General features: G+C 45.3%; 1 protein-coding gene across 1 annotated transcript; it reads left to right on the top strand.

Moving 5' to 3' along the window:
- The first annotated feature begins 13259 nt into the window (after nucleotides 1-13259).
- On the top strand, nucleotides 13260-125521 carry CLUH (CLUH binding protein of NUMT mRNA). The gene is made up of 26 exons (XM_087717186.1): nucleotides 13260-13492; nucleotides 55954-56138; nucleotides 60034-60205; nucleotides 61838-61981; nucleotides 62972-63099; nucleotides 68833-68987; nucleotides 70894-71019; nucleotides 72525-72672; nucleotides 78185-78277; nucleotides 83002-83696; nucleotides 89679-89908; nucleotides 91407-91511; nucleotides 91716-91816; nucleotides 95185-95337; nucleotides 97634-97696; nucleotides 100551-100795; nucleotides 103702-103786; nucleotides 107076-107229; nucleotides 109321-109460; nucleotides 110476-110556; nucleotides 111442-111567; nucleotides 114738-114859; nucleotides 115720-115813; nucleotides 119416-119550; nucleotides 121362-121435; nucleotides 123839-125521. The coding sequence occupies exons 1-26, from the start codon at nucleotides 13396-13398 to the stop codon at nucleotides 123984-123986; spliced, it is 3999 nt and encodes a 1332-aa protein (XP_087573312.1). The 5' UTR covers nucleotides 13260-13395; the 3' UTR covers nucleotides 123987-125521.
- The last annotated feature ends 3526 nt before the right edge of the window (nucleotides 125522-129047 follow it).

The raw sequence follows: 129047 nt of genomic DNA, 5'->3' as shown, positions 1-129047 counted from the left end.
CCCTCATCAGAGCCTTCCCCAGACTCCAGGACTGGCCCATGTTCCTCCCCAACCTCCTCACTGTCTGTGTCTGCTACCAGCTCTGCTGGTGGGCCACAACACTGGGTAGGGGAAATAGACAAAATATGCTTAGGGACATGTGAAAAATCAGTATCATTTGCACTAAAACATACAATCCCCTTGGGTCTTACGACAAACCCTTGCATCTACAGCAACGGTCTCCAAAGTTTCTCGTTTGGGGGTGGGGTGGGGAGAGGGGATGGTTTCGTGCACATGCGCACACCGCTTTTATAGCAATAGCAATAGCAGTTAGACTTATATACCACTTTATAGGGCTTTCAGCCCTCTCTAAGCGGTTTACAGAGTCAGCATATCACCCCCACAGTCTGGGTCCTCATTTCACCCACCTCGGAAGGATGGAAGGCTGAGTCAACCTTGAGCCGGTGAGATTAGAACCACTGAACTGCAGATAACAGTCAGCTGATGTGGCCTGCAGTACTGCACCCTAACCACTGCGCCACCTCGGCTCAAACAGCAACAAACTGGTGGGAACATAAGCCTGAAAAAGTCATCGAAAATCAGATGGTCAAGATCTTGTGGGATTTTCGCATACAAACAGGCAAAATACTGGCGCATAATACGCCAGACATCACACTGGTTGAGAAAAATAAGGTCACAATCATAGACATCGCAATACCAGGTGATAGCAGGGTCGGCGAGAAGGAACATGAAAAAATCGTAAAATACCGGGACTTAAAAATCGAAATTCAACGACTATGGCACAAACCAGCAGTGGTAATTCCAGTGCTAATTGGCACACTGGGTGCTATTCCAAAAGCACTGGAATTACATTTAAAACAGTTAAAAATTGACAAAATCACCATCAGTCAAATGCAAAAAGCCGCACTGCTTGGATCTGCACGCATATTACGAAAATACGTTATGACGTCCTAGGCCCCTGGGTGGGGCCCGACTAGTAATCAATGCAAAATCCGGTGAAACAACTGGCCGTTGTGATACATTTGTATAATAACAACAACAACAACAACAACAACAACGACCTTCCGAGGAGCTTTACCTTGTCATGGTGGAGGGGATTGCGCGCTCTAATGATCCTAAAGAATATGCTAAACAGGTACAACCATATCAGACAGGTCTTAAGTGAAGGGCCAGATAAAATTTGCGCGCACACAAATCAAATCGGCAATAATGCCGGCAGCAACTACCTGCTCTGTAAGCAAAATAAATTCATCACAACAATTACCATAATGAGATGGAAGAAATGTCCATTTGGGTTCAGTTCCAAGTGGGGAGAAAGACACTGGAAACATGGAGGCTGTTTGGAAAGATGGTTTTTAATGGTGGACAGATCACATGCTTTGAAGATGTTGGGGGAAGAAAAAAAAGGGCGCAGAGATGCTGAGAGTCTGTAAGTTTTATACCCTTTCTGGGCTTTTGAATTAGAGCTTGTATTTTGATTGGTTGTCAAACTCCCGTTGGGCCATGCAGGGGCAACTCTGTAGACTGTCCTGAGTCCCAGGCTTGGTTGACTCTTGCTAGGTGATGTAATCTTCCCAGGTGCCATATGGTGAGATGGGTAGAGAGCTTTGGGCAATTCCTACTATGGCTCTGCCTGAAGGAGGTAGATTTTTGTTATGTAGAATAGACTGGCTCAGGCCTTAATGGGCCACTGTCAAAGGTGGGGGGGGGGGACTAAGTTTCTGCCTCCCTTTTAGGGGAAATATTCTGTCCTTTTAATATTTCCTAAAATATCTCCTTTTTCTAGGAGAGGGGTGGGTGCTGACTTCCTACAGAGGTATAACCCAGTGTTTCAGCAACTTTAAGACGTGTGGATTTCAACTCCCCAAATCCTCCAGCCAGGATGTTGGCTGGAGAATACTGGGAGCTGAAGTCCACAGATTTTTAGGGTGTTGAGATTGAGAATCACTTGCCCAAACTTTCCCTCCGAGATGCCACCAAGTGGATTTTGCTCACTATATACAGCTTAGAGCAGTGTGTTTCTCCACTTTGGTCACTTTAAAATGGGTGGACTTCAATTCCCAGAATTCCACAGCCAGCTAAGCTGGCTGTGGAATTCTGGGAGTTGCCGTCCACAAATCTTAAAGTTACCAAGATTGGAGAACCCTGGCTTAGAGCACTAGATGGAGATATCGCTGGATAAGGCACATTCATAATTCCCTCCATGCAACGCCTCCACTGGAATATCTCATGCATTGGAATTACATTAGAAAGGTGAAGCTACTGTGTTTCCCCAAAAATAAGACATGCCCTGCTAATAAGCCCAATCGGGCTTTTCAAAGCATGTGCCATAATAAGCCCTCCCCAAAAATAAGCCCACTCCCAACTATTTGAGTGCATGCGCAACCGGCCATTAGCACTGTACCAACTACCAGTACATCTTGCAGGGCAAAAAGAGTGCCCACCGCAAAAACAGCGGCAGGCGAAGCAATGTACTTCCACCCCCGCCCTTCCCTCCCGCGCAAAGAGCCCGCTGCAAAAAGAGTGGCAGGCCAGCAATGCGATCACCCCCTCCCGCCTGTTCCTTCTTGCGCAAAAAAACACCGCCCACCCCACCTCAATGGTAAAGGCAGCCTGCATGGTTCCTTTCCCAGCCGTCCCTTTAACGAGGGGTGGCAGGTGAAGGGGGGGGGAAGAAGCAAGGCGCGCCTCTTGCAACGGATCTGGAAAGGTAAGAGGCGCGCCTTGCTTCTCCCCCCCCCACCTGCCACCCCTCGCTAAAGGGACGGCGGGGAAGGGAACAGGCAGGCTGCCTTTACCATTGGGGTGAGGTGGGTGGTGTTGGGCCACGAGGCACGCCTCTTACCTTTTCAGGTCCGTCGCGGTCCTCGCCATTGTGTCCAGCGAAGCCCCTGGTTAAAAAAAACCCTTCTCATGACTTCAAGAACTCGCGAGAAGGGGGTTTTTTTACCAGCGGCTTCCCTGAACACAATGGCGAGGAACACGTCGAAGCTGGAAAAGTAAAAGGCACGGCTCGCTTCTCGCCTGCCCCAGAAAATAATAAGCCCTCCCCTATAATAAGCCCAAGGGCATATTTCGTGGGGGCAAAAGAAAATAAGACCCTGTCTTACTTTCGGGGAAACACGGTATCTGCAATGCACTACATCCGGCACATAATTCCTCCCTTGCTAGTAGCATGGGTGTACTTAGTTGAGAACCAATGAAGCCACTTCCGTGTGAAGGGGCTTTTCACATAAATTTAGAGCTGCCTTTGACAACAACTAAGTACTTTTTAACGAGCTTCCCTCCCCATTCCAGTAATACCCCAGCCCCCCACCCCCAGGGAGACAATAGTGCATTCACCAACTTTGCAGCTCAGCATTTGTTTTATTTACTTTACTGGCGCATTTGTTTTGCATTTCAAACAGGTGAAATTAATATCCATTTGTTCTTTGGAGAATGTGGTTAGCTCAGTTCCCTTTAGCCAGCTGCCTGTTCTCCAGGCATGCTGGACTTCTGCCAGGGGTGGGTTACTCCTGGCGTTACTGCCGGTTCGCAATTTGTATGCCATATGCGCACTGCGCGTGCATGCACTATTCAATGTAAATTGTTCTGCACACAAGCACAGTCACTAAAATCCAAAATGGCTGACATGCGGTAGCAAGGGAACTGGTTCGGGGGCATGGCAGGCCTGGGTTGCTGCCGGTTCTGCGACCCAGGCCTGAATTCCACTACCAGTTCGGCCGAACCGGGCCAAACCGGCAGCAACCCACCTCTGATTGCTGCACCTGATCTGCAAACTAGGGTAAGCCTAGATCTTCTATATATATAAAAACATGCTTGTGTACATGCGTGAATGTGTGTGTGTGTGTGTGTGTGTGTGTGTGTGTGTGTGCGTGTTTTCCAGCATAACTCTGGAACGCCTCGAGCAATTTCAACCAAACTTGGTACACAGATGACTTACTCTCTGGAAACAAATATTGTGGGGGTAAGACAGCCCTAAAACCCCTCAGGGTGTGTTCTGTTAAGATACAGCCTGTTGTGCTTTAAAATGGCTTCTACTGTAAAGTGCAGTGGAGTTGCCATGGTAACGGCTTCATAGTACTCCACAAGGGGGCTCCCTCTGGTGAGAGGAAAAATCCAACATTGTAAATTACGTTTGGTCCGGACATTTTCCCCCTATAAATAAATACCCGGGCAACGCTGGGTTATCGGCTAGTTACAAATAAACGCAACAGCCTACCTTATTCCGTTCTTTCTGCAATGAATTCATTGGTCCCAAGTTTGAACCAGATTGCCATTTAAGAAGATGTTTTGCTGAGTCACTCCTCTGACAACAGGCCAAATTTGCAGGACAGCCCTTGCCAAGAAAGGCGGGCGAGGGGGATACACACACCTTTATTAGTGTACGCTACACGTTCGGGCCGGTTCCTTGTGTAAGCAAGTGATAGCAACAGAATTGTAGTCGTAATTGTAGGCTTTTCAAAAGAGACTTGCTGTCCACTTCTCTAGCAACTGGATACAAACTGGGGTGGGCTTCAGAACTTTTAGCATGGGGTTCTCTGCCCAGTTGCTGGGTGGGCATGGCCTAATCAGCTTCCTGCCTCTCCAGGCTCTGGAGGCTTTCCTTGAGCCTCTGGGAGGGCGAAAACAGCCTCCCAAGGCTCCAGAGGCCCTTGGGAGGCCAGAAATGGGCCCGTTTTCAGCCTTCCCGGCCTTCTGGTAGGCCCGTTTTTTGCCCTCCCCGAGCGCGCCCTGCACTTACCTGCATACAAAATGGGCCGTGTGGGGACTCCTGGGAGGGGTGCGGTAGACGGGGCCAGCCAGGTGTGGGATTTGGGGGTTCTCCGAACTGCACAGAATCTTAACTAGAGGTTCTCCCAAACCAGAAGTGGCTTCCTATCGGTTCGGACCGATTTGGACAAGTAGGTAGTAACTTGGCTGCCCGTGCAGCCGAAGCGGTTCTATTGTCGGCGGCGCCATCTTTATTTTTGGTTCTGCGCATGTGCAGAACAATCTCCATTGCAGAAATGTAACTGTTTTCCCCTTTCTAATGGTCTGCAACCGTTTTAGGTGTAAATGAGTACGCGCGCCGAACTGGCAGCAACCCACCCGTCCCGAACCCCCAGCAGCCCACCCCTGGATACAGAGATGTACCAGTAGTCTTTGACTTACATCCTCAACTGAGACCAGAATTTCCATTGCTAAAGCAAGGCAGTTGTTATGTGAGTCACACCCAATTTAACAAACTTTTTTTGCCATGGCTGGTAAGCAAATCACTCAACTTTTTAGAGAGTCACCTTGTCCTTAGGCGAATCCAGCTTCGTCTATTGACTCGGTTTGTCGGAAGCCAGATGGAAAGGTTGTATATGGCCATCACCTGACCCTGGGATGCTGCAATTGTGAATACATGTTGGTTGTCAAACACTCCGTTTTTGATCACTTGTCTGTGGAGATGCTGCCCCCAGTCATAAGTACTGGTTGAAAGTCATTTTTTTTCCAATGATGTTGTAATTTCAAATTGTCATTCAAGGTGGCAAACATACATAATACTCTTTCCTCCTGTGATTTTCTCCACAGCAACGACCCTGTGAGGTGAGTTACATCCAGAATTGTAAATAATTAGGAATTTGGGGAGTCGGTGTCCCAACATATGCAGAGGGTTTTGCTCTAGTCATCAATCATCTGATCTATTGCCAGCACATAGAGATGTTTCCATTTTCTGCTGTGCAGAACTGAGATGCAGATTGCGCACTGAATTCTGACATCATGTCAAAGAACTCCCGATGACGAAGACAAAAAGAAGGTGGACAAGTGGCGGATACCCCATCTGGCTGAGGAAATCTGGGAGCTGAAGCCCACACATCTTAAAATTGCCACGATTGAGAGAGAATTCTCTAGGACAGGGGTCGGCAACCTTAAACACTCAAGGAGCCATTTGGACCCGTTTCCCAAAGAAAAGAAAACACCGGGAGCCACAAAAACCTTCCCAAGCCTGATTAGTTTCTCAGGGGGCCACAAAACTAGCATATGTGGTTGAATTAAACATTCTGTTTTCTTCTGGTTTTTTTCTTTTCCTGGATTTATCCATGGCTGGCCTATAGGGAGTCGAAAAGCTCAATAAATTGCGTGCCGGCAGGTGTCACACATTGGTGGTTCTGATGCATATTTTGAGCGACAGAAAGCCACAGCAGAGGGATTGAAAGAGCCACATGCAGCTCCAGAGCTGTGGGTTGCTGATCCCTGCTCTAGGAGAGGGCACATATCCCAGAATACTCTGAGGCAGCGTTTCTCAATCTAGGTCACTTTATGACATTCATGCTGGCTGGGGAATTCTGGGAGTGGAAGTCCACAGGTCTTAAAAGTCACCTACGTGAGAAACACTGCTCGAGGTGTGTTGCCGATGAGAACAACAATCCCACAAGTGAAGAGGAACTGTCCTTGCCGTCATGTTCCAATTTGCCCCAGCATTTCCACCCACCCATCCCTACATAAATCCTTTGAGTTTTGAGAAGTGTGCCGCCTATTGCTGCTAAACTTTCTCTGGATGCGTTTCTCAGATTCATGGCTTGCAAAAAATATACGGCAGAACCTCTCTTTTGGGCATGTCTGTTCTTGTCAATCATTCGCCCTGAGATGCCAAGATTAAGTCCGATCTGCAGAGAGATCCCAGAAATGGAATAAGAGGAGAGAATGTTTATTCCATCGTTGTCCTTGAGAATCTATTCTTATTTTCATTGCGTCAAAACACCGTCTTGATGGGAAACAAGATAAACTGCTGATTCATGCAGGATTTCTCTTGTGCGCTGCCAGTCTTTGCAAGACCGTCTCATCTGGACTACACAAAATACATTTAAATCACTTTAAATCTTGTCTTAGAGAAATGTAAACTCTCACATAGGTCCCTCTTTAGACAATGGTTAATGTTACCTTACTTGCAAACAACTCCCTTTTAATGACTTTCTAATTTCTTAATTCGGGGAAGAGTCAGGGCGACGAGAGGTTATTTTACAAACCTTCAACCTAGTTGATGTGTTAGTTAGTTAGTTAGTTAGTTAGTTAGTTAGTTAGTTTAATAAAATTCTCTTGTAGTTCTTATGCATTCCCTATTCTGCCTCATTATACCCTGGACCTCTGCCCTCAGGATCTGTCTTAAGGGCACCACAACATCAAAACTATAGCTAGAATTCAGCACACAGGAAATACCTCCTCTTTTTATTGCTGTTTTAATTAAGATGAACAAAAGCCAAAAAGGTCAGCATTGGAATCTCACATCAATATGGAGGAAGGACCAGGGAATTCCACCACACCTGAAGGTAGCAAGCGAAACTGGGTGTGTAAGAAAGCTTCCAACAATAAAGAAATTGCTGGGGTGGAGCATGTATCCTGAGAATATAGAATCCAGAGGAACAGAGTTGGAAAGGGCCTGGCTTGGAGGTCTTCTAGCTCAACCCCATGCTCAGGCAGGAGACTGTACCATTCCAGACAAATGGTTGTCCAATCTCTTCTTAAAGCCTCCAGTGATGGAGCACCCACAACTTCTAGCTATCAGCTGTTCCACTGATTAATTGTTCTCAATGTCAGGTGATTTCTCCTTAGTTCTAGGTTGGATCTCTCTCTAATGATCTTCCATGCTTTACTTCTTCTCCTGTTCTCAGATGCTTTGAAGAATACATTGCCCCCCACCCTTCTCTGTGACATCCCTTCCAATCCTGGAAGACTGCTATCATGTCACCCATAATCCTTCTCTTCGTTAGACTAGACATACCCAGTTCCTACAACCATTCCCAGTATGCTTTAGCCTCCCCCACCCCCCACCCCAATCCTCTTTGTTGCTCTTCTCTGTTTTTTCTCTGGTCAAATGGATTGTGTCAGGCCTGCAATTATATTCCTGTTAGGATCTTTGGCCTGCCACACTTTCTCTTATTTCATTATGCTGTTTCATTGTCTTGATAGTCTCTCTTCCTCCTGTTCCTCGAGGTTACTTCTTCTTCCCATTACATTCTTCCTCCCAGTCCCTTCTCTACCCTGAGCCATAAATCACTCATGCCAACTTCATTACCTCTCCGTCTTTCCCCCAAGCAGAGTTCAAGATGCAAACCAAGAATCTGATGAGGAAGAGAAGGATTAGTATCTGCTAACTCCATGATGGCCAACCTATGGCACGCGTGCCCAAAACGGCATGCGGAGCCATGTTGCCTGGCACACACAGCATCGCCCATTCCTCTTCTGGGTTTCTGGCGCGCATGCTTGTGCAACGATCAGCTGTCCTTTGTGCATGCGGCAGTGCCAGAAACTGGAGGAGCTGGTCTTCCATTTCCCGGCGTGAGCAATAGCAATAGCAATAGCAGTTAGACTTATATACCACTTCATAGGGCTTTCAGCCCTCTCTAAGCGGTTTACAGAGTCAGCATATTGCCCCCAACAACAATCTGGGTCCTCATTTTACCCACCTCGGAAGGATGGAAGGCTGAGTCAACCCTGAGCCGGTGAGATTTGAACAGCCGAACTGCAGAACTGCAGTCAGCTGAAGTAGCCTGCAGTGCTGCATTTAACCACTTCGCCACCTGGCGTGCCTGCCAGCTGATTGTCATGCGCGCATACACGCCAGTAACTGGAAGACTAGCATGCCGCCGCGCATGCATGTGCTGGCAAATGGAAGTTCTTTTCTGGTGCATACATGCACCCTGGGCAACTCCTCTGCTGGGTTGCGGCCCTGACCAGTGTGCACGCTCCCTTTTCAGCACTCGGTGCCGAAAAGGTTCGCCATCACTGTGCTAACACATCCAACAATTTTTAGGCCCACTTTTCATCTCCATACAAAAGATATCTAGACAAAATTAGCAACAGCTACCTGTGTCTCCTGGCACAAAAACTGGAGGACAACAAGGGCAGGGAAGTAAAAGAGTTGCTGATGTCATTCTTAAAGATCCTGATGTTTCCTGGATTATCTACATCAGCCTACTCAATGCTTCTGCTCATGAATACACCAATGCAAATACAATGTGCATAAATAAACATGGGCCACTTTCATGAGCTACTTCATGTTGAACTAGATGACCTCTGAGGTCCCTTCCAGCACTATGATTCTATGTCTATAGGGGCACGGCGGCCAATGATTAAGTTGCTGACATGTCAACCAGAAGGTCAGTAGCTTGAAATCCAAAAACTGTATAAGCTCCCATCCCTTACTCCAGCTCCTGCCAAACTAGCAGTTCAAAAGCCTGCAAATGCAAATAGATAAATAGGTAGTACTTTAGTGGGAAGGTAGCAGTGTTCTGTGCACCTTGGTCTCTTCACTTGTTTGCCCGTCCCCATCTCTGGCATGCCAAGTCCTGGTGCCAGTCCACAGACCAGGGGTTGGGGACCACTGCCTTAGAGCAATGTTTCTCAATCTTGGGAATTTTAAGATGTGAGGGCCGCATGAGGGTTGTGTTTGACCTTGGTGGGTTGGGATGGGTGTTGCCAGCTCGACGTCACTCATTTCAGGGGCGTCTGTAGTGGTCCAAGTGTACTGCCAGCGAATACGGGCTCCCGAGCTCCATTTTCGGCTGTGACGGCCTCCTGCAACCCTCTGCCAATGAACACAGAGTTGGGAGTGCTGCCTATGGCCTTCGCAATCTCGATTTTCAGCTGCAATGGTGTCCTACAACTCTCTGCCAGCATGTGGCCCTCACAAGCTCCGTTTTCAACTGCTGCCAGTGAAAATAGAGCTCAGAAGGCCTTCCCAGTTCCGTTTTCGCTGGCAGAGGCACTGTGGGCTCTGCCAGCACTGGTCCTTCGCTGTTTCCAGGGAGGCCCAAAGGGCCAGATCTAAGCACCTCCTGGGCCGGATCCAGCCCCCTGGGCATTGAGTCTGACACGTCTGTTTTACCTTTACCCTGTCTACATCTGTGTCTATCATATTTTTCAGAGTATAAGACGCACTGGAGTATAAGACGCTCCCAGATTTTCAGCCTCTTTTTTGAGGGGAAAAGGTGCGTCTTATACTCCGAAAAATATGTCTTCTTTTAGGACTAGACTCTCTGAAACTCTCTTAGAGCCCAGTGGCTTTTCTGTGCTTTCTTAGGCCACAGCGTTACTACAGCACTCCCTTGTTAACACAGATGTTGTGCAATGTTCATGCAACCATGGGATTGTAGAAGTATAATTAGAATGGCTGTTCTTGTAATGGTTTCAGAAGGTTGTCCTAAGCAGCACTGGTTCTGTTAGCTAGATACCGAACTGCTGGGTTCAAAAATCTTTGCTTTGAACAGATTCCTCCCTTGATCAAGAGATAAGCTTAGTGACTAATCTCCCTTTTATTTAATTGATAAGCAATCACACGATGGGAGAGGAGGCATTGAAAACAGTGCAAATCAAATTGGTCTGGTTAGCAGGACTGAATACTCTTGTAAACAAAGTTCAGCTGGGCTTTGAAGTGGGTTGCACTGCTACCTTTAATGGAGGGATCATCTTACTCTTCTTTGAGGTTGCTCAATGACATGAAAAGGGGGGGAATCACTTGAGTTGTTATATATCAGCAGTGCTTGATAGGGGAGGAAACAACAGGAGCCAAGCCTCCATCGATTAACATGTCTGAAGTAAAAATGACAGAGCTAATTAGAGGGGAGAGGTGGGTGGATGGGCCTATCAGGCGCACAATGGCCAAATTGATCAATGATGTATAAGAGCAAATATCTATTCAATGGTAGTTTTTACACTCTGACATTGCTAGCAGAGCAGAGGTGGGTTCCTACCGGTTCGCACCAGTTCGATAGAACCGGTTCGTCAAATCTACCAAACTGGTTAGAAGAGGTTCCACCAGTGGACTCGGAAAGCAGGCCACACCTACAGAAGAGGTTCCAAAAAATTTTGAAACCCACCACTGTAGCAGAGGCTAATGAAAGCTAAGTGGATAATATATTTTAAGTTCAGGGAAGCCTCCTTAAGGCTCCGGAGGTCGAAAATCAGCCCTACAGACAAACCGGAAGTTACCATTCCCAAACTTCCGGGTTCCCTGTAGGGCTGTTTTTCGCCCTCCGGAGGCTTCAGGGAAACTCCTGAAGCCTCTGGAGGGCCTCCAAGCGGGGTTGTGGGGCTGTTTTCGCCCTTCCCAGACTCCTAGAAACCCTCTGGAGCCTGGGGAGGATGAAAAAAATACGCCAAAACTGTGTGGGGGCAATGGTTGTGTGTGCATGTGTGCACGGGGGAGTTTTGTGCGCATACGCACTGGGTCGCAAGCATAGCATTATGGGTGTGGCTTGCCCACCCATGACCCCCCTGCACGTTCCCCACTTTTGGCACGGGAGCTGAAAAAGGTTAGCTATCACTGGACTAGAAGATCTCCAAGGTCCCTTCCAGCTTTATTATGATTGACTGAACTTTAAAACATGTGGATTTCAACTCCTCAGAATTCCCCAGTCAGTTGAAATCTATGTCTTAAAAAGCTGCCAAATCTGAGAAACATTGATCTGGATGATCACACATTGCCTACTGCTGCTACTGTCAGAAAGGAAGCAAATTTGGCTGAGCTGCTCTGGACTTGGAAACAAAGCAAGGTTGGATCTGGTTCGTACTTGGATGGGGAACTAATTGGAAATCATAGAACTGTACACTAAACTGAGAAATTGGAGGGGAAAACACTGAAAGAAGGAAATGGCATACTGTTGTGAAGAAAATGATGCAAATTTGTCCAGAGCTTTATCTTTATTGTTTTTATAAATAACTTAAGGCAGCCAACATATTTTCTCACAACAACAACCCTGTGAGGTGGGTTGGGCTGAGAATGAGTAAATTGCCCTTAGTCACCCAGCCCGTTTTTTTCATGCTTAAGGTGGAACTAAAATTCACAGTTCTCCTTCTTTTCTAGCCCTGTGTCTTAATCACGACACCAAACTGCATCAAATCGAAGGAGATAAAATGAATTTCTTGCCACAATTCTTGAATAAAAGCTCATCTGTCTGGAACCCGCACTGCCTATCAGACATTAATACAATTGAACGAGTCCAGATATATTTCACGAGAAGAGTCCTCCACTCCTCTGCTCACAACAGAATACCTTATGCCACCAGACTTAAAATTTTAGGCTTCGAACTTCGCCATCATTGATCCAACCAAAGTGTCGTACATAAAATTATCTGCTACAATGTCCTATCTGTCAATGAATACTTCAGCTTCAACCACAACACAACAAGCATACAATAGATACAAATTTATAGTAAAGCGCTCCAAACTTGATTGCAGAAAATACGACTTCAGCAACAGTGGTGTTGAATGGTAGTGAAAATATGATTCTGTGATTTCTTCCCCAAACCCCCAAAACTTTAACCTTAGACTGTCTACTGTTGACCTCACCTCATTCCTAAGAGGGGCATGTATAAGCACACCAGTGTGCCTACTGTCCCTGTCCTAATTTTCCCTTTTATTCATATCCATTTCATGTATTTATAACCATGTCTATACTTATATCTGTTATCTAATTCATGCTCGACAAAATAAAATAAACAAAATAAATAAAATCAATTAAGTGAATCACTGAAGTTATAAAATTAGTAGCTCTGTCCCTAAGTGAATCTGGCTTCCCCATTAAGTTTGCTTGTTAGAAGCCTGGACACTGCAACCGTCATAAATACATGCCAGTTGCCAAGCATCTGAATCTTGATCCACATGAACACGGGGAAATGCAGCCAAGGTCGTTAAGTGTGCAACGCGGTCATAGCTCACTTTTTTCAACGCCAACGGTCCCTGCATGAATGGTATACGGTCCCCTGTTTGAGTGGGGAGGTTGGACTAGATGACCTATAAGGTCCCTTCCAACTCTGTTAATCTGTTATCTTATCTGGTCGTAAATTGAAAACGACCTGCATCGCAGTTTCTCATCTGGCCCTATTCAGAGGTGGGAACTCTGTAAATTACTGTATATTGTTATGTATGTTCTGTGTTTTGTTTTGTTTTGTCTTATTGTGTTTTTTTTCTTTGCTGCGTCTTTCCTATTGTTTTCAAAGATCAAAACATTTAATATTTTTTTTAAAAAAATATGAAAACGACCTGCATCGCAGTTTCTCATCTGGCCCTATTCAGAGGTGTGAACTTCAGCTCCCAGAATTCTCGGGGATTCCCTATAGTATCCTCTACATCAGCTCTGCCCCTTTAAGGCAGTTGCAAGGCTCGCCCCTGCAAAAAAAACGCCATGAATTTTGCCCCCGGCCGGCCGCCGTCGGCCTGGCTGGGCGAGGCTTCCGTGACAGGCGGGGGTGAGGGGGCGGGGCCAGCGGCCGAGGGCGGCGTGTCAGGGGTCGGAGCGGCCGCCGAGGTGAAGTGCGGACCACGTGGGGCTGCGACGGGCTCGACTGTCCTTCCAGCGGCAGCGCAAGCAGGGCCGGCGGGGCAGCGGTAGAAGAGCGCGAGTGGCGGCGGCGGCGGCAGCGGCCGGCCATGGTCATTAAGGCGGACGAGATGACTCCTGCGGGAGGAGCGGCAGCGGAGCAGCCCAGCCAGAGCGCCGGCAAGGACCCGCCGAGGGAACCCGCAGGTGGGCAAGGAGGCGGCGGCGGCGGCGGAGGAACCGGAGTAGTAATAGTAGTAGGATCCGGGGTGTAGATCCTCCTGCTCTCCCCTATCACCTTCCATACCTTCGGTCGGGAGCGATCCCTCGCTTTGCTCCTGCGCCCGATCCTCAACACCCTCCCCCCCCCCCCGGCGAGGTAGCTATCCTGGAATAACTCCCGTTCCTCTCCTCGGTGTAGTGTGTGTGTGTGTGTGGACCCTGCAGAGGTATTTTCTGCCCCCCCCCCCGTCGGTGTAATATGTTTATGGGGGGGGGTGTCCTGCGGGGGTCTTTTCTGCCCCCCACCCGACGCGGCCGATGCATTCCTGGGGAGTTTCTTAACCAGGTGGGAAAGACTTAGCTTGCCGTATTTAAAGAGGGTCTTCCAAGAGAGGAAGCCGTTGGGGTGGGATTTGAACCCTGGAGGTGGGGTTGGGGAGGCAGGCAAAGGGGCCTCTCGGCTCCCCCCTTCTCCTTGCATTTGGGAGGAAAGGATTCCTGGGGTCAGCTTCGGGATCCTCTCTTGCTCTTTCTGTAGCCGACCGGGCCTATCTTTCTCCCCCCGGGCTGTCTTGTAACCTTGCTCGAAGCCAACCCAAGGTTGCACTTTTCTTTCTTAAGAGGGGAGCCTTTTTTTTTTTTTTTACTTTGGGGTGGGGGGGTTAAATGAAAGGTTGCGGGGCTGAGACTTTGGGCGGCTGCAGTCCGCTGCGCACCCTTTGGGGGGGGGGGAAAGTGTTGGAAGAAGTGAGGTTTACCCCTGAGTAAAATCTCCAGGACTGTTTGGAAGAAAAGAGAGCGAGCCTTGCCTTTGCTTTTTTCCCAACGTGGTGATAATCCCTTGGCTTTGATTCCTCTCTTTCTTTGCACCCGTTGTGGAGGTTGGTAAACCTTTAAAGTCAAGTTTAGGGAGTTGATTCAGTCTACATGGATAGATAGATGGATGGATTGATAGATGATAGGTGGATAGATAGATAGATAGATAGATAGATAGATAGATAGATAGATAGATGATAGATAGATAGATAGATAGATAGATAGATAGATAGATAGATAGATAGATAGATAGATAGATGATAGATAGATATAGAGAGAGGTTTTGCAGATATATACATACATTTTGCAGGGAGTGCATGAAGCAATCGTAGCCACAATAACTTTAACCTAAAAAAAATCAAGCGATTGTGCAAAGGGAAAACAATAGTTTGCTCTTAATTCAACCAGCCTGACACCTCCCCCCCCCTCAAAAGAAACCTCAAAGCACATTAACCTTCTGCATAGACTTCTATGAAGCAATGTTTTCCATTTTAGGCAATTTTACTCAGGTGTAAGCCTCAAAGGATATGCTCTCTGAAGGTTTTAACCCTTGGTGTAAATTGGTTAGCATGCAAGTACATATTTCTTACATATTTGCTTATCTCCCTGACCAGAGACTTTTGGAATAGGGTGGCCATAGCAGATGATATTAATGATACCTGTGATTATTTTTTTTTTTGCAGGTAGGATAATAATGCTTTGTTGTATGTGCAGTTTTCTTCATTTGAAAGCGATAAATGAAGCCTGCATGCTTTAAGAATATAGAGCAAGTTAATCTTGGGGCCTAGAGCTCCGTGGGATCAAATCCTTTTTATTCTTCTGTCCTTCATATATGGAGGAGAGCGAGTGAAGAAGTACGGCTTACTTGAACTGTAGAACTCCCCCTTTACCTACATCAGGAGTAGTTTTCGTGTGTTGCCCTTCTTGCATACAGGGTTTTTTTATTCTTGCATGATTTTTTCTGGGGATAAACCCACTAGTTACTGTCAGACAGCAGTGTGGTGTGTATAACATGTAGATTACATTCCTCTGTATGGAGAATGATGGTCTTGGAGGTAGTAGTTGACCTTTGTCCTGCTTGCATTCAATTCCCCCACTCGTCGCATGGCTTCCAGGAGGCCAGTTCTGCTCTGTAAATGTTGTGACCCCTATGTAACCTTCTGGATAAAGAGCTTTCCTAGGACTCTCGGCTTGCAAAGGCCTAGCCCTGCGGAAACAGCTAACCCGTGTTTACTGTCCTCCAGATGCACGGGATCTCAACAAACCCTTGACCTGGGGGCTTATGGGAGTTGAAGTCCAAAACATAGAGGCCCCTTGGTTGCGCACATCTAATCTAGGTTGTGATTTTAGTGCTGCTCGGTGCAAGAGAAACACAATTTCCTCCATAAAGAAATGAAACTATCCATGACTTTAGCTCTCCTTTCTTTCATAAAATGCTGGTTTGAATGAATTTTATGAGTTTCTGAACACCTCCAGACGCAACTGGAGTCTGCTTTTGCAGGTCACAGGCTACTCACTACAAAACTAGGCCTCTGTTATGCAGAGTTCCCCTTCCAATGTACATACTTTGCAGGGGAAATCATAGTCTCCTTTCCGCACAAAATGCTTTATATATGTGTAGCAGAGGTGGGTTCCTACCAGTTCGCACCTATTCGGTAGAACCGGTTCGTCAAATCTACCGAACCGGTTAGAAGAGGTTCCACCAGTGGGCCCGGAAAGCAGGCCACACCTACAGAAGAGATTCCAAAATTTTTTGAAACCCACCACTGGTCCTTGGATATGATTATTCTACACTATCATGCTCATATTTATAAAACTCAGTGCCTCTGTGAAAGGTAAGGATGACTACTGCATTTGTGGCGCAATCAGAACATTGCGTGTGTTGAGTTGTTTTAACGCAAACCAAAGATGCCATATAAAAAACAAGTTTACATCATATTCTTATGCATGCCAGTGCTGTGTGTGAGATAATTTAAGGTGGTTCTGACAAGTGTCGTCAGCATCTTCATATCCGGTCACATGGGCGGCAAGCCACTCCCATCCAGTCACACGGGCAGCAAGCCACTCCCACAAAGGAGGCCACACCCACAGAGTAGGTTTGAACAATTTTTGAAACCCACCACTGATGTGTAGGCAGTGTCTCCAATCCATCTATTAGCATGGTAACATTTGTGGGGGTGGGTGGGTGCTAGCTGCCTCTTGATATTCCTTGTACTAGCCCTTCCCTGTAGAATTCCTCACCAGGTAGCCTTCAATTTACGATCACAATGGAGCCTAAAATTTCAGTTGCTCAGCAAAACAGTTTAAGTGAGCCGCACCCCATTTTATGATTTTTTCCCCCAGTCGTTAAGTGAATCATGTGGTCTTTAAGCAAATTGGCTCCCCCCCATTGACCTTGCTTGTCGGAGGTAAGCTTGGAAGGTGATCACGCGAGCATGGGGGAGTCACTTTTTCCAGTATTGTAACTTCAGTCTCTTAGCAAATGGTTGTAAATCAAGGACTACCTGTATATAATCTAAATCAGTGTTTTTCAACCTTTTTTGTGCAAAGGCACACTTTTTTCATGAAAAAAATCACGAGGCACACCACCATTAGAAAATGTTAAAAAAAATTAACTCTGTGCCTATATTGACTATATATAAAGTGTTTTTCCCACGGCACACCTTACACTATGTCACGGCACACTAGTGTGCCGCGGCACAGTGGTTGAAAAACACTGATCTAAATCAGTGTTTCTCAATCTTGGCTACTTGAAGGTGGGTGGACTACAACTCCCAGAATTCCTCAGCCAACTATGATGGCTGGGAATTCTGGGAGTTGAAGTCCACTTTAAATGGCCAACGTTGAGAAACACTGATCTAAATGTATCTGGAGTTCATCAGTAAACAAAGGTTTACGACATTGGAGGAAGGCCACGCAGTTCAGAAGGTACAGTTCAGAAACACTACATTTGGTCTGCTGCTATCTGACAAAGTAATACATTCTTGTAACTTATGAGAAACTATAACAAGGGATACCTCTTCAAACAGTAAGACTTATCAAATCTGCTTCCCTCTGGTTCCTCGCTGACAGTACTTTTCTTGATCTGAATATCTTATTTTTTCTTAAAGAGTTTAGGAGAAGATTCCAATCTGGACCAAATTTCTTTTAGCAATAGCACTTAGACTTATATAGCGCATTATAGTGCTTTACAGCCCTCTCCTAAGACGTTTTACAGTCAGCCTATTGTCCCCAACAATCTGAGACCCACCCTCAGAAGGATGGAAGTCTTCTGCATGATTATCTTCACATGCTGTCCTAAACCACAATTTGCATAAGCATGTTTCATTGAATAAACCGTGGTTGGCTGGGCTCACACACAATATGTCATAAAGCATGGATCACAAGCCCCAAGGGATGGGTTGCAGATCATGCTACTGAATGTCTCCAAAATACATTATAACTTAAGACACTCAGCCTCTGCGGGGGGGGGGGGGGGGGGGGGTGTTATGTAGAATTTTCTCCCATCCTTTCACATGCAAACATTCTGCACTCTGATCTACACCCTTTAAATGCTTTCCTCTTGATGTAAATGATTACCTCAAGAAAAAAAACCTGTTATCTAATTTTTGGGTGTGGTTTGCTATCAGAACCAAAGATCTCCTAAGCATCCAATTTCCCCCAGTGGCTAACCAGAATGGAAAATTGCAGAGAAAAATGTGAAAATTGAAAGTTTGTAATATCGTGAGATAGACTGTCTTGGTATTTGGAGGTTCTGCTTGAATTGGTATCGTGTGTATACTGCATTTTACTATGCAGCATATAAAAGATAGAGCTAGATTTATCTATTGGGTGTTAGAAGATGTTAAAGTAGAGCAAGGGTGTCAAACCCGCAGCCCACGGGCGCCACCCGGTTTAGTGAAATCCCAATACATCATGCGATGCCACTGTGATGACGTGAGTTTGACACCCTTGAAATAGAGCTTGGGAATGGGTTTTCAGCTTACCAGTAGTGTTCAGTTTTTGTATGTCAAGGAATTCCTAGGCCGAGAATTCATTAAGACAGCAAACACGTAAAGGTAGTCCTCGACTTATGACCACAATTGAGCCCAAAATGTCTGTTGCTAAGCAAGACATTTGTTAATTGAGTTGTGCCCCACTTTACAGTCTTCCATGCCATATTGTTAAGTCCAGTTGTTAAGTTGCTACATGGTTGTTAAGTGAATCTTTGCTTCCCCATTGACTCTGTTTCTCAGAAGGTTGCAAAAAAAATGGTCATATGACCCCCAGGACATCGCAACCGCCATAAAGGTGAACCAGTTGCCAAGCATCTGAATTTTGATGGTCATAAGTATGAAAACCGGTTATAAGTCACTTTTTTCTGTGCCATTGTACTGTCACGAAACGAATGGTTGTAAGTCAAGGACTAGCAGCATTGTGGTAAAACATGATTAAATACCAGTCTTGCACTCATGCAAAGTGACAATATCTTGTTTGCCCCCTTCTTGGTTCTTTCACTTGCTTTTTTAGTCCTCTCCCCTCTATACCTCTGTGGATTGATTGGAGCAATGTTTCTCAAACTTTGCAATGTTAAGATGTGAGAACTTCAACTCCCAGAATCCCCCAGCAAGCATGCTGGCTGAAGAATCCTGGGAGATGAAATCTGCATATCTTAAAAGTTTTCAAGGTTGAGAAACGCTGGAATAGAGATTTGGCTGGCACATAAAAATAAACTCCGTACATGCTGAGAATTTGCAACCTAACCGTAGTTTTCTGTTGACACATCATGCTTGGAAGAGTTGAAATCTGGAAGCTAACAATATTGAGTCGTAAAACATATAATTTATTTGGTGACCCCCATTTCTACATCACTGTAAGCTAAAACAGCAATATTATTTGTATGATTAATGTAGTTCATCTGGTTGTAGCTTCTTGTATATGACTCGATTCATTCGGTGCTTCCACTCCCCATGTACCAGGGTTATAACAAACCTTGGTGCAGCATGTATCATATTTAATACTTGGACTGAGATAATGAGGAAATATTCTCCGTATTTGCATACTTGAAATAATTCTGTCATTATGGGAAGGGAATAAGAGGAGCCATATCAGTGTTGGCGAACCTTTTTGGCACCGAGTGTCAAAATGGGAGCACGCACACACATATGGGGGAGCACTGGAAACCAGAAGAGCAGCTCCCTGGAGTGCACACGCAGGAGTGCCAAAAACCAGAAGTGCAGTTCCCCGACGTGCATGCGCGTGCCAGGAACCTGAACTTCCAGTTTCCGGCGTGCGCATGTGTGCCAGTCACTTGGTTTTTAAGTTTCCGGCATGCATGCACATGCAAAGACCATCTGCGACCACCATGCGCTCCAGGGAACTGCTTTTCCAGTGCTCGCACATGCATGAAGACCAGCTGGAACCCAGAAGAGCAATGGGTGGCGTTTGGCGTGCCCGGAGAGATGGCCGTGCGTGCCACTTCCGGCAGGCGTGCCATAGGTTCGCCATCATGGAGCTATATTATTCACCCACAGAATCAGAAACCATGTTGTGTTGTTTCTTCACAACCTCCATTTCACACGTTGCCAAATTGTTGTTATTATTATTACTATTAATATTATTATTGACAATACAAGGCACCTTAAACTGTGTAACATTTGTGGAAGACAAGTCACCTGCCTCCTTAATCACCTTTGGCAATTTCAATCTACACTAAAATGGCCGGATCATGGGATGCAATGGGACTGCTTTGTTCATAAAAATTTATAACACATCTTTCCTGCTCTCAGAAATCTCTCCTTCACAACTTACAAATTCTGCAGAATATCTCTTTGGCTCAGAGGGGAAGAGGAAAAATAATAAAACCATTTAGTATTGAGGGTTTTAAAAAAAAGTTTTCCAAAGACTGTTGATAAGGGAAGATGTATAAAATATATATGTGAAGGTTTGGGACAGGGGAGGAAAGAAAGGCCTGAAATTGTCACATGGATGTGTGTGTTATATTAACGCCACATGTTAGAGGAACAGTTTCTGAATTAGTTTTTTTTCTTGGTGTGTTTGTTACGCAGTGCATTAGTGTCTTAGGTTGCATTGTATAAGAGCGCATTCTTTCATGCCTGTAACACTGGAAAAGCAAGCTACCTCTTCTGGTTCTCTACTAAAATGGATTACAGCCTCTTTTATAGATCTCTGTAAATCCCGCCTTCCACACTGCTTTTTGCAAGGAGTTAATGCTAACTGACGCCCCTTTCTCTCAGCCAATCATTTATGATCCTGGGAAGTTTTGAAAGCAGGAGAAAGTGTTAAGAAGGCGTCGGCCTCTTCCTGTTGCCAAGACTTAATCAGGCACCCTCTTCCCCTCCCTTTTTTCCACAAGAGAGCTGGCAAGGTGGCAAGAAGAGCCAAACACTTACCTATTGGATGATGGCTGCATTAAGTTAATCCAGGCAAGGAGCAATCAGTGCTAATGTTCACCCATTGCTCCATACAATTGTATATTAGCCTTAGTTTTAGCTTAGTCTAGTTTAATGAAATAGATGGGGAAGAAATGGAGTTAGTGACAGATTTTATTTTCCTGGGCTCCAAGATCACCGCAGATGGGGACTGCAGCCAAGAAATTAAAAGATGCTTGCTCGTGGGGAGGAAAGCTATGGCAAATCTAGACAGCATGATAAAAAGCAGAGACATCACCCAGCCAACAAAAGGGTGTATAGTCAAGGCGATGGTTTTCCCAGTTGCAATGTATGGTTGTGAAAGTTGGACCATAAGAAAGGCTGAGCGCCAAAGAATTGAGGCCTTTGAACTCTGGTGCTGGAGAAGACACCTGTGAGTCCCTTGGACTGCAAGACAGTCAAACCGATCAGTCCTGGAAGAGATCAACTGCTCTTTAGAAAGCCAGATCCTGAAGATGAAACTCAAAATAGTTTGGCCACCTAATGAGAAGGAAGGACTCCCTAGAGAAGAGCCGAATGCTGGGAAAAATGGAGGGCAGAAGAAGAAGGGGACGACAGAGAATGAGGTGGCTGGATGGAGTCACTGAAGCAGTAGGCGTGAGCTTAAATTGACTCCAAAGGATGGTAAAGGACAGGAAGGCCTGGGAGAACGTTGTCCATGGGGTTGCAATGGGTCAGACACAACTTTGCAACTAACAACAACAGTTTAATGAACTCCGTGGTGAAGTTTGTAAGTCATGGTTGAACAACGGTAAATTGCAGGCGCCAAGATTTTGTGGTTTCAGGAATACAGGTTGTCCTTGACTCACAAGCATTCATTTAATGACTGTTCAAAATTACGACACTGTAAAAAGTGACTTATGACCACTTTTCACTCTTACAACAGTTGCAACATCCTCCTAGTCATGAAATCAAAATTCATGCCCTTGGCCACTGGCATATATTTATGTCGGTTGCAGTGTCCATTGCGATCAGCTTTTGTAACTAGCTTCCAATAAGCAAAGGCAATCTGGCAAGCCAGATTAGTTCAATGACCGTATGATTCACTTAACAACTGTGGCAAAAAAAGGTTGCCAAGTGGAGAAAAACTCACTTAACAGTAGTTTTGCTTAGTGATGGAAATTTTGGGCTCGATTATGGTCATTAGATATAACCACCTATGTTGTAAATCGAAGAACAAAATACAGTTTACCGCAATGTACAGATAGTCCTCGACTTATTGAGCCCAAAATTTATGTTGTTAAGTGAAACATGTTAAGTGAGTTTTGCCCCATTTTATGACTTTTCTTGCCACAGTTGTTATGTGAATCACTGCAGTTGATAAGTTAGTAACACAGTTAAGTGAATCTGGCTTCCCCATATTTTTTTTGTACATTTTTTATTTTTTATTTTTAGACAGACATAGACAAACAAGACATAAAACATAAAACCATCTTTCATTACATACAGTGTGTCGATTGGTTACAAGGTTTTTGTGCATCCTTTCCATAATCATCACTTGCAATTTATACATATTATCAAATAAAATATGTTTATATACATTATTATTGTACCTTATTTGTTTAACTATCACTATTTATTCTTTCATTTTCAACAAGCTATACTAAATATTGGGATCATTTATATTATAACAATTCATTATATCATCTTCAATCTATCCAATAATAATATATTTTTATGCTATATTCAATATCATTCTATTATTCTTCTATTGATAACATTCTCTACTATCATTTCCATGTTTTTTTTATCTAATCATTGATAAAATAAATCCCATGTCTAATAAAATTGTTTATCTTCTTGTTCTCTAATTCCAAATGTCAATTTACTCATTTCTGCACATTCCATTATTTTGAATATGGCTCCCCCATTGACTTTGCTTGTCAGAAGGTTGCAAAATCTGACCACATGACCTCGGGACACAACAACAGTCACAAGTATGAACCAGTTGCCAAGCATCTGAATTTGGATCCCATGATCATAGGGATGCTGCAAAGGTTGTAAGTGTGAAAAATGGTCGTAAGTCACTTCTTTCAGTGCCATTGTAACTTTGAACGAGCACTAAACAAACTGTTGTAAGTCGAGGACTACCTGTATAGAAAACAAAGCTACTTTAGATCTTTTGCAAACGTTTATACAGGTAATTCTTGCTTATCAGTTATGTCCCATTTTGGGAAGTTAACAATGGCCACAAGCAGTCATATGATTGCATCTTGGGCACTTGACACCAGGCTTGCATTTATGGCCGTTTGCAGCATCCCATAATTTTTGATAATTTTTTTGCCAGTTCCAGAAGCTTGCTGGCCTTTTACTTCTAATTTCTGACAAAAAAAATGCCTTTGGGGAAAATGGACTCACTTAATGGCCATGGCATTCACTTAACGTGCACTGCAAAACAACCTAGTAAAATCAGGTTGAACATGTGATGACCCACCTAATGGCCACTCGGTTTATGACTGTAATTCTGGGCTCAATTCTAGTTGTAATTCAAAGACTACTTGTGGTGCCTGCAGTTATCACAGGCCTGGCTCACAGAAGAGAAGCAAAAGGGTTGAACTGATTGCTCGTCTTCAACATTAGATGAACTGCAGGTTATACATTTTGGTTAAAAAGAGGTACTTTCAACATCGTTAAAGCTTTTTTTAAAGTTCTGAGTAGATCACCAGAAGCTCAGACTGTTTTCAGATGTAACCATTTGATTAAGATCCACCCAAGTCCACCTCTGTCCATCTTCCATATCAGAGCACGTTTTGCATACAATACTATGTTCTCCATAGTGAGGGGAGGAGTTTCCAGAATGGGTTGACTTTATCCTCTCGTTGATTGGACTGAGTCAGATAAGCTCTTGGGACACGCCCCTGGTCTATTAGGCACCGCCCAGTTATCAACTCAGTCCCTCAACTGGACGGTTTGCCATCCTGGATCTCCGATAAATTTGGAAGAAATTTAAAGAAAGAAAAGGAATTAATCTGTCTCCATACCGCAGCAGCCACATGAGAGCTGGACAGCTCCCTGAGCTGCAAAAGGACGGCCAAAAAACCCCTTGGGGGCGGCACGCTGTCCAGGCCTCTGAGTGAGATAAGCATCACTCAGAAAAGGATTCTGCCAGGCAAGCAGGAGACAAGGGCACAAGCCTTCCAAAGGCAAGCCATGCCGCGGAGGCTCCAGCAGCACCGGAGCGCTCTGCCGCTCCCCACAGGGTCGAGCAGCGAGCCGTGGCTTTCTCAAACACCACGGAGCGCCCGCACCGATTACACGTGAATCGGGCCACCGGCAAGTGAAGGCAGCACTGGATTCCAGCCCAAGAAGGTGAGCCTTGCCGCAGAAACTCTGCTGGGCGCCGGAGCGCTCCGCTGCTCCCCGCAGGGTCTGCGGGCTGGAATAGAAGACCTCCAAGATGCCTTTCAACTCCTGTCATTCCGTTCTATTCTAAATCCAGCTTCTCTCATTGGCTTCGCTTATTGGAAGCAGGCTGGGAAGGTCACACATGGCAGTTAAGTGACTCTGGGAATCTGTGATGTTCATCAATACAAGGAATGTTGCAAGTCAATTTTTAAGTGCTGTTATAACCTTGAACTGTTCCTAAATGAAGATTGTAAGTCAAGGACTAATGGACCTTGGCTTAGTGTAGTGATGGCTAACCTTTTTGTCGTTGTGTGCCGAAAGCATAATGCAATGCACATGTGACCCCCCCACCCCCCTGAGCATATGTGTGTGACCCCCTGCATGCTCCCTGCACCACGAATGCGTGTGTGACCCTCGCATGTGCATCCTGCGCATACATGCATCTTCCACATGTGCCCCATGCATGCACAGCAGAGACCGGAAACCAGTTGGCCGGCGGGAGGTGCACATGCATGCATGGTGGAGCTGAGCTGCGGCAATGGCTCACGTGCCCGCAGAGAGGCCTCTGCGTGCCACATGTGACACGCGTGCCATAGGTTCGCCATCACAGGCTTAGTGTAAGGATAAGGAATTTAGAATGCTTTTTAATCTAGGATGTCATATAAACCGACGTTCAGTCTACCATTAGTAACATAAATTTGCTTAGCACACTTTGGAAAATCAAGTCTTTATGTAAACTTGAGAGTATCTTCTACTCTATACAATGCATGATACCAGTGTTATAAATAATACCAGATTATTAGGGTTAACGTATAGGATGAAGGCAGTCTTTAAGTTAATGACCTGGTTAAGGCATATAAGTTTATCTTCCATTTCAACAATCTCTTTCCTATTGGATCAGGATATTAACATGTTCAAGAAGAGCATGTGAACTGAATCTACCTTAACTCAGAAGAAAAACGAACAGAGAAAAATGTTGGGGGGGGGGATATGTATGTATGAGGGGGTGTCTTATTATCTACTTATTTGTAAACTGAATCCAGCTGGTTTAACGAGGATTGCAAGTCCTAACAGCTACTTGGAAATAATCTTTTTATTTAAAACACTGACCTTTATATGACATTTCTTCTTTGGCCCCAAAAACTAATCTGCCCCCATCTTACCTCCTTCCACCTATGGAATATAATTCTCTGTCCGTTTGACAGTTCCTTCCTAAACAAACCTCTGTTTTCTTCTCGCTGGTCTTCCTGATTGTAGAAATCTTTCACAACTTTTCATTTGGTCTGCTTTTATCTTATTCACACTGACTTTTGAAACATAACTACAGACTGCCATCACCATTGGAACCAGCATTTCCGTAGCTTAAGCAAGGGGGTTAAAGTAAGTCACCCCGCTTTTACAACCTTTTGTTCTGACCAAGGCTTCCCAAGAGCATAAAACAAACTCCTTGTCCTGAAAAAAAACACCCTTTTATTAATTTACTGTGAATTCTGCTCATTCACAGCTGGCAAAGCCTTTCAAAGGAGGATTTACGGTCACAGACCTTATCTGGCTTGGAGACCTGACAGACCAATATCTGCAGAAGTTGGCAAGGAGTCTCGAAGAGTCACAAACCAATCTGGGCTTACTCCCAAGTCAACCCCTGTTCTTTAGTTGTTCCCTTCGTCTGGCAACTCTGCGCATGCGCACACTGGGAACAGGCTCCAGCTGTTCATCTGCCTCACTGATGTCTGACTCTGAAGGCAGCTGATAACTGGCATACAGCTCTGATCCCTTCTCTGCCTCTGACACAGAGCCCTCATCAGAGCCTTCTCCAGACTCCAGGACTGGCCCATGTTCCTCCCCAAACTCCCCACTGTCCAAATCTGTTGCTAACTCCGTAACTTCAGTTGCTAAATGAATGTATGTAAATCAAGGACTAGCTGCATTTCTTGGGGCTGGAGCTAGACCATTTTCAACTTCATTTCTCCCCACCCCCCAATCCCATTATCCCCAAGCTTTATCAGCATTCCCCCGTACAAATTGCTAAATGTAATCTTCAAGAATAGCCCCTTGAGAGGCACCTTGCAATAATCCAAACTGAATGAGGTTTTAGATTAGCCCATCTGGAAAATGCTAGATCAGAAATCTGTTGTCTCCAATAGAGTTAGGGGTGCTTTTGGAGAGCCTGAGAGCAGAAGTGCTTTCTAGAGTGGAAGCAGGTGATGTTTGGGTCAGGGTCTCCAACCTTGGCAACTTTTAAGACTTGTGGACTTCAACTCCCAGAATTCCTCAGCCAGCTTTGCTGAGGAACTCTGGGAGTTGAAGTCCACAAGTCTTAAAAGTTGCCAAGGTTGGAGGAGACCCATGGTTTGGGTGATCTAACTGGGCTTTGGAGATATTGGGGACATGCTCAAGAGGACATGTCGGGATAAGGGCAGTCATCCAACACTCCTGCGTGTTTTGTGAGCAAGAGGGCAAAGCAGTGGACCCAAGGAAAAGATCACACATGCAGTAGTGCCCTCCAAAATTTGCTAACCCCTGTTCTTATACACTCTGCCAGTGGGCATGGCTAAAACGAGTCGCCAGTGATCAGAACAAAAACTCACACATGCACGAAAGGACCTACACAGTCTTTTTACCTCTGCAAAACACCTGCTAGTGACTGCCAGGATAGGTTCAGATTACTGTTGCTGACGGGTTTTAGAGGGATTTGGGTCTTATGTCTGAGGAACATCAATTCTTTATGCCAGCACAGCTTATCCATTAAAGAGCCTCTCAGATCAGCCTAAAGCTGAGCCACATGAATCCTGGACTAGATCTAAAAAAAGTTAAGCAGGGTCAAACCTGGTTAATGCTGGGATGGGAGACCACCAGGAAATCCCTCTGCTTTAGCTTAGATTGGGAAGGCATAAAAATATCCTGGAAAGAAGGCAGTTGGCTAACTGCAGGCAATGCAGTTGAAGGGGGAACAGCAATACATCATATGTATTTGGCATTGGGTAAGACAGGTGGGGAGGTGGGGAAGTTTGGTGGAGTCTATGGAGAGTCTCAATCATCCAGGTCATGGTTGTCCCAAAGATGCTTTTCCAAGAGGCAAGTGGACTTTCTGTTTTTTCTTTGAAGACGTTTCGCATCTCATCCAAGAAGCTTCTTCAGCTCTGACTAGAACGCAATATAAATATAAATGGAATATAGATCCTTCCATTCCCCTCACCAATCCAGTCAGCTGAAAAAGCTTCTTGGATGAAAAGTGAAATGTCTTCAAAGAAAAAAAACAGGAAGTCCAGTTGCCTCTTGAAAAAGCACCTTTGGGCTTGAAGGGGTATACCTGGACTGCTTCCAGAGGGGGAGGGGGGAGTGATCGCATGTTCAGGCTGGTGGTTGTTAGTCGCGAAGTTGCGTCCGACCCATTGTGACCCCATGGACAACGTTCCTCCAGGCCTTCCTGTCCTCTACCATCCTCTGGAGTCCATTTAAGCTCACACCTACTGCTTCAGTGACTCCATCCAGCCACTTCATTCTCTGTCGTCCCCTTCTTCTTTTTCCCTCCATCTTTCCCAGCATGAGGCTCTTCTCCAATTAGTCCTTCCTTCTCATTAAGGGGCCAAAGTATTTGAGTTTCATCTTCAGGATCTAATCTTCTAAAGAGCAGTCAGGGTTGATCTCCTCTAGGACTGACCGGTTGGATTGCCTTGCAATCCAAGGGACTCGCAGGAGTCTTCTCCAGCACCAGAGTTCAAACACCTCCATTCTTTGGCGCTGAGCCTTTCTTATGGTCCAATTTTCACAGGCATCCATTGCAACTGGGAAAACCAGAGCCTTGACAATACGCACTTTTGTTGGCAGGGTGATGTCTCTGCTTTTTACTATGCTTATTTATTTATTTCATCAAGCATGAATGGGATAATAGATATAAGTGTAGACCTGATTATGAACACATGAAATGAATACAAATACAAGGGAATATTAGGACAGGGACAATAGACCCACTGGTGCACTTATGCATGCCCCTGACAGACCTCTTAGGAATGGGGTGAGATCGACAGTAGACAGTCTTAAGGTTAAAGTTTTGGGGGTTTGGGGAAGAAATCACAACGTCAGGTAGAGCGTTCCAGGCATTGACCACTGTTTCTGAAGTCGTATTTTCTGCAACCAAGTTTGGAGCGGTTTACCATAAGTTTGTATCTATTGTGTGCTTGTGGTTGAAGCTGAAGTAGTCATTGACAGGTAGGACATTGTAGCAGATAATTTTATGTGTTAACGTTTAGGTTTGATCTGCTAAATTCTAAGCTGTCCAAGCCCAAAATTTCAAGCCTGGTGGCATAAGGGATTCTGTTGCGAGCAGAGGACTCTTTGCGTGAAATACCTCTAGACCAGTGTTTCTCAACTTTGGCAACTTGAAGATGTCCGGACTTCAACTCCTAGAATTCCCCAGCCAGCAAATGCTGGCTGGGGAATTCTGGGAGTTGAAGTCCGGACATCTTCAAGTTGCCAAAGTTGAGAAACACTGGTCTAGACTCAGTCAATTGTATTAATATCTGATATGTGATGCAGGTTCCAGACAGGTGAGCTGTATTCAAAAATTGGTCTAGCAAAAGTTTTGTATGCCCTACTTTGCAGTTTCATATTTCGAAAATTTCAAATTTGCTGTCTAGATGTGCCCTAGCTTCCCTTCTCCAGGAGCAAGCGCCTTTTGATTTCTTGGCTGCAAGTCCCCATCTTGCACACACGGCTACCACCCCTTCAGGCTGGCCCTGTGTGCAAATTGCAACGGCTCGACCTTCTCTACCGCGAGTTCCTCCTCCTCCTCCTCTCTTCCCCCCCCCTCCCATCTCCTTTCCACCACCTCCTCCCTTCAAGGTCACCTTCACCGGGGTGTGCAAATCCCGCGCAGCCAATCCGGACGGAGTGTGGGCTGGTCTTAATTAAGATCGCAGGGTTCCCTTTAGGGAAGGTGTCCTTTTGTATGTACCTTTTAGCGGTGTGTGTGCGCGCGCGCGCACGCGGGAGGAAGGAAGGATTCCCCCAACCCGACCCGTCTCATCGTTCAAATAGATGCAACTCTTCCCCCATCCCCGACGCGTGTCCTAAAAAAAAAACTGGCCCCGGATTTGGGGAAAGTGGATTGGAAGCGAAGTGTGCAGGGGAATCCCGATGCCCTTGGGCGCGCGCGCCCGCTCTGGAGCAGGGGAGGGGCGGGGCAGGAATGCCTCCTTTGCTCCTCCCCTCTCCTCCCGCCCTTCCCCCGCGCACGTGGCCGCTTCTCTGTCAGCGAAGATGCCACCCTTGGCAACGGTGACTCCGCCCCCGCCGTTGCCTGGAGAGAGATTTAAAGCGACAGGCGCTTTTTTATTTTTATTTTTTCTTCTTCTTTTCTTTCCCATCCAAGTCACAGCAGCAAGTCGGCAAAGGATGCCCTCTTGACTTATTGGCTAGGTTAGGGTCATGGATGGTTGCCCCGAAACCATGGGGCGTTAATGGAGGCTTACAAAGATGCCTCTCTACCCTGGTGGCTTGCCGTTGCAGTTGGTTCTCAAATAGAATAGAATAGAATAACAGAGTTGGAACGGACCTTGGAGGTCTTCTAGTCCAACCTCCTGCTTAGGCAGGAAACACCACTTCAGACAAATGGTTGTCCAATCTCTTCTTAAAAACTTCCAGTGTTGGAGAATTCACAACTTCTGGAGGCGCTGATTAATTCTTCTCACTGTCAGGAAATTTCTCCTTAGTTTCTAAGTTGCTTCTCTCCTTGATTAGTTTCCACCCATTGCTTCTTACTCAGGTGCCTTGGAGAATAGCTTGACTCCCTCTTCTTTGGGGCAACCCCTGAGATATTGGAAGACTGCTATCATGTCTCCCCTAGTCCTTCTTTTCATTAAACAAGACATACCCAGTTCCTGCAACCATTCTTCATATGTTTTAGTCTCCAGTCCCCTAATCATCCTTGTTGCTCTTCTCTGCACTCTTTCTAGAGTCTCCACATCTTTTCTACATCATAGTGACCAAAAGTGGATGCAGTATTCCATTCAGTTTTGGTCGCCATGATGTAAAAAAGATGTTGAAACTCTAGAAAGAGTGCAGAGAAGAGCAACAAAGACTTACAATGGTTTGTTTAACTGACCGTTCAAGAACACTTGGAAATAAAGGAACTTATTATGACCGTTTTTCACACTCGCCGCCATTGCAGCCTTCCCGTGGTTCATGTGATCAGAGTTTGGATGCTTGGCAACTGACTCGTATTTATGGCGGTTGCAGGGTCCCGGGATCATGTGATCCCCTTTTGCGACCTTCTGACAAGCAAAGTCAAGGGGAAACCAGATTCACTTTACAACCGTGTTACTAACTTAACGACTATGTCCAGACAGGTTGTAAAACGGGATCAAACTCAGTTAACAAACAGCTTTATTAATTTAACTGTGGCCAGACAAGTCGTAAAACGGGGTAACACTCATTTAACAAATGTCTCGCTTAGCAACGGACATTTTGGGCTCCATTGTGATAGTAAGTCAAGGACTTTCCTGCATTATGAAGCAGCTGATAAATAATCGCCTTGATTAAGACTGTTGTGATGAAATGAAAAGGGATGTAGATGTTTTTATGTATGCCACCTTCAGTTAGGAGAGGCAATTCTTTTTAATTTAAACAGGAAAAAAAAAAGAGAGCTGAGTTTTCATGCTGCAGAGCCAGGCCACCACTTTAGTTTATATTTCCAAGAATATCCAAATATAACAAAGGGAACAAGAAAATAAATCTGATTCATGCTTGAAAAATAAATCTGATTTATGACTGAAGGGACTGGGATTATTTTTCTGATCTATGCATGAATGTTTCTAAATCTCACCTTTGTTTTCTGAGTTAGCCTGCTTTAATTATTAAATTAGATGGTCCGGGTGGAAAAAGGCCCTATTGCAGGAATGGAATCACTGCATGTTATTTAATAAACTAAGGAAAATGCATTGATTGAGGTGAGGGAAGCCCCAATTAGAGGAAGAAATGCAGGCAGTTCTCACTGAACTACCGGTTCCTATGTTTCAAGTTATGACCGACCTCCCCAAAGCAACTTATGTTTGGGTTCTTGAGTTCTATGGTGGCCCCCTCCATCACGTGATCATATTTTGGGTGCTTGTCAACTAACTTGCATTATACCATTTGCAGTGTCCCACAATTGTGATTCTTTTGTGTGGGGCTTTTTTTATTTTTTTGCCGGTTTCCAACATTTACTTCCAGTTTCTGGCAAAAAAAAAAAAAAAGCCCATTGAGTAAAATCTGCTTTTGCTTAACAATCTTGCCATTCACATAATGATCGCTGCAGAAGAGTTCATAAAACTGGCCATGATCTGCAGGTGACCTGCTTAATGAACCCTGGAACTTGCAATCGTAATTTCCTCCCGAGGACTACAATGCCTGTATGGTAAATCTGTCAAGAGTTTTCACATCTAAGGTGATTCCCCATTTAAGTCTGCGGAGCCTTAATCCGTATAAGCCTGGGTTTTTAATTCAGAATACCACTTGGCAGCTTTTCTTTTGAGACTGTGCATTGTTCCACTTCAAAATCGATTTCAGACTTCTGTGTGTGGCATTGCAACAAATCAAGTTTTTTTTCTGGGTTATATAGGGGGCATTTAAAACTTCACCTCCTATTTAAAATGTGATGACTTTTCAAAACTGTCCCTCTGGGGCCTATCTGTGTCTCCTTAGTTTCATTTACCCTTGAAGGTCTTTGAAAAAGAATGGTAGCTTGCTGGTTTTCCAGTTCCTCCCATGGAATTGCTAGATTTTTTTAATATGTTTTATTTTACATTGTTGTTAGTTGCGAAGTCGTGTCCGACCCGTCGCAACCCTATGAACAACATTCCTCCAGGCCTTCCTGTCCTTTACCATCCTCTGGAGTCTGTTTAAGCTCATGCCTACTGTTTCGGTGACTCCATCCAGCCACCTCATTCTCTGTCGTCTCCTTCTACTTTCGCCCTCAATTGTTCCCAGCATTAGGCTCTTCTCCAGGGAGTCCTTCCTTTTCATTAGGTGGCCAAAGTATTTGAGTTTCATCTTCAGGATCTAATCTTCTAAAGAGCAGTCAGGGTTGATCTCCTCTAGGACTGACCGGTTTGATCTCCTTGCAGTCCAAAGGTGTCCATTCTTTAGCACTCAGCCTTTCTTTTGGTCCAACTTTCACAGGCATCCATTGCAACTGGGAAAACCATAGCCTTGACTATACGCCCTTTTGTTGGCAGGATGATGTCTCTGCTTTTTAGTATGCTGTCTAGATTTGCCATAGCTTCCCTCCTCAGGAGCAAGCGTCTTTTAATTTCTTGGCTGCAGTTCCCATCTGCGGTGGTCTTGGAGCCCAGGAAAATAAAATCTGTCACTACCTCCATTTCTCCCCCATCTATTTGCCAGGAATTGAGAGGGCCGGATGCCATGATCTTAGTTTTCTTAATGTTGAGTTTCAAGCCAACTTTGGCACTGTCCTTCTTCACCCACATCAACAGGCTCTTTAGTTCCTCTTCACTTTCTGCCATTATTTTACATATGACCTGGCAAATGCAAACGCATATGATCTGAAGCAAAAATTCAAACAATAACAGAAAGTGCAGGCAGTCTATTTTTTTCCTCTTCATTTTCAGAGTGTGGAAATCACCTTTGTTCTTCATTCTTAGCATTACAGAACTGGAGGAAAAGAAGGCAGTTGTGGATTGGGGGAATGGAAGAGGCCGTCCGGAAGAATTCTGGTTGCCTTAAGCAAAGCTCACTCTCAATCTTCTCATCTTCAAAAGAGATGACAATAATTATGGCTTGTTTTGTAGCAGGCTTCCCTGACCAGATGCAGTGTTGGGATTCGCAAAAGCTCCATTAGCTGGGAATTGGGGTTGGTGCATATACAGAGGGAGCTATGATAGAGAAGGTAGAAGTAGGATTACCAAAAGATAGGAGGCAGTGGTGGGATTCAGCCAGTTCGCATCTATTCGGGAGAACTGATTGTTAACTTTCTAAGCAGTTTCAACTTTCAACTTTAATAAGATTTGTATGCCACCCACTCCCTTGGGACTCTAGGCGGCTCACAACAAAAGTAAAAACATATAAAAATTTTAAAAAATACAATTATTAAAATTAAAATATCATCCATTCAATCAAGTGGGGCTGGATATTAATCAACAGCCCCAGGCCTGCCGGAACAGCCAGATTTTGGTCGCTTTACGGAAGGCTGGGAGAGTGGTAAGGGTCCGGATCTCTGCGGGTAGCTCGTTCCACAAAGCCGGTGCAGCTACAAGGAGCCGCCAGCCGGCATTTTCTGGTTGACAGCACCTGGAGGAGGCCCAACCTGTGCGATCTTATTGGTCGTTGGGAGGTGAATGGCAGGAGGCGGTCTCTCAGGTAGCCAGGTCCAATACCATGTAGGGCTTTAAAAGTAACGACGAGCACCTTGAAGCGGGTCCAGAGACCAATAGGGAGCCAGTGCAGCTCGCGGAGGATAGGTGTAACATGGGTGTATCTAGGTACACCCATTATCGCTCGCGTGGCTGCATTCTGGACCAGCTGCAGTCTTCGAACACTCTTCAGGGGCAGCCCCATGTAGACTGCAGTTCAGGGAACCGGTTGTTGGAAGAAATCTCCTTTTGTTTTTTTCCGCTTTACAGGGCTAATCCTGTAAGGAAGGCAGGAAGGAAACATTCTGGTGTCGTTTCTAGCCTCATCTTTATTGCCCTGCTTACAGAAACTGCCTCTCTGGTTAACCCGCGTTACATTGTAACAGCTAAGACGAAGCGCCCATCAACGTGAGTGGCATTGAGTTGGCCACACCCACCCAGTCACATGACCACAGAGCCACAGCTACCCAGATGGTCATTAGAGCAGAGAACTGGTTGTTAAATTATTTGAATCCCACCACTGATAGGAGGTATGGTGAGTATGGCATAGTAGGAATAAAATGGAAAACTTCCCCTGAACTTGCCAAACCCCAATTTTGACTGTTGCAACCATCGGCAACATTTTGGGATTTGCAGACTGGGCCCTCCCCCCCCCCTGGTGGTAACTAGAGATTGAATTTGGGATCATTTGCATACAAGGATGTTTTCCAGACATTGGCACATACAGAGAGTCCTCGGCTTACAACCATTCATTTTTTGACCATTCAATGTTACAACGGCACTGAAAAAAGTGACTTATGGCCATTTTTCACACTTAGCAACCATCCCAACGTCCCCTATGGTCATGTGATCAAAACTCAGATGCTTGACAACTGACTCATATTTATGATGATTGCAATGTCCCGGTGTCATGCGATCACCTTTTGCGACCTTCTGGCAAGGGAAATCAAGGGGGAAACCAGATTAAGTTAACAATTGGGTTGCTAACTTAAGAAGTGCTTAACAATTTACTTAATAATTGTGGAACTCTGGGAGTTGAAGTCCACAAGTCTTAAAGTTGCCAAAGTTGGAGACCCCTGGTTTAGATCATCTGATTGAGCAAAGGGTTGGACTAGAAGACCTCCAAGGTCCTTTCCAACTCTGTTATTCTCTAGTCTGTCTTAAAGTTAAAGAACCAATTTCGTTGTATTTAAGTACAATGACAATAAAGATTATACTTACTTGCTTACTTAAAGTTGTCAAGGTTGAGAAACACTACATTATGCCAAGATCCAACTCTGAAGAGACTGCTCTGATGCTGAGAAGGAAGATAGAAGGAAAGAGAAGAAGATTTCTATGGAGTATCCAGGTCATGGTTGTCCCAAAGATGCTTTTTCAGGAGGCAACAAGGACCTTTGTTCTTCTTTGAAGACATTTGGCTTCTCATCCAAGATGCTTCTTCAGCTCTGACTGCATGGTGGGGAATGGAATATAAATCTTTCCATTCCCCACCATCCAGTCAGAGCTGAAGTAGCTTCTTGGATGAAAAGCCAAACATCTTCAAAGAAAGAGAGCCAATTCCAGTTGCCTCCCGAAAAAATACCTTTGGGAAAAGAGAAGAAGAGGACAACCAAGAGCAAAGTGGATGGACTCAATTACAGCAGTGACAAGTGTTTCATTAGATGACCTGAAAGGACCAGGTTCTGGAGAAGGTCTAGAGAAGTCAGTCATGAGTCAAACTTGATGGCACATAACCAGGAGCAATCGTGAGCTAAGCATTAATTCTGCACAGTGCATTCCTTCTGATTCTTTAAGGCTTAAAAATTGCTCCCCCCCCCCCCCCCCATCCAGCAACAACATCTTCACTTCCCCAGATAAGCTTTTGGAAAGTAGCATAATGAAAAACCAAAATGTGACTCATGCTTCATCGTTGCATTCTGAAATCCAATTTAAAACGCACTTCCCAGTCGCTCCATTTTCCCACTTTATTTTCCTAGAACAAATCCGAAGGGAGGAAAAAATAAATAAACAAAAGGCATCCTTCCCTGCAGATTTTTTTTTAATGGTTCCTTGTAGAAAACTGGCATTTTTCTTCCAAGCCTTCACCATTTGTTTTAAAAAAAAAAACAGCTGCAGAAGGAGCTCTAAGCATCTGTTTCTGTCTCAACCTGTTGAGAACAAGATCTGCCTGGAAGGGAAATACCCCCCCCCAAAAAAAATAACCTTTGCCAGGAGTTATTTGGCTACTGTAATGGAGACTGTTGAGACACGTTGGTGAGGTTCAACTTCTTATTTTAAGAGTGGCAGGAAGCTCCATTGTTGGATATATTTTTTCAGCCGTTGGGATTAGAAGGGATTTTGAGGTGTTCAGGAGGAAGATGATGCGAAGCTGCAAGTTGTCAAACCCTATTTGGAAATGGGGGTGGGGGGGAAACACACCCCACCAATCTCTCCACCATCTCTTTAAGTCTGCACGGAATATATTACAAGGTGCTAACAAGCTGATGTCAGCATAATAGGATCCTGGTGAACTGCATCTCTGTGGGGTGTTTTCTTTTGCCCTTGCATCACAGATCAGCAGGTGTCTCCTTCATATTAAAGGAGTTTGGGTTTGGTGGGGTAAAAGTGCACACTTGTTTACAGCAGCTCCATACGAACGCAATGTAGTTTTGCGTTGTGTGCCAACCTACGCATGGAAACCATTCTTGAGGTTTCAAATCGGAGCGCCATCCAGGGAGATGTCTCGGCTCGCCCTTCCCGTTCCTTGCAGGATTTGAACCCTTGCAAATGAATAAAAAGGGAAACCTTTGGCCCATCTGCAAAAAGGTAGGGGGTGGAAAATTGGGGATGGGGGGTGGTGGGAAGACACGGGTTGGCTTTTTCTCCAAGATATATGGGTCCTCAGGTGCCCACCTGTAACACAGTTGGTAGTTTTTGCCGAGTATTCAAAGAGATGAAATACTTTGGGCACCTAATCAAATACTTTGGCTACCTAATGAGAAGGAAGGACTCCATGGAGAAGAGCCGAATGCTGGGAAAGATGGAGGGCAAAAGAAGAAGAGGACGACAGAAAATGAGGTGGCTGGAGTCACCGAAGCAGTCGGCGTGAGCTTTAATGGACTCTAGAGCAGTGTTTCTCAACCTTGTCAACTTGAAGATGTCTGGACTTCAACTCCCAGAATTCCCCAGCTGGCTGGGGAATTCTGGGAGTTGAAGTCCAGACATCTTCAAGTTGACAAGGTTGAGAAACACTGCTCTAGAGGATGGGAGAGGACAGGAAGTCCTGGAGGAAGGTTGTCACGATAGGTCGGACACGACTTGGCAACTAACAGCATTCAAAGAGAAAGAGCCACAAATTGTTGGATTGAATAAGGAATCATAGAATCGTAGAGGGGAAGGGAACTTGGAGGCCTTCTAGTCCAATCCCCACGCCCAAGGCAGGAATCCGTATATATCCTGGTCAAATGATTGTCCAATTTTTCTTCATAGTGAGGAGGAGGATGGACTTGACCTTGTTCTCTCGTTGATTGTCCTGAGTCAGATAAGCTCTTTGGGTCACGCCCTGGTCACCAGGTCCCACCCAGTTATTGACTCAGTCCCCAACTGGACGGTTGGACCATCCTGGAACTCTTATAGCAATAGCAGTTAGACTTATATACCGCTTCATAGGGCTTTCAGCCCTCTCTAAGAGGTTTACAGAGTCAGCATTATTGTCCCCACAATCTGGGTCCTCATTTTACCCACCTTGGAAGGATGGAAGGCTGAGTCAATCCTGAGTCAACCCTGAGCCGGTGAGATTTGAACCGCCGAGCTGCAGAACTAGCAGTCAGCTAAAGTGGCTGCAGTACTGCACCCTAACCACTGCGCCACCTTGGCTTTTTCCTGAAAAAGGGAAAAAAGACCCAAGAAAGATTCAAAGAGATCCTCCTGCCAGCGCAAGTCAGGAGCGCTCTCCACTAGCGCTCAGGAACGGCGCTCTGCTCAGGTCACTGAGCAAGTCCAGGGACACTCAGTGAGGACCAGTGACCGGGCAGCCGAAAAGCGAGGGCACGAGCCTTATTGAAGGCAAGCCTTGTCCAGGAGGCTCTACCGGCGCCGGAGCGCTCCACCAGTCCCCTCAGGGGTTGAGCAGTGAACCGTGGCTTTTCAAACACCGTGGAGCACCCGCACCACTTACACGTGGCCCGGCAGGGAAGAGGCCATGAGCAGAGCCGGCCAGCAGAGCAGAGGAGGCAGGAGAGAGGAATCCCGGCACGCGGCAGCTCCTTTGAACACCAGCCGCTGGCAAGCACATTTTCAAAGGCAGCGCCCTTTGTTCTTTGGCGTGAAGCGCCATTTTGAAGGCGGAGGGGACCACGTGATCAAAGATGGCGGCCCCCAGTACACCCGAGGAGGCCAGCAGGATCCTGACCCTCCCAACGATCTCCAGCAGCCCCTCCGGAGGGAGAAAGGAGCAATCCAGGTCAGTGACCACCCCTGAGGTGGCCCAGAAAGGGTGAGGGTGCCAAGGTAAAAGCCAAGAAGAGGCACATTCTTCCCAGGATGGAATTAGAGGCTGAAGGTGGCCCCAAGCCCTCCAAGCCCACTTCTAAATTTGAAAAGCAGAGGCATGGGGCTTTGGAGCGACTCTGCAAGAAGGCGGGCAGCCAAGGCACCAGCTCGAGGCTGGGAACAGAGGGGAGGGCCCCAGAGATTTCCTCACCCAGCAAGTCCACAGAGGGAGACCCAGCCTTACAAGGAAGGATCCCCATTGACACCTCGAGCCTTGGGGCTCTACACATGGGTGGCAATCACCCCCACATGCAGCATCATTGGGGCAACTCCCGCCCACGGGGCCTTCGCCACAAGCCACTTCCTCTGCACCGGTGGGCATGGGTACCAACCAGCTACCCTCCTTAGAGGTACCCAACTTCCAGACCATGATGATGCAGGCTTTCCAGCAGTGCATGACGGCCTTTCAACAACCACAGAGACAACCACAGGCGGCACCCTTGCCTATGGTACCAGAAGGGCTGGAGACCCAGGGGGAGGACCCTCCAAATTTCCCGAGCTTATCCCAGGACGACAGTGACTTGGAATCAGAGGCAGGCGAAATTAGAGAGGACAAACTCTCTGAAGATGAAGGCATGCCACCTCCCAAGCCAACTTTTTCCGGATTAGTCCAGCCTTCTTTGTACAAATCACTTCTGTCAAGGCCAAGACGGCTGCCAAACTAGGCAACAGAGCAACAGAAGCTCCAGGGTTTCTCGGCAGAGACCATCTTCAAGGAGCAGGCCATCGAGGTCGACACGGTGCTCACACTTACAGTAGTAAGTGCCGTTGTAACTCTGAACAGTCACTAAGTGAACAGTTGTAAGTCGAGGAGTTACCTATAGTAATGTTTATATATTGGCTTTCAACCTCCCTTCACCCCAAATAGTTCATGATGGTAAAATGAATGAACTTATAACTACTGTAAAGAATATCGGAAATTATATATTTTATTTTTTCTTTCTTTTCTATTTTTCCTTAACTCTTCTTGCACTTTGTGCTTTTTCTTTGCTTTCTTTCTCTTTTTCTTTCCTTACTGTATATTAATTTATATTTCATGGACTAAGATAAGGCTCCACCTGTGCATTTCCTCCCCATCTTTGTCAATTTTAAACCAGTTTATTATTGATTGTTATATGAAAATATTGGGTTTTTTTATTGATTGCAAGCTGCCTAAAGTCACCTCTAGCAAGGCGGACAGCATAATAAAAATATTTAGTGGTAATATTAGTTTCTCTCTTCTTTTATTAATGTTTCAGTACAAATCATAAACAAGAACCTGGTTGTAGTACATCCGTGTTTCTCAAACCTAGCCATTTTAAGATGTGCAGACTTCAACTCCCAGAATTCCCCAGCCAGCATCAACTTAAAACAGGGAGATCGCTAGAAAAATGCTGGAAAATTTCACACTAGTTTTATTTGCAGCTCAGACCAACCAACCTGACATTAATTCCGTATTGGGAATTGAGTTCTATACATCGTAAAGTTGCCAGGTTTGAGGAATAGCAACTTCACAGCGATCTGGATTGGGCCTGGAGCTTTAAGTAACACAAAAAGATCTGAATCGTCTTGCGAAAAAATTGCGCACTTGAGCTGCTGCCCGAAAAGGCCAGATTTGGGGTTTTCAAAAGTCGCGTTTTCCCCTCCAGTGATATTCAGAGCGTAGCATATTTAAATTATCCTGACTTGCAAGCAGGGTTGTGAAGCAATGTTTAACTGCAATTGTTCAGGGTGTTAATCTTCCTAAGGTGGCTCATAATTACCTCACAATCTTAAACCCTTAATACATAACGTCAGAATTCATAAAAGCATCATTACATTAGTTATATGGAATCTTCTCAAAAGTTACTACTGTGTTTTCTCAAAAATAAGACCTACCATGAAAATAAGACTCAAACTGCTTTTTAGCATGCTCCTAATTATAAGCCCTATCCCAAAATAAGCCCTAGTTGTCATGGGGCGTGGCCAGCCAGAGGCAGCATGGGCATGGGGATTGATAGTGTCCGGCAGCAGCTGTGCAATGCAGGTGAGTTAATTACCTGTCTAAGCAGCAAGCAGAGGCAGGGGGAAGCATACAATCCAGATGGGCTGTGGGAAAGTCGAGAGTCGGGCTGGAGCAGGTGGGTGGCCATGTGTGGCTCGTCTTCATGCAGTGGCACCAGCAGCAGACAGTTACGGGGGAGGGAGGCAGGCGATCCGGATTTGTTACATGGGCCTCAGGCAAGGCCAGAGACACGAAGCCAAACCTCCCACGGCCGGTGCCTGCTCTGGCCCACCGACTTGGCTTTCCCGTTGTCCGTGCGGCGTGGCCAGATTGTGTGCTTCTCTCACCGCCTCTGCCTCCATCTGCTGCTTGTACAGGTAATCAACTCACCTGCGCTGCGTGGGCTGCACAGCCCCAGAGTGCACTGACGAAGGGACCTGCAGGCTGCATCTGTTGCTGGAGAACGTCAACCCTCATGTGTTTGCCACCTTTTGTGCATGCACGAGGAGGGGCGCCCAGCCGGGCTGATCACCCTGATATCATGTTTTCCCCAAAATAAGCCCTAATGCTTATTTTGGAGCCTCCCCCAAATATAAGACCTGGTCTTATTTTCAGGGAAACATGGTAATAGTACAGGTAGTCCTCAACTTACAACCATTTGTTTAGCAACTGCTCAAAATTACTGAGCAGTAACAGAAAACAGTGACTTAGGACAGGTCCTCACTCTTATGACCGTTACAGTATTTTTTCCCCTCCCCATGGTCACATGATCCAAAGTCAGGTGCTGGGCAACTGGCATGTGTTTATGACAGTTGCCACATCCCTGGGTCATGGGATTATGCCTTTTGGGATTTTCCGACTAGCAAAGTCAATGGGGGAAGCTGGATTCATTAACAGTCTCTTGATTCGTAGAACAACTGCAGGGATTCACTTAACAACCACGGCAGAACAACCTTAAAATCAGACGCAATTCCTTCCACAGTTGCCTTGCTTGGCAACTTGAAATTCTGCTCCCAGTGGCGGTCATAAATTGAGAGCTACCTGTTAGATGGCTTTCGCACATGCATTGGGGAGAGAACAAACAGGGAACACCTTTTGAAATAAGCATGACGACCACCCCCCACCTCAACACAGGTTTGAATGACTTAATATTAACTCTGCAACGTGCTTTCCCCAAGGCAAAATTAATTTACCATGCTGCATGTACGATGGCAGTTCTGGGAAACAGCCAAGAAAAAGAGATCCGTGCCTAGATGGCTTTTTTGTTCAACCCACCCCACACCTCCCCGCGTTGTGGCTGTCAATCAACTGGGATAACCAGCGATACCAGTTTGTCTGCTTTCAATGGCTGAGGATTGAGCTGGGCCGAGAAGACAGGAAGTGTTAAATGCACAGCTTCTATTAAAATATAGGGGAATATATATATATATATTTAGAGTCACAACCCCTGGTAAGCCCCAATTATGGGAGGAAGCTAACTGCTTCCATCATCTGTCAATCGGCTCGTCACAAGAGTCCATCACGACAGAAACCCAATATTTTTACTGTTGCCTTTGTTATATTTGTGTTTTTTTTATTTGTGCTTAATTAATATACATTAATCATTTAAACAGCCTCAGGAGGCCGATTAAGTCGCATTGGTAGATTCTCCAGCAGAATCTATTCCGCGATTGAAGCTTCTTAAATATTCCAAGCCATTTTTCCACTTTCGTTTGAGTTTGCTCTTTCAGACAAGGTGTCAAAATCTCCTGGTGAAACTATTTAGGTTAAATGCTTAGGGTGGAGTGGGAACTGACTAAATTCCCTTGATTAACCCTTTCTGCGGAGGTTGATGGCAGGGGCATATGCCCTGAATAAAATTAATAATGAGGAAGAAATGCTTCATGTTCTCACAAAGCTGTGCTTCCTTATTGGAAGTTTTTGAAAAGTTTTGCCATCAAATGTACATACTCCATATCCTGAAGAACATTAGAATCTGAGCTGAACCTGTGAGACTTTTGACAAATTAAGCATATTATGTATTTTGTAATAAATTAAGGTGACATACTGCATTTAAACATACCAAAAGAATTTTTTGTTCCAAATTAAGATCTTTGATAAGAAAGATGGCTCGGGAAAATGTACAATTAAAGCAAAGCTTTGCTCGAAGACAATTAAGGGTATAAGCTATTAAAATAGTAATTGTACCACACCCAAAATCTTTCTGTATAATGGATTCATGCATACTTCGAGGGAAGTATTTACTGAACAAAAATGACAGTCTGGAATCTGTCTGGTTTGATTAATGTTATGTTCACATATTTTAATAAGTAATAAGTGTATTTTTAGAAAGCGGGAATCTTCAGATAAATAACAACAGTGGATTTTTTTTCCCTTCAAAGGAAGCATTTTCCTTTGCATGTGATCAAATCCATGATTGTATGTAGTCAGCGCCCGATAAACACGGAACAATGTTTTCAGTAATGCATTTTGAGAGCCCAAGAACCATTGCTTTTTCAACATCTTGCCACTGCATTGGGAAAAGAGAACATTCAAACTGCCACTCTCAAAAAATCATGTAAATGCTTGATATTAATTTTCATCTGCTACTTTCAGTGCCCCTTAAAAGTTGTAAGACTCTATGCTTAAGCTTAGACCAGTGTTTCAAAAATGACAACTTTACCAGGTGTCAACTCCCAGAATTCTCCAGGCTGCCCTAAAGTAGTGATGGCTAACCTTTGTGTCCTCGCATGCCGAAAGCGTGTGCGTGCATGCGATAGCACACACCCCCGCGTGCCCCCCCATGCATGCACGCACAAATACATACCCCTGTGCCCAGTTTTGGACCTAGGTGGCCTCCTTGGAGCCTCCTGGGACCAAAAATAGGGCATGGGGGGCACGCAGCACCCCATTCCCCTTTTGGGGCCTAGCAGGCCTCCCTAAAGCCTCCTGGAACCAAAAATGGGGTGCGGGGGTTGCATGGCATCCCCCCACACTCCCCCCACCCCTTGCACATGCACATGTGAGCCCCCCACCCCCACGTATGTGCACGCTTCTCCTGTGTATGCGGCAGAGACCCGAAAATCAGCTGGCCAGCAGGAGGAGCGCGCGCATGCGCGATGGAGCTGAACTGGGGCGACGGCTCGTGTGCCGGAGGTTCACCATCACGGCCCTAAAGGAAGACTAGAATTCGTGGTCTCTTGGTTTTTAGTCCAGCATCTTTCCTGCTTCACCAAATTGGCTGTCAAAATGTTAGCAAACGATTGCTATTTTATATAGATTTTAAAAGGGGGGGGAAAGAACTGGAGGATTCTTTAAAAAAAAAACAAGAGATTTGGCTTGACTCAACCTCCTTATGTGATTACTGGATTTCTTTGAAGGCTCTCTATTGTTCAGCTCCAAAAAACCACAAGAAACCTTAGTAAGCTGTAACGTTGGGACAGGTAGAAGCAAAGAGAAGAGGCCACCGGCAGAGAAGGTGGATGGGCTCAGTTACAGAGGCGATGGGCGAACCATTTCTTGGCCCTTGTCTTCAAATCCAAAGTACAATATCTTCTCTTGCCACCTGGATACATAAATCTTGTGCATTTTCCTCTGCAAACCATATATATATAATTTCAACCAAACTTGGTAGACAGATGACTTACTCTCTGGAAACAAATACTGTGGGGGTAAGATACCTCTCACACCGTTTGGGGTGGGGGTGTTCTGTTAGGATGCAGCCTGTTATGCCTTAAAATGGCTTCTACCGTACTGCCTTAAAATGGCTTCTACTGTGCAGCACTGCGGAGTTGCCAGGGTAACGGCTTCACAGTACTCCACAAAGCGGCTCCCTCTGGTAAGGAGGGTAATCCAACATTAGAAATTGCGGCGACGTTCATGGAAGGAGGGTTGGGATGAATAAATACCTGGACAGCGCCGGGTTATCAACTAGTTAAAGATAAAATGGAGAGATGCAGACTATATGTCTTCTCACCCATGGCCTATACAGGTAGTTCTCCACTCATGACCACAATTGAGGCTAAAATTTCTGTTGCTAAGCAAGACCATTGTTAAGTGAGTTTTGCCCCATTTTACAACCTTTCTTGCCACATTTGTTAAGTGAATTGCTGCGGTTCCTAAGTTAGTAACACGGACGTTAAGTGAATCCGGCTTCCCCATTGAAATGTTAACATGAAATTAAATATGTATATTGAAAAGGAATTATAAATACCATCAACATAAAATGGAGCTTGCTCAGAAGCTGAAATACACCAAGTAAATGAGAAGAAGAGTGTGGAAGAGAGGAGAGAGGTAAAGGGAAGAAGAGAGGGATAGGAGAGGGTGGGGGTGGAAGAGGAGGAGAGAAATGAGGAGTGGAAAGGGGAGAGGAGAAGGAGAGAGGAAGGGGAAGTAGAGAAGAGAAGGATGACAGAGGAAAGAAAGGAAATAGGGAGGTGGAGGAGAGAGGGAGAAGAAAGTGATGGATAAGGTACAAATATGGTGTATGGAGAGCAGAAGAACCAATAATCGTTTTTGGGAGTTGATGGTAAGATGAATTGATGTAAACATTTAATAATACAATACGATGTTGGCTATGTAATAGTATACATGTGATGAAAATGAAAAAATAAAAAAACTTTAAATGAAAAAAAAAAAAGAAATGTTCACATGAGATCCTAATTGACTCATTCTTCCCATTTCCTTATTTAAAAATTTAACTAAGCTGGAGCCGTTCAGTCTACACAACCTTTGCTGCGTTAATTCTGACCCTGGGCCTTGGGATTTTATTTATGGCTGGCTTGGAAGTGGCCACAACAATTCCTCTTGCAAATATTCAGATTGAACTGAAATGGCAGTTTTGGGTTTTTTTTGCTGTCCAGAATAATGGGAGAAAGCGAGTCGAAGTTTGCATGCATCAGATTGGCTTGATACAAAATACTTCTCAGAAACCTGTTTTTTTGTGCAAAGCAAAGAATGGAAAGTTAGCCAAAGGTTCCCAGTTTGTTGTTTGCTTAAAAAAAAAGAACCAGTCCACAACTTGCTGAACAGAGAGCAATCAGGTGCTTCACTTACTAAATAGTCTAGTTCCCATATCATTGTTTTCTTTAGGCTTGGAGAATTAGGATGCTTCCAGTTTGAACATGTCTTCAGAATTCCTTGACTGAAAGTACAGGTAGTCCTCAAAGTTATGACTGCAATGGAGCCCAACTTTTATGTTGTTAAGGGAGACATTTGTCAAGTGAGTTTTGCCCCATTTTACGACCTTCCTTGCCACAGTTGTTAAATGAATGACTGCAGTTGTTACATTGGGAACACGGTTGCTAAGTGAATCTGTCTTCCCTATTGACTTGGCTTGTCAGAAGTTCGCAAAAGGCGATAGCTCTGGAACCGTCATAAATGTGAGCCAGTTGCCAAGTGGCTGAATTTTGATCACATGACCACAGGGACGCTGTGCGAAAAATAGTCCTAAGTCACTTTTTCCAGTGGCGTTGTAACTTTGAACGGTCACTAAACAAACTGTTGTAAGCCGAGGACTACCTGCATTGTTTTTCCACGCGGATTAAGCCACTAATGCAGGGAGCTTCTGCTGTGGTTTATTCTACAGGCAGTCCTTGATTTACAACTGTAATGGAGCCTGCCCATTTATGTTCCTAAATCATGACATTTGTAAAGCAGGTAACCCACATATCCAGGGTCGTGGCACGACAAAACCGCGCTCGACTAAAGCGCGCCCGATTAAACCGCGTCACTGATGTCATCAACAGGGCGACAATAGCGAGCACGGAGAAAGAAGGGCGCTTTAAATAGCGCTTTGAAAGCAAGCCAATTCAAGTTAAGGTAAGGGTTAGGTTAAGGGTTAGGATTAGGTTTAGGGTTAGGTTAAGGGTTAGGTTTAGGGTTAGGTTAAGGGTTAGGTTAAGGGTTAGGTTTAGGATTAGGTTTAGGGGGGTTAGGTTTAGGTTTAGGGGTTAATTTTAGGTTTAGCGTTTACAGCGTGCTTCTGTCTCCGCGCTGTTGTCGCCCTGTGATGACGTCAGCTACGCGGTTTCGTCGAGTGCCCTTTAGTCGAACACGGTTTTGTGGTGGAACCATCCAGGGTTGATTTTACAACTTCTTTTTTTCCAACGGTCATTAAGAGAGTACTGCAGTTGTTAGATGAACACTGTGGTTGTTAGGTGAACCCAGTGGAGGGCTTCAAAAATATTAGCAAGGGGTTCTCTGCCCAGTTGCTGGGTGGGCGTGGCCTAGTCAACCTCCTGCACCATGGTGGGGTGGGTGGGGTTGCCCTCCTCGGGCTCCAGAGGCTTTTCTTGAGCCTTAGGGAGGGCAAAAACGGCCTCCGGAGGCCCTCCCGAATTCCTGACCTTCCAGTAGGCCCATTTTTCACCCTCCCCGAGCCTCCGCGTGAGCCCTGCACTTACCTGCACCCAAATCGGGCCGCGTGGGGACTCCTGGGAGGTGAGGGGTGGGCAGGGCCAGCCAGGAGTGGGATTTGGGGGGGGGGGGTTCTCCGAACTGCACAGAATCTTAGCTAGAGGTTCTCCCGAACCCCTGCAAACCCCCAGCAGCCCAACTCTGGGTGAACCCATGGTTTTCTATGGGGTATTTTTTGCCAAAAGCCAGAAGTAGATTTGATTTACGGCAAAAAAAACATCACAATTTGCAGTCACGTGGCTGTGGGATGCTGCAATAACAGCTGTAAATGAAAGCTGGTGGCCGAACACCTGAAATGCAGACATGCGACCACAGTGGGTCGGCCCGGTCATCCGAACTTCAGAACTAGGTTGCTATCGTCATTTCAAACGGTCACCAAGCAACCAGCCATACTCTGTCAAGGACTGCCTGTAGTTTTTCCTCTTTTGGACGATCCTGGGGCATTATCTGCGGAGATTCTCAGTCATCCAGGTCATGGTTGTCTCAAAGGTGCTTTTTCAAAAGGCAGCCGGACTTCCTTTATTCTTCTTTGAAGACTAATTGATGAGAACTAAGGCCTTTTCAAGGGACGCGGTGGCTCAGTGGCTAAGACGCTGAGCTTGTCGATCAGAAAGGTCAGCACTTCGGTGGTTCGAATCCGTAGCGCCACATAACTGAGTGAGCTCCCGTTACTTGTCCCAGTTTCTGCCAACCAAGCAGTTCGAAAGCACATAAAAAGTGCAAGTAGAAAAATAGGGACCAATTTGCTGGGAAGATAACAGCGTTCCTTTGGCGTTTAGTCATGCCAGCCACATGACAATGGAGACGTCTTTTGACAGTGCTGGCTCTTCGGCTTTGAAACGGAGATGAGCACTGCCCCCTAGAGTAGAGAACAACGAGCACATATATGCGAGGGGAATCTTTACCTTTAAGGTCTTCTCTCTTCCCTATCATCCTGGCAGAACCAATGAAGCTTCTTGGATGGGAAGTGAAACAAAGTTTGAGTTTGAGTTTTATTTTATTTATATGCCGCCCTTTTCCCCCGAAGGGGAGTCAGGGCGGCTTACAACTCAACCAGGGAAGGGGGGTACAAACAAGAATTTAAAACAACATAAAAACAATGCATGATTAAAAACACAACAGTCATACCAATTCGAGACGGGGGCAACCGTTCTTTAGCCCCAGGCCTGTCAGAACAGCCAGGTTTTAAGGGCTTTGCGGAAGGCCTGGAGGGTGGTGAGGGTTCGAATCTCCACGGGGAGTTTGTTCCAGAGGGTCGGAGCAGCCACAGAGAAGGCTCTCCTCTGGGTAGTCACCAGTCGACACTGGCCGGCGGATGGAATTCGGAGGAGGCCTAATCTGTGGGATCTAATCGGTCTAGTGGAGGTAAAGAAAGTAAGTCCAGTTAGTTGCCTTTTGAAAAAGCACCTTTGAGATAATCATGGGGAATTGCTTTTTGGCTGATTGTTACAGATCTCCAATCTGATCTTTCAGCACCATGGGGGGAATTTTATCAGACAAAAGTTCTGTCCTCTTGTTAGTGTTTTCTGGGGAATCTGCCAGAGATCCAAATTGGGAACAGTGCCTTTGACGTTCAGGACACTAGAAAAGAGAAACGCCTGGAGACTGTTTTGAAAGGGATAGTAGTGAAAAGACGCTGGATGTATATGTAAGTCCTTGACTTACGACCACAGTTGAGACCAATATTTCTGTTGTTAAGTCAGGCACTCGTTAAGTGAGCTTTGTCCCCTTTTACGATTTTTCTTGCCGCAGTTTAAGTGAACCACAGCAGGTGTTAAGTGAGTAACACTGTTGTTAAGTGAATCCGTCTTCCCCATTGACTTTGCTTGTCAGAAGGTCGCAAAAAAGGATTACATGATAGCCCCCCCCCCCCCCGAGAGTGCAAATGTCATAAATGTGAGTCAGTTGAAAAGCGGGTGAATTGTGATTATGTGACCATTGGGATGCTGCAGGGGTTATAAGTGTGAAAATGGCCATAAGTCACTTTTTTTTCAACGCTGTTGTAACTTCAAACAGTCACCAAATGAACTCTTGTAAGTCGAAACAACAGTTTGGTCTGTTCCAACAAGCTTGGGGATTTTATGTTGTATAGGCTCCTTCTATATGGGCGGCATATAAACCCATTAAATTGCTAATTGCTACCCTGTTTCCCCGAAAATAAGACCTCCCCAGATAATAAGCCCAATTGGGCTTTTGAGTGCATGCGCTAAAATAAGCCCTCCCCGAAAATATTGCAACACAGCAGCAGCCATGAGGTGACCTCAAAAATAATATGACTTCCCCGAAAATAAGGCCAAGTGCTTATTTCAGGGGTCAAAAGAAAATAAGACCCTGTCTTATTTTCGGGGAAACACGGTATTGTCAGGAGTAAGGCTTGATGCAAAGCAGGTCAAACCAAGCAAGGCAAGTACTGTCGATTCTTCTTTGTGTAGATTTTTGGTGTTTTAAGCAGGAGGTGATCCACAGACCCAAACACACTAAACCAGTGTTTTTCAACCTTGCCTACTTGAAGATGTCTGGACTTCAACTCCCAGAATTCCCCAGCCAGCATTCGCTGGCTGTGGAATTCTGGGAGTTGAAGTCCAGACATCTTCAAGTGGCCAAGGTTGAGAAACACTGCACTAAACTGTCACAATTCAGTTGCCTAAGAACCATTTCTGATTAACAACTTTTAGATTGGGTTCACAAGCACATGAAGTTTATCAGTCACATCGAAGTTAGCTTGTGCAAACACCACACAAGTGTGTGTGCAAATGCACACAGACCAATTCCTGCTGTTTGTTGTGGCCCGACAGCAGAGCTGGCAGCCGATTCGGACATTGAGGAGGTTGGGGAGGAACATGGGCCAGTCCTGGAGTCTGGCGAAGGCTCTGTTGAGGGCTCTGGGTCGGAGGCAGAGAGGGGGCCAGGGCCATATGCCAGTTACCAGCTGCCTTCAGAGTCAGACATCAGTGAGGCAGACGAACAGCTGGAGCCTGTTCCCAGTGTGCGCATGCACAGAGTTGCCAGATGAAGCTAAAGAACAGGAGTCGACTTGGGAGTAAGGCCGGAGATAGACGATGAATGGCCCCTCCCAGAGGAAATAAAAGAGGAGTGAAAGGGGAAGGGAGTTTGCAGGAGACAATTAGTTCACTTTATTGGTTCGTGACTGGCAAAATGTGACTTATGACCATTGTTCACATTTATGACCGTTGCAGCATCCCCATGGTCACATGATCGGAATGCAAATGCTTGGCAAAGGACTCATATTTATGACGGTTGCAATGTCCCAGGGTCATGTGAAGCAAAGTTCGAGGGGGTGGGGGGGGAAGCCAGGTAACAACTGTAGCGATTCACTTAATCACTGTGGCAAGAAGGGTGGTAAAATGGAGCAAAACTCAACTTAACAAATGTTTCACTTAGCCACAGAAAGCTTGGGCTCAATTGTGGTCGTAAGCCGAGGACTGCCTGTATACTACAGCAAAATAAGGGCAGGGAATGTTTAGCAGTCTGTGCCTAGTTCAAATTATAATTTAGACCACGTACCACACACAAACTGCGGCTCCCGGCACAGATTCTGAAAGAGGAATGTTCTGGAATGCACAATGTGTGGCTCAAGAGCAGCCTTGCCTGCCCCCCCCCCCTCCTTGCCTTCCTTGGTGAGGATTAAAATGGCATTCTTTGCTTTTGCCACCGTGCTGGGTTTTTCTTTTATTCTTCCCTTTCTTGTAAGGAATTTGGTCTCCTTCCTAAAACGATTCCGTAGGGTAAGTAAGGCCGAGAGGCGGCCTGTAGTTCAAAGCCATCTGTCACGGGGCTTATGCAGAGATTGAATTTGCAATTTGAATTTGACCTTAAAAAAAAAACAACCCCTAAGATTACAATGTTATAGATTGGAAATGTTGAAAGGAACCGTGAAGATCATCTAGACCAGTGTTTCTCAACCTTGGCGACTTTCAGTCCTGTGGACTTCAACTCCCAGAATTCCCCCAGCCAGCTATGCTGGCTGGGGGAATTCTGGGAGTTGAAGTCCAAAGGACTGAAAGTCGCCAAGGTTGAGAAACACTGATCTAGACCAGGCGCAGGGAAACGACGCCCCTTTTATGAGTTATGGACTTCAATGCTGGCTTTGGTGCATCCATGCTGGCTCAGGAATTCTGGGAGTTGAAGTCCACGAGTCATAAAGGGCCCATCATTCCCTACCTCTGATCTAGACGAGGGGTCATCAACCTTTCAGACCTCAGGGACCACTAAATTCATAATTTTAAAATCCCACGGACCACGAATATGATCTGCCCAATGACTGGGTGGGTGTGACTAGGTGGTCACATGACTGGGTGGGCGTGGCCAACCCAATGTCATTCATGTTGAGGGACGCCTCACCGGCCTCTATTTCCCCCTCCCCTGCCAGCCCCTCCTCACCTCCCCGCCTAGGCTCCTTAGGGCCCCAACAGGAAGCAGTTGTTGGAGCTAAGCAGCCACCACGAGAAAGAGTTGGCAAAACATCTGGCTCAGTTAAAATTGGATCTGACCGAGAAGCTCAGCGGAAGCACCTCACTGAGGACTACGAGCTTAGGCTTTCCAAGCAGAGGGAAGACCTGCGGGAGTGCAAGGCCAGGTACCCTGCTGGAGGCTCACTGGGCTAAGATGGTCAGCCAATTCCAGGCCCTGATACAGTCCCACTGGAACGAGGCCCACCAACTCTCTGCCACCAGCAGCACTTCCCTCCAGCCTTCACCCAAAGCCCCGCACCAGGAGGCTGAAGCAGCCCCCAAGTGGGAATTTCTGCCCACCTCCGACTCGCCCCAAAAGATCCAGAAGGGGGAGACTCTCTGCGGCAACACAAGCATTCATTGCACGTATCTGGCCCAGAGGCCGTAGTTTGAGGACCCTTGATTTAATGTAATATAAAAAATGCAAATAATTTTTCTGCGGACCACCAAAATATTCTCACGGACCACCAGTTGCTGGCCACTGATCTAGACTAACCCTCCATATGAGGCAAGAATCCACTACTACTGCAGGGATGGCCATCTATTACAATACAATAGCAGAGTTGGAAGGGACCTTGGAGGTCTTCTAGTCCAACCTCCTGCCTAGGCAGGAAATTCAATTCAATTCAATTTATTAAATTTATATGCTGCCCTTTTCCCCCCCGAAGGGGACTCAGGGCGGCGCACAACTCGAACCGGGGAGGGGAATACAGACAAAAAGATTTAAAAGCAACAAGATAACAATATATAATTTAAAAACTCACAACAGTCATACCATTCGAGACGGGGGCAACAGCTCTTTAGCCCCAGGCCTGTCGGAACAACCAGGTTTTGAGGGCTTTGCGGAAGGCCTGGAGGGTGGTGAGGGTTCGAATCTCCACGGGGAGTTCGTTCCAGAGGGTCGGAGCAGCCACAGAGAAGGCTCTCCTCCGGGTAGTCGCCAGTCGACACTGGCCGGCGGATGGGATTCGGAGGAGGCCTAATCTGTGGGATCTGATTGGTCTAGTGGAGGTAATTGGCAGCAGGTGGTCTCTCAAGTACCCAGGTCCAATACCATGAAATCCTATACCGTTCCAGACAAATGGCTATCCAACATCTTCTTAAAGACTTCTAGTGTTGGGGCATTCACAACTTCTGGAGGCAAGTTGTTCCACTGGTTTAATTGTTCTAACTGTCAGGAAATTTCTCCTCAGTTCCAGATTGCTTCTCTCCTTGATTAGTTTCCACCCATTGCTTCTTGTTCTACCCTCTGGTGCTTTGGAGAATAGTTTGACTCCCTCTTCTTTGTGGCAACCCTTGAGATATTGGAACACTGCTATCATGTCTCCCCTAGTCCTCCTTTCTATTAAACTATCTGGTCTCTGTTGATGCGATGGATTGAGTTTGGGGGGAAAAAAAGTTTTGTTTCTTCCCAATGGAAAGAAGATGCCACATATACCCAGAGGTTGATTTGAGGCAGACAGGGTTGGGTTTTGGGGTTGCTTGCTATTCGTGCGTCTTGGCAGGAAATAGGTTAAAGCTACATCACGAGTTTGTCTACACCCGTTTCAGCTTTAATTAAAAGAGGATGATTCAAGCCGAACTGAATTATTAGGTGATTTGTTTTCTCCTGTGCCTTCTTTGCTCTGCTTCTTCCTCCATTAACTGCCATGTTGCCTCTTTTCTCCCAAATATGTTTCCCCAGGCAAAAAAAAAAAAAAGAATGAGTCATTTAGGCGAGGAAAAATGCTAAGGGGGAAAAAAGAAAGATTAGCTTAATAAATCAATTTCTCCTAAGCATTCACACGCAAGAGCAAAAAAAAAAAGCAAAAGGATGTTAACTTGGGGCCGGTGGCTGCTGATCCTCGACTTACGACCACAATTGAGCCCAATATTTCTGCTGTTGAGGGAGACATTGGCTAATTGCCTCCCTTGTTGAGTTTTGCCCCATTTTATGACCTTTCTTGCCCCAGTTCTTAAGTGAACCTTCAGTTGGCTGTTAAGTGAATCTGGGTTTCTCACTGACTTTGCTTGTCAGAAGGTCGCAAGAGCGTGGCACGACAAAACCGTGCTCGACTAAAGCACACCCGATTAAACCGCGTCGCTGACGTCATCAACAGGGCGACAACAGCGAGCGTGGAGAAAGAAGGGTGCTTTAAATAGCGCTTTGAAAGCAAGCCGATTCAACTTAAGGTAAGGGTTAGGTTTAGGGTTAGGTTAAGTGTTAGGGTTAGGGTTAGGGTTAGGGTTAGGTTAAGGGTTAGGCTTAGGCTTAGGGTTAGGGTTAGGTTAAGGGTTAGGGTTAGGTTTAGGGTTAGGTTAAGGGTTAGGCTTAGGTTTAGGGTTAGGTTAAGGGTTAGGATTAGGTTTAGGATTAGGTTTAGGAGGGTTAGGTTTAGGTTTAGGGGTTAATTTTAGGTTTAGCGTTTACAGCGTGCTTCTGTCTCTGTGCTGTTGTCGCCCTGTGATGACGTCAGCTACGCGGTTTCGTCGAGCGTGCTTTAGTTGAACGTGGTTTTGTGGTGGAACCCGCAAGAGAGGACCACATGTTCCTGGGACACTGTGACCGTCATAAATACGAACCAATTGCCAAGCCTCTGAATTTTAGTCACATGACCATGGGGAATGCTGCAATGGGCATAAGTCTGAAAAACGATCGCACCTCACATTTTTCAGTGCCGTTGTAAATTTGAACCGTCGCTAAACAAATCGTTGTAAGTGAAGGACTACCTGTAATGTTTTAGAATGCCTCCTGTTTAAAGTAGGAACTTGGGTATGCTCCCTCTAGCAGAAAGCAAATTGATTTGCTGCTGCCTCGTCTTCCTCCCATCTCCCTTCTCTTTCTTCTCCTCTTCCTCTTTCTTCTCCTCTTCCTCTTTCTTCTCCTCTTCCTTCCTTCCTTCCTCCCTCCCTCCTCAAATTACACCCCAGTATGACCTCATTTTGAATCTCAAATCCTGAGCTGCTTTATGAAAGGACACAATTAGTCATCCTGCAGTTCCCAAATAATTTCTGAGCCCTAAATGCTGATCTGAGAGGCAGGATAGTAGAATGGATATTAATTCAAGTTGGGTCAGGTCAGTTAAATCCTATAAATGATTGCGGTTATTTGCACCTGTGGTGAGCCATGCTTGTTGGGGGTGAGAAAAAACGGGTAAGAGAGGAGGATCCTGTAAGAAATTTGGCAGCGATCATTCATCGTGTTCTATAAATTTAATGGATAGATTTAAATTGCGTTTCCCACACACCCCAAAGGCTCTCTCGAAGAGGGCAGAAGGAAGAGCGTAACCTTCTGATAAACGTCCAGGTAACTTAGATCACAAGTTATTGTAATAATTCTTATGACTACAACAATTGCAAAGCAGCTGCTTTTATTACTAGGCTATCAGAACCAAGGAAAGTGTTCTCTGAAATTGAACCTGTTAATGTAACGTATAAAATAGAGAAAGTTGTGGGGGTTTTCTCCATTGTTTTAGGGCAGCTGTTCTGAAAATGTGGTCTCAGAGCAGGGGTGAAATGCTACCGGTTCGGACCGGTCTGCCCGAACCAGTAGTAAAAAATGCTACCGGTTCACCTGAACCAGTAGCAAAAAATGCTACCGGCTCGTCTGAACCGGTAGTAAAAAATGCTACTGGTATCCCCGAACTGGTAGTCAAAAATGCTACTGGTTCACCTAAACCAGTAGTAAAATATGCTACCGGTTCGAGCAAACTGGTAGTTCTGACTATCAGCTGTGCCACGCGATTTAGATTAGCTAGAAAGCAGGATTTCACACAGCACAGTAGATTCCCCCCCCCCCCCCGTTGCTGTTCTACTTACCTTTGCAGACGTGCTCGGTAGCAGGCTCCACCCACCCACCTGGATGTCATCATGTCCATTTTTGATGCTCTGCACATGCACGGAAAGACCTGCGCATGCGTGGAGGTGGTGTGTGTGCTCACTTTTGCAAACTGGTAGCAAAGGCAAGTAGATTTCACCCCTTTCTCAGAGATCCCCAGAAGTTTTCATGGGGTGCATGAAGTCAAATATTTTAAAATATCCCAAGTTTTAATTTCTTATACAGTAAATATTGACAGATGTAGTCCACATAAAGCAGAGTTTTGTGGCATTTTTAGGAACATAAAAGGTGTGGGAGAAGCAGTAGCAGAACCTGGGGTGGGGCAGAGTCAAAAGAGGAATCGGTCTAGAATCCTGACATAGCCACAAGCAGACTAAATCTAAACTCCTTTGAAGTCCCTGGACCATTAGCTAACTCCAAGAGATGCTAATCATTAGTTGGGAAGATTCCTGTGCGTAGGGTGCTTAGCAATAAATCAGTTTAATTCACAGGTGTCAAACTCGCGGCATCATATGGTATTGAAATGTTTTTTCCCTTCACGGAACTGGGTTTTGTGTGGCCTGTGCGTGACGCATCCGGCCTATGGGCCGACAGTTTGACAACCCAGGTTTAATTAGACCTTCACCTGTGGACCTGATCTTTCTCACTTGACAAAGGGGTCCTCAGATCAAAATGTTTGAGGACCAGTGCTTTAAGGCATGCTTTCTGCAGGGCAATCATGAGGGCATGATCTAAAGCAAGGGTGTCAGACTGTTCATCATGGTGGCGTGACGTGACATATCGGGACTCCCCCCCCCTTTTGCTAAATTGGGTGTGGGCGTGGCCAGTGCGTGATACACCTGTCCCACGGGCTGGGAGTTTGACAGCCCTGGTCTAAAGTAAGGATGGGCAACAGCAGTGCGATTCACTTCCCTTCCCTACTGGTTCATAAATGTGAGCGAGCGCACGCACCGTGTCTCCCCATGCGTACCCTGTCTGTGCATGTGCAGCGCCTTCTGTGCATGCACAGTGCTCACGCATTACGTCGGGGTGAGTGGGCGGAGTCTCCCAGAGCCACCGCCACCGGTTCACCCAAACCGGAGAGAACCGGCTGAATACCACCTCTGATGGGCAACTGTGTCAACTTTATAGCCTGTGACTTTAACTCCCAGAATTCCTGAGCCAGCAGGGCTGAGTCAGGAATTCTGGGAGTTGAAGTCCACAGGACGTAAAGTTAACATAGTGAACCCACCCCTGGTCTAAAGTGCATTGCTGCGGGCGATTAGCACCCGTGCTATTCAAGGGCTCCAGATAGCTATAAACCATCTTTTCCTTCTTTCCCATGACCAGAAGTGCACCCTTCCACCATCGCTCTGATGAACGGGGACAGCTTGCACGAGAATGGCAAGGAGGAGGCCAGGCAAAATGACCATGAAGATCCAAACCATACAGACGACCAAGAGGTCATTGTCATCCAGGACACTGGTTTCACAGTTAAAGTCCATGCGCCGGCGGTAGAACCCTTTCCCCTACAAGTGAGTATTCCTGCAAAGCCGTTTGATCTAACTTTCTCTGCAAGTCTCCAAACCCTGATGAATCATCTGTTCGTCTGCCAGTTTAATTAGCAGTCATTGCCTCACATTCCTCTTCCCCAACCTGGTGCCCTCCAAATGCACAGGAACCACAGTTGCCAAATTTCCTAGCCAGTTGCGTTGGCATTTCCTGATGAAATCTCATTTGAGATGGGATTCTGAATCGAATCGAAACTAGGCTTTGAATTTAGATTAGATTAGATTAACAGAGTTGGAAGGGACCTTGTAGGTCATCTAGGCCAACCCCATGCCCAAGCAGGAGACCTTACACCATGCCACCAAATGGCAGTCCAATCTCTTCTTGAAAGCCTCCAATGATGAAGCTCCCACAACTTCCAAAGGCAACTTCTGTTCCATTGATTGATTGTTCTCACTGTCAGGAAATTTCTCCTTATTTCTAGGTTGAATCTCTCCTTGGTCAGTTTCCATCCAGGATTCCTTGTCTGGCCTTCAGGTGTCTTGGAAAATAGCTTGATCTCCTCCTCTCTGTGGCAGCCCCTCAAATATTGGAAGACTGTTATCATATCTCCCCTGGTCCTTCTCTTCACTAGACTAGCCATGCCCAGTTCCTGTAACCATTCTTCGTATGTTTTAGCCCCCAGTCCCCCAATCATCCTAGTTGCTCTTCTCTGCACCTTTTCTAGTCTCAACATCTTTTTTGTAGTGACCAAAACTGGATGCAGTATTCTAGGTGTGGTCAATTTGTTGCATGACTACTTGCTGTTCCATGTGGAGTAATTACAAAATAAACGAAGCTTCAGTTATCTGTGGAGATTCTTAAATCATCCAGGTCCTGGTTGTCCCAAAGCTGATTTTATCAAAGGGCAACTGGAGTTGTTGTTTTTCCTTTGAAAACCTTTTTCTTCTCCTTCAAGAAGCTGCTTCTGTTCTCCTGCACACTGCTTGGAGAGTCCAAGTATGGGTATTATCACAGTCTGCTTGCCCTGGACTGAGAAGTTTTTCCCTGGCCACGCTTCCTTGCGTGGCCACGTCCTCCAGAAAAAATTCTCCGTCCAACCTGATCGGATTGTTCTTCTGTGAGCTCCAGGTTTTTTTGAATTATTTTTCCCTAACTTGGACTCTCCAAACTGTCTTTTCCCTTTATTTCTCTTATTTTTTGCCTTATCTTCCTGAAGAGCAGCCAGGTGTTCTTCAAAGAAAATGTATGAAAATGTATCCCACCTAGGGTGTGGTGGACCTTTAAACCCTCTCTGGGTAACTCAGTAATCCTGCCAGATCCACGCTTCGCCTTCACCTCTTTTCCTCTTTTAAGGACTGGAAACAATCTGGAAAGTCCAGGCTTCTGCAGATGTTGGCTTCTTTGACAGTTCTGTTTACACAATCTTCTGCAGTTTGGCCAAAGTTCAAATAAGTGAGCAAGAAAGTCAATAATTTTCCCCCAGGGTTAAATTCTTCTAAAGCAGTGTTGGAACTGATTGGACGCATTTTTATTAGAAAAACAAGAAAAGCTGCATTTGGATGGAGTGGCATGTTTGAGGCTTTTCTACAGGGTAGGCTTTAGAGGAGGGATGGAGGCAGACATAAATGTGCTGGCCGGGGAATTCTGGGAGTCGAAGTCCACACACCCTAAAAGTTGCCAAGTTTGAAAAACACTAGCTTAGACTATTCTGAATGAGGGCCACTTTGGCATCGTGGTTAAGGCAGCAGGCTAGAAATCGGGAGACTCTGAGCTCTAGTCCTGCCTGAGGCACAAAGCCAACTGGGGAATCGTGGGCCAGTCGTTCTCTCTCAGCCCTAAGAAGCAAGCAATGGAAAACAGCTTCTGAAACCTTGGCAAGAAAAGTCAAGGGACTAGTCCAGGCATGAGTCAACACTGACGCAAAGACACACATACACCCACCCCCCCATTCTGTGAGAAATCTTGTTCACACTGTGTTAAACCATAGTTTGATTAACAAACCGTTAAATGGCTAGGTCCATTAACAGATGAAGCCCATATAACAGTGATGGCGAACCTTTTCCGCACTGAGTGCCAAAAAGGGAGTGCACATGCACGCATGGGGCACTGAGTGCAGAAAGGGGAGCACTTCGCAGGCATCTGAGCCACAACCAGGAAGAGGAGCTGCCCAGGGGCCATGCGCGTGCTGGGAAATGAACTTCTGGCCAGCAAGTCTTCCGGTTACTGCTGCACACATGCACGCACCAATCAGCTGGCCAGCATGCATGCTCACCATGGAAAATGGAAGACCAGCTCTTCCAGTTTCTGACACTGCAGGATGCAAAAAGGCCAACTGATCGTCACCTGCACGTACAAGCCAGAAACCTGGAAGAGGAACAGGAGATGCCACCCGTGCCAGGCTACATGGTTCCGTGTGCCACTTTGGGTTCGCCATCACGGCCATATAACATTATAAGAGTCATGGTGGCGGAGTGGTTAGAATGCAGTACTGCAGGCTACTTCTACTGACTGTCAGCTGCCAGAGGTTTGGCAGTTCGAATCTCACCAGGCTCAAGGTTGACTCAGCCTTCCATCCTTCCGAGGTCGGTAAAATGAGGACCCAGGTTGTCGGGGGCCATATGCTGACTCTGTAAACCGCTTGGAGAGAGCCGTAAAGCACTGTGAAGCGGTATAGAGGCCTAAGTGCTATTGCTATTATAGGCAAAGGGTAAACAAAATACCTTACAGTTTAGCAGGAGAGTTAGACATGTTTTAAAGCCATTGTGTAACTTTGCAGAGTTTTAAGTATTTGGGGGGCCAAAGTGTTATAAGGTCTCCTGTAATCACAGATAGATCTTGCAAGCTTTGACTGTCCATTTTGGCCATTGTGGCTGCTGGATAATATCTAGACCTATTATGGCCGATTTGTAGCAAAATCAAGCCAGACTGGTAGTTTGACCTGAATGTCCAGAGGAGCCAAATCAAGCCATCCTATGTATCCTTCTCCACCTCATTTTCCAGATCCAAAATCTGGGGCTCTTCATTTACAGAAGGAATCTTATTCCTCTTTGTGCATTTAGGATTCGGCCTCTTCCATTCGGCCTCTTCCATCTTTCTTCCTGTTTCTCCTTTCTGAATTAACATGATTATTCCTTAGCTTTTTAACAGATGCTTTCAAATAAAGTTAATGTTCCTCCTTTTCTCCAAGAGGTTTATTATTCAGCCATGTGGCTGAGGAATTTTGGACTTGAAGTCCACATATCTTAAACTTGCTGTGATTGAGAAACACTGGCTTTGTTGAATTGCTTACCACTGCATTTTTAAAAAAAAACTTGGTTTTATCCCTTACTAGCTGATAACCTGGCATTGCCCAGGTATTTATTTATAGGGTGAAAATGTCCAGACCAAAACGTAATTTCTAATGTTGGATTTTCCCCCTTACCAGAGGGAGCCCCCCTGTGGAGTACTGTAAAGCCGTTCGCATGGCAACTCCACTGCACTGCACAGTAGAAGCCATTTTATAGCAGTACAGTAGAAACCATTTTAAGCCACAACAGGCTATATCTTAACAGAACACACATCCCGAGGGGTGTTAAGGATGTCTTACTCCCACAGTATTTTTTTCCAGGGAGTAAGTTATCTGTGTACCAAGTTTGGTTGAAATTTCTCAAGGTGTTCCAGAGTTATGCTGGAACATAGATACATACATATAGCCTTGGATGGATGGATGGATGGATGGATGGATGGATGGATGGATGGATGGATGGATGATGGATGGATTGATTTTTGTAGAGTAGATCTGACTTCAATATGTGTTTGACTTTAAATGCATGAATTGTATATTTTGAAAACTCTTTTCACATGCCCTGTAGAAATCCTAAAGGAAAACTGTGGACAGTTGTGACTCTCTCTTCTCTTGTCTGTTTCTTGCTCCGCAAGGTGTCTCCCCAAGAGATGGTTCAGGAGATCCACCAAGTTTTAATGGACCGTGAGGATACCTGTCACCGAACGTGTTTCTCTCTGCAGTTAGATGGCAATGTTCTCGATAACTTTGCTGAATTGAAGACCATTGAAGGCTTACAAGAAGATTCAGTATTAAAGGTAGTTGAAGGTAAGAACGGATGTACAAGGAGTAGTTGAAGGCAAGAGTTGCTATCTTGAGCAAGGTTCATGGAAGGAAAGTCCTTCCTAAGAATTCAGTCAGCCATTTATCTCTAGATGGTATCTTCCAGATATGGTTGATTCCAAGCCTATTGGCTTGGAATTTGGGGGAATTTGGTGTATCTGCATGGACTATTTTAAAGATGGTTGCTGTAACATCTGGTATCAGAGGGCTCAAAAAGAGCCAAGGTGGCGCAGTGGTTAAATGCAGCACTGCAGGCTACTGCTAGATCAGCAGGTCAGCGGTTCAAATCTCACCGGCTCAGGGTTGACTCAGCCTTCCATCCTTCCGAGGTGGGTAAAATGAGGACCCAGATTGTTGGGGGCAATATGCTGACTCTCTGTAAACCGCTTAGAGAGGCCTGAAAGGCCTATGAAGCGGTATATAAGTCTACTGCTATTGCTATTGCTCAAGTATCCAGATGTTCCTCTTGATTTTCAAAAGATGGAATTGATCAAGAAAAGTCTTAAAGATATGTAAGGCTCAGGAAAAGACCATGTGAAAAGCACAAAAAGTGGAGACATTACATTTCTTAGATTCCAGGAGCTTGTAGCTGCCTCTGCAATAGTTTTAAAAGACAATCCGTGCAGAATATATTTTATTAAGTAACTTTGTATTGGTAACTTACAACTTTAAGTGGAATATTAACTTCAGGCATCGCTCAATTGAAGCTGATGAACCCAACGTTTTTAATATTATCCATTTCAATGCTTGTTTTGCACATTGCATTTCAATTTCAAGTATCCTAAGTTGTGTTTCTTTTTAATGTAAGTAGAAAGATAGGGCATAATTTAATAAAGTAGAGAGCTGAATACAGCTTAAGTTTTCAAACTTAAGACTATAATGGAACCTGCCAATTATGGCCACAAGTCACGACAGATGTAAAATGGCCCATCATATGACTGACCCAATTTTATGACTCTCTTTTTGTGGTGGTTGTTAAATGAATGCCAGGTTGTTATGCGAATATATTGCTCATTAGGAGACATTTTTGCCCAAAGCATCATGAATTGTCCCGGGACAATGGGACGCTGCAAATGACTGTAAAAGTGGGCCAGTTGCCAAGTGCCCAAAATGCAGTCACGTGATTTTGCATGGGCTGGCCATCAGAACTTTGGAACTGGGTCGTAAATATCTTTTGGGGATGCGGAGTTAGCTGTGGTAATCAGCAGGTTCTGACCAGATCTGGAGAACCAATAGCGGAAATTTTGAGTAGTTCAGAGAACCGGTAAATATCACCTCTGACTGGCCCCCGTCCCCATCTATTCTCTGCCTCCCGAGTCCCAGCTTCGGAGGAAATGGAGATTTTGCAGTATCCTTCCCCTGGAGTGGGGAGGGAATGGAGATTTTGCAGTATCCTTCCCCTGCCACGCCCACCAAGCCATGCCATGCCCACCAAGCCATACCCACAGAACTGGTAGTAAAAAAAATTGAATCCCACCACTAGGGGGAGTCCTTTGTACTTTCAAATGGTTGCAAAGCCACCAGTCATAAGCTGACAGTTATCTGTAGTGAGTTTTTTTTTTGCTTGTTTGTTTTTTTACTTTTGTCATCTAATCTCCATACTTGAAACCTTCCCAGAGCCATATACAGTTCGAGAAGCTCGGATACACGTCCGTCACGTCCGGGATCTCCTCAAGAGCCTTGATCCATCAGATGCCTTCAATGGTGTTGACTGCAACTCGCTGTCATTCCTCTGCGTCTTCACCGATGGGGACCTTGGAGGTATTGAGAAATATAGGCGCATGTGCAGTGGGAAGGAAATGCCTTGATGAGTCTCTGGAGCTTCTCAAACATTCAGGTCGTGATTGTCCCAGTTCTAAGTTAGAACTGAGGAAGCTTCTTGGATGAGAAGCGAAACATTTTCAAGAGAAAAAAAAACTCCAAGAAAGTTCACCCAAAGGTGCTTTTTCAAAAGACAACTGGACTTTTTCGTTTTTGTTTTGCTTCTCATTGAAGAAGCTTCTTCAGCTTCAATAGAATAGAATAGAATAGAATAGAATAGAATAGAATAGAATAGAATTCTTTATTGGCCAAGAGAGATTGGAAACACAAGGAATTTGTCTTTGGTGCATAAGTTTTCAGTGTACATAAAAAGACAAGATACATTCATCAAGAATCATAAGGTACAGCACTTAATGACAGTCATGGGGTGCAAATAAGCAATCAGGAAACAATATCAATATAAATCATAAGAATATAAGCAATAAAATTACAGTCCTGCAGTCATAAGTGGGAGGAGATGGGTGATAGGAACGACCAGAAGACTATTAGTAATAGTAATGCAGACTTGGTGAATAGTTTGACAGTAGTGAGGGAATTATTTGTTTAGCAGAGTGATGGCGTCCGGGAAACTGTTCTTGTGTCTAATTGTTCTGGTGTGCAGTGCCCTATAGCGTCGTTTTGAGGGCAGAAGTTGAAAAAATTTATGTCCAGGATGCGAGGGGTCTGTAAATATTTTCACAGCGCTCTTTTTGACTCGTGCAGTGTACAGGTCCTCAATGGAAGGCAGGTTGGCAGTAATCGTTTTTTCTGGAGTTCTGAGTTCTGAGCTTTCTTTCAAAGGGCTAACTTTTCAGTCTCTTCTTGGAAGCATGAATTGGACTACAGATGATAAATTCGTTTGTCCTCTCTTCTAAGTTCACCTACTGGGTCTCAGGGTGTTAATATCTTTTTTTTTTTTAAATCTCACCACCTCCCATGTTTTAATTCTAGAGAGCGGCAAGAGGAAGAAGAAGGGTACAGAATTGGAACAGATTGACTGCACCCCTCCTGAGCACATCTTACCCGGGAGCAAAGAGAGGCCCCTCTGCCCTCTTCAGCCTCAGAACAGAGATTGGAAGGTAGCATCCCTAGATCTGCCAACGGGAACTGATTATCTCTTCCAGTACTTGTTCAAAATGCCTCTTTCCACTCACATGTCTCCTCCCAGATAAACCCCACCTTTATTATTCCATGTCAAGGAAGCCCAACAAAGAGGCAGGCATTGCTTGGTCAGCCACATTGTGGGTATTCCTGTCCGAGTTTGTTGCATACATTCAAATCCAGAAGCACACACAGGTAACTGATGCAGCAGGGTTCATTAACTTCTTTATATACATGAGAATAGATGTATAAATGTACAATACCAACAGGTGTTTCTTCCAAGTAAACACAAGGCAGGAGAGTTACAGGCAAACACAAGCAGTTAGCTTCATTTCAGCAGACAAGCCCAGACGGACTGCTTGTTTACTTCTCAGAGCAGCAGCCTTCTTAAGTTTCTGTTTCAATTCTCTGCACAGACTTCTTTAAGCACCCATTGTCTGACTTAGTTGCTTTGCTTATTCATTGGCGAGTTTTTTCCCATGTCTCTCCCAGTCATGAATATTTTAACAATTTCCAACGTAAATCCCAAAGGGAGGGGAAAACATTGAAATACTACCAATGCGGACCGGTCCATTCAGTAATGTTATGTATATGTATTGTGTATTTTTTGGCTGGTGGCGTGGGAGAGGGAAGGAGGGACAGAGAGAAAGAAAAAGAGAAAGAGACTGAAAGGGAAGTAGAAAGCCAAATAACCCCGCCCCCAAATGCAAGGTTTATTTTTCTTTTAAAAATACAGGAAGCCATTTTTAATACAGGTAATGATAGCCCTTGTTTAGTAACCACTCCAGGGGTGGGATTCAGCTGGTTCGGAACAGTTCAGGCAAACCAAATGCTAATTTTATATGTGGTTCGCTGAACCGGTAGTTACAAGGACTGGCTGGCCCTGCCCACCCCTCCTAGGAGTCTCTGCGTGGCCCGTTTTGGATGCCAGATAAGTGCAGGGCCTTTGCAGAGGCTTTGAGATTTGAGAGGGTGAAAAACAGGCCTCCCGGAAGTCCGGAAACAGAGGAGGCCATTTTAGCCCTGGAGGCTCTGGAGCCCGGGGAGGGTGAAAACGCGCCCCAGCTGCTGTGGTGCAGGAAGCTGAGTAGGCCACTCCCACCATGGCCACGCCCATCCAGCAACCGGGCAGAGAACCGGTTGCTAAAACTTTTGAAACCCACCCCTGGACCACTCGTCGTTTTACAAAGGGTTGAGGCAGTGATTGGGTGCCCAGCAGGGGTGGGTTCTGGTTGTTACTACTGCCGGTTCGTTTATGAGCAATAAAAATTGATCTGCGCATGCGCAGAACCAAAAAACAAGATGGCGGAACCAGGAGAACCGGTTCAGGAGAATGGCAGGCCTGGGTTGCTGCCGTTTCCTACCGGTTCGGAATGGTTCGGCTGAACCAGTAGTAACCAGTTCAGCCGAACCAGTCCGAACCGGTAGGAACTCACCACTGGTACCTAGGCAATTTTTTCTTTTGGATCCAGAGACAGTAAATAAAGGGAATTTAAGGCATTTCTTTATTACCTCAAGCAAACAAATTTAAAAACATAACTTAAAAAGCATATACACCATGAAAGTTGACATCCAGATCTCTTATAAGCTGTCAGGAGCTCCTTAATAACAACAGCAGAGATACTCCAAGAGTGACCAGTTTCCACAACATCCAGGGTTAGGCTCCGTGCAGAATCTCCTCACAGACAATAACAACAACCCCAAGGTTTTTTTCATCAAAGCCAGGCACCTTGTGTCCCTGTTATGGTGAGGAGACTGCAAGATCTGATCTTGGCTGGCTGACATATAATTCTGGGATGGGAATTGAAAGTCTGAGACTTCCACAGTAAGGAAAGCTTTACAGCTTCATGACGGTTCCTTTATTCAATAAACGAGAATTTTTTTAAAAAGCAATTTACCTCAGAATGAGCTCTAAATGTCCAGACTTCTAATTTGAAGGAGAAACCAAAATATGTCACGAAGCTCCTCGAATCCATTAAGACCTGGTTGTTCCGGCAGGCCTGGGGTTGATGAGTTCCCAGCCCCACTCGAATTGTTGCGGCTGTTGATGAGTTTTTTAATCTGTTTTTTGTATTTTGTTTTGTCTTGTTTGTTTTCTTTGTATTGCCCCCTTCCCTATTTGGTTTGTTAGCCGCCCTGAATCCCTCCGGGAATAGGGTGGCATACTAGTTTAATAAACTGAACTGAACTGAACTGAATGAACAATGCTTTTCCACATTGCCACTACATTCCTTTGGTGGCTCTTCAGTTAAAAGGGCACTGGATGAGTGAGATTTATGATCAGTCCTCATAGTTGCGACCAACGCAGCAGCTCCACAATCATATGATGATCTATGATCTGGGCAAATGGCATTTGGTTCTGAATTATGATGGACACAGTCATGCGATGACCATTGGAGACCATTTCGCTGCTGGCTTCCAACAAGCAAAACTAATAAGAAAGCTGACAGGAGGTTGCAGGTGGTGATTGTGGGATGCTGCAACTACAAAGGATTCATCCAAAAACAGCATCTTAAGAGAGCCAGGACTGCTTTATAGCCGCATCTCTTAATGACAGCCCCAATTACCATCATTAAGCAAGGACCTCTTGTACCAAGGCAGGTCATTTGTCAACTGGTTCACAATTGGCTGTCAAATCATATTAGCTTGCCTATCGGTTCCAAGTAATGCCCCCAACAAAAGAAGATTCCGAAGCTTGAAGTTCCTCAAAGTTCCATTTTATTAGGGATGTCATATTGGCACATCTGGGAAAACCCGAATCTGAAAGCTTCCAGGTGTTCCCCACCCAGAAGAAAGTCCAAGCACCTACCCAGCACTCACATGTCCGTTACATGGTCCAATCAAAGCACCGTCCCAACTGGAGAGGCCTTCCAGTCACCCCCTTCCAGGTGCAGGGCAGAATGTCCTTGACTCTCGAAGGAAAGAATGTTGTTATGACTGTATATCTCCCCACCTCCATACGATCCTCCCTCCCAGTTTCCCACATGTGAAATGTGGCAGGTCTGAAGATCCAATGCCCAAGATGGCTTCCACGCCTGACAGGCCGCCCCCCCTCATCTGATGATCGAATCCTGCAATAATAGCAACATAGTGGGTTAACCAATTTTCCTAACCACCTCTCCCTCCCCTCCCTCCCAGGAGGACCCTTTGGCTTGTCCGGATATTTATATGGAATTGTTTCACTAATCTGTCTGCCTTTAAGTTCCAGCTTTTAACCCAAGTAGCTTCAGACAAAGGGTACCCCTTCCAGTGAACTGAGTACTGTAATCGTCCTCTAAATGACTGATCGTGGATAAGAATTTTCTGTGTCCAGTTTGCAGCTACTTTCCGCTGACCTTCGAGTCACTGCCCACAGAGTATATATTGTGGCTGCTGGGCCTCACCAGGATCTCACAGCAAGAAGCTGCTGCATGAAAACCCCAAAGCTTCCTAACAGAGCACATGCTTCTTAGCTCTGGAAATCTGGCACGATAGCAGAGGAGGACATTTCAAACAACAATGGGTAACATTTTGAGCGTGAACTACTCCAAATGCAAAATGCCCCCCTCAGTGAGAAACAGCTGCAAGGAATGAAGAGCAGAGTTTTGCTTGCATCAAAGTCATTAGTCTCCGGACCCGCTTCAAGGTGCTGGTCATAACCTATAAAGCCCTACATGGCATCGGACCTGGGTACCTGAGAGACCGCCTCCTGCCGATTACCTCCCGATTACCTCCCTCAGACCGATTAGATCTCACAGGTCTCCTCCGGATTCCATCTGCCAGCCAATGTCGGCTGGCGACCCCCCGGGGGAGAGCCTTCTCTGTTGCAGCTCCAGCCCTCTGGAATGACCTCCCCGTGGAGATCCGGACCCTTACTACCCTCCCGGCCTTCCGCAAAGCCACCAAGTCCTGGCTGCTCCAGCAGGCCGGGGGGCTTGTGAAACATCCAGCCCCACGGAAATTGTGAATGTTGTGTTTTTAAAGTGTTGTCTTTGTCTATTTATCCCCCTTCCCTTGTCTATTGTGAGCCGCCCGGAGGCCTTCAGGAGTGGGCGGCATACAAGACAAATAAATACAAATACAAATACAAATTTCGAGTTCAGATCTTTTTCTGCAAACCTAGAATCTTTTTATATAGTTGGAGATGCAGATCAATTTGAGGAGTCTGGAGATTTTGTGGAAGCCGCTTTCTTCCAAATCGTCATCTTTTTTTTCTGGTTGCCTCTGATTCTACCCGCTTTTCCCATCCTAGGAAAAACTTCTGGATTTTACTGCAGGAGGAAAGATCCCAAGTCTGTTTCATGGAAATACTGTGGGTTAACCATTTTCTGAATCCAAGGACCTTCCCATAAAAGAGGCTGTTAATTATTCCTCTGCAATCAGTCACTAGAAGGAACAAAGTCCAGAGCTGCTTTTCTCTTACATTTAAACCATTTTTCTGCTAAGATGCCACCAAGCCTCTATGAAGTATAAACACAGCACAACAGTCAAGCAGAAAAGTGGTTTATTGCATTGCACTAAATATAATATGCAGATTGTCCTTGAATTATAGGACTACAACGGCGACCAGAATTTCCATTGCTAATCAAGGTGTTAAGTGACTCACGTCCAATTGTATGATCTTTCTTCCCACGGTTGTTAAGGGAATCACTGCAGTTGTTAAGTGGGTCACTTGGTTGTTAAGCAAATCTGGCTTCCCTCATTGTCTTTGCTCATTGGAAGCCAGCTGGGAAGACCACAAATGACAATCACATAACCCGGAGACCCTGCAGCTGTCATAAAAATATATATCTTGGTTGCTAAGCAGCCAAATTTTGATCACATGACTCTGGAGAATGTTATAAACATAGGTGTGAGGAACCGGTCATAAGTCACTTTTTTCTAGTATCATTGTGACCTAGAACAGTCACTAAACAAAGTTGCAGGTCAAAAAGACTACCTTTAATTTGTAGTTTGTAAACTCTAGTTTAACATGATATATGATGTGACAGAATCTCTTCGTTCCAATCAAATCATGGTTTAGGGAAACGAGTAAACCCACTCAGTATAACTATCTCAAGTTGTGCTCTGATATCAAAAGCCACATTAAAGATGTGGGCGAATGAAGAATTCTGGGAGTTTGGAGCCTGTGGTGTTGAGAAAATGGTCTAAAATTGGAGGCTTTGGAAACGATTGAGAACAGAAAGACAAGTAAAGACAGATAATTTGGGAATGTATAGGAATTATTGCTGCTCTCCCCATGTAAGGGGTAATATACCAACTGGGAGCTTTGGAATTCACCATTTTAATTCAGAAGAAGTGCAATAGCAGTGGACTTAGCAGTGGACTTATATACCGCTTCATAGGCCTTTCAGGCCTCTCTAAGCGGTTTACAGAGAGTCAGCATATTGCCCCCAACAATCTGGGTCCTCATTTTACCCACCTCGGAAGGATGGAAGGCTGAGTCAACCCTGAGCCGGTGAGATTTGAACCGCTGAACTGCTGATCTAGCAGTAGCCTGCAGTGCTGCATTTAACCACTGCGCCAAGTGGCTGGAATGCAGATCCTAACTATCAAAAGTGGAGAGAAACCACAAGATCATTGACTGGTTGGTTGGTTGATTGATTATCTGAATTATTTGCATGGTACTTTTGCTTTTTAAGACATTCCCAAAAGGGAATTTAAATCTCTTATTCGCTTTTAAATTTTCTCTCTTTATCTCTTCCCATAACCCTCCCCTCCTGCCCCCCAAGCCTCTGCAGTGCCTAAAAGTCCTAACTATGAGTGGCTGGAATCCACCACCTGGCAATCGCAAGATGCACGGAGATCTCATGTACTTGTATGTCATCACGGTAGAAGATCGACATGTCAGCATTACCGCATCCACCCGAGGTTTCTACCTCAATCAGTAAGTAGCTAAATATCTGGGGTTTTTTTTTTTTTTTGTCTGCCCCCTTGTCAAAGGCCAAATGTTTTTTTTTTTTAATGCTGAGTCTCATTTTGGGGCCAATTCCATTTGGGAGGCAGTCTGTCCCTCTTCTTTGGATGCATATTTGAGCTTTGACTTCTCATTGATTTTGGGAGACAGTCTGTGAGACGTTACATTAAGTTCACACTGGGGGTAGAATTTGCCATTTCTGATTATTACCATTTTCCTCCCAAATGCATCATTTTTCTATTCGAATTTGGAAGGTCCAATATCTTTTCTGTTGTTGCTGGGTTTGAATCTCCTAAGCTGATGCTTCTACCACCAAAATGCTGTTCATTGACAGCGCTCCAAAGGAAGGCAAGATCTGGGTAATCTTTTTGAAAGAAAGAAAGAAAAAAAAGAAGGCATTTTAAGAGATAAAATGGGTTTCTTGTGCATCTGCAATACCAAAGACACCTATTATTTTTTCCTTTAAACTAACTGCCACATTTGGACCCAATTGGGTTTCGGATGGGATTTTGGGCCACAAAATGAATGCTGGCAGGTTGCAAAGGGTTCCCGTACCACTATCTTTGCACCACCAAGTCGAGGAAGCAGGGGCAGGCCAAGAGAGCATCAGTTTTTGACAAACAGGTACTCCTAGACTTACACCCTAGTTGCTTAGCGACTATTCCAAACTACAGTCAACTCAAAAATGGGGACTCACAATTTGGATTTGAAGCACTAACAGTCAGGCCCTCTCCATGGTCACACCATGGACCTATTTATTGCCATTTGCTGCATCTCTTGGTCACATCTTTGCCTGTGCCAACTGACACTTCCGGTTTTTGGGAAAACCATTACCCTAGTGCAGGGGGTCACCAGCCCCCGGGCTGCGGCCCACTACTGGGGCATGGCCTGTTCAGAACCGAGCTACGTGAGCAGTTGACTGGTGTGTGAGTGTCCCTGCAACGGGTTGGTGCACAGACGCACCAGCCCACTGCTTATGCGTGTCGGTTCCCCCCTCCTCATCCCCCCCCATGAGGCCTCCGAGCCCTAAAGATTGGGGACTGCTGCCCTAGTGAACCATTGGTTTGTTTAACAACTAACATTTGCTTAATAACTGCTGCATTCACTTTATGACTTGTTGCATTTGCTTAATGAGCCCTGCAAAAAAGGCCACAAAATTGTGACTGATCCATTTGATGACTGTCGTGACATACAAATATAATAGAGCCTGCCCATTCCTATGGCAAGAAGTACTCATATACTCAAAGAGCCAGGGGGCTGAGTGGAGAAGCTCAGGAGTGTTCACCATGGATCTGTTTTTGGAGGACTTAGGATGTTCCCCTTGAATCCTGAACTTCCAAGCTGTGTAATGTAATACCCTGTTTCTCCCAAAATAAGACCTCCCCAGATAATAAGCCCAATTGGGCTTTTGAGCGCACATGTGCTGAAATTAGCCTTCCCCGAAAATATACCCTCCCTGAAAATATTGCAACACAGCAGCAGCCATGAGGTGATCACGCTCACCGCCTCCTGCACCTCAAAAATAATAAGACTTCCCTGAAAATAAGGCCAAGCACTTATTTCGGGGGTCAAAAGAAAATAAGACCCTGTCTTATTTTCAGGGAAACATGGTACTTCTTTATAGAGAGGTCAAATTGGCATTCACAAACAGGTTAGTGGAACCTGGTTCCCCATGAAAAACCATTTGAGTTGAAGAGTTGAGTTGATCAGGTGCCATGTAACACACCTGTTATATCCAGAATCTGCAGAATCAAAACGGGGGTTGATTTCTGATTTGCTGAATGGCTTGGTGACTTGGTTTTTCTCCCCTCCTAAAGATTAGGCTGTGGTTAGCTGTGGCGTTGCCACTAAACATCTTCGTGTTTCTTCCTTGCAGGTCCACAGCTTATAACTTCAACCCGAAACCTGCTAATCCCAGCTTCCTCAGCCATTCCCTGGTAGAGCTCCTGAACCAAATTAGCCCCACTTTCAAAAGAAATTTTGCAGCTCTACAGAAGAAACGGTAATTTTTCTCTATTAGCCTTTTATAGTCGCTCTCTTCCCCCCCTCTCTCCCTCCCTCTCTCCCCCTCCCTCTCAGTCTCTTCCTCTCTCCCCCTCCCTCCCACTCTCACACACACTCCCCTTCCCTCCCTCCCTCTCATTTTCTCTCTCCCTCCCTTCCCCTCCCTCTCCCTCTCTCTCCTTCCCTTCCCCTCCCTCCCTCTCACTCTCTCTCCCTACCTCCCACTTTCACACACACTCTCCCTACCTCCCTCTCTCCCTCCCGCTCCCTCATTCCCTCTCTCTCTCACACACACATACACACACCCTTTATGCATTCCAGCTGATAAACATTTTTTTTTATTTGTTGTTTCCTTTCCATTCTTTGTGTTACATTTTAGCATTTTAAGGATGCACATTTTAGCATTTTAAGGATGCACAATTTATTATTTATCAGATGTTTATCCCTGCCTTTATTACTTCATAAGTAACTCAAGGAAGTGCACATACTTGTTACTCCTTCCTTTTTCCTATTTTCCCCAACAACAACAACCCTGTGAGATAGGCTGCGCGGAGAGAGAGTGACTAACTCAAAGTCACCCAGACGTTTTTCATGCCTAAGGAAGGATTAGAACTCACAGTTTCCTGATTTCTAGACCAATATCTGACATGAAACTTGCCGTTTATTTATTTTTTACATGTTTGTTTGTAATTCTTGCTTTTTGCTGGTAGAGAGCACCCAAGGCAGATAACATAAAAACCCAGCAAAAATACTTAACATCTCATTTCAAAACCCACATTGAAAAAGCCTATCTGGAGAATTGTTATTATTATATAAACACATATGCAGCTGAATCATTTAGGCTCTTGATAGCATACAACAATAAAGTACAGTAAGAACTTCCACAATAAAGTAGGAAGTGTCAAACTCAAGGCCCATGGGCCGGATCCAGCTCGCAGGGTGTTTAGATCTGGCCCGCGGGGCTGCACTGGAAACAGCAAAGGATTGGCCTGCAGTGCCTCTGCCAGTGAAAAAGGAGCTCGAGAGGGTCGCAGGTGGCCCTCCCCGGTCTCCGTTTTCAGCTATGACAGCCTCCTGCAGCACTTTGCCAGTGAAAATGGAGCCTGGGAGGGCTGAGCACAGCCCTCACGAGCTCAGTTTTCACTGGGAGACTGCTAGCAAAACAAACTACTAGCGAAAGTGGCATTTGATCACAGGAGGGATGTTGAGCTGGCCACGCCCAGCATGGCCACGCCCACCATGGCCCCCTGAGGTCAAACACAACCCTGATGCGGCCCTCATTCAAATCGAGTTTGACACCCCTGAACTAGAACAAAACATCCACAGTAAAGGAAAAAGAAAAACAGGATTTGTGAAAGAAGAACCTCACAGTCAGCCCAGTTACCACAACTTTTAATTCCATTTTTAAACAATCTTAGTTTGGAATTTGTAGGCTATTGGGGGGGAGGGGGAGGTGTGTTTTAGAAGAGTGGTAATGATGTGTTTCATTTTATTCCAAACCAGGGTCCAGAGGCACCCACTAGAGAGAATATCCACCCCCTTCCAAGTATACACATGGACAGCTCCTCTAGCCGAACATGCCATGGATTGTGTGAGGGCAGAAGATGCGTACACCTCTAGACTGGGCTACGAAGAACATATCCCGGGACAGGTAAAGACACACCGGGCTTTGTGGATCTCTTCATTTACTTTTACAGTTTGTCTCTATGTTCCATTAATTCTTACGGTCTGTGAGGCATCTTCTGTTCTGAATCCACTGCCCAAACACGACTAAACCCTCTGAAGTGAACTCAAAGATTCCTTTAGTAGGAGTGCAGGCTGACAAGTTCATCCAGCAGGGTGATGAATACTTGTCTGCCACATCTGTTCATCTCCGCCCTCTGCCTTTTATCCCCAGAGCTAGGGTGGAGCTTCAGTTGCAGTGGTGGCTCTTCCATCCCAGGGATCGGCCCGTAGGTTTCCACTGCTCTCCTCTCCTCTGCCTTCTACGCGTCCGCGTTTCAGGCACTGGACCCAGCTGTTCCTCCTCTTCTTCATCAGCCACCTCCAGACCTGGGACCAGTGGTGGGTTTCAAAAATTGTTTGAACCTACTCTGTGGGAGTAGCTTGCCGCCCATGTGACCGGATATGAAGATGCCGACGACACTTGTCAGAACCACCTTCAATTACCTCACACACAGCACTGGCATGCATAAGAATATGATGTCAACTGGTTTTTTAAAAGGCATCTTTGGTTTGCGTTAAAACAACTTCAACACACGCAATGTTCTGATTGCACCACAAACGCAGTAGTCATCCTTACCTTTCACAGAGGCACTGAGTTTTATAAATATGAGCATGATAGTGTAGAATAATCATATCCAAGGACCAGTGGTGGGTTTCAAAAATATTTGGAACCTCTTCTGTAGGTGTGGCCTGCTTTCCGGGTCCACTGGTGGAACCTCTTCTAACCGGTTCTACCGAATAGGTGCAAACTGGTAGGAACCCACCTCTGCCTGGGACTGTTGACTCTCCATCTGAAGGCTGATGGGTGGCCCAGGCTCCACCTCTGTCTCTCTGTCTCTGCCAGCTCTATTTCCTTTTCCTCCTCAGAGCTTTCAGGTTTCCTTGCCGCTGACCCTGACTCCCATGCCTCCACCTCTTCCTCTGATTTGGCTGCCAGAGGAGCTGGCAGCTGACAGGCCACCAGACCTTTTAAGTCTCATGAGGTAAAAAAAATTACTTTGAGAACCAAATGTCTTGAGGCCTGACGAGACCAAAGGAAAGCTGATAACCTCTGGGCAGTTTCTTGTTTCTAATATAATTAAAGATCAGAAGGAGAAAAGGAGGAAGAAATGACGAACTGAAGACAGGCCTGTCAAAAGTAGAGCAGACAATCATGGTGAAAAAGGAAGAGCTGATGAATAGATGGCCTCTTCATATATCTCTCTGAACAAAGAGTGGATAGGAGATTGTCCACAAGTGATGGTTGCTCCCTTCTGGGACGCTACAAAACAAAAATAGGTTTTGAGCACTGGAAGACAAAGTAATAGACCTCTTGTTGAAACCCTGGTTGGCGTCTTAAAAGGACACTGGATTTGTATCCTTAGACTTTTCTAATCCCATTCAGAAATTGCTCACTAGCTACTTCTCAGCTATTAGAAATCTTTGGAGAGACAGATTTGAAAACTCTGGTAATTCAGTCCTTAATGAAAGAAATTCTAACTACAAGCTTCAGTTCTTAAAAAAAGAAATTGAAATAAACAGTAAAAAGCTTTTATTTTTATTTTTGAAAGTTATAAACTAATTAAAGGTCCAAATAAATTTGAACTAAGACTTTTGAATTAATTATAATGAATACTTCCCGTGGGAAAATTAAATTGTTTTGAATTAAAAAAACAAACAATAAGACTTTAAAAATTGGACACTAGACGGGAACTAAAGATTAAGGAAGAGCACACAAATATGATTAACAGCTACAGACTGATGCAAAATATTCTTAACACTGGAAATATTGAAGGACACTTTTTAAAAATTGAGTCAAAGGTTAATATTAACAATGTCAACAGAAATATCTGTCTCTAGGAATAGACCAAAAGCCATGAGAAAAAGCACAGGTTTTACCTGACAAGACATAGACTGAGTGATAGGCTACAAGAATTACATGGAAAAAGATGCTACAAAGACATTACAAAAGTAACCATATGATTTTTTTAAATAACTAAAAGGGATATGCAATAAACCAAGAGAATAACCTGGATAATTTTTCTATATTCCACTTATAAACTAAAGTTGTTAAAACTTTGAAGAATTTCATGAGAATGGATAAAGAAGAAATGAAAAAAAAAATCAAGTCCTGTGACATTATTTGAGTGGACAAAAGATTAAGATTGTTAGAAGTAAAAAAAAGAATATAAAGTTGGTTTATTAGATCAAGCTAATGTGGCAACCCCTCAAATATTGGAATATTGCTATCATGTCACCCCTAGTCTTTCCTTTCATCAAATTAGACATACCCACTTCCCACAAACAAAGAGAACAAACGAAGCAATGTTGTCATTCCAAATGTTGCAGGAATATCCAGAAAGCTCAGGAGGATTTTCAACCAACACAACATCCGTACACACTTTAAACCCAAGAATACATTAAAGCAGGAGCTTATCCACCCCAAGAATAAAAAGTCCAGATGCAAACTCAGCAATGTGATTGATGCAATACAATGCAATGAGACAGATGCAGATTATATATTGGGGAAATAAAACAATAGCAATATAGCAATAGCAGTAGACTTATATACCGCTTCATAGGCCTTTCAGGCCTCTCTAAGCGGTTTACAGAGAGTCAGCATATTGCCCCCAACAATCTGGGTCCTCATTTTACCCACCTCGGAAGGATGGAAGGCTGAGTCAACCCTGAGCCGGTGAGATTTGAACCGCTGACCTGCTGATCTAGCAGTAGCCTGCAGTGCTGCATTTAACCACTGCGCCACCTTGGCTCATTGGCTAAAACAATCACTTCACAAATCTATGTTACAACACAAGAGAAAAAATCCCATCGGGATAAGGTTCAGCGGCCTCTCTGCATCCGAAATGCAAAGGTTGTTCTTTTGAAGACAGCAAAGTCCACATTCTGGACAGAGATGATCACTGGCTTGAAATAGCAATAGCACCTAGACTTCTATATCGCTTCACAGTGCTTTACAGCCCTCTCTAAGCAATTTACAGAGTCAACGAATTGCCCCCCAAAATCTGGGTCCTCATTTTACTGATCTCGGAAGGCTGAGTCAATCTTGAACTGATCAGAATCGAACTGCTGGCAGTCAGCAGAGTTATCCTGTAATATTGCATTCTAACCACTGGGCCACCAGGGCTCAGAAAAAGGGATTAAAGAAGTTATCTAATGTGAAAATTGAACAGCTCTCTCAATAGGAAGTGGGGGGGATACGACACCACTTACCTCTTGTTTAGACACAGTCCTTTCAACCGTGACCCGACAAAAGGGCGAACGACAAAACCGTGCCTGACTCAACCGCGTCGCTAAAACCGCGGCGTCATCAGCGCGGTGACAACAGCGCGGAGACAACAGCGCAGAGACAGAAGGGCGCTTTAACCTAAGGTAAAGGTTACGTTTAGGGTTAGGTTTAGCGTTACGTTTAGCGTTAGGTTTAGGGTTAGGTTTAGCGTTAGGGTTAGGGTTAGGTTTAGCGTTACGTTTAGCGTTACGTTTAGCGTTACGTTTAGCGTTACGTTTAGCGTTACGTTTAGCGTTACGTTTAGGGTTAGGTTTAGTTTTACAGCGCGCTTCTGTCGCCGCGCTGTTGTCGCCGCGATTCAGCGCTCATTCGTCGGAGCGCTTTAGAACACATGGTTTTGTCACCGCGGTTTAGTTGGGTGCGGTTTTGTCATTCGCCTTTTTGTTGGTGAATCCTTTCAACACTCCCAAGAAGATTCCTCACTCATTTGCGCTCCGATTCAGGTGACCCTGTGGATATGTACAGAGAATTCCCTGAGGCCTCCATGACTCCCAGAGAGCTCACAACTCACCTTTAGAGTGCTAATGACCAGATGACTGCAAAGAATATAAATTCTTCCATTCCCCACCGTTCAATCAGAACCAGGGGTGGGATTCAGCCGGTTCGGGCGAAATGGTAATTCTGGTGATCGGTTGGCCCCGCCCACCCGCCCCTGCGCTAGGCCATCCTGTATTTCCTTTGTTTGAAGTCCAGCTGGTAGGCACAGCAGAGTGGATTGCCACACCTCCGCTGTTTTACTCACTGGGGGCTGCAGTAGAAGGTAAGTTTTGGAGCTGTTTTCAAACACACTGCAAGTGTGCTAAGCAGACACTCAGCGAACCGGTTGTTACACCGGTTGAATCCCATCACTGGTCAGAACTGGAGGAAGCTTCTTGGATGAGAAGCGAAAGGTTTTCAAGGAAACAAAAAACACCCACGAAAGTCCAATTGCCTTTTTCCAAAAGCTCCATCGAGAATCTCCATCGACCAAATTTTTTTTAAAAAACAAAAAGCCCACAGGTCTATTAAAATAACCATTTTAGTTTTGAACTGTTTCATCTTTTATTTTGGCACTCATTAACAGCTCTCTGCAGTCTTGAAAGGTGCTTTTAATGTATGAATTAAGGTTGTAATTCAGTTCCATTTCACCTTAAGGTCTTTGTTTAAGTGCTCATTATGTCTCCTTCCATTTAGTCAAGTGCTTTGAGAAGCCCTTTTAGGGACTAAAACCTTATTTTTTTTAAAGAAAAAGGAAAGTGTACTGATCCTTTAAAGCCACTTAGCGAATAAGAGTACATTATGTGGTTCACACCCCATAAATCATTGTTTTAACAGACCTCAATTAGCAGACATTTTTGCCGTTTGGATACTACACACATTTAACGTACCATTTGTTGTTTCTGATGTGGTCTTACTTTCTTCCCCATCTTTGTTCATCTGTGTCATTTGTGTCAGTTTACAATAATGCAGATTATATAAATCAAAGCAAATTTAAATGGCATATTTCTCACTCTCTTCCAATTATGCCAAACTATTTACTGTAGTATTTTTAGGAGCTTCTAAATTATGTTTCCCACAAGGTAATAAAGTAAATGCAAAAATATCATTTCCTGCCTTCTTAAAACAAAAGTTGCTTTGTGAGTGAGATGAGATCCCCCCCCCTTAAATTTGATATATAAATAAAAACATGAATAAAAAGCTCATGAGCTGTTCTCTTGCAAATGAGACACCTGCCCAGTTTTACAGCTGAGAAGCCACTATTTCTTGATCCATTTGAACTGGCAAGCCACAGATAATCCTGGTTAATACGGGAAAAAAATCAGAAATGGTATTCAGCCGGTTCGGACCAGTTCACCTGAACTGGTAGCCGAAATCATGGGACAGCTCTGTGCCGTCCTATTTAGGCACTTTTTAAGGCCGGGTGCGCGCGCGAGCAAAGCGCATGCACAGAAGGCGCCCGTGCGCCCGGCGAACGGGTGATAACAAAATGTGCAACCCACCGCTGGGTAGCTCAGCTCAAAAAGGAAACGTGGTTTGAAAAAGCCAGAAATTTTCAGTGAGCCAAAGAGAATAGCAGAGGGCCTCATTCTCTATTTCTGCCCAAGGTTGGAAAGTTGGTGTCTTTGTGTGTTTGCATTTAATATATTTCGCCTCTTCCCTGATCTCCTTTCAGACCAGAGATTGGAATGAAGAACTGCAGACAACCCGGGAGCTGCCGCGAAAAAACCTGCCGGAAAGGTTGTTGAGGGAGCGAGCGATCTTTAAGGTAAATTTCAAACCCTGCAGGAGAAATAGACAAATCCAGAAAGACGCAGCAACAACAAGCACAACCACAGGTTTCTAGTCCTTACCGTTATGAAGGATGAAACCTAAGTCATATTTTATGTCAGGGGTCCAAGTAACATCCCCCCCCCCCCCAATGAAAGAAGACTCCGAGGATTGAGTTTCCTCAAAGTTCCATTTTATTAGAGACGTCATGTTGGCACATCTGGGAAAACCCAAATCTGAAAGTTTCCACCCAAGTGAAAGTCCCTGCCCAGCACCCACATGTCCATCACATGGCCTAATCAGGCACCATCCAAAACTGGAGATGCCTCCCAGTCACACCATCGCAGCTGCAGGGTAAGGTGGCCTTGACTCTCTGAGAAAAGAATGTTATTTTGACTTTATATCACCCATACTCCATACAACCCCACTTCCCATTTTCCCACCGTAGAAAATGTGGCAGGCCTGAAGGCCAAAATGTAAAAGATGGCTTCCAGGTCTTAACATTTTACTTTCGTGCTCAGTGCTAAATTTGTCTGGTAAGGCTGTTTTTTTCACCAAGAGCATGGAGTGTGGTTTAAGGCAAGACGCCGTAACAAGATAAATTTGCTTCCTTTGGTCAATAATTAAAGTTTACAGGACTAATCCTTTCGCTAAAATCGGTTGGAATAAGCCACTGGATTGCTGAAAGCAAAGGTAAATTGCAAAAGGTTGGATATTTCTTGCATAAGAGGTGACCATGGGTGTTTTAGTCCCAAAGCCCTCAGAGTCTCATTAAGAAAGAGATCATAGGTTAGCGGTCAAAGGTTAGCGGTTTGTAATTTGGCATGCCAAAAGTTCTAAGATTAATCCTTCGCTTCCTCGGTTAAATTCCAGATAACGGGAGATGCAAATTGTCCATCTGACTGAAGGTGATTGAGAAGGACCCAACTTTAGCATCAGAACTGCTGCTTTGTCCAAAATTTAGTCATTAGGATCTCCAGGAAGACTTGGGGAGGGGAGGGGAGAATAGTAATGGCCACTGCCAGTCAGGGTAGGTCAAGAATTGGAAGACTAAAACTACTAGAATTAGAAGAATTGGCAGCCTAAAACTACGGAATTACAACTTGTTCAGTCTATGGTGGTTGGAATCGGTGGAAGGTGAAGTTACCGTATTTTTCAGAGTATAAGACGCATCCTCCCCCCCCCCAAAAGAGGGAGAAAATCTGGGTGCGTCTTATACACTGAATACAGCATTTTTTGCCTACTGAAACCCCACCCCTTCACGAAAATGGACGTGCATAGGCTTTGGGAGACCTGCAAAGTGCTCCTGAGGGCTGGGGAGAGCAAAAATGAGTGAAAAGCTAGCCGTTTTTGCCCCCAGCCCCCAGGAGCCCTCTGCAAGTTTTCCAAAGCCTGTTCTGCATGCTCTTTTTTTTTTTTTTTTTGCAAAAAATGGTCCCGTTTTCGTGAAAAACTGGACTTTTTTTGCTTCCCCACCCCCACCCCCAGGAGCACTTTGCAGGCCTCTCAAACTCTCTACATGCCCCATTTTTCATTAAAAAAATGAGGCGTGCAGAGGGTTTGGGAGGCCTGCAGAGTGCAAAAACCTTTTTTAAAAATTTGCCTCTTCAAAATTATGGTGCGTCTTATACTCTGGTGCATTTTATAGTCTGAAAAATACTGTATGTATACACCTGGAAGCTAATAGATGACCTATTTCAGCCGTAGGTAGTATTAAGCTAGTTCAGTCTTTCTCAATCTTGGCAACTGGAAACTTTACGATGTGTGGATTTCAATTCCCAGAATTACCCAGCCAGCGTGGCAGTAGAAGTGTATACATAGCCAGAATTCATCCACAGCCAGAATTCTGGGATTAGAAGTCCACGTATCTTACAGTTGCCACGATTGAGAAGCACTGAGGTGAATCACGCCAGCTTCTAAAAGGTTCCACCACAAAACTGCGTTCGACTAAAGCGCACTCGACGAAACCGCGTAGCTGACGTCATTACAGGGCGACAACAGCGCGGAGACAGAAGCACGCTGTAAACGCTAAACCTAAAATTAACACCTAAACCTAACCCCCCTAAACCTAATCCTAAACCTAACCCTTAACCTAACCCTAAACCTAACCCTTAACCTAACCCTTAACCTAACCCTAAACCTAACCCTAAACCTAACCCTTACCTTAAGTTGAATCGGCTTGCTTTCAAGGCGCTATTTAAAGCGCCCTTCTTTCTCCGCGCTCGCTGTTGTCGCCCTGTTGATGACATCAGCGACGCGGTTTAATCGGGCGCGCTTTAGTCGAGCGCGGTTTTGTCGTGCCACGCTTCTAAAATTCCTGTTGTTGATGCAGTGAATGATTTAGTGTCCTTCACTTAGCACCAAGGCCTTAGTACCTGAGCCTGATTCTATATATTGGAGGCCTAAAATGTAAAGGATAATAAAAAGCGAAATTAGGTTGTTCCCTTTACTTAAAAAAATAATGTTATTTCATGATAGTGTTTTTGTCTGTTATATCCTGCAGCTTGATAGGATGGAATCCAAGAAAAAGCTTTCTCCTTTTCATTGCGATCTTGGTATATCTTGGAGAATTCCTTTTTCATGTTGTGTTTTTTTTTTAATGTACAATTACCAAAATGCAAATAAATAAAAACAGGTATTTAAAAAATACAGCATAAGCAGAGGACTGTTGTGGGAAAAATAGAGGCTATATCCCACCATGAGTTGATCAAAAATAAAGCTAAAAGAAGAGAGGGGAGAAAAGACAGGAAAGGAAAGGAAAAGGAAGGAAGGGAAGGGATGGAAAGGAAAGGAAAGGAAAGGAAAGGAAAGGAAAGGAAAGGAGGCCATGAAAATGATTAGGTTTTTGCCTGCAATAGTTCTACTCCAGTTGGGCAACTATGAAAACATTTCAATCATTTTTGCAACCAAAACCAATTCTGAGCAAGCAATAGTCGATCTAAAAAGAAAAGGGGATTGAGAAACTACCATCCGATGTGATCTACTGTCTCATCTGGAATGTGTTTTAACCATTTGAGCCCTCGCTTAGTGAATAGGAGAGAGTTTAACAAGGCTGGGGAAGGGCAGGGAAATGATCGCAGAGAGACAGGTGAATGAGCTGGCAGCTGATCTCACGGAGGGCAATGTAGCCCAGGTGGCCAGAAGCCTGGGAAGAAACTTTTCATTCACAGAGCTTCAGCTTTAATTATACCTGAAGCTGGGAAAGTGATCCTAGTGTTTTCATGAAGCCGTATTCATCCTAGCCTAGCATTAAAGGAGCTTTGCTAAAATCTGTGCTTGCTTAATCTTGCCCAGGTGCATGGGATTTGACAGTGTGCTGCGCAGATGTGGTCTCTGGGATCAGTGTGCAAATACAACATTTTTGATTGACAGCAGTCATCCAGGGTGTCAGGTAGTGGTGGGATTCAGCCAGTTCGCACCTATTCGGGAGAACCGGTTGTTAACTTTCTAAACAGTTCGACGAACCAGTTGTTGGAAAAAATCTCCTTTTGTTTCTTTCCACTTTACAGGGCTAATCCTGTAAGGAAGGCAGGAAGGAAACATTCTGGTGTTGCTTTTAGACTAATCTTGATTGCCCTGCTTCCAGAAACTGCCTCTCCAGTTAACACTTATTACATTGTAACAGCTAAACCAAAGCACTCATCGACTTGAGTGACGTTGAGTTGGTCACACCCACCCAGTCACATGACCACTGAGCCCCACCTACCCAGCTGCTCATTAGGACAGGGAACCGGTTGTTAAATTATTTGAATCCCACCACTGGTGTCAGGGTTCCAAATAGCATCCAAAAGTAAATCAGAGTCTAAGGCAAAGTATTGTTCAAAGTTCCAATTTATTAAGAGAGCCATGTTGGCACATCTGGGAAAACCCGAATCTGAAAGCTTCCCGACTTTCCCCACCCAGTTGAAAGTTCAAGATCTTTCCCCCACACCCACAAGTCCATCACATGGTCCAATCTCCCTCTGCCATGCTGGCAGTTCCACCCATCCAGTTCCGGTCAGGTGCAGAAGTGCAAAGACAAAGGATGACCTTGATTTTCTAGAAAGAATTTTGTTATGGCTACATCTCACTCCTACAATCCCCCCTCCCATTTTCCCATAATAGAAAAGGCATAGTAGAGTAATAGAAAGTGTGACAGGCCAAAGATCCAAAAGAAAAGATGGCTGCAGGCCTGACACGGGGTCTTTAACAGCATTTTCCAGTGAAGTTCTTTTTAAGCAAAAGCAGAAGGGTTGGGGTATAAAGACAGTCCTAACATACGGCCACAACTGAGCCCAGAATTTCTGCTGCTAAGCAAGACAGTTGTTGTGAATTTTGCCCCATCTTGCGACCTTTCTTCTCACGGTTGTTAAGCGAATCTCTGCAATTGTTCAATTAGTAACACAGTTGCTAAGTGAATCTGTGAGCTTCCTCATTGACTTTGCTTGTCAGAAGGTCGCAAAAGCTGATTGCATGAGACTGCAACCGTCATAAGTACAAGTCAGTTGCCAAGCATCCGAATTTTGATCAGGGGATCATGGGGATGCTGCAGCGGTCATAAGTGTGGGGAAACTGTCATAAGTCACTTTTTTTCAGTACTGCTGTAACTTCCGACGGTCACTAAATGAATTTTGTGAGTTGGGCACGCGTACTTGAAAACAGGCATGCAGACTATTTGATTAAACTAAGGAATGCCACCGTTCTTGCAATCTAGTCATCCTTTGATTGTTCCGTCCTTCCCAGGTTCACAGTGACTTCACTGCAGCGGCCACCAGAGGTGCGATGGCTGTCATTGATGGCAACGTGATGGCGATCAATCCGAGCGAGGAAACCAAGATGCAGATGTTTATCTGGAACAACATCTTCTTCAGCTTGGGTTTTGACGTCCGGGACCACTATAAGGACTTCGGAGGAGATGTGGCCGCTTACGTGGCTCCAACCAATGACCTCAATGGGGTCCGGACATACAATGCTGTGGACATTGAAGGACTGTACACCCTGGGCACAGTGGTGGTGGACTACCGAGGGTACCGGGTGACGGCTCAGTCCATCATTCCAGGCATTCTGGAACGGGAGCAAGAACAGAGTGTCATCTACGGCTCCATAGACTTTGGCAAGACAGTCGTCTCCCACCCCAAGTACCTGGAGCTGCTGGAGAAGACCAGCCGACCGCTGAAGATCCAGAAGCACCTGGTCCTCAACGACAAGAGTGAGGAGGTGGAGTTGTGTTCTTCCGTGGAGTGCAAGGGGATCATTGGCAACGACGGGCGCCATTACATCCTTGACTTGCTCCGCACCTTTCCCCCCGACCTGAATTTTCTACCTGTGGAGGGGGAAGACATGCCCGAAGAATGTCAGAAGATGGGCTTCCCCAAGCAACACCGGCACAAGCTTTGTTGTCTCCGGCAAGAGCTGGTTGATGCCTTTGTGGAACATAGGTGAATACCCTTGGTATTCCTTTCTCTTTTGCTCCCATCTTCCTACAGGCAGTCCTCAGCTTATAACCACAGCTGAGCCAAAAATTTCCCATTTCTAAGCAAGACTGTTGTTGAGTGAATTTTGCCTCATTTTACAACCTTTTTTGCCATAGCCGTTAAGTGAATCACTACAGTTAAGTTAATACAGTAACTCTTAGACTTACAACAATTCATTTAGAAACCGTTCAAAATTGAAACATCGTTGAAAAAAGCAACCGATGACCATTTTTCACATTTACAATCATTGCAGCATTCCTCGTGGTCAGGTGATCAAAATTCAGCTGCTTGACAACCGATTCATACTTATGACGGTTGCCGTGTCCCAAGGTCATGCGATCACTTTTTGCGTGATCAGTGGGGAAGCCAGATTTACTTAACAGCTGTATTACTAACTTAACAACTGCAATGATTTACTTAACAATTCTGGCAGGAAAGATCCTAAATTGGGGCAAAAGTCACAAAAATCTCACTCAGCAACGGAAATGTTGGGCTCGGTGGAGTTGATGACTACCTTGCACGAGATCACAGCCCCCAGAAGCTTCTAAATCTAAATCTAAATCTAAATCTAAATCTTCCATTCTTGGCGTGGAAAGCATTTGCAAGCCAATGGGAGGCTTGAAGCAATGAGATTTTGCTGCCCCAAAGTCTTGTTGGCTTGCAAACACTTTGGACGCCGAGATTGGAAGCAGGCAAAAAACCCGCGGCGGAGTGACTGCAGAGGAGACAGCTCGCTAGATCTTCATGAGGTAAGTGACCCTGAGCGGCGGGATGGGTGGGAACAATTGTGGGCACCCCACGGGAAGAAGCATGAAGTGTCTCGGTGGGTTGGGGGAGGCCTTGGGTGGTCTTAAGCAGGTAGCCTGTTCCATTGCTAGCTCCCCCCCACGGCCTTCCCCACCCTGAGATATCTCATGTGCATTTAACAACTTGTGCATTTGATTAGTGAATGCATGGGTGAAAGCACGGAATGATCACGTTTGTTTGACGTGATTCACTCCAACAAATCCTCGGGTTACAAATGTAATGGGCAGGCTCCATTATATTCGCAACTCGAGGACTATCCATATAACACTTCATGTATTATTAATCAAACCTATATGCTGCCCATTTCATCGGAGGGCGACTGCAGGCGGCTTACAGTTCATTCAGTTCATACGCACTTTGAAACATTAAAACAATACCTAAGGATCGTAAATTTAAATTTTCAATTAAATTTAAAACTAAGCAGGAAGGACAGGGTGGGGCGTTTTCTATCATCCACGTGCCAAGTACCGCACCCCCATTGGGGCCTGCAGGCACATTGGCATGAGGTTTGCTTCACGGCCTTTCGGAGGCCTTCAATTTTATTTGAAGGAAAATTCAGTTTAAAATATTGGTAAGCTTACTTTACACCTCTCATGATTTCCCACAAAACTTCAAAACAGCTGCCAATTCCAGCACCAGTGTAATTTTGTTGAGGTATTGAACATGGACCAAAGAATTCCAGTTTTGGATCCTCATTCAGCAAGGAGACGAGCTTAATGAATAATGAGATCAAGTGAAGACCTAACAGTTGTGTTTGTGCACAGCATCCTGTGTGTGGCTTATGTTAACAGTTCTGGTGGTGGCTTAGCAGGCTGTGTGAATTCAGCCATTTTAGTTAGCCAAGAGCCACATCAAACCTTGAGAATATGTTATTTCAGATATTAAACGCTTTGTCAGAAAATACCCAGCTTCTAAGTCTGACCTACCCTCCCAAAAGAATTGTGGAAAACAAATTAAGAAAGACCTCCCTTGAGCTCTCGGAAGAAAGAGGCAATAAAAATGCAATCACTAGATAATAATTTATTATAATAATTTATCAATAATTTATTATTATAATAATTTATCAATTTATTATTATAATAATTTATCAATAATTTATTATTATAATAATTTATCAGTAATTTATTATTATAATAACTCATCAATAATTTATTATAATAATAATTTATCAGTAATTTATTATAATTTATTACTTACTTGTCACATAGTACCTCCAAGGAATTTTTTTCCAAAATTAAGAGATGTCTGTGGAGATTCTCAGTCATCCGGTTATGATTGTCCCAAAGGACAACTTTATTCAAGAGGCAACTGGACTTTCTGGTTTTTCTTTGAGGACATTTTGCTTCTTATCCAAGAAGCTTCTTCAGCTCTGTAAGGGAGTAGAAGAAGGTCTAGGAATCCATGTTCCTCCTTTGAGTTTTCTGCTGCCTTTCTTACCCTTTGATGGAGTTCACCCAATGTCCCAAACCCTGAATCTAGGCTAGCAAACATGCTGTGTCCAGAATAAACTGAATCATAGCTTAAATCATACCGTAGGTGATGCAACATATCCAATCTCATTTTAACCTGGTGTGGTTTATTGTTATGAACCTAGTTACAGGTAATGCTCGAATCAAATGGAATCAGAATTTCCATTCCTAAGCAGGGAAGTTGTTAAGAGAGTCAAGGCCAATTTTATGACCTTTTTTTTGGGCCACAGTTGTTAAGCTAATCGCTGCAGTTGTTAAGTGAATCAGGTGGTTATTAAGCGAGTCCGACTTTCCCCGTTGTCTTTGCTTGTCGGAAATTGACTGGGAAGATTGCAAGTGGCAATCAAGTGACCACCGAATTCTGCAGCTGTTGTAAATACATATCAGTTGCCCAAATGTTGATCACATTAACACGAGGATACTGCAGTGGTCATAGGTGCGAAGTCATAAGTAACTTTCTTCAGTGAGGTTGTAATCTTGAACAGTCACTAAATGAACGGTTGTAACTTGAGGACCACCTGTATTCTCCTTAATTAGGAGTTGCAGGTTATGGTCGAGGTTCTGTTTGAGGTACATCTTGTGATTGTGCAACATGCTAACTGTTCAGAGATCTTAAGGGGGGGCATTTCTATTCCGAAAAGATTTCTTGCCTAAACACTAGTTGAAGCTTCCTGGAAGCTCCCAAAGCAATTAAATTTTAAAGTTATTAACTCAAAAGATAATTTAGAAAACAACCCAAGAGGGGGAAAAACCAGAAATACATTACAGATTTCACCTCTGCGTATTGTTACATTTATAACTTCACAGAAAAGGGAGGAAAAATGAAACTGCTAATTAAAATGTATTTATATAGTGTATTATTTACTGACACCTCATTCCAAAGGCAGCAAACAAAACATATATTACCAACAACATTTGAGTTCATAGATTAAAATCATACTAGTGTTTCTTAAAAACAAAGCACTTTTCATCTATAACACTTTCCAAAATTAAGGCTCCTGATATTCATTGGTTAGCAAAATTTCCTTTGCAAAGCTCTAAACTTCAACCATCTCAAATTAACCCTGGCTGTCTATTTTAGCAAGGTTTCTTTTTATGACTTTTCCCATAAATTAAAAGACATCCCAGCCCTGCGACTGAATATAAAATTGGTCGTTGCTCAATAAGATGGCCGTGTTTAGATAAACCAATATACAGAACTGCGATTCTGTATTTTTAAAGCAACATTTTAAAAAACTGTCCTCTGAAAGGATGGGGAACTAAAACAATTCTAAACCTTAAAATGTAACTCTGAACATTTGGGGACAATATTTCTGGAAAATTCAGGGACAAGAAGAGGCATGCTCATGCACCTGAAAGTATCAAGATAGCTGGAACCTCTGGGGGTCTGTCTGCACATCTGGTTTGAGCATCAGCAGCAGAAGTGGGTTCCTACCAGTTCGCACCTATTCGGTAGAACCGGTTCGTCAAATCTCCCGAACCAGTTAGAAGAGGTTCCACCAGTGGACCTGGAAAGCAAGCCACACCTACAGAAGAGGTTCCAAAAATTTTTGAAACCCACCACTGGAGGAGAGAGATACACAGAGAGAGAGAGAGAGAGAGCCAGCCAGCCAGACACAGAGAGAGAATCACATAGAGAGAGGGAGGGAGGGATGGAGAGAGAGGCAAAGAGACACACACACACAGAGAGAGAAAGAGAAAGAAAGGAAAAAAGAGAGAAAGAAAAAGAAAGAAAAAGTGAGAGAGATGAAAGAAAAAAAGAAAAAAGGGACAGAGAGACAAATGGGGAGAGAGAGAGAGAGAGAACACATGGCCAGCAAGCCACTCCCACCAGGTCACATGGCCAGCAAGCCACTCCCACAAAGGAGACCACACCCACAGAGTAGGTTCGAAATTTTTTTGAAACCCACCACTGATCAGTAGACAGGTTCATTTTCTAAATTCAACTAGCACCAATGGAGTTTTTTTTTTAAAAAAAAAACTAGTAATCAAGGAAGCAATGGTGTAGATTGGATATGATTTCTGTGCTGCATCTAATGGTGCTGTGATTTTTCAGGGGCCTCTGTGGCTCATGGTCAGAAAAACCCAGCTATAAATCAAATGATCAAAGCCAAGCCTCCTTTGGACACGTTTAAAAGGGGGGGGGGGTCATTCACAGCCATTTTGAGGTTCTTTTTTTTTAACCCCTGTTGTTAAATCCATTTGTCAAATTGTGAAAGTTAAAAGCCACCAGGTCCAGAAATGTTTCTCCATTCATTCCTGTCTTCACAACAGCTTTTTTTTCCCCCCAGTTGCATCAGTTAAACATCAAAATCTTAACTATTGCAGCTGGGAATTGGCCTAAGGGGGTAAGAAATTCATGCTCCAGTGAGCATAGAAAAGGCCACACCAAACTGTGAAGCATGGGTGTGACAAACAGGTTGGAAACAAAGAGTACCTTGTTTTAAGCAGTTGCTTGTCTTCAGGGCAGAGAATCTAGATCTAAAAGGGGGAAGAATCAGCTAAGATACGCGGCTTCTATACTTCTGAAATGATATTAACATGGAAGCAAAATCCGTCCATCATTTGAAGATAGGAAAAAGCAGATTTTATTTCAAACTTAACCACCGTTTTCAGAAAAGTGAGAGTCCGTAAGAGTTCCTTACTAATTAGTCCTTGACTTATAGTCATTTGTTTAATGGTGGTTCAAAGTTACAACGGCACTGTAAAAAGTTACTTATGACCGTTTTTCACACTTAACGCTGTTAAAGCATCCCCATGGTCACATAGTCAAAATTCAGGTGCTTGGCAACTGACTCATACTTACGACCATTGCTGTGTCCCAAGGTCATATGGTCCCTTTCTGTGACTTTATGACAAGCAAAGTCAATGGGGAAGCCAGATTCCCTTAACAACCAATTTAACCGTGTTACTAATGAAACCACTGCAGTGATTCGCTTTTCTTTTACACACACACACACACACACACACACACACACACACACATGATAGGTAGGTAGGTAGGTAGGTAGGTAGGTAGGTAGGTAGGTAGATAGATAGATAGATGATAGATAGATAGATAGATAGATAGATAGATAGATAGATAGATAGATAGATAGATAGATAGATAGATAGATAGATAGATTCTGGTTTGTTTTGTTCAGAAGTACCCTAAAAACAGCGAAGGGTCTGTTTGCTACAGACTTTAGGAAAACTTAAGAAATTGCACCACCAAGATTTAATTGCTTAATTACAGATTTAATCTGCAGCTTGATTTTGGCCTGGCTTCTCCATTTCTCCACCCCTAAAAAGATGCATCTGTGTGTGTTTTGCAGAGAAATGGAAGGATCTTGTGTTGTTTATTCCTGTCCTTAATTTTTTTGCAGAGTTACAAAACCAATAATCCAAACCCTTTTTAGTTCCACTGCTTTCTGTGATGTCTTTGTAGGCTCCTAGTATTCTCTAGTGCAGGGGTCACCAACCTTGGCAACGTTAAGACTTGTGGACTTCAACTCCCAGAGTTGAATTCTGGGAGTTGAAGTCCACAAGTCTTAACGTTGCCAAGGTTGGAGACCCATGTTCTAGAAGATCCGGAACCTTCATGCCTAAATATACCCTGCTCCTTCTGTCATCCTTACTCATCGAGTCCGCTCCTCCTCTTTTCTTCTTCTTCCCCCCCCGTCTACAATAGGTATCTCATGTTCATGAAGTTGGCTGCTCTGCAGCTAATGCAGCAAAAGGCGAACAAGCCAAGTAGCCCCTCGGCGGGAAACGGGAGCAGCAGCCCTACCACTTTTCCAGAGAACGGTGTGGAAGACAAGGAGACCCCTCTGCTAGAAGTCAGCAAGATGGAGGATAATACTCCCGGTCTAGAGCAGGTGAAAGAGCTCACAGAGACCATCGCATCAGATGATGGAGCAGGTATCAACTCTCGTGGTGGGAATCCATTTCAGGGTCCTCCATCTCAGCGTGCTAGGTGGTTTTATTTATGGTTAGATTAACATCCTGTTTTTCACACAGGAGCTCAAGGTGGCATAGATACAGTGATGGGATTCAGCCGGTTCGCACCTATTCGAGAGAACCAGTTGTTAACTTTCACAGCAGTTCAGAGAACCGATTGTTGGAAGAAATCTCTCCCCCCCCCCCCCAATTTTACAGGGCTAATCCTGTAAGGAAGGCAGGAAGGAAGGAACATTCTGGTGGTGTTTCTAGCCTAATCTTTATTGCGCTACTTACAGAAACTGCCTCTCCGGTTAACCCTTGTCTCATTTGCAAAGCGCCCATCAACCTGAGTGACGTTGAGTTAGCCACACCCACCCAGTCACATGACCACCAAGCCCTGCCTACCCAGCTGGTCATCAGGGCAGAGAACCGGTTGTTAAATTATTTGAATCCCACCACTGCATAGAGAGTAGTCCTTCCTCCTATTTTCCACCTAAGAGCAACCTTATAAGGTAGGTTGAGTTGAGAGAGAACAGCTGGCCCGAAATTGCTCTGTGAGATTCCATGGTTGAGGGAGGGACTAGAACTGGGTTCTCACTCTCAGTGAGATACCTTCATCACGTCAACACAATGGCTGTATGACTGCGAGATTGGCCTAAAGCGGGCGTGGGCAATTATGGCATCTTTATGACCTGTGAACTTCAACTCCCAGAATTCCTGAGCCAGCCATGCTAGGAGTTGGAGTCCACAGGTCATAAAGTTACCATAGTTCCCACCCCTGGCCTAAAGTCAGCCAGGGAGCTTCCTGTTGTGGCCCGCCAGCGGTCTGCGGGGCTGGCAGCAGATTCAGACTGTGAGGAGGTTGGGGAGGAACATGGACCAGTCCTGGAGTCTGTGGAAGGCTCTGATGAGTGCTCTGCATTGGAGGCAGAGGTGAGGCCAGGGCCATCTGACAGTTATCAGCTGCCTTCAGAGTCAGACATCAATGAGACTGGGGCCTGTTCCCAATGCAGTTGCCAGATGAAGGGAACAGTTAAAGGGAACAGTTAAAGAACAGGGGTCGACTTGGGAGTAAGGCCACAGATGGACGGTGAATTGCCCCTCCCATAGGGAATAAGAGAGGCAAGAAAGGGGAGTTTGCAGGAGACAATTAGTTCATTCCTGCCCAAAGCACAAATTCACCAGGTGCTTTGGTGCTGAGGGGAGAACTATACCGTGGGCCTCCATTCCTAATTCAGTTGAGCCACATGGGCTCTGGGAGTGAAAGAAATTGAGTACTTGTGTTTCCCATGTCTGCAGGACTTTTTTATTATTATAATTTTGCAGCAGATCCACAAAAAGCATCAATTTTCTCAAATTGGATCGCACCATAAACAGAGAACTATTTGCTTATTGACGCCCTTTGATTTCCAGTTCTTAATGTCTGTAAATGTTTCTCGGACCCTGATTCACATCATTTTCTCTTTTTCTCACACAGTGGACCCCAAAAGCAGAGAAGTGATTCAGAATGCTTGCAAAGCTGTTGGCTCCATCAGTAACACGGCCTTCGATATACGGTTTAATCCAGATATCTTCTCGCCAGGTGAGGGTCGTGTTTTAGGTGGATTGGAATTTTCCAACAGGTCCTACTCTTTGGTCCTTTGCTGTCAATCTCAACAGCCCAGTCTTGAACTGAAGGGGGGGGGATTTTGTGCAGTTTGCAGATGGAAGGGAGGGGGGGCGGTTGCTTCGGTTTAATCTGAAAGAGGGATGGGAAAAAAAACCCCACAATCTGCTTATCTCCCAGGTGTCCGCTTTCCAGAGTCCAGCAAAGAGCAAATTCAGGATCAAAAGAGATTACTGAAGGATGCAGCTGCTTTTCTAGTATCGTATCAAATTCCAGGCTTGGTGAGTGAACATTCAAAAGGTTAAGGAACAGGCTTGGGAAAGCACCATGGTTAAAGGAGGATGGGTGTTGTTTTTGAGAAAAACACAAGAGCCACCTGGAGTTTGCAAATGATATGTCTGATATGCATAACGATACACGTGTCTACCAAGATTTTATATTCCCAATTTAGAATAGAATAGAATAACAGAATTGGAAGGGATCTTGGAGGTCTTCTAGTCCAACCCGCTGCTTAGGCAGGAAACCCTACACCACTTCAGACAAATGGATATCCAACATCTTTTTAAAAAATTCCAATGTTGGAGCATTCACAACTTCTGGAGGCAAGTTGTTCCACTGATTAATTGTTCTAACTGTCAGGAAATTTCTCCTTAATTCTAAGTTGCTTCTCTCCTTCATTAGTTTCCACCCATTGCTTCTTGTCCTGCCCTCAGATGCTTTGAAGAATAGCTTGACTTCCTTTTCTTTGTAGCAGCCCCTGAGATATTGGAACAGTGCTATCATGTCTCCCTAGTCCTTCTTTTCATTGAACTAGACATACCCAGTTCCTGCAACCGTTTGTCCAATTTCTTCAAGAAGAAACAAAATTAATTCCGCCACATACTTTTGCTAAAACCTACGATTACCAACAGATATTTCAATGCAATATATGCTCCAATCTCATCACAAAAGCAATATAGCACTAGCACTTATATACTATTCATAGTCCTTTATAGCCCTCTCTACGTGGTGTACAGAATCAGCATATTGTCCCTAAAAATCTGGGTCCTCATTTTACCCACCTCAGAAGAAGACTGAGTCAATCTTGAACCGGTCAGGATCGAACGGCTGGCAGTTAGCAGAGTTAGCCTGTAATACTGCATTCTAACCACTACGCCACCATGGCTCTTATATGTAATATATTTAACAACTGTATATAAAGAATAGGAATGAGTAGTATTGATATGGATAATAAATTGCATCTTGTTACATATCCTGAAAGAATAGTATGATAGACTAAACTGGACTCCCTCATCCTATAGAGCCGAGGTGATACAGTGGTTAGGGTGCAGTACTGCAAGCCTCTTCAGCTGACTGTTATCTGCAGTTCAGCGGTTCTAATCTCACCGGCTCAAGGTTGACTCAGCCTTCCATCCTTCTGAGGTGGGTGAAATGAGGACCCAGACTGTGGGGGCGATATGCTGACTCTGTAAACCGCTTAGAGAGGGCTGAAGCGGTATATAAGTCTAACTGCTATTGCTATTGCTATATATTTTCCATAGGTATAAACTCCCAACTCCCAGAATTCTCAGCAATGGCCACCATGTTGGCAGGAGAATTCTGGGAGCTGAAGGCCACACGACTGGAAAGCACCTAAGTTGGGCAAAGAATGGACAAACCAAAGCACGCCTATGTAATAAGAAGCCAATAGCAATGATTTTGGCATCAGATCTGAAAGTTTTACACCAAGGAGGAAGAAAAACCGCCTTTGTCTTCCCTGCATCTTCTTTCCTTCCACCCCAAAGTTACAATCCTACTTCATTATTCCCTGGTGATTGGCTGGGTCGAAGGACGTGTGTTCAGGAGCTTAATTTGAATATTCCGGGTTGCTAAGCTGCTTATTCGGGGGAGGTTTTAATCCCCTTCCTCTTTTGTGGATGATCTGATATAAAAAGATGACTTTGGTCTGTCCTCTGAGTTAGGGATTGGCAACCTCAGAGTCTCATCCTCATTTCAGTAGGCCATTGCAGTGGATTAGGACCGATATCAGCAGGCTCATGATTGAGGAACGGCGAAAGAAAAGAGTTATTGTTGAACTGTGGAGTTGGAGGAGACCACCAGGGTCCTCTAGCCCCAGGGGTCTCCAGCCTTGGCCATTTTAAGACTTCTGGACTTCAACTCTCATGCTGGCCAAGGAATTCTGGGAGATGAAGTCCACAAGTCTTAAAAGTGGCCAAGGTTGGAGGCCCCTGCTCTTGTCCATCCCAACAATGGAGAGGGAAAGTAGACTAGAATAGAATTCTTTATTGACCAAGTGTGATTGGACACACAAGGAATTTGTTTCTGGTGTACGAGCTCTCAGTGTACAGACAATCAACAAGGGATAAATCATGATCATAATCCTAAAATACAATCATCGTCATCAATCATAAGATACAGATAGTCCTCAACTGACGATTACAATTGAGCCCAAAGTTTATGTTGCTAAGAAATTTGGTGAAGTGGGTTTTGCCCCATTTTATGACTTTCCTTGCCACAGTTGTTAAGTGAACCATTGAAGTTGCTCAATTAGTTACACGGTTGTTAAGAGAATCTGGCTTCACATCTTGACTTTGCTTGTCGGAAGGTTGCAAAGGGGGATCACTTGAAGAGCCAAGGTGGCGCAGTGGTTAGAGTGCAGCACTGCAGGCTACTTCAGCTGACTGCAGTTCTGCAGTTCGGCTGTTCAAATCTCACCGGCTCAGGGTTGACTCAGCCTTCCCTCCTTTCGAGGTGGGTAAAATGAGGACCTGGATTGTTGTTGGGGGCAATATGCTGACTCTGTAAACCGCTTAGAGATGGCTGAAAGCCCTATGAAGCGGTATATAAGTCTAAGTGCTATTGCTATTGCTATTGCTATCACTTGACCCCAGGACACTGCAGCTGTCATAGGTGTGAGCCAGTTATCAAACATCCGAGTGTACATCACGAGAGAGATGCTGCAAATGGTCATCAGTGGTGAAAAATGGTCATAACTCGCTTTTTTCAGTGCCGTAATCATTTCAAACGATCACTAAGTGAACTGTTGTAAATTGAGGACTACCTGTACTTATTAACCCATCATGAGAAACTAATCGCAATTGTAAATCGTAAGAAACTAATCTGTCAGAGGTCCAAGTAACACCCCCAATGAAAGAAGACTTGGAGGTTTGAGTTCCCTCAAAGTTCTGTTTTATTAGAGATGTCATATTGGCACATGTGGGAAAACCAGAATCTGAAAGCTTCCCCACCCAAAAGAAAGTCCAAGCCTCTGCCCACCACCCACATGTCCATCACATGATCCAATCAGGCACTGTCCCAACTGGAGATGCCTCCCAGTCACACCACTCCAAGTGCAGGGCAGAATTTCCTTGACTCTCTGAGAAAGGAATGCTATGTTGTTATGACTATATATCTCCCGTACTGCATATAATCCCCCCTCCCATTTTCCCACAGCATTGAATGTGGCTGACGGAAGGCCCAATGCAAAATATGGCTTCCAGGCCTGACACCATCCTTGATAGGTAGATGTCCAATTTCTACTTAAGAGCCTCCAGAGAACGGAAAGCGGTGACACTTATCTACCACTACCGCATTGCTGTTCTCCAACCAAAGACCCTTTTCACCTCTTCGATTTTATTTTCTCTTGAAGGTCAAGGACTGCCTCGACCACACCATGCTGCCCATGGATGGCACCACCTTAGCAGAAGCCATGCATCAGCGGGGTATCAACATGCGCTATCTGGGGAAAGTGGTCACCTTCATCCTGGAGACTCCCGCCCAGAATCAACTTGATCACATCTATGTAAGCCTTCTAGTTTTTTTTCCCACTTGTCATCTAATTAATTAAACAAATGTATATGGGCGGTGATGGCAAAGCTTTTTGGCGCGAAGTGCTGAAGCGCTTGTCAAGGCCGCGACCTGGAAGAGGAGCTGCCTGGTTTCCGGCACGCACATGTGCACCGACCAGCAAGTTTTCCGGAAACTGCCGCACATGCGCACATGATGATCAGCTTGCCGGTGTGCAGGCTCACACCGGAAAACGGAAAATCAACTCTTCCAGTTTCCGGCACTGATGCACGCACAAAGGGCAGCTGATCATCATGTGCCCATGCACACCATAAATCTGGAAGAGGAATGGGCGATGCCACATGTGCCAGGCGACCTAGCTCTGGGTGCCACTTCAGGCACGCACCCCACAGGTTCGCCATAATGAGCATCTGTCGAGTATACGTACATCGCCAAACTACTCAAAATTTCTGCTACCGGTTCGTTAGAACCGGCTGAATATCACCTCTGCTTCCATTCCCCATCATCCAGTCAGAACTGAAGAAGCTTCTTGAATGAGAAGTGAAACATCTTCAAAGAAAAACCAGAGAATCCTGTTGCTTCTTTAAAAAGCACCTTTAGGACTCCTGATGGCTTCTACATTAAAATAAAGGTGTTCCTGGTTAGAGATTGGTGAATTGTTAGCAGTGACTCGGGAACCATAGAAAATATCTCTTTTATCTTGTTAGGGCTCCCTACTACTTGGAACCATTCTCCCAAAACCTTGAATCATCAATTAACCCAAAGCCTGGGTTTGCACAGTATGCTAACCTAGAAAAACAAAATCAAGGTTAAAACTCATTACGCAGATACCTCCACTGTGCTTTTAATTGCTCTGGGAAAAGCGTGTGGCGTGAACACAGCCCATAGGGTAACTGAGTCTCCATTCAGTTGATGCTATGAAAATAGCAAAGGCAAGCAGGATTTGGGCTGAAAAGCTCCATTAAGAAAGCAAGTTTGGTGTGGAGGTTTTCTTTTACGTGCATTGAGTCTTTATCGATTAGCCCTTGGGCCATATCAAAAGTGCAAAGTTCCAGAAATGAATTATTACTAAAATTTGATCAAAGCAATTTTAATTTCATAAAATACAATTTAAAATGGAATTGGAATAAAATACAATCTGAAATGAAATTGGAGTAGAATACAATAATGTAAGATATAGATAAAATATGATAAAATTATATTTCTGTGTCATCCTTACAATCTACCCTAATCAGTCCCACGTATGCAGATCTCAACCAAACCATTTTGTTTAAGTACCATGTTGTGTTAAATATTATTTTCAGGTTCTGGCCACACATAAGGTTAGTTGTTTTGTTATGGGGATCCCAATGGGTCCTTCATTTGGTATATGGACCAAGGTACCTGTGTCTCAACCCCTTATACAAGCAACAATCAAATAGGATGTGAGCCAAGTCTTCTACCTCTGCCTCTCCGCAAATGTAGTTTGTGACTCCTGCAGCCTGGGACTTTCTACCATTCTTTCTTTAGGGAAAGTCATAACATTTCCTGAATTTGGAGCCAACCTGAGCCGTGCCTAAGGCTGTGATGGCGAACTTATGGCATACGTGCCACAGGTGGTACGCGGAGCCATATTTGCTGGCATGCTAACAGACTGCTCCGGCACGAATGTGCGTGCTGGCCAGCTGATTTACGGCCTTCCAGAAGGCCGGGGGAGACCTTTTTCGCCCTACCCAGGCTTCAGGAAAGACTCCAGAGGCTGGGGAGGGCAAAAAACAGGCCCAACAAGCCAACCAGAAATTTGTTCCCAATCGTTTCCAAACTTCCGGTTAGCCCATTGGGGGCATTTTTCACCCTTCCCAGGCTCCGGAAGCTTTCCTGAAGCTGAGGGAGGGTGAAAAACTCCCCCAACGGGCCACCGGAAGTTCAAAAATGATCTGTTTTTGGCTTCCGGAGGGTTTTCAGTTGACTGGGGGAGGCCATTTTTGCCCTCCCCGGGCTTCAGGAAAGCCTCCGGAGCCTGAGGAGGGGTCTTGTGCGCATGCTCAGGGAGGGGGGAGAATTGAATTGGTGGTGCGAGATAGTGCGCGCACGCAAGAAAGAAAAAGGTTCGCCATCAGTGGTCATCATCTAAGGAATTCTGGGAGATGTAGTTCTAACATACCAGGGAGCCCCAAATCAAGAATCCAGAATTATTTCTGTCTTTGAGAGAAAGAATGCCAGGCAAGATCCTATGTCGAATTGGAGAAGTTTTGTTTTAATAGGGCAGCCCGAGCCTTTTGTAATAACTGCTTTTGTTCTTTGGAATACAGAAAATAGGAATCACGGAACTGATCACTCGGTCAGCCAAGCACATCTTCAAGATATACCTGCAGGTATGAATTGGGTTATCCGACTCTGAATGTCATCACTTGCTGCCCTTTCCTTAGCGTGATTATTTCTCCACCCACCCACCCACCCGCACCCTCCCCAGTCTCCTTCCTCAAACTAAGAGAAGCCATTCCCTCATTAGGCCCTTGGGACTGTCGCCTAGCAACCGGAAATGCAATCTCATTAGGACCTAAAATAGGTACAGGCCTCTGTGAGGAGCAGGGGTGGGGTGAGGAGTCTCTCTCGATGGCTGCAGCAACATTTGCATGCCTGCATCTGTTGCAAAGATTTCTCACCCAGGTTTCCATCTTCCCTGGCGTTTCCCCTTTGAAAAGCAAAGGAAAGGGGGGGGGGGGAACAGATGAAGGTTGTGGATTGTTTTTGGCACAGCTAAAAAGAAAGTCTCACCTTGAGTAAAGGGGACATTTAGCCAGCATTCTTGGTTAGCCAGATCTCGGGACACTTTTTAACCTTGTTTGGATTTCTTTCTGGAATAAAGACACTTTGCTAAAATGTTTTTTTTTTTTTTTGCATGCTAACTCTTGACTCTCAAACACCTTGGCACATTTACCCGTATTTGTTTGGACTATAAGACCCACATTAGCTTTAGAGGAGGAAAACACGAAAAAAAAAATCTGTCTCTGCCTCCCAGCATCCATCTGGTATTCATCTGCCTAGCGCCCTTACAGCAAACAGCCTGGTCAGCTTCAGCACGTTATCGTAGCACGTGGCTCGTCTGAGCTCCGCTCTTTTGCGCCCACCACCGGTCAACTGAGCTGAGCTGCTGCTGCTGCCGGGAAACACTGTACCCTTCACTGCCCAGCAACTGATTGGCAGTTGAATCGGCTTCCCAGAATATCACCGCCATTTGCCACTCGCCGCCACTGTCACCTATAGCTGCCATTCGGCGGTGGCAATTGGCAGCGGCAATTACCGCCTAGAACAGCTGATCAGCAGTATTCCAGAGGCCAATCCAATCAGCTGTTCAGCAGTGAAAACTCCAGTGTTCCCAGGCGGGCTGTGAACGGCAGCAGCGGTACTGTTTTTCCCCGAAATTACATGTCCTGATAATAAGGCCATGCCATATTTTATATGCCCTCCCCCAAAAATAAGCCCCCTGGACAACCTCTCTTTCCAGCCAGGCAGAGCGCCACTCACCAACCTAGCGATATCCTGAAGGCGCAAAACCACAGGAGCCGGGGGGGCAAAGGCGCTCACATTGCTTGATGCCTTTGGGATACCGCTAGGTTGGTGGGTTGTGCTGTGCCCAGCTGGAGCGGGGGATTGCTGGGTAGCTGCTCTCACGAGCAGCCGCCTGGCAATGCCCCTTTCCAGCCGGGCAGAGCGCCACTCACCAACCCAGTTATATCCCAAAGGCGCTAAGCCGCGTGGCGCTCTACCTGGCTGGAAAGAGAGGTTGCGCAAGCACTTGTTCTGCCTCTAACTCACGTGCCTCCCAGCCTCACCATGACCAGCTCCCCCTGCGGGGCTGGGCTGCTGCTGCTGCCACCACCACCACAGCCCTGCTGCCGCCGCGGCCATGCTGCAAACATAACTGGCTTCCAAACTCCGGAGATCTGCTGCCGAGTCTTCTGGCAGTGCCGCTCTGGGACTACACTCTATGGTTGTGGGCTGGCTGTTGGAAGACTCTGGTGGGATAGAGAGTCTTCCCGCAGCCAGCCCACAACCATAGAGTCCCAGAGCGGCCACTGCCAGAAGCCTTGGCAGCGGATCTCCCGAGTTTGGAAGCCAGTTATGCTTGGAGCATGGCCGCGGTGGCAGCAGGGCTACGGTGGCACCGGAGCCCTGGCCCGGCCCTGCAGGGGAAGCTGGGCATGGTGAGTCTGGGAGGCACGCGAGCTGGAGGCAGAACAAGTACTCACGCAACCTCTCTTTCCAGCCGGGCAGAGCGCCATGCGGCTTAGCGCCTTTGGGATATGACTGGGTCGGTGAGTGGTGCTCTGCCCTGCTAAAAAGGGGGGTTTCAGGGCGGCTGCTCATGAGCATGGTCACCTCATGGCTTTGTTGCGCTGCTGCGACAGCGCAACACAGCCGTTTGCCCCTGAGACTGTGCCCGCTTCAGGCGCCTGCTCGCAAGAAAGCAGCCACCCAACAACCCCAAACCAATAAGTCCCCTCCCCAATAATAAGGCCCAAGCAAAATTGGGGGGGGGGGGTCAAAAGAAAATAAGTCCCTGCCTTATTTTGGGGGAAACATGATAACAAGCGGAGGTGGTCACCAACCCCCCCCCCCCCGGCCCACTGCAATATTTGCTCTATAAGACGCATAGATTTTTCCACCCACTTTTTTCGGGGAAGCGTGTCTCATAGTGCGAAAAATACGGTATGTGTGGCTGGAACAGTTTCTAAACCAGGGTCTCCTCTACAAGTGGGTTCCCCAATGGTTGAGCATGGTTTACGGTATAATACCTCTCTGAGGCGTTTTGGTTTTTTTGCGCTCGCTCTTTTAATAGTGCAGGAGAGAAACAGTCCATTTGGGTTAGTGGTTAAGGCAGCAAGCTAGAAAGCGAGACATTATACGAGTTCAAGTCCCGCTTTAGCTATGAAAGTCAGCTTTCTGACTTTTGAGCCAATCCCTCTCTCTCTCAGCTCAACCCATCTCACAGGGTTGCTGTTGTGTGGAAAATAGGAGGAAGGTGTGTGTTGGGATTTGTTCCCCGCCTTGAGTTATTGTTAAAAATAAGAAAGGCGGGATGCAAATAAATAACACACACCCATAATAATAGTTACACAGGTAGTCCTCAATATGACTGTAATTAGGAATGGAGTTTTGGTTGCTAAGCAATGCGGTCATTAAGTGAATCCTAGACCAACCCCGGCTCTTCTCTTTCTCTCACAGGGAGTGGAACTCTCAGGGTTATCGGCTGCCATCAGTCACTTCCTCAACTGCTTCCTAAGCTCCTTCCCTAACCCCGTGGGTCACCTCCCTGCCGACGAGCTGGTCTCCCGGAAGAAGAACAAGCGGAGGAAAAACCGGAACTTGGGCACTGCCGACAACACCGCCTGGGCTGCCATGAGTCCCCAGGAGCTGTGGAAGAATATTTGCTCGGAAGCCAAGAGTTACTTCGACTTTGGCCTGGAAATGTGAGTGGAAAATCAAAGGTCGCAATCCGATTTGATTTAGAGACCGAGACGGCAGCGCACGACTTGAGATCTCAATGCCCCTTGGGTATTTTGTGCACGTTTTAATTATAGTTAATCCTCGAGTGACGGCCACAACGGAGCCCAAAATTCCTGTTACTAAGCGAGACAGTTGTTAAGTGAAATCTGCCTCATTTTATCAGCCGCCTTCTCACAGTTGTTAAAGTGAATCGATGCATTTGTTAATTTAATAACACCGTTGTTAAGTGAATCTGGCTTCCCCGTTCACTCTGCTTGTCAGAAGGTTGCAAAAGGGGATCCCATGAACAACCCCCCCCCCCCAGGACACTGCAACCATCATAAATACATGCCAGTTGCAAGGTTCCACCACAAAACCGTGGTAGAATAAAGCGCGCTCGATGAAAGCGCGTACGTGACGTCATCACAGCGCGACAAAAACATCGCGCTGTGAGCGGTAAATTTAAAATTAAAGCGAAAACCTTACCCTAACCCCCCCAAACCTTAAACCTAACCCTTAACCTAACCCTAAACCTAACCCTAAACCTAACCCTTAACCTAACGCTAAACCTAACGCTAACCCTTAACCTAACCCTAAACCTAACCCTAACGCTTAACGTAACCCTAAACCTAACCCTTAACCTAACCCTAACCCTAACCCTTACCTTTATGTGAATCGGCTTGCTTTAATTTAATTTTAATTTAATTTATTTTTAATTTTTTTCGTCGCGCTGTTGATGACGTCACGTACGCGCTTTAATCGGGCGCGCTTTAGTGGACCGCGGTTTTGATGGGTCACGCAGTTGCAAAGCACCTGAATTTTGATCACATGACCCTGAGATTGCTAAAACGGTCCTAAGTGTGAAAAACACTCATAAGTCATTTTATCAGTGCCGTTGTAACTTTGAAGGGTCACTAAGTGAACTGTTGTAAGTTGAGAACTACCCTTCTAGTATTTGAGATCCTATAGGCAATGGCTGTCACATCCAAGTTGTGAGCGGATCCCGTGTCCAATAGGATGCGTCTGTCGTATCCCTTGGAACTATAAAGCCTTCCTTGATTCTAGAGCAGTTTTTCTCAATCTTGAAGATGAATGGACTTCAACTCCCATAATTCACTGCTGGCTGGGGAATTCCTCAAGTAACCAAATTGAGAAACACTGTTCTAGGAGGCTGGATCTAGTACATTATAAGTTGAAAAATCCCTTAGCTATCATGGAAGCCATCAGAGATGTAGGCAACTTTTTAGGATCTGTAGAGTGATGTTTGTCTTTCAAAGGCAGGGGTGTCAAACATAAGGCCTCGAACTGGATCTGGTTCGTGACGTGGTCAGATCCGGTCTGCAGGGCCATCCTGGAAAATGTAAGGAGCCAGGGCCCAGTCTACCCAATGTAAAGGGGAAACATCGGGCCAGCGTGGCTTCAGCCCAGTCTACCCAATGCAAAGGGGAAACATCGGGGCAGCGTGGCTTCAGCCCAGTCTACCCAATGCAAAGGGGAAACATCGGGGCAGCGTGGCTTCAGCCCAGTCTACCCAATGCAAAAGGGAAACATCAGACCAGAGTAGCTTCAGCCCAGTCTACCCAATGCAAAGGGGAAACATCGGGCCAGCGTGCCTTCAGTCCAGTCTACCCAATGCAAAGGGGAAACATTGGGGCAGCGTGCCTTCAGCCCGGTCTACCCAATGCAAAGGGGAAACATTGGGGCAGCGTGCCTTCAGCCCAGTCTACCCAATGCAAAGGGGAAACATTGGGGCAGCATGGCTTCAGCCCAGTCTACCCAATGCAAAGGGGAAACATTGGGGCAGCGTGGCTTCAGCCCAGTCTACCCAATGCAAAAGGGAAACATCAGACCAGCGTAGCTTCAGCCCAGTCTACCCAATGCAAAGGGGAAACATGCCAGCAGTTTGGGGAATGGTGTCAAGCTGGCCAAGCCCACCCAGTCGGCCACGCTCAGTAAATGGTGTCAAGATGGCCACGCCCACCCAGGCAGTCATGCCTGCCCTGTCCCCCGAGGTCAGCCACAGCCCTGATGCAGCCCTCAATAAAATTCAGTTGGACACCCCTGATCAAGAGCCTTAGGAAATGACAATTATCCCTCTTGTTTTTCTCTCCACCATTACAAGATCACTGAGCATATTATGAGTTTAATAAGCTTTTAAATGGAAATTTGCTTCCTTGTTGTATCATTTGCCACCCCTTTTTGGCCCTATCGTCTCAAAGGGAGAACCATCAAAAGAGGTCTGGGCAGCCTCCACATAACAACATCCTCTTGATTTAGGATTAATGTCTTTCTGGACATTTGGGGGAAGTAGGACGCTCTCTAAAGATAAGGCAGGCAGCGATCCTCTAGAAGGATTTTTTTGGCTGGGACAACTAGCTCTGAAAAACCCACCACCATCATTAGGAAATTGGTAGAGCTATCTCATTTAACTATAAGCCAACCAGAGTTGCTTTGCAAAGTGAGATGAGCAGCAGATAAATTTATTGAAATAAATGTTCCCGCTGATGCAAGCTTTCTGTCCCACTCACATTTGCTGAAATTACTGTGCCGAAATGCACATTTTTTCAACTTGGCCAAACTTCTGCTCCAGTGCTGTCACTTTTATGTGCTGATCTTCCATTCTGCAAGGATCGGGATCTCAGCTAGACATAAACCTAGGTCATTTTTTTTCAGTACTTTTAATTAATCGCTAAATGAATGATCATAAGTCGAGGACTACTATACCAAGAGGTTGGAAAAACACATCCTAGAAACAGCCAAACTGCTTCCATATTGTTGCTACTGTATTAGATCGCAAAGGAGCATCTTTAGCTTAACAGAGGGGTTTGTCAATCCATTTGATCTGCTTAGTTGTCTGCTCTCTCCTCCTGACTTCTGTTTCCTTTTGCAGTGAAAGTATTGATCAAGCAGTAGAAATGTACAACCTACAGAAGATTACCCTGTTGCGGGAGATTTCTCTCAAAACTGGAATTCAGGTGAGATCGACGTGCATAAACCATGGTTCTGTTCTCCACACCTCACTTCTTCAACCAAATTCAAAGGAACCCAGTTGCTAATATTTCATGCACAAGGTCGCCTTTTCAACCTACACTCCTTCTCAGTGTGCAATTCTCCAGCCAGCGTAGTTAACTGTGGCAGAATTTTGAGCAAGCAAAACTTCGAGGCAGGTAGATTCCTCAAAGGATAGCTTCATTGGATATATAGCAATAGCAGTTCGACTTATATACCGCTTCATAGGGCTTTCAGCCCTCTCTAAGCGGTTTACAGAGTCAGCGTATTGCCCCCAACAACCCGGTCCTCATTTTACCCACCTCGGAAGGATGGAAGGCTGAGTCAACCTTGAGCCGGTGAGATTTGAACCGCTGAACTGCAGATAACAGTCAGCTGAAGTGGCCTGCAGTACTGCACCCTAACCACTGCGCCACCTATATCGTATTGGCACAGATCTGTTGGAAAACGGCTCTGAAGGTTCCCGCGGTTTTCACCTAATTAAAAGTAAACGTTTTCCACTTTCTCAAAACAATCAGTCACATGGTCCAATCACGGCTCTGTCTTGGTTGCCTGGTGACATCGCTCCTCCTTCCTCTGACCAGGTGTGAGAATGTCCTTGGTTCCCAAGATAAAGTATTTTATTTTGGCTACAAAGTCCCAACTATCTCAAATCCCCCCCTCCCTATCCCTCAACTCCAATGTGGCAACCCTGAAGCTCCACAATGGCTTCGGTCAGGTCAGCTTCAGGGTTGACATTTGAAGTCCACGGGATGATGAAAGCTTCCTTAGGTCGTCTCCTTAGCATCTGCCTGCCTGATTTGGGTGGAGACAGGAACGAGATTAATTATTTAGAATTCTGTTATATCAGCCCAATGTTAGTGGACTCTTGAGTGGTGCGCAGCATAAATCAAAAACACCATAAAATATAACAAGTGTAAAAGAATTGCCCTATTTTGGGCAAATCCTGTTCAAAGACCATCTTTTGGACCTCCGAGAACAGGGGTCAGCAATCCGCGGCTCTGGAGCCACAGGTGGCTCTTTTGTCCCTCTGCTGCGGCTCCACCCGTCAGCTGCCCAATTGATAAGGTTAGGGCTAGGGCTTTTGGTTAAGGACAGGTAGAGGAAAAAAGACGCCGTGCTAGGAGGAGACCGTGGGGGGGGAACTGGACTTCCAGTTGGCAGAGGAAAAAGGACGCCGTGCTAGGAGGACACTCTATGGTGGGGGAGCCAAACTTCTGGTTGGCTCGAGAATTGAACGGAGGGGTGGGGCTTTCAGTTAGGACCTTTGTGGCTCTTTGAGTGTTTACGGTTGCCAACCCCTGTTCTAGAGTAAGAGCAGCTTCCAGCCCAGCCACATCTCCAAGGGAAGACTATTCCCAGGTGTGAAAGCTTTCACTGAAAAACCCTCATGTGCAAATGGGGATTCTCAAAAGACCTTTTAGACCAGTGTTTCTCAAACCGAACAGCTTTAAGATAGGTGGGCTTCGACTCCCAGAATTCCCCAGCCAACATGGAATTAATTAAAGGGAATTAAAGTGCTTTTAGTTCAGAGGACTGTTATTGTTTGTGTCTGTCTGGCCCAAGGAACCACGAATGACATGGGGAATTACTACAGAGTAGTTCCTTTATTGTTGCTTAGGAATCTTGCCAGACTAAAACACTTCTCGGCATAGCTATTACATGACCAATTTTGCATCCAGTTTTGGCCGCCAAAATACAAAAAAGATGTGGAGACTCTAGAAAGAGTGCAGAGAAGAGCAACAAAGAGGATTAGGGGACTGGAAGATGAAACATATGAAGAACAGTTGCAAGAACTGGGTATGTCTAGTTTAATGAAAAGAAGGACTAGGGGAGACATGATAGCAGTCTTCCAATATCTCAGGGACTGCCACAAAGAGGGAGTCAAACTATTTTCTAAAGCAACTGAGGGTAGGACAAGAAGCAATGGGTGGAAACTAATCAAGGAGAGAAGCAACTTGGAACTGAGGAGAAATTTCCTGACAGTTAGAACAATTAATCAGTGGACCAGAAGTTGCCTCCAGAAGTTGTGAATGCTCCAACACTGGAAGTCTTTAAGAAGATGTTGGATAGCCATTTCTCTAAAGTGGTGTAGGGTTTCCTGCTTGAGCAGGGGGATGGACTAGAAGACCTCTAAGGTTCCTTCCAACTAATTCTATTCTATTCTATTCAAGGTTACCTGTGAGCTGCTAGAGCAGTGATGATGAACCTTTTCGGCACCAAGTGTTGAAGTGCTTGTCGATGTCGCATTCTGGAAGAGGAGCCGTCCAGGGGGCATGCGCGCACCGGAAAATGAACTTCTGGTTTCCGGTGTGCACATGCACGCACGCCAGCAAGTCTTCCAGGAACTGGCACGCATGCGTTCATGATGATCAGCTGGCTGACACGCATGCCCACACCAGAAAACAGAAGACCAGCTTTTCCGGTTTCCGGCACTGCATCAAGCACAAAGGCCAGCTGATCATCGCATGCGCATGCATGCCAGAAACCCAGAGGAGGAACAGCTGGGTGTGCCACGCAACATGGCTACGCGTGCCACTTCGGACACACGTGCTATCACATGGTGCTAGAAGGTGTCCTCCTTCACCCTCTTTCTGCATCCCAGAAAGTCCAAGCGATGATGTCTCTTTACTCCCTGGAAAAGAGCCCCTCCTGCAAATTTGGACTATTGTATTTTTCGGAGTATAAGACGCACCTTTTTCCCCACAAAAAAAGAGGGTAAAAATCTGTGTGCGTTTTATACACTGAATACAGCATTTTGGGCCTCCCAAAACCCCGCCCCTTCATAAAAATGGATGTGCAGAGGGTTTAGGAGGCCTGCAAAGTGCTCCTGAGGGGTAGGGAGGGCAAAAACGAGCAAAAACCAGCTCATTTGTGCCCCCAGCCCCCAGGAGCACTCTACAAGCCTCCCAAAGTCTATGCATCCCCTTCTTTTTAGCTCGTTTTTTGCTTGTTTTTGCCCAGCCCCCAGGAGCACTTTGCAGGCCTCTCAAACTCTCTGCATGTCCCATTTTTCACAAAAAACGAGGCTTGCAGTGGGTTTGGGAGGCCTGCAGAGTGCAAAAACTTTTTTTAAAAATGTACCACTTCGAAATCTTGGTGCGTCTTATACTCCAGTGCTTCTTATACTCCGAAAAATACGGTATATTCCACCACAGCGTCCAGGCCCTAGGTAGCTGGAGGTGATCTCCTTTCTCTATGTCTTCCTGTGGACATCAGGAAAGCCTAGAAAAAATTGGCTTTTGTGCATTTCAGATCCTGCTGAAAGAGTATAACTTTGATAACCGTCACAAGCCAACGTTCACCGAGGAGGACATCCTCAACATTTTCCCCGTTGTGAAGCACGTCAACCCCAAAGCTTCGGACGCGTTCCACTTCTTCCAGAGTGGGCAGGCGAAAGTTCAACAAGGTGGGGAACTCCTGATGAATCCTCTTCCAAGCTTCACATGGGAAAGGAAGAGCCAGTGGTGGGAGAGGGTTGCCGATTAGATCTGATGCTGGCTCCCTTTGAAATGCGCGAGGTACCATTTTTCCCTAAGTTCAGTTACAGGGGTATAGAGATCTCAAAGATTCAATTATTATGTCGCAAAGGTGCTTTTTTCAAGAGGCACCTGGACTTTCTGGTTTTTCTTTGGAAAACGTTTCACTTCTCATCCAAGAAGCTGCTTCAGCTCTGACTGGTTGGTGGGGAATGGAAGGATTTATATTCCCTGCAGACAGCTGGTTATTTGCAGTCTTTTAGAAGGTCATTGAGGCCACTGGGAGGTTTACCTCTGTCCTCAGGTTCATCTGACTGGTGCAAATGGGTTTGGAGACGCCTTGGAACTGTTGAAAGGACTGTGTTGGAGATAGATGATGTTGTATCCCTCCCCCTCTGTCAAAAGAGACCTCTCTCAATAGAGGGGGGGGGGATTGACAACATCAGCCTACAACGCAGTCGTCCTTTCAGCAGTTCCAAGAAGGCTCCACAACCACTCAAGTGACCCTGAGGACACAGATAAACCCCCAAGTGGCCTCAACGACTCTCTAAAAGGATGCAAATGACCAGCTGTCTGCAAGAAGTATAAATCCTTCCATTCCCCAACATCCAGTCAGAACTGAAGAAGCTTCTTGAATGAGAAGTGAAACATCTTCAAAAGAAAAAACAAGGAAGTCCAGTTGCCTCCTGAAAAAGCACCTTTGGGACAACCATGACCTGGATAACTGAGAATCTCCATAGAAAAAGTCAGTTATTTATTTTATAATAATTTAAAGCGCCAGGTTAGAAACAGGAGACTGTGAATTAGGCGTGAAAGCCAGCTGGGTGACTTTGGGGTGGTTGTCAGGGGTGGGATTGAAAAATTTTAGCAACTGGTTGTCTGCCCAGTTGCTGGGTGGGTGTGGCCTACTCGGCCTCCTGTACCATGGAGGAGGAGTGTTTTCACCCTCCCCGGACTCTGGAGGCCCTTCGGAGTCCGGAAACCAGCCCGTTTCTGGACTTCCAGAATTTCCAGGTCGTCCATTTTTTGCCTCTCAGAGCCCCCGCATGGACCCTGCACCTAGCTGGCATCCAAAACGGGCCGTGTGGGGACTCCTGAGAGGGGCAGAGTGGGTTGGGCGGGGCCAGCCAGTTCCTTGCAACTACTGGTTCGGCGAACCAGATGTAAAATTAGCATCCGGTTCATCCGAACCGGCTGAATTCCACCCCTGGTTGCTGTGGTGGGAAGAATAAGAGGAGAAAGGAACATTAGGTATGTTAGCTGCCCTGAATTATTTATAAAAGTAATAAAGGCAGGGGAAAAAAATAAATAAATGTGCTGAAGTGGGCATGGGAAAATTCTGATCTTCCAGATGCTGCTGAAATTCAGCGTTTCTCATAACTGGATCTGAGGGGAATTTTGTTCCCCACAGAATTAGTGGAAATGTTGAGTTATTGAGCCTTATAACCTGGGTATAAACTAAGGGTGGAAAAACATTGAGGAAGCTCTTAAACCAGGCCTGGAAGCAACAAATCTCCTCCTTTAAATGCCCCACCATTGTCAGCTGGCTGGACCAAGTTATCTATCCACTCAGTGATGGGATCCTACTGGTTTTAACAACTGGTTTGGTGATCGGGTGGCATGCACACGTGCACAGTTTTGAGAAAAAGTATCTTCTGCATTACTGCTGGGGAGGAAAACAGCTAAGGGGTCGCAATCCGCTCTGCTGCGCGACTCAGCTGAGAAGATAAAGGTGCATTAAGCGCAGGGGCGGGCGGGCGGGCCCACTTCATCTTCACAGCGAATCGGTTCGCTCCCAGCTGATGGTCGGAGCTACCGGTTTGCCCAAAAAGGTCTGAACCGGTAGAATCCCACCCTTGTATCCACTGCTATAAAGATTAGGACCGTGGATTTAAAATGAGCAAGAAGAAGAACCCAGTGTTCCATTAGAAACATGGATTTGCAAACTGGCAGAGAGCTTTCTGCAACCTGGTTTAGTGTCTTAAGGGAAGGAGATCTTATTTTTCCGTCTCTCTCCTAAGGTTTCTTGAAAGAGGGTTGTGAATTGATCAGCGAAGCCTTAAACCTGTTCAACAACGTGTACGGCGCGATGCACGTGGAGATCTGTGCCTGTCTTCGGCTGCTGGCGCGCCTGAACTATATCATGGGTGATTATTCAGAGGTACGGAGAAACAGAAACCTTGAGTCTGCTCAAAGCCTCTGTTTATTCTACGGAATCATGAAGAGCCTTGGCAAATCAAGACAAAACATATTGTCAGAGTATATTCATGAACTGGAATGGGGCATAGCAACAAGGTCAGCCAATGGGGGCTGAAACACTTTGGAGCTTGGGCATGGCTTAGCTCTGTAGCTCTGAGTCTGTGCAAAAGCTAAAAACTAGTCTGCTGCTGGAACCGAAACCAATCTGTCTCCTCTCTATCATGTTGGAAGAGCCACTCTTGGTATTGTATATATGTCTCATGTGTTGTGTTATGTACATAAAGAGAAGGTTAATGAATCAAGCTGCATCAGTTACCTGTGTGTGTTTTCTGGATTTGGTTTCTGCAGCAAACTCTCTGACACATATACACCTGGTTTTGCATACCTGGCAGAGGGTTCCCTTCTCTCAATCCTAATGATGGATGGGCTTTCCCACTTAGCGTTAGTCGGAAGACATTGCCACAACTTGTAGCATCCATAATTCATGGGCTTTTAACCAATGTTCCCTTCTGTTCTGCCTAACTAGGGGTGTCAAACTCGAGGCCCGTGGGGCAGATCCAGTCTGCGGGGTGCTTAGATCTGGCCCGCGGGGCCGCCCTGGAAACAGCAAAGGACCGAGCCCGCAGTGCCTCTCCAGTGAAAATGGAGCTATGGAGAGCCGTGCGCCAAGCTCCATTTTCGCTGGCAGATGGCTGCAGGAGGCCATCGCGGCCGAAAATGGAGCCTCGATGAGCGACGGCGAGCTGGCCACGCCCATCCTGGGCAGCACCTCCTCCCGGCGCCCTTGAGGTCAAACACAACCCTGATGCAGCCCTCAATGAAATTGAGTTTGACACCCCTGGTCTAGAGGCTTACAGCAGCTGAAGCCACAATCCCTGAGCTACAGCTTCCCCCGTACAAAACAGGAGCTTTACAATAAATGCCGGCCACAACAGCTAATTTAGTTTCTCCAATTGCATTTTCTTCTTTTTTTTTAGGCCTTAAGCAATCAACAGAAAGCGGTGCTAATGAGTGAAAGGGTCTTGGGCATTGAGCATCCCAACACAATCCAAGAATATGTAAGTAGCATAACAAAGCAGGGAGGGCTGGTGGGAAGAAGGGGGTTGCTTTTTCTCCCTGCCATAGCGGAGACCTAAAAAAAAATGTGATCCATCTCAAGCACAAAGTCCAGAAGTGGTTTCCAAGTAGAGACAAAAGTCATTGCATTTTTTTGATCAAGGCAAGTCCGTTTAGCCGTCTCTGCTAACTCCACCAATGAAACGTCGTTTTGGGTTTTACCAATTAGATAGATTCGTTGTTGTTATTATTATTATTATTTGTTTGTTTGTTTGTTTGTTTGTTTGTTTGTTTGTCTTGTATGCCACCCACTCCCGGAGGACTCCGGGTGGCTCACAAAAGACAAGGGAAAGGGGGAAAACGAGACAAAGACAACATATTAAAAACAAAACCAACATTCACAATTTCCGTGGAGGCAGATGCTTCTCAGCTCCCCCCAGCCTGCTGGAACAGCCAGGACTTGGTGGCTTTGCAGAAGGCCGGGAGGGTAGTAAGGGTCCGGATCTCAACAGGGAGCTCGTTCCAGAGGGCCGGAGCTGCAACAGAGAAGGCTCTCCCCCGGGGAGTCGCCAGCTGACATTGACTGGCAGATGGCCAATACATTGTTATCGAAATGGCTACTTTATATTGTTATGTAACAGTAAAAAGTTGACGTTTGATGCTATTGTCTTATCCTACTACACCAAAGGGAGTTGGAAATCAAAGGGGCTTTTCTTTTGTCCTACACTTTTCCTTCCCTTATTTTCCTAATATTTTTCTTGGTATTTTTGTATTTTATATCATAAACTTAAGAATTTAAAAAAAGGATTCAATCCAGAGGACACCCTGGTAGGTCAGCCGTTGTGTGTCTGAGCCTCTCTCCCCTTCCCTCCTTCCTTCCTTTACAGATGCATCTTGCTTTGTACTGCTTTGCAAACAGCCAGTTGTCCACAGCACTCAATCTACTGTACCGCGCACGCTACCTCATGCTGTTGGTATTTGGGGAGGATCACCCAGAGATGGCCCTTTTGGATGTAAGTCACCTCTTCAGCTTACCGATGCTCTGAAAAATATGGATTTTTTTCCCCCCCAGCTTTTGACACTCATGGGGTTTGTGGTCTTAGGAGGGAAAGTTCCCCTAGAGCAGGGGTAGGCTGGATCCGGCCCGTGGGGAGCTCAAGGCCCGTGGGCCAGATGCAGTCCAAGGGGTGCTTAAATCTGACGAATCTGCAGAAGAAGAGACTCTTCTGCAGATTCTCCGGTGCAAAGAATGTGTTGCACCCAGTGGGTAGGAAATGATCCACCTTTTGGCTCCCCGGGGATCGCTGGAGGGTTTTGTGGGGGTAAATAACACACACACACACACACACACACACACACACACACACACACACAGGCTTAGCCATCTCTTCCAACCGTGCTTCACTCATAGTTTTCTGCTTTGCCTGACCTGTTTTGGAAAATAAAAATTGTAACTCCCTTGTAGCTGCTTATGCTCCCCCTGGGGCGAATGTTGGCATCCTGATTCAGTTCAGTGATTCATGTCATTCTTTGTCTTAATCAGATCTAACAATCCAGGACTGCTTGCAGTCCCCAAGCTCTCTTTTTTTTTTTAACAGACACCAACATTCCAAATATTGTTAGTAAATTGTAGTTTTGAGGCAGTGGAAGGGAGAGACTATTAGCTAAATAACGAGAGAAGCCAGAGTAGCAGAGGTGGAAGGAGTTTGGAGGTCCAACCTTCAGTAGGAAATACCATATTGGACAAGAGGTTATCCAACGTCTTCTTAAAAACTTCTAGCGTTGGAGCATTCACAATTCTGGAGGCAATCCACTCTTAGTTGTTCTAACTGTCAGGAAATTTCTCCTTAGTTCTAAGTTGCTTCTCTCATTGATTAGTTTCCACCCATTGCTTCTTGTTCTACCCTCAGGTGCCTTGGAAAATAGTTTGACTCCCTCTTCTTTGTGGCAACCCCTGAGATATTGGAAGACTGCTATCATGTCTCCCTTATTTCTTCTTTCTATTAAACTAGACATACCCAGTTCCTGCAACCGTTCTTCGTATGTTTTAGCCTCCAGTCCCTTGATCCTCTTTGTTGCTCTCCTCTTCACTCTTGAATTTAATTTGTTTTAAAATGCAGTGTTCCAATATCTCAGGAGCTGCCACAAAGAAGAGGGAGTCAAGCTATTCTCCAAAACACCTGAGGCTTCGACTCCCAGAATTCCCCAGCCAACATGGAATTAATTAAAGGGAATTAAAGTGCTTTTAGTTCAGAGGACTGTTATTGTTTGTGTCTGTCTGGCCCAAGGAACCACGAATGACATGGGGAATTACTACAGAGTACTTCCCTTATTGTTGCTTAGGAATCTTGCCAGACTAAAACACCAAAATACAAAAAAGATGTGGAGACTCTAGAAAGAGTGCAGAGAAGAGCAACAGATGATTAGGGGACTGGAGGCTAAAACATATGAAGAACGGCTGCAGGAACTGAGTATGTCTAGTTTAATAGAAAGAAGGACTAGGGGAGACATGATAGCAGCCTTCCAATATCTCAGGGGTTGCCACAAAGAAGAGGGAGTCAAGCTATTCTCCAAAGCACCTGAGGGCAGGACAAGAAGCAATGGGTAGAAACTAATTAAGGAGAGAAGCAATCTAGAACTAAGGAGGAGAAGTTGTGAATGCTCCAACACTGGAGGTTTCTAAGAGGAGATTGGACAACCATTTGTCTGAAGTGGTGTAGGGTTTCCTGCCTGAGCAGGAAGTTGATCACATGACCTTGGGACATTATAATTGTCATAAGTACCTGCCAGTTGCCAAGCTTCTGAATTTTGATCACATGATGTGAGGTTGCTACAACAATCCTAAGGGTGAAAAACAGAAGTTAATTTTTCGGTGCCATTGCAACTTCAGACGGGCATTAAATGAACTAAGTCGAGGTCTACCGGTGTTTTGCCAATGAAGCAGCTAAATCTTTAAACTAACTTGGTTAACTCTGTTGTATAAGCAGAACTTTAAAAATTGGGAAGGGTTAGGCCAGAAATAACAGCATCAGATTGCCAATTCTTTGTTCCAACTTTGATCTTGCACCCAAACCTGGTGTTTTGTATAAGTAGTCCTCGACTTGCAACTATTCATTTAGTGTCCATTTGAAGTCACAGGAGCACTAAAAACCAACTTGTGACCAATCCTCACACTTAACAATTGTTGCAGCATTCCCCACAGTCATGTGATCAAACTTCGGGTGCTTGGCAACTGGCATGTAGTTTCAACAGTTGCATTGTCTTGGGACCATGTGATCACTTTTTGCGACTTGCCCAGCCGGCTTCCAACAAGCAAAGTCCATAGGGGAAGCCAGATTCACTTAATGACCATGTGATTCACTTAATTGCAGAGATTCACTTAATAACCATGATTTAAAAAGTTATAAAATTGGGGCACCACTCACTTGAGAAATACTTTGTTTAGTGTTGTGGCCCAGCAGAGCCGGCAACAGATTCGGACAGTGAGGAGGTTGGGGAGGAAGATGGGCCAGTCCTGGAATCTGGGGAAGGCTCTGATGAGGGCTCTGTGTCGGAGGCAAAGAGGGGGCCAGGGCCTTCCGACAGTTATCGGGTGCCTTCGGAATCAGACATCAGTGAGGCAGATGAACAGCTGGAGCCTGTTCCCAGTGTGCGGATGCGCAGAGTTGCCAGACGAAGGGAACAGCTAAAGAACAGGGGTTGACTTGGGAGTAAGGCCACAGGTGGACGATGAATGGCTCCTCCCAGAGGAAATAAAAGAGGAGCAAAAGGGGAGTGGAGTTTGCAGGAGACAATTAGTTCGCTTAATTGGCCTGTGACCCTCCGAGACTCCTTGCCAGGTTTTGCAGATATGGGCCTGGCAGCTCTCCAAGCCAGATAAGGTCTGTGACTGTAAATCCTCCCTTGAAAAACTTTGCTGGATGCGAATAAGCAGAATTCACAGTCAATTAATAAAAGGGTTTTTTTTGTCGGGACAAGAAGTTTGCTTCATGCTCTTGAGAAGTCTCGGTCAGAACACTTAGTGACAGAATTTATGGCCCCAAATGTAGTCAGAAGTCAAGGACTACTTGTATGTTGAGATGGACATCTTTGACGGTCCTTTTACCCTTCTGTGATTCTGTATATAGAAGAGCTGAAAGTTTGCCCTGTTAGGCTCTAACTGGCACCTGATCTTCGTTCCTAGAACAATATTGGCCTGGTCCTTCATGGAGTTATGGAATACGACCTCTCACTGCGATTCCTGGAGAACGCGCTTGTGATCAACTCCAAGTTCCACGGGGCCAAGTCCCTAAAAGTTGCACTGAGGTGAGATTCTTCTTCCCAGGAGCGTCAGCAGGTGACAACAGAAAACACCCATCCTCTGTAGAAACTTGCATGAATCTATTCAGGGTATGCCAGCAACATGTAGAGGTACCTGAAACTGAAAGTGTTCAAACACACACACACACACATGAGAGAGAGACACAGACAGACAGACAGACAGACAGACAGTGATTGGCCCAAAGTTACTTTAGCCGCCTTCCATGCCTAAGGTCTCACAGTCTCCTGGTGATTGGCCCAAAGCAGGCATCAGCAACCTGTGGCTCTGGAGCCGCATGTGGCTCTTTCATCCCTCTGCTGCGGCTCCCTGTTGCCGGTCGGCTGCACAATTGATAGGGCTTTCGGTTAGGACAGGTAGAGAAAAAGGTCACCATGCTAGGTGGAGACTCTATGGTGGGGAAACCAGACTTCCGGTCGTCTCCAGAATTGAACGAGGGGCTTCCGGTTAGAACATTTGTGGCTCTTTGAGTGCTTAAGGTTGCCGACCCCTGGCCCAAAGCCACCTTTCATGCCTAAAGAGGGACTAGAACTCCCAGTCTATTAGTGAATGGCTCAAAGTCACCCAGCCATCTTACATGCCTAAGGCAGGATTAGAATTCACGGTCTCTTCATGATTGGCTCAAAGCTAGCTTGCAAGGGGCTTGAACTTACGGTCTCTTGCTTTCTAGCCTGGTGCCTTAACCCCTAGACCAAACTGGCTCTTAAGTGGGCTACCTGTAAGAGATGTTAAGTATCCACTCTTCCACCCCAGGCAGTTTCGCCCTTCTCGTTGTCCCACACGCGCTTTTCTTTCAGTGATGCGTAGAAACTTTTTCCCATCTTCTGTTTTTCTGTCTGTCTTTCAGCCATCACTTGGTAGCCCGGGTCTATGAGAGTAAAGCTGAATTTCGGTCAGCACTGCAGCACGAGAAAGAAGGCTACACAATTTATAAAAACCAGGTTGGATTTTGTTTTTTCTTTTCCTTGCTTGGCTTAATAGAGCGAGGACGTCTTCCGTCCTTTCAAAACTAATCTGCAGGTTACTAAGCAATGTACTTTGAAAGGGGTGGTTCTACCAGGCATTCGCAACCAGGCGGGATCTGTCAAGAGTTTGTTGCAGAAAAATCAAACGCAGAAAGCACACACAGATAACTGATTCAGCTGGATACATTAACTTCTTTATATACATAATAACAGATGAATAAATGACCAATACCAATAGTGGATTCTTTCAACGTGGTAGAAGCTACAAGCAGAACACGAGCAGGAGAGAACAGTCTCAGTTCAGAGCAGACAAAGTTCAGTCTTCTTTCAGTTTCGATTCTCAGCACAGACTCAGATCTATTTGAACTCCCATTGGCTGACTTAGTTGCTATGCCTATTCATTGGCTGACCTTGCCCCCATGTCTCTCCCAGTCATGAATATTCTAACAAGATCCAGTCGTAGAATGTTCACAATCAAGGGGGGGGGGAATGGTTGAGAAACAGGAAAGTGATCAACAAGTACCGTATTTTTTGGAGTATAAGATGCACCTTTCCCCCCCAAAAAGAGGGTGAAAATCTGGGTACTTCTTATACACTGAATGCACCATTTTTAGTGTCCCAAAACCCTTCCCCCTTTGCAAAAATGGATGTGCATAGCCTCTAGGAGGCTTCCAGAGTGCTCCTGGGGGCTGGGGAGAGCAAAAATGAGTGAAAAATGGGCCGTTTTTTGCTCATTTTTGCCCCCCCCCCCCCTGGCCCCAGGAGCACTTTACAAGCCTCCTAAAGGCTATGTATGCCCATTTTTTGACCAAAAAATGGGTCCATTTTTGTGAAAAACGGGCCATTTTGGGGAGATCTGCAGAGTGCAAAAACTTTTTTTTTAATTCACAATCTTGGTGCATCTTATACTCTGGTGCTTCTTATACTCTGAAAAGTATGGTACGTTGGACGTCAGGTAGAAAGGATCCAATACAAATTGTGTAGTTAGCACTTGTTAAGCAGGGTGGGGGCTCAAGTGAGTGGGCCGCTGAGCAGGAGTTTAGCAAGCCCGTGTTCGAGCCCTGTGTGCTGCTGTGGGGTGGGGTTGAGCTCTCATCCTTCACTCCGGCTTCTTCCGGGGACATGAAAGGCGTCCCCCAACTGGGTGTCCCCAAGGTGAACGTGATGTCACCAGCTAATCCTTTCAACCCAGAAGTGCCTCGGTCCAAGCTGGGATTCCCTTACCTTCCCTACCGGTTCGCAAATCTGTGCAGCGCTCGCGCATTACGTCGGGGTGGGTGGGCGGAGCCTCCGCAGCCGCCGGTCCGACCAAACTGGTGAGAACCAGCTGAAAAAAAAACAAAAACACTTGTTTAAATGTTAGGATCTGTGGACAGCCTATTTGCTAACCGAGTGGGATTCCTTCCTCTTTTACGGTTGTTCTGTGTGTTTGAAAAAGAAAACTTTGAAAAGAAAATGGGCGGGCCCTTCCCCAAAATGTACTTCCTTCATGCTGTACGGAAACAGTAGTTGGGCAAATTGGAGATGTCTTAGAGCTGGGGTCTCCAACCTTGGCAACTTAAAGTCTGGAGGACTTCAACTCCCAGCTGGGGGATTCTGGGAGTTGAGGTCCTCCAGGCTTTGACTTGCCAAGATTGGATACCCCTGTCTTAGAGACTATTGACCTCTGAAGAGCACAAAACATTTTTTTTCTCTCTCTGCTGTTTTATGAGATTGCAGCTGCAGACACGTTAGCCCCCATACCTAGTTACCCACTGAGTAGAAGAAAAAATTGCTCCAAATGCACGGCGGTATTTTATTTATTTATTCATTTACTCAAATGTCTATTCCGCCCACCACGCTTCCAGGCAGATTACAAATAGAACAGTAAAATCATATAAAAGCTATCATGAAAAACAAAAGTTCAAAGCCAGATTAAAACAAAGAGGGGAAAAAAAAACAATTGCAGTGGAAGAAACCTCAGACCCAACAACCACTTGCTGGGTTGTATGTAACCGTCCCGCCTCCTCCGGCCAGTTGGCAGAGCCAGGTTTTAGTTAGGAAAGTGGGGCACTGCTCACCTCCATGGGCAAACCGTTCCTGTTCTGACCCAGCTCCCCAAACACGACAAACCCTCGGAAGTGAACTCAAAGATTCCTTCATTAGGAACCCCGGCAAAAAGTTTCTCTCAACGCAGGCTGACCCCTCTGTCCGGTAGGGAGATGAATTGCCTGCCGCATCTATTCACCTCCATCCCCTGCCTTTTATCCCCAGAGCTAGGGTGGGGCTTCGCTAGCAGTGGTGACTCTTCCATCCTAAGGATCAGCCCATAGATTTCCACTGCTCTCCTCTCCTCTGCCTTCTGCTTATCCGTGTGTCAGGCACGGGACCCAGCTGTTCCTCCACTTCCTCATCAGCCACCTCCAGACCTGGGGGCTGTTGACTTTGGACATCTCTTTCTCTATGTCTGACAGCTCCATTCCCTCTCCCCTCTCGGAGCCCTCAGGTTGCCTTGATTATAGCCCTGACTCCCACGCCTCCTCCTCTGATTTGGCTGCTGGAGGAACCGGCGGGCGACAGGCCACAATAATTCCATAGGAAGGTGGGGCCACAGCCGAGAAGGTTCTCTTCTTAGACTCTGCCAGTCAAACGTCTTTAACCAGCAGCATCCTCAATATTACCTGCCCAGGTGGGATGTGTCAATTAATTGGGACAAGATACTTCCTCAGATAACTTGATCTCATGCCCTGAAGGGCTTTGAAGCTAATGACCAACATCTTAAATTGGACCCAGAAGCAAAGTGGCATTCAATGCAGCTTCCTTGGCAGAGGTGTTACGTGCACAACCAAAAGTGAGCCCCCGTGGCACGGTGGTTAGAATGCAATATTGCATATCTGCCCACTGCCGGGAGTTTGATCCTGACCGATTCAAGGTTGACTTCCATCCTTCCGAGGTGGGTAAAATGAGGACCCAGATTGTTGAGGGCAATATGATGAGTCTGTAAACCGCTTAGAGAGGGCTGTAAAGCACTACAAAGTAATATAGAAGTCTAAGGGCTATTGCTATTGCTCGTGCCACTGCATTCTGCTGTCAGGCCTGCAGTTTTCTTTTGGATCTTTGGTCTGCCACACTTTCTATTATTCTATTATGCGTGTTTCTATTGTGGGAAAATGGGAGGGAGGATTGTACAGAGTTACTTACTGTGTAGCCAAAATAAAATTCTTACTTGAAAGCCAGGGTCACCCTTTGTCTCTGCACCTCTGCACCTGACCGGAATTGGATGGGTGGAACTGCCAGCATGGCAGTGGGAGATTGGACCATGGGATGGACTTGTGGGTGTGGGGGCAAGAATTTGAACTAGGTAGGGAAAACCTAGGTAGGGTTTTCCCAGATGTGCCCACATGGCTCTCTTAATAAATTGGAACTTTGAGCAATACTTTGCCTTGGACTCTGATTTAATTTTGGATGCTATTTGGAACTCTGACAACTGAACCAGCTGCAGCTTCCGGATGCTCTTCGAGGGTAGCTCCACGTAGAGCGCATTGCAGTTGGTTTCCTCTTAATTCTTCTTTTGATGCACCTATGTCTTTTCTGCCTAGCTTGGTGAGCATCACGAGAAGACCAAAGAAAGCTCGGAGTACTTGAAATATTTGACTCAACAAGCTGTGGCCCTCCAACGCACAATGAATGAGATCTACAAAAACGGATCCAACGCCAACATTATGCCCTTGAAAGTGAGTTGCTGAAAGTTGTCCCCTATCATAGGGGTCCCCACACACACCCCACCCTGCTCCGTGGACCGGCACCGGGTCCGCAGCATGCCAGAAACCGGTCTGCGCAAACAAGCGAAACCCCATCGAAGGGATGCAGGCAGTACATGAAACCACGCCCCCTCCGGTCCACGGAGAAACCTCTCTCCATGGAACCGTTCCCTGGTGCCCAAAAGGTTGGGGGCTACGGCCCTACCAGGGATGTCAGAGATGGACCAACCCAATCTCTCCCATTTTCACTGGTGGAGTGGCCAGTCTAATTTTGAAAAGTAACCTGTGCAATGTACCGTATTTTTCGGAGTGTAAGACGCACCATGATTTTGAAGAGGTAAATTTTTTAAAAAAGTTTTTGCACTCTGCAGGCCTCCCAAACCCTCTGCATGCCTCGTTTTTTGTGGGGGGAAAAAAAGGCATACAGAGCTTTGGGAGGCTTGTAGAGTGCTCTTGGGGGCTGGAGGGGGCCAAAAATGAGCAAAAAACGGCCGACTTTTTCCCCAAATGGCCCATTTTTTGCAAAACAAAAGGGCATGCAGAGGCTTTGGGAGGCTTGTAGAGTGCTCCTGGGGGGGGGGCAAATACACCCTGTTTTTTGCTTTTTTTTTTTTTTTTTTTTTTTGCCCTCCCCAGCTCCCAGCAGCACTCTGGAAGCCTCCTAAAGGCTAAGCACATCCATTTTTGCAAAGGGAGCGGGGTTTCGATAGGCCAAAATGCTGTATTCAGTGTATAAGACGCACCCAGATTTTCACCCTCTTTTTTGAGGGAAAAGGGTGCATCTTATACTCCCAAAAATACGGTACTTTAACAAGCTTGTCCAGTTTATTCTCTGCCGCTGTTATTGGGGTTTTTTTGTTTTATAGCTGGGAGAGTCCATGTTGGTTGCAGCCCGTTCTTGACTAGTCTCGGCCATATCTCGTGGTGCTTCAAGAGGTTCCCCAATCACATCTGGGCTCTAAGAGCCCCTCAATATTGCAAAATCAAATTTGAGGACAGAATGTTATTTTTCAGTAAGGAGAGGTATGGTGGAGCTCTCGCCTTACAATCAGGAGGCTGTGAGTTCCAGCCTAGATAGAGGCAGATATTTTTCTCTCTGGACACACTGAGACTATACCTGCTGAGCAAAACTCCGCACTGGCAACAGGTAGAGCATCCGGCCATTAAAAAACTGCTAGGTCCATTCAATTGCCCAGACTCTAGCTTGCAAGGGATTATGGGGTCATTAAATGAAGGAGAAGAAGAGGAAGAGGAAGAAGAAGAAGATGATGAATGTTATTTTTCAGTAGCAACATTTCCTCGGGGGGTGGGTGTAAATAAAAATTAAGAGTTGTACGAAGCATTTCTTAGACATAATATTTCACATTTATTTTGCCTTAACTATTGGCAATTCCAAATAAAAAAAAATGGGCTTCAGATTTTTGCCCTACTACACCTGCAGGAACATCACCACCACAGGAAGGGAAGAATTTCTGTCTTTCAGTTGAAAGACGTTGAAGATAGTGTAGCCAGCTTTTTGGTTGAGCATGGATTTGAACACAGCTCCCTTCCCCAAAACAAAAATATTCATGCTTTTGTCCCAAAGCTGCTTTCCAAAAGGCAAGTGGATTTGTGTATGAGAGAGAGGGTGTGTTTTCTTCTGAAAACATTTTGCTTCTCATCCAAGAAGCTTCTTCAGTTCTGAATTAGAACAGAAGAAACTCCTTGGATGAGAAGCAAAACGTGAATTTGGGTGGTCGTCTTTTCTTAACGTGGCACTAAACTCGGCTTGTTCCATGTCCCAGTTCACAGCTCCCAGCATGGCCAGCGTCTTAGAGCAGCTGAATATTATCAATGGAATCCTCTTCATTCCACTAAGGTAAGGAATCCGGATGACACTCACTGCCTAATGTTGCTTCACTTCAGACCAAATAGCAGCCGCAGTTCTCTTGAGGAAGCGTCCATAAAGTTTGCAAGTTGTACGTAAGGGGTGGAAGTTGGGCAGAGAGAAATCTCTTCAGGGCCCAGAGTGTTTGGACTGGTTTGAATTTTGTCTTGAATTTTTTCCTCCTATTTCTCTTCCAAACATCCCTTTTGTCCTCTTACCTGCTTTCAGCCTTTATTCCTAACTTGTAAACCGTAGTAGACTTTCCCAGGATGCTGTTGAGTTTATCCGTTAAAATAAAACCATGTCTTGGGGCATTTTTTTTTACTACATACAATTCGTTTGCACATAATTCTGCTGCCAGATATTGATTGGCCGCCATAAATAACATTTTAATGAGGTATAACACACACAGAGACACAGACATGGTCAGTAGAATAAGAAGATCTCACCTCCACTCCATTTATGTATTGGTTCCTATTTTGCCCAGGTTTTGTTAACTTTTAATGCTCATTTTTTCCTGTTTTGACATCTTAATATTTTATATTGCTATTTTTATGATGTGAACTGCCTAGAGTAGCTCCACTTTGGCATATAAATTTAATAAGTAAATCTATCTATATCTATCAATCTATATCTATTTAAAAGAACTCATCAGATTTATCTATCATCTATCTATTTATCTCTATCATCTCTGTCATCTATCTATCATCTCTGTCTGTCTATCTGTCTGTCATCTATCTATCTATATCTTATCTGTCATCTATCTGTCTGTCTGTCATCTATCTATCATCTATCTATATCTATGTCTGTCTGTCATCTATCATCTCTGTCTGTCATCTATCTATATCTCTCTGTCGTCTGTCTGTCTGTCTGTCTATAGCTATCTATCTGTCTATCATCTCTGTCTGTCTATCTGTCTGTCATCTATCTATATCTATCTATCATCTATCTGTGTCTGTCATCTATCTATCATCTCTATCTGTCATCTATCTATCTATCTATCTATCTATCTATCTATCTATCTATCTATCTATCTATCTATCACTATCTGTCTGTCTGTCTGTCTGTCTATCATCTATCTAAAAGAACCGATCAGATTTATCTATCCATCTACCCAAACTCTGCAGTGGACCATCACTAATTTCTTTCAGTGAGGTGCTGTTTATTTTTATATTTATTTATTTTTGAAATTAATTGGCCATCCATCTTACCACAGGGTAACTCTGTTAAACACATGATGCTGACAGTCATTCACTCACACACTCACAGCCCTGGAAAATGCCCCCCCCCCCCAACAAATCTCTTTCAACCAAACACTGAGGCACAAATAATTTTTTGGAGTACGGGGAGGCCCAGTGAATTTAAAATAATAGCAAAACTTTATTGCTTATCATGTAGATAACTTGCTCTTTCCCACATGTACACACATACATTCCTCCACATTTACTTACGCTCTCAACTAGGGGAGGAACAGGGGCCAGTCCTGGGGATGGAGGAAAGCTCAGATGAGGGCTCTGCGTCAGAGGCACAGAGGGAGTTAGACAGCAATGAGGCAGAAGAACAGCTGGAGCCTGTTCCCAGTGTGCGCATGCGCAGAGCTCAGAGAAAATAGGGTCGACTTGGGAGTAAAGCCACACCTTGGAGGTGATTGACCCCTCCCATAGGAAACAAAAGAGGAACGAATGGGGAGGGGGCTTTTGCAGAAAACCATTCGTTCATTCGGTCGGTTCAAGATTGGCAAGTTTTCTATGTGATTTTAAGAGACTCTGTGCCATGTTTGCCTTCCCCTGCGTTTGAAACTACTGTATTTTTCAGAGTATAAGACGCACCAAGCTTATGAAGAGGCTAATTTTTTTTAAAAAAGTAGTTGCACTCTGTAGACTTCCCAAAAATGGTTTTTCGTGAAAATGGGCCCGTTTTTTGTCAAAACAAGGGCATGCATAGCATTTAGGAGGCTTCTAAAGTGCTGCTGGGGCTGTGAGTTGGGTGGGCAAAATTGAGCAAAAAACGGCCCGTTTTTCACTCATTTCTGCCTTCCCCAGCTCCCAGGAGTACTCTGAAAGCTTTCTAAAGGCTATACACGGCCATTTTGGTGAAGGGGGGGAGTTTTGGGAGGCAAAAAATGCTGTATTTAGTGTATAAGAAGCACCCAGATTTTCAGCTTCTTTTTCGAGGAAAAAGGTGTGTCTTATATTCCAAAAAATACAGTAGTTATCTGGCAGCTCTCCAAGCAAGATAAGGTTTGTGCTGATAAATATTCCTCTGAAAGACTGTTTAATAAGCCTTGCTGAGTGTGAATGAAAGGAATTCACAGTCGTGTAAATAAAAGAGGTTTCCTTCTTGCTTTCTAAGGAAGCCTGGCTCAGAACAATCTCTCTGCTTCTCTTCCCACAGCCAAAAAGATTTAGAGAGCCTTAAGGCCGAGGTACAGAGACGGCAGCAGCTGCAAGAATCCTTCCGGAGCAGCGATCAGCCGGAGACCGAAGAGAAGCCCCCCGAAGAGGAAGAACGAAGCCAGCCCGTCCGTCCCAACACCCCTTAGAGCTTTAAAGAGCTTTTTAGTTCACTGGTCCTCACCACAGAATTTGCCCCAGGTGATTCAAGCCTCACCCTGGGACAATTTTGGCAATGTTGTTTGTTTCTGGGGAGGGATAATTTTTTTTTGTTTTTGTTTGTGTTTGATTTGCACTGGTACAATGAATTTACAATGCAAAAGAACAAAATTTTGAGAAATGAAGTCTACCTGTCTGTAAACGGGCCACCCGCAAGCATCTCAGGTGGCGTGGAAGAGAGCAGAAGGTCTGTGCCCCCCAAACGGCCCAACTACACGTAGACCAAGGATGCCACATCGAGGTGGCGAGAGAGGAAGAAGAGGGGCAGGAGATGTATGTTGCGTGTATGTGTGTGAGTGTATCATCCATCCATTTCTACTGTGTACATAAGAGATTTAATTCCAAGTGAGGGATAATATAATATTTCTCAGGTCATTTTTATGTTGACTTTTAAAAAGAAGACATTTAACTTTGCAAAAATCTTTGGCCATCAGCCCACCAACTATTGATTTTAGAGTGTATTTTTTCCCCTTCCCCTTCTTTCTTCCTGCCTTTAAGCCTCGGGCCCCTTAAACACTGTTTAGGTGTCTGCAACATTATAAATATTATATATTAAATATAAATTCAGCCATATTTTTATCGGAATATCAATTTTTTTAAAAAAAAGCCCAAATGGATTTGGTTCGGAAGAGAGAGAAATTTTAAGGCGTGTTAAAAAAAAATCCCTCCTTATCTCTCCCCCTCTTCCTTCCCCCCACCGCGCTCACATTTAGGAAGAAAAAGCCACTGTGTTCCATTCAGGTGCCACGTTTAGCTTTATTTTAGGGGAGGGTAAAAAAAAAATACAGGGAGCATTTTATTATTGTGGTTTGCAACTCGTCATGTCCCAGGAAAAAGCAAACAGTGCCTCAATAAATTCCTTTGGGTTTACACGAGATGGAATAAGATGAAAAACATCCCAAAGAAAGTACAGGAACCGGAATGTTAAAAACCCCACTTTTAATATTGGTTGAACGAAGGTGTCTCCTTCCCTCCCTCTCCCGCCTCCCAGGCATTTGCAAGTGAATGGTTAAACCTGGAGCCCAGAGCGATGGGAACGAGAGTCCCACTGACTTCCACTGACTGCCACTTAGTTCCAGAACTTGGGAAGAAGGGCTGATCGTTTCGTACCACCCTTCGATTCTGCCAACTTCCCCATCACTGCACTGTCCCGCACCCACCTGCCTCTTGGCTAACCCTCAGTGCCTGTGTGCTCTCCCTGTCCCCCCCCCCAACACCAATTCCGGAGGAGGGGGGGGAAATTTGCACGAAAGGAAACTCATTTGCCCAGAGCGTCCTTGGAAAAGAGGGTGGGATTAGGAAGTGGGTGGGGGAGAAGCAGTGGACACATGTAACCAAGAACACCATCCCTGGAGAAAAAGAACCACCAACAACTGCCCCAGCAGTAGAATCGAATCAATCAATGTCTCTTTTATTTCTAAGGTTTATCTGTGAATGTATTAAAAACCAAGAATCATGAATCTAATGCTGCATCTGCTTTCATTTCTCTTCTCCCTGTGCGAAGCCACAGATTTTCCCCAGGTATTGAAGTACAGGTCCGACGTGTGTTTTGGGAGTGGGGGGGGAGCTGGCTGTCTCTCTTCTCAGAGCTTGGCCTTGGGACCAGTCCTGCTTTCCAAAAAGGCAGTCTCCAATCAGGGGTGAAATGCTACCGGTTCGGGCCGGTTTGTCCGAACCGGTAGTAAAAATGCTTTAAAAAAAGTTCGTTTTTTTAAAAGTTCCAATGATCGCCGGCACAGCTGATCGTCAGAACTTTTTTTTTTTTTTTTTTTTACTTTTTAAAGCATTTTTAACTCCCGAACCGGGAATTTAAACATGCTAAAAAAAAAAAGTTTTTAAAAAGTTCTGACGATCAGCTGTGCTGCGCGATTTATATTCGCTAGAAAGCAGGAAATCCTGCTTTCTAGCGGAATCTAAATCGTGCGGCAAAGATGTTCTCCCCGCCCCCCCCCCCGCTGTTCTACTTACCTTTGCAGACTCAGAAAAGGCTTCTAAGCCCCTGCAGTGCGCATGCGCATTGGTAACAGACTTCCCTATTCTATGGGAACAGAAGAAATGGGACATTCCTGCCAGGGTACACATCTTAGCCAACACTAAAAATGTGTTGTTGTGGACAGGTAAAAACAATGCTGTTCAGAGTTGTCCAACTCCACAGGTACTTTGCAGACATATTAGGCCTCAAAATGTGTCTCCCCTGCCCCGAAATCCAATAAGAAGAGTGTTTAGACGATGCCGTAATCCAGCCCTTCTCAACCGAGGACCATGTGAGGATGTCTGGACTTCAACTCCCAGAATTCTGTTGGAAGGAAGCTCTCAAGGTCTTCAAGTGGCCAAAGTTGAGAATCCTGTTCTAGTTAAATTTTGCAATACAGCTAATTCCTCAGCTTATGACCATACTTGAGCCCAAAATTTGTTGCTAAGTGAGACCATTATTAAGTGAATGTTGCCCCACTTTACAGCCTTGCCACAGTTGTTAAGTGAAACACTGCAGTTAAGTGAATCTGGTTTCTCCAGTGACTTAGCTTGGTAGAAGATTGCCCAGGCGCTGCAGCCGTCATAAACGTGACTTGACAAGCATCTCAATTTTGATCCGATGACTAATGGTTGTCTGAAAAATGGTCATAAATCACTTTTCAGTGCCCTTGTGACTTTGAAGTCACTAAATGAACTGTCGTAAATCAAGGACTACCTGTAATCCTCAGTTGTAGTTATCCATTCTGCTTAAGCAGAATCCATTCTACTGTGTGGCAGTGAATTAGATTGGGGGGGGGGGGGCTTTCTGAAATAAAGTAAGAAGCAGTAATACAATACAATAGCAGAGTTGGAAGGGACCTTGGAGGTCATCTAGTCCAACCCCCTGCCGAGGCAGGAAACCCTACACCACTTCAGACAAATGCTTATCCAACATCATCTTTAAAACTTCTAGTGTTGGAGCATTCACAACTTCTGGAGGCAACTTCTGTTCCACTGATTAATTGTTTTAACTGTCAGGAAGTTTCTCCTCAGTTCTAAGTTGCTTCTCTCCTTGATTAGTTTCCACCCATTGCTTCTTGTTCTACCTTCAGGTGCCTTGGAAAATAGTTTGGCTCCCTCTTTGTAGCAGCACCTGAGATATTGAAGGACTGCTATCATGTCTCCCTTAGTCCTTCTTTTCATTACACTAGACATACCCAGTTCCTGCGACCGTTCTTCATATGTTTTAGCCTCCAGTCCCCTAATCATCTTTGTTGCTCTTCTCTGCACTCTTTCTAGAGTCTCCACATCTTTTCTACATTGTGGTGACCAAAACTGGATGCAGGATTCCAAGTGTGGCCTTACCAAGACATTATAAAGTGGTATTAACACTTCACGTTATCTTGATTCTCTCCCTCTGTTTATGCAGCCTAGAACTGTGTTGGCTTTTTTGGCAGCTGCTGCACACGGCTGGCTCCTATTTAAATGGTTGCCCACTAGGACTCCAAGATCCCTTTCACAGTTACTACTGTTGAGCAAGATACCACCTATACTGTACCTGTGCATTTCGTTTTTCTTACCTAAATGTAGAACCTTACACTTTTCACCATTGAATTTCATTTTATTAGATAGTGCCCAATGTTCAAGTTTGTCAAGATCCTTCTGTATTTTAAGCCTGTTTTCTGGAGTGTTGGCTATTCCTGCCAGCTTGTTGTCATCTGCAAATTTGATGAATTCCCCATTTATTCCCTCATCCAAATCATTGATGAAGATGTTGAAGAGTACTGGGCCTAAAACAGAGCTTTGGGGTGCTCCACTGCATACTTCCTTCCATGTAGATGCAGTTCCACTGAGGACTACATGTTGAGTGTGGTTGGTCATCCAGTTACGAATCCATCTGGTGGTGATGCTGTCTAACCTACATTCTTCTCCTTTATCTAGTAGTGGGTTATGGTCTACCTTATCAAATGCCTTACTGAAGTCCAAGTGAACTATATCGATGGCATTCCTCTGGTTCACTAATTTTGTCACTTTGTCAAAGAATGCAATAAGATTAGTCTGGCATGATCTGTTTTTGACCAACCCATGTTGGCTTTTGGCTCTTACTTTGTTTGTTTCTAGGTGTTCACTAATCCGTTGCTTGATTATCTTTTCCAGAATCTTCCCTGGTATTGAGGCCAGGCTGATAGGTCTGTATTTATCAGCCTGACCTCAATACCAGGAAAGATTCTGGAAAAGATAATCAAACAACGGATTAGTAGAGAACATCCAACTTCTGTTTTGCACCCTTCTAATGGGACGCGGTGGCTCAGTGGCTAAGACGCTGAGCTTGTTGATCAGAAAGGTTGGCAGTTCGAATCCCTCCACGTAACGGAGTGAGCTCCCGTTACTTGTCCCAGCTTCTTCCAACCTAGGAGTTCAAAAGCATGTAAAAAATTCAAGTAGAAAAATGGAAACCACTTTTGGTGGGAAGGTAACAGCCTTCCATGTGCCTTAGGCATTTAGTCATGCCGGCCACATGACCACGGAGACGTCTTCGGACAGCACTGGCTCTTTGGCTTTGAAACAGAGATGAGCACCGCCCCCTAGAGTCAGGAACGACTAGCACATATGTGCGAGGGGAACCTTTACCTTTTAATGCACCTCATTTTCCAATTTTATTTACTGGAAGGGAGGGAGTTTGACTCTCCTGCCTACATAGCAGTGGTGGGTTCCAGATCCCGCTGCAACGGGGCCTGGTGTCCACCACGTGAACACACGTAGCATGCGCACAGCACATGTACTTACTGCCCGCGATGGTCCAGCTGCTCGGTGGAGTGTTGCGCAGGCGCCGTATGCTCCATGCACATACGCGAAAGCCCCACCCGATCAGCTCAAATAGCAGTAAGGTGGGCGGGTGGACCCTCCGGGGCACCGTAACGGAACGGTACTTGGTGCTCCCAGCAGGCACCGGTCATATCCCACCACTGCTACGTAGCATCTTATAGCCTTGTGGAAGATCCAGAAATATTCCACTCAAAGAGTCTCTTCGAACTGCG

The sequence above is a fragment of the Thamnophis sirtalis genome, unplaced genomic scaffold (genome assembly GCF_051295495.1).
Source record: "Thamnophis sirtalis isolate CommonGarterSnake01/CBP01778 unplaced genomic scaffold, rThaSir2_p1.2 scaffold_6, whole genome shotgun sequence".
NCBI lineage: Eukaryota > Metazoa > Chordata > Lepidosauria > Squamata > Natricidae > Thamnophis > Thamnophis sirtalis.
Note: the sequence above shows the minus strand (reverse complement) of the source record. Positions and strands in the feature narration are given on the sequence as shown.

Bases quoted from the DNA above. Each gene is read 5' to 3' on its own strand.
- CLUH (XM_087717186.1), top strand. From the start codon at position 13,396: ATGGTCATTAAGGCGGACGAGATGACTCCTGCGGGAGGAGCGGCAGCG. The intron at 100,796-103,701 runs GTGAGTGGAAAA...TTCCTTTTGCAG, and splicing joins TTCGACTTTGGCCTGGAAAT to TGAAAGTATTGATCAAGCAG. The intron at 115,814-119,415 runs GTTGGATTTTGT...TTTTCTGCCTAG, and splicing joins ACACAATTTATAAAAACCAG to CTTGGTGAGCATCACGAGAA.